The following is a 112,236-nucleotide window of genomic DNA, read 5'->3' as shown; positions in this document are numbered from 1 at the left end:
AACATAAGCCTTTGTCCACAAATGAATTAAAATTATAGGAAAACGGATAGATTAAGATTTAAAAAATGATGCAATGTTCTATAACCTCCCCCCCCCTTTCCGATCATGGATTCAGATTTGAATATATAAGATTTGGTGTAGCTTTCTCAAACACGATGCCACGAGCTTGTGAATAGCACAACTGCACTGTTGTGCACAATAATACTGTGTAAATCAACAGCCACGATTTTAAGTTTTTAGTCCAACGATCAAGACATGAACATTTCTTTTTTCATTGCTTCTTGTCATATCTTCAAAATACGCAATCAACATAATATTGATTACTCGCGATACAAGTAATTGAATATAGTACATGTGTCATACATGTGACGCCTTATATTTATAATTATCAATAATGCGATTTCACTTTAAAGATATATTTATATTTATGATAAATACTACATATATATTTTTCAAGGAGAAAATTATTCAATCTTCCTTGTTTTACGGAAGAAACAATGCAATGCTTCCTTTTCCAATCTTCCATTAAGCCGTCTGTACCAGGTACATGTACATACATCATTTAATATAAATATTATGTATCTAGAAAATATATGATACTTCATGTGAAAAAACAAATCTCTCACACACATGCCAATTGACTACTTAATGAACAACTTATCTCCTTAGTAAGAATCATTTACTCAGACAGCTGGCATTTCAAATGAGCAGTTTTTCTGTGCAGAAAAAAATGCCACATTTTTGGAAATTCTTATAGCTAACATGAATTTATTAAAGTAAGGTAAAGTCGCTTAATAATTTTGGCTCGTTTAACAACGCACTCTACGTTTTCAAAGAGCGTTAATTTTTACAAAGAGACTGTATTTTAGGTTGTCCCCTCTCCGTTTCAAGGACGCTAGCCTAGATTACAATCATCAGTGTTTACATGAAATATTAACAATTAACCAGACTGTCTTCTGTTAAAAAAAATGATTTCGTTGTTGTTTTTTTTATTTAGTACGTTAAGTGTCTTCATGAAAAGAATGCCAAACCAAACTTTCCAACAATTTCAATAATGTGTGTTGACCTGATCCCCTATACGTTGGTGTGCATCGCTAAATGTTTTTTTTTCCTAAATAATTTCTCAGCTTTCTAAAGTCCAAGTCACTGCACGACCAATTACTGGCTAATAGTTAAGGTAAGTATACGATATGCGCATTTGTGACATCTATAGCTAACAGTGTAAAATACAAAAGGGATATTCTGTTATTTTTGTATTTTTGAAAAATCCTTTTAAAACCAAGGCCTGTCCAGCAAACCGAGCACTCTCTAAATGTGCAAAAGGAATGGGGATTTTGCCGTGCGGCAAGAAAAGCCCACTAGCTTTCTAATGTAAGGGATCCACGAAATTGCAATTATTGTAAAACAAAATGAAAGAAAAAAAGTGCTATTAAAATACAAAACAAATCTTAAAGCAAGATAAAAGCCTGGTATTGATTATTTTCAACAAAATTTCATTGGACTATGTGCGCAAGTTATATATAATATCTTAATAATATAATAATATATAAAATAATATCTTGTTAGCAACCAAATCAAGTATAAATTATTTATCAGTCTTATACATGGACATGTATGAAAGCAATTCACTAAAAATAATACGGAGGGGGCAAAGTCAATCGCAACTTTTTGGGCCTTTCCGGCAAGCTCGAAAAACACCTCGAATGTATTACCTAGGCGTCCATGACAACCCCCTTTTTGTAAAACTTAAAATAAATAGAACACATTTTACGATCTGTTGAGATGTGAGCTATACTTCATGAAAGTAAACGATATACACAAAAACATAACACAGAAGCGACATACAAGACTGTCTAGCCGATACTTATATTTTAATGGGAAACAACTCCATTTTATATAGAATTCTAACATCCAGTGATGTTAATACATTCGAGGTGTTTTCCGAGCTTGCCGGAAAGGCCCGAGAAGTTGCGATTGGGGGCAAAGTGTCAAAACCATTTGAAGAAAAGAATAGAAATTGTTAGATGTACACCTTTTCCAAAACTGTGAAAATCCCTTATTTTACTTTCATTTTCAGAGTTTTTCAATACAGACGCATTTTGCCGGAAAACGAATCTGACTTCACACCACGAAGTTTTAACAGGAAAGACACAAATTATGAGCTTTCATTCAAGAGGTCCCTCGTTCCTGAAGGAAAATAAGGGGAGGAGTTATGAACTCTAACGTTAACATTACCGCCTATGGAAAATGCATTAGTGGAGTATACACAACTAATTGTACATGTACTCTATTGAAAGTATTTAAACAACTTTTTCAACATTTATACCACCATTCCAGGATTCACTAATTAAATATGAAAGTAAGAAATAACTTCAGGTCAGCATACTGTGTCAGATCATAAATTGATAATCTAATTCAAACACAAAAAATAAACATAATGTCTAGTAATAACCATATTTTAGTCTAGATATTGAAATATCTCAGTGGACCACACTGATTCTTTTACATGTTTTTCCTGGTTCTCTGATGCAACATGTATAAGTACTAGGTTGTCCAAAAAAAATGTCAAATATAGATAACTTTTTTATTAATAAATCAGTCAGACAGCTTAAAATCACGATTATTTTTGTATACATTGTCGTAGAATAATATTTTTTTCATAAATGTTTTATTTTTATCTTTAAGGAAAAAGACCCATAGTTTAGGTTATCGACGGTTTGTAATAAGTACTTTATCAGCGTTGCAAAATCAAAAGGGTAATAACTCTCTTTAAAATTGATTTCAGATTGTAAAAAAAAATTCAAAAGTTCTTTGGACATATAGATGGATAGATGTGTGGCTTTTATAATCTGTCAGAAAAAGATAATAAATAAAATATATTGTATTGTTATTGTAGGGAGGGGGTATAGCTGAATCACACCAAGAAGCATTATACTAGAATTAAATTCGATTGACAAAGTTAATGCACTACTCCATCAATTTTGAGAAAAATTAATGTACTAGTACTATCGATAAATGATCCAAAGAACTACCTTAATACCAGAACCCATGACTGAGGAGATATTTAATCAAAGGTTTAGTACAAACACCTCTGCTCATTCTAACCGTTCATTTTGCCTCATAGATGTAGATGTCCAATACTAAATGTATGTAAAGAAACAGTAACTTTAGGTGGAATAACATACCTGGCTGGAAATTGTCAATTAAATTAACAGTTAATTATTTGATTATGAAATAAATAATGATAAATAAACTGTACATATATCAAATAAGCGAAAGAAATTGCAGTTTGGGGATAAAACAAATAATGAATATCTAAAAAAAAATTCAGTAAGTAACAACAAAAGCCTTTGTGTGATTGGAACTCTGGACCTACAGATCACATGCCCGACATTTTATCCACTCGGCTATACTAAGGAGTAAGTTACAAGTTACTGTCAATAAAATCCTCTTAATTAATAAAACAAAATGTCGCTTCAATCAGAGGCCAGACATTTTGTGATGATGTGTTATTCCACCTTAAAACATTATTAATCCACTTTCACCATATGATCCAAACTGTTATCATGTTAAAACTGTCTGTTAATTAAGGCTATAAACATATTATCTTTTCTTTCCTTTTTTGATTTTATTTTTACATTGAGATGAAAATACATATTTTTCACATTTAAACAACTTAACATAAAGATTTCGAAGAAGATGCTTTCAGATCTGTTTCAAAACATCAGATAAGCTTGATATATAAACATAATTAATGTGTAGAACACAAAGAGCAAAAAAGATAGATAGATAGATAGATAGATAGATAGATAGATAGATAGATAGATAGATAGATAGATAGATAGATAGATAGATAGATAGATAGATAGATAGATAGATATTCAAGCAAGTACTTTATAATGAAAATAACCACTGGTTTATATTGTTTCAAATAATAGTTCGTAATACTGCAGTTTGTCTTTAACATGTAAAACACATGTATAACAATGGGTTTTTTCATAAAGTGAATAATACAATCAGAAGACACTTTGTCAATGCATTTACACCTTGCACTATCCTAGCATTCACTATTCATAAAAAGTGCTACCCTCTCTTCCCAAGCATACACAACCTTCATTAAAACTCTATATAATGTTAAGCTTGCACATTTAATTTAAAGTCTATAATAAGGGTGTTAGCTAATATACATGTAATGATTTCTAATTGAATGTAAAAGCAATTTGACACAATCACACAATAAATACATTCAAACAAATAACAGCAGTCTCAAAATGCAGTCTTTGGTCCTTATGTGATGTCTTGACAATGCCTGTTAAGTATAATGGTCCCTTATTACTGATGCATTGATCTGTTCAGTTCAAATCAGACCGGGCAGTATGGAGCATTTTTGAAAAGAACCCAAACATTGATGATCAGATAAAACAGTATCGCTCCAAAAAAGGACCCAATTTGTTGCATCACACCAATCCACATCAACGCTCTAGTACCATACTGCAGAAAAACAGTTGCTATGGTAACTTTGGAATAGTTTAACAGTAGTACCCCAGAACCCACACAATGACCTAAAAATAAGTAAAACATTCTTTAAACACACTGTATGGCAATACATGTATATACATCAGAACCAATTATTATTCAATAGTGTATACAGAGAAACATTCGCCTCTGTTTTGTTTTTTGCTCCTTTGGCCCCTTTAACTCGTTTTCGTTGTCAGCATGCAAATTTAATTAAGACTGTGCAAATTCTTATGTCTCATATTAATTATTTGTACACAACTTTATCTGGGCGAATTCAAGAATGGGTGAAACTGTTTGTGGAAGAGCGAAAATTACACTGGGTGAAATTGCCCTGTATACAGTAAATCTAATAATATTTTGCAATAAAACTAACATTTGCTTAAATTTCCATTGTTTTCACCAAGAAGGAAGATGATTACTATATATTTTTGGCAATTTTGATGTAGAAATACCTAAAGACTATGGATAGATTTTATAAGGAACTTGTGACAAAGTCGTATATATAATATACATGTAATTTGAGTTTTATGGTATAATCAACTTTAGACATAATTTATATAAAATTATAAAATGTGCCGCAAATAATGAAATAAACCAATTTATCCATAACTGATCATTTTCAATATAACCATTACTGCATATAGCATTATTTCACGCATATTCATGAAATAATTAACCTCTATCTGCTCGAAATTGAACCACCTGAGCCCTTCATCTTTGTACAGTAAAACATCACAAAACAATTTAAATACAGAGCACGTTATCCTCTAAAGATTGTTCAAGAAAGGAAGCTGGCAACCGCTTCTTAATAAAACAAAGCAAGTAATGTATCTAAAATTTCCGGAATGAGAAGCGGCAAAAAAACCCCGCACATATATCTGAGACACATGCAATAAAAATTCATACTCAATTTAAACTGCTGCCCGCCTCTCTTTGCTTCTGTTTACGATTTGTTAAATTTGAAGCTTCCGATATCCACGGTAAAAGTAATGGTGGAACTATTGCAAAATGCAGACATGGCATCCCCGAGTGAAACATTCACTGACTTAAATATTTAAGTCATTTAAGTACGAAATCGGAAACTCGGTCAGCATGATCATTATAATTCCAAACCAATTAATCTTTGAACAATCATTTTGAAACGATAAAATGAATTGTTTTAAATGTATTTGATTTGTCATATATCATGTTGATAACAATGTTTTAGAAACGTTATATGAAGTTAACAAGTTATATCATTTTTAAAATGTTTAAATAAATTTCTTTTCAAAAAGTTTAAGCTTGGCTCTACGTAATCTATTTCACAATGTTATTGCAACAGTATGAAACTTAGAAAAAATTCATAACGTTATTAAAACGTTTATATAGAATGCTTTTCTGATAACTTTCTTACAACAAGAATAATTACTGTATACAGGGCTCTTTCCGCCCCATGTTTTTTTTTCGCCCTTTAACAATTGCAAACGGTTTCGCCCCGTTTTGAATTCACCAAGATGCAGTTATGTTAACAAAGATATTATTTGCAATATAGAAGTTCCCCAGTCTTAAATTCGCTCTCTGACAACGAGGGCGATAGAGGCGAAAATAAAACGAATATTTCCCTGTATATAGTATGTCATAAAAACGTTATGTGCTACCTTGGTAGGTTTAAACAATATATCTGTTGTCTTTCTCAGTTGCTGGCTTTGCTTTTATCTTTCTCGTTCCTCCAGTATTTTATAGTGATTTTTAAAACTTTCATATTCTTTTCACTCTCTCTGTCATTTGTGTTGTTTTTGTCGGTGTTTTTATATTACCGAGACAGAAACGCCTGTCACAAATAGTTTTCGAAGAAAATTTGAATCATTTAATTAACGAAGTCAAAACAGTTATTCAAACTTTGAACAAGGAATGTATACTTAACCTGTTTGTATGTCAAATGTATTCTTGTCTTCTCTCTGAGTTGATGCATTGAAATCTAATGTTGTCAACTCAACACTGGATGATCTCGTCGTCGATGACAATGTCAGCGGTCGCGATCGTGTTTGGAGCGTTGTTAGCTTCGTTTCTGAATACTGGATAGAAAGAGATGGTAGTAGCTCAGAAGTTATCGGTGGACTGGTTGCTCTACCTGAATTCTTCACATTTGATGGGGATTCCGGTATCAGAGTTGAAGAAGTTGTGTCTTCTGTAGTTGATCCAGTTGTTCTAAGTGCTGACGAAAACATCGCCCGCACTGTACTACTAACTAATATAAAGAGAAAATTTAAAACAAAAAAGCAATAAGCGTTATGAATATTCAATGCTATTCATCATTTTTATCGAATGGATTGACTGGTTATTCTACCCGGATTCTCCACAGTTGATGGGGACTCTGGTATCAGTGTTGTAAATGTTGTAGAGAAGATATTTTTGAACATACTTATGTCTTTTGTAGTTGATTGAGTTGTCCTAGGAGCTGATGTAATTTTAGCTTGCACAGTACTCTGGGCTATTATAAAGAGGAAGTAAAATAAGCATTATGCATAAAGGATATTTCAAGAGCTACATGTATCTAATGTTATTCAACAATATTCTCAAATATCCTTCATAACACGAGAGACTTTCTCTTCATATTACAGAACAGCAAGTGCATAAAAATCAAGAGCAATTACTAATGTATTAACAAAATTCACAAATATCCTTCATATCATGATTTTACCCTCTTCTTATTACATTACACAGGTGCGTAAAATGAAGCGAATATGATCATTATATATTTTTATATAATTAATCATTTTGTAAAAAATCAGCACAAAAGATTACACTAATGCATATAATCAATAAAGAAAATCCAGTGAAAAATTAATAATCAGATAAGTGTTGAAGACATTTCTAGATAAACAGCATCATATCTATAACAAGAGACCCATGGACCATGATAATCAACTGAGCAACAAAAGAAAATGTTCCTATCTAAAGATTGACCGCCCTCTTTGGACATACCCTACTTCCAAAGATAATGATTTAACACATTTGAATTTACAGTATATATATGGTACGTTTCACTACATTTAAAACTTTTGAAGGGAAATATTTTTTAAAATGATTTTTAAAGATTATTTAAAAATTCGACCCTCTTCCCCTTAGTGGCCCCGGGGATCATAATTTAATCAAATTTAAATTTACTCTATATGAGGATGCCGCCTCCTGTGAGAATACAATGTTTAAAGGTTTTTATCTTTAATTTATATTAATTAGTAAAAATTTATTTCCACTGTGCCCCTACCCTTCCTCTAGGGTCATGATTTAACAAACTGCAATCTACACTACCTAATGCTGCTTCCACTTAAGTTTCAGGTTTCCTGTCCAATTGCTTTCAGAGAAGATTTTTCTCTATATATACTAATGTAAAAATTCGACACCCCCTTTCTTTATATCCTGGGTTGACGAGATGAAAACTGAAACACCTCGTCCTTTCCTGTATAATTTTAAAGTATGTTTTGTCTAAAAAATTTTAATGATATACTTCTCATGAAATTATTAAGATTTGATATAAGTTAAAATGTTAATTTTAACGTCTGTATTTTTGTCACATAAATCTTATCATTTATCAATTTAATTTATGGGTACAATTCCTTTCGAGGAAAAAAATACGAGGAATGCAACATCTTTTCTTTGAGCGGCATAGATTTCCTTCTTTTGTCTGTGTAATTCGTCCAATTCACAAATGGGATATTACAGTAAGTTATTCAGCTGGTTTTTTTGTAAAGCCATTTACCTTGAGATGGTGTAGGAGTTGTGGTCTCTAGTTGCAATGCAGTAGTTTTGACCTCCATTTTCTTGGATGTTGTTCTAACCTTGTATTTTGTTGTCGTAGCCAACATTTTCTGCGTCGGTAAGGCTTTTGTTTGTGGTAGAGATACTGAAACAAATATTTGTTATGGAGAAGGTTTACATAGGCATAGCCTGCTGCCTAATCCATTTATGTAAATATATATTTGCATAGTAAAATATGCTCAAATCAAACAATTATTTGTGAAATATTTCAAATATCTATTAATTTAAATAAAGAAAATTGACTTATAATAACAAGACATAAGTAAGCTACCTTTCCATGTGAGGTTGAATCCTTTGTCTGTCATACTCTTGTCTGATATAAATAATATTAATACTCTGATTTCATTTCCTCGTCCAGATAGATTGTAATTCTTCAATTGTCCACATCGTTTAAAAAGGCGAAAACAACAAGGTTCAATTTCCATTATCTACAAGCAATCAGTGATCGTTCATAAGATAAAAGGTTTATCAACATTTCAAATCAAAATTTCAAATTGAGTATAATACAACTCTGTGAGAATCCTATGAACTTCATTCGTGCGATTGCAATATTGTCTAGAGTATTTTTTTTTAAATATAAGAATAAATCATGTTTGATTGTGACTGTTCTTATACTTCACAAGCATTCATTAGGATGTTGCACAAGATGTGATAAAGAGATTGGATTTTAAAGAAGACGTCCTCTCTACATTTAAAAAAAGCTGTTCACAATTCCAGTCAAATATAAACACAAAGGAAAAACATAGTGTCGATGTAGAGGAGTGTGTATAAATGATACTCGCCTGTGATTTATCATTTTGGTCCTGGCATATTTGCTTATCAAAACTTATCAACAATAGCTCAATAAGCTTATGGTGCTTGCCTAATCTTAGTTACGATATCTGAAATGACATTGGCACTATTTGACCAAAATAGCATTCCCTTACCAAAATAAGTGCTAAACTCAACTATCATAAGTTTCATAATAGTAACATAAGTCTCCTTGTTCATTTTAATTATGGACTTATTATTTCTGCTCAGTATTAAAGTAAGTATTGCTTCTAGTAATGCAGATACATATAATTGTACCCTGATTAGAAAATGTCGAGTTGGGCTATCACTGCATGATCAGATCTATGAAATCTTGTTTTTGCCGATAGGCAATATTAATTAGGTTTATCAAATATGGATAAACCCTGTTATTTCATGCAGTTAAGCATATTGTTTGGGGCAAAAACTATAACTCTAGTAATGTTAATACAAGGGCAATAACTCCACACTTCCTGGTCTTGGAGCGTGCGCGTTAAGCTCTTCCTTTTATATTCAACTGTTCCCTGAGTCGGTCACAAAAAATCCCCTCCCACCCAAACCCATTATTTAGAATAAGGTTGCATGGTTATAATTTATTATAAATTTCCATTTAAACTACTTATAAATAGTTGCATAGGTATTGTTTTTGTACAATTATAAATTGTGAATAGCTTTTTCGGTTTGAGTTTTCTTTTGCAGCGTCATGGCCATGAAGAATAGAAGAAAGGTGTGCTGGAAAGTGAATATGGACAAAGAATGGTTTTGCAGGTCATCTGTATTCAAGGACTCAGCAACAAAGTGCATAATTTTGATTAGAATACTGTCTCCGTGGGGCACTGTTTTTTCCAGGCTCCTCGGGTCAGGAGAGTATTTCTAATATTGTATATTACATATATATTTGATATATGCTGCCATATTGTTTGAACGGCGCATGTCGAGTTCAATGTACAGGTATGAAATCTATCTGATGTACATGTACTATATATCTGACTGATATCTATCTGATATTCATGTACTTATCTAATTTTTATTTTTGCACATTTGATTTAACGGCCATGACAACTACGCCAAGCAAACAAAAGTCTATTTAGTTTTGTATATACACCAGGGTAAATATCTTAATCATAATTGTCTGTTGTTTTGATATTGGTATTAGCTAGAAACATGAAAAGCATATTTATTTGGTCAAAGGTCATGAAATAACCCTCACTATAACGATTCTTGAGAATAACAGTTTTTGCAAGACGCTGTGAATGATATGTGTATCTATATAAATAAATAAGAACGCACTCCTTTTAAGAAGACTAGCAAAAACTAATAATGCTCGAAAAAGGGTATTTAAAGGGTCACGCATCCTTTCCAAAAAATTATGAATTGTTTTCAAGTTTACCTCCAAATAATCATCGCAATAACTGTACGACCATCTGTTGATATTCATTTCAATTATTCTGAAGGCCACGTTTGCTGACTGGCTCCCGGTCCTTATTATCCATGTGTAATTGGCATTGTTGGGATAGCTCCCAGGGTAGCCCGGTGATGTTATTTGACCATTGATGCCGTCTTTGTATTGCAAAATATTGTTAACAACTGAAAAAAAATTCACTCATTACCATGTGATTTATCATGCTGAGGCATAGTTTAACAACGATATACAGTTAACAAGAAAATGTGTTACCCGAACATCAACTTAAACAGAAATGGTTTATCTTCTTCATTCAATTTGATCTTTGTGCATGATTAAAACAATATGTTATATTATCATTTTGTTTAGCTAAAATTCTGGCTTGAAAAGTCTATACAGTGACAAATGCAATTTTAGTGCAAAAAAGGCAAACTAAATGCGCCATAACTATGCGAGATGAAAACTGTCCCCCTTCCGCCCCGTCTTTTTTCTGCATCTGTATAATTTTAAAATATAAATTGTCTAAAACCTCAATGATATACTTCTAATGAAATTATTAAGGATTTGGATAATATAAAACGTTCATTCTCATTTCTGTATTTTTTTTTTCACATAAATCTTATATATTCGTTTGATTTATGGGTACAATTCCTTTTGAGGAAAAAAATACAAGGATGGCAACATCTTTTCTTTGAATGTGCATTGATTTCCTTTTTTTGTCTGTGTAATTCGTCCAATTCACAAATGGGATATTACAGTAAGTTATTCAGCTGTTATTTGTAAAGCCATTTACCATGAGATGGTGTAGGAGTTGTGGTCTCTAGTTGCAATACAGTAGTTTTAACGTCCATTTCCTTGGATGCATGTCTAACCTTGTATTTTGTTGTCGTAGCCAACATTTTCTGCGTCGGTAAGGCTTTTGTTTGTGGTAGAAAAACTGAAACAAATATTTGTTACGGAGAAGGTTTACATAGGCATAGCCTGCTGCCTAATCCATTTATGTAAATATATATTTGCATAGTAAAATATGCTCCAATCAAACAATTATTTGTGAAGTATTTCAAATATCTATTAATTCAAATAAAGAAAAATGACTTATAATAACAAGATATACATGTAAGTAAGCTACCTCTCCATGTGAGGTGGAATCCTTTTTCTGTCATACTCTTGTCTGATATGAAAGATATTCTGATTTCCTTTCCTCGTCCTGGTAGATTGTAATTCTTCAAATAACCACATCGTTTAAACAGGCGAAAACAACAAGGTTCAATTTCTTTTATCTACAAGAAATCAGTGATCGTTCATTAGACAAAAAGTCCATCAACATTTGAAATCACTTGAGTATAATACATGCACAGTTTTGTGAGGAATCGTAGGAAATGCATCAATGTAATTATAATGCTGTCTTGTGCGTTATATGATAATTTCTTTTAATGAAAGGATTAACATATGTATGTTTGTGTTGTTATTGTTCACCAACATTCATTAGGATGTTGTACAAGATGTGATAAAGAGATGAGATATAAAAGATGCTCTTTGTATATTTAAAAAGCTGTACCCAATTCCAATTAATGATAAACATATGGGGAAAACATTTAAATAGTGTACTTGTATTGTTACCACGTGAACATCGTGTCTGTGTAGAGTTTAGCGAAGTGTGTGCAAATGATATTTGCCCGTTATCTATTTCAGGAGCATATGATGCCTTTGTAATAGAGTCTATTCAATTGTATACTAGATACTGGATTTTTTCCTAAAAGTTGGTCTACTTCCATCATTGTACCTGTTTAAAAAAGGGTGATTGTACGAATCCAGACAATTATAGAGGTATAAGTCTGGTTAGCAATATGGCTAAATTGTTTACATCTACATTGTATATTGAACAACAGACTGTTAGATTGGTCGAAAACAAACGATGTAATTACGGATACCCAGTTTGGATTCAAACCTAATTATGGTACACGAGATACAATATTTGCTCTCCATTCTATTATAACAAATACTTTGTGCAAACGGAAACGATTGTATTGTGCATTTATCGACTTCAAGAAAGCTTTTGACTCAGTTGATAGATCTAAATTATGGTTAAAGTTATCTAAAGTGGGCATCCAGGGTAAATTGTTAAATGTTATTAAAGCTTTATATAATGATGTTAAATCTTGTGTTGTCGTGAATGGGCGCTTAAGCGATTATTTTTGTAACAATGTTGGTCTTATGCAAGGTGAAGTGCTATCTCCAATTTTGTTTGATTTATATGTAAATGGTTTTGAAATGATTTTTTTAAAATCTGGATGCATACCGCACGAATTATTATCATTAAATTTGTTCCTACTAATGTATGCGGATGACATGGTACTTTTCTCTGAATCTGTTGAAGGTCTACAACTACTTTTAAATGAATTGTCACACTATTGCAAAATTTGGAACATGTGTATAAATGTTGAAAAATCAAAAATTGTAGTTTTTAGAAATAAGAGCAAAATCAAATGTAACGAAAAATGTTTTATTGGTAATGACGTATTAGAAATCGTGGAACAATTTACTTATTTGGGAATTATATTCCAGTACAATACTAAATTTACAAAAGCAAAAAAGCAATTATCTGACCAGGATAGAAAGGCAATGTTTGCGCTTAGGAAAAATGTTAGAGGCATGATACTTAATCATGAAACCTTATTATCGCTTTTTGATTGTTATGTTGGTGGCATTATTATTCATGCTTCAGAAATTTGGGGCTCTCATAAAGGTAACAATGTTGAAAAACTGCACCTTGATTTTTGTAAGTAAACCCTCGGTGTGAAAAGGTCTTCATTTAATGCTGCTGTGTATGCAGAGTTAGGTAGAAAACCTCTTATTACAAAAAGGTTTTGTTCAATTTTAAAATTTTGGAAGGATGTGTTATGTAGTTATAATTGTATTATACAAAAGTGTTACGAAGAAATGTACATTAACTGCGAATTACATGGATATAAAAACTGGGCTTCTAATGTAAAGAAGATTTTAAATGAAATTGGGTTCAATGAAATTTGGAATAAACAAACAATTGATTCACTTACTCTAAAAGTCATAAATCAACGAATCGCAGACCTGGCTAAACAAGATATTTTTGGTAAAAAAGAAAATTCGTAGAAATATCATTTTTATAAATATTTAGTGGATGGATTTTATCTTCAATATTATCTTAGAAAGTCAATTTCTGTAAAATTTCAACAGTGTATATCAAAATTAAGATTGTCCTCTCATCGTTTAGCTATCGAAACTGGAAGGTACAATAATACACACAGAGCCCAAAGGAACTGCTTTTCATGTAAAAATTATGTTGAAGATGAATTCCATTTTATTTTAGTGTGTCCAGTATATATTCAATACCGTCAAAAATATATTAAAAAGTATTTTTATGAGAAACCATCGATGTTCAAGCTGTTGCAATTGTTTAATAACGAAAATTTTAAAGATATGTGTAACCTCGGCACATACATTTATTATAATATGAAATTAAGAAAAGATATATGTAATTAACGTTAGATGTTGTTCTTTTGATTCTTTTCGCCTTTACTTATGTCAATTTTTCATATTTATGTATGTGCATTGTACAATGTAATAGGGTCTCCTGTAAAATACCCACATCTATACTTTACTATGTTTAATTTGTAAAATCTGATGAGTTGCAAAGCTTAAAGAAATGAATGAATCTATTATTTTGGTACAGGTGTAAAGTAGAATAATGACCCCCGTAGAATAATGACCGGGGGTAATTTTCGACGTAGAACAATGACCCCCGGTCATTTTTCTATGCAGAAAAACGACCCCCCCCCTCCCCCCGGTCATTATTCTACGTAGGAGAATGACCCTTTCGTCTGAAGAATAAGTGTCATTTTCTTAAAAATGAGCACACTCTACTTGAAGAAAATTAAAGTGACCCCTGTAGAATAATGACTCCCTTATAAATTCAACTTTTTCAGTAGTCTTAGTAATAATATTGTAAATTTCACTGCAGTTTCTAGAAAGTAGCAGAAATTAAAATTCATATTCAGTTAAACTTATAGTGAAAGAAGGGGCATTTCTTAGAAATAAGAATTCTTCCGGTAAAACATGATACTGACGAATGGTATCGGGGAATGGCTGTAATCTTAACGAGTTACAGTTACATGTAATTCATTATTACGATAGGTAACAAATAACTTTTATTCCGAATATTTTGTCATGAGAAATACAAACTGATTTTTAAGAATTTTTCCCCCTCTATAGTGCTATATAGTGAAAACAATTACCGGTGTGATACCTTGAAGGGCTGTATGTTAAATTGTAAAAATGCATGCAGACGCCAGTTTTCAGTATTTTATGTCAAATCTTGTTGACAGAAATTAGTTTCTGCAGTCTGAAGAGAGAAAATGTTTTAAAATTTTGTAATGAAAAAATATGAAAAATTATGATTTTTGGCGTGTAAAACATAATTTTCAAATATAATAATAATATTTCATATAATTATAAAATAGGTTTCAGTCATTTAGTTGAAGGGTCATTATGAGTCAAGTATACAGAATATCAGCATGATTGAATCCAGGAGCTTTTCATGGTTTTCATCCTTAAGAACTAATGCATTTCAGTTGACCAAATAATGTTTAATGCAATATAGCCAAAAAATCAGTTTCTACCCACATTTTATCGGGAGTTCCTTATTTACAAAATACAAATACTGATATTTATGTTTGAATGACCTAAGATATTGAAATATTAGTCATTGTTAAAATGTTTAGAAGGAGATATTACTATTTTTTATATGGTAACCCCAGCACACCTGTCCTATTCTAATTAATGAAAATCAAAATTTGAATGGAATCATATTATGTAACATGTATGGGTACAATATAGATGCCCCACCCATATCCACAACTATTGGGGGTTGGTATAATGATTCTTTTATTTTAGTATTGTGATATGGCATGCACTTATGTGATTCCTCGTGTAAAGATGCTTCATAAATGCATTGCCTTATTGAATTACTCTATTTATATGCTTATTGCTCTTGCTGTAAATTATCTAAGATGTGTCAATCATCATTGATCAGTAATTCTCTTCAAATTCTATAGGGATGGCCTGATGAGAGGTATAATTAAGTGTGTCCAATTGAAATTTCATGGCTACTTTTGCTCTACAGATAGAATGTGACATAAATCACAGAATGAAGTTGCATCCCAGTTGTTTCTTTTACATTTCTTATCATCAAAGCAAGATTTATGGTTGTCAGAGCAGATCTGAGCTCCATTGGAGAATAATACATACCCTTTTCCATATCACAGCCTGTATCAGCCCAAGACTCCAATATCAGCCCGAGGGCCGAAGGCCCATGGTATGATATTGGTCGAGGACTGATACAGGCTGTGATATGGAAAAGGGGTATTTATTATTATATTTATTATATACTTAGTAATAAATTTTGTAAAAAGGCATCAACGTGAACAAATTGATTTTAAATATCATTTAAAAGTAGTTTGTATACATGTATTAAATAAAAATATTAGATCTTATTATTTTACAAAACATTTAGCTACAAAACCGGAATTTCCTCGTGTTTTAAAATTAAATGCTCCACAACTGAAATTTTCAACTGCATAAAAAATGTCGACTGCAATATATGTTTCATATTTTTCTGTAAACATGCACAATTGCTGTAACGGAAAAAGGCAGAGAAGTTCCGCAAGGGGTGTGATACGGATCCGTATCAGCCCTAGGGCCAATAACCTGTATCAGCCCCGGAGGCCAATACGAGTTGTGTGACGTCATCTGTATCACATATGCCAAAAACCTGTATTTATTACTAAGTGTTTAATTGGGATTGGGAATTCTCAGATGCAAATTTGAAAAGGATCTGACATCTTTAGAGTCCCGTCAAGCCAGTAGAAGCTAAAGGCCAATACGGGAAAATAATCAAAGTACTGAGAATACTCAAACAGAAAATATATTTTACTTTATTATCGGCATACTTTAATTAATATCTAGATGATTAATGCATCAATAAAAGCATTGACAACTTCTGAGGCAGTATAGGTCGCCTGGATAAGAAATATAAATGTGTCTTGTGATCAAAATCAAGGGAGATATAGACCAATCGGAACCACCTTGTGGTACCCGTACAGCCCAAATTTGGGACCTGAAAATAAAAGTCCTATAGGTCTCCTGCACTGCCCTGTAATTTGTTTGATGTACACTTTAAAGAAGAATAAGATAACGGCCCACCATTCACCACAATATCGTTGTGAAAAGTTTAAAAAACTGACAAAGTTCTAGTGAGCTAAATGGACACATTTAAATATGATAGAAGTCCAGATGATTGTTATAAATATTTAAAAAGTTCCTCTCCTTAACGCGTGTGTTTTTAAGTTCATGTCATGTTGTAAATTTTGAATTTACGGGTAGCAGTAAATACAAAATTTACAACATGACATTCATGTGATCAAAATCGAGGGGGATATAAACCCCTAAGATGATCATGAGCCTGAACCCCTTATCAACGCTTTTAGAAATAATCTCCTTTAATCATATGCAATCAGTCTAGTTAGAATTTCCTATAGACAGGTATTCTTTACACAATTGCTCTAAAAAAAATAAAGTCTATTCATTAACACAAATACAACATTACATGTTTTGAATATTGATGAATATGTATTACGTAGAAGAAAACAATACGAACGTAAAATGATTTTTTTAAATCACTTTCCCCCAGAAATGTAAATATCTCCTCTGAGAGAGAAAGTTATAATTACTCATTGTGTACAAAATTGTTTTTCTTTTTTTTTAATTGCACGGGATGGCTTGGCAACAGTAGCTAGTTCAGTTCAGTTCAGATCATTAGCAACACAGATTTCTACATGTAATTACACACGTGTAGACCTGGCAATTAATTGCCGATGCAATTGTGAAATCGCGATAAAATAAAGTTTACCAAGCTGCATACATTTTGTAAATCCAATAATTATCGTTTTTAAAAAATAGAGCTATATAAAATGTTGTTAAGAATTATTCATGGTAAAGTACATGGTACAGTTCAGCAGATTTCTACACAAGTGCAGTGTCATTTCCCGCCATCTGTCGACGAGAGAAGAGACATGAATGTTAAAATTAATAACAATCAATTTGTGGCAATGTAAGTGTGTTTGTGTGTGTTTGCAACGGCTATGAAAAACTATATACAGCTATTTTTACAAGTTCGTTTAACATGTTTTACATGAAGAAAAATAACCCCTTGGTCTTTTTTCTTCAGAAAAATCCAATTATTCTACAGAAAAAGGGGTCATTATTCCAAGTCGAAAAATGGCCCCTGGTCATTATTCTACGGGGGTCATTATTCTTCTTTACACCAAGTTCAAGTTCATTTATTCGCTCAAAACCATTTCAAACATATGGTACATGAGGACAAAAATAACATTAAAATATACATATAAATTGATCAGAGGTAAACAATTATATTAATATAAAGGTTATAGAGTTAGGAAAAGTTATACAAAGTGAAACTCATGGAGGACAGACTACCTCGTATATCTTTGTTATGAAAATACACAATTTTCTCAGCAATTTCAGGTTACATGTTGTCATAAGATACGAAAATTTTAACACATTAGGTCTAACTGAAAATTTTTTGTCTATAAACTTGTTCCGGACTTGTGATATTGCATCACATTCTAAAATATAATGAAATTCATCGGCTATACGTTTTGTATTACAGAGAGGACAAAATCTTTCATTTAATGGGATACCCTCCCATCTTCCCAGTTCAACTGGTAGATGGTGATTTGAAGTACGAAATTTACCTAGAATTTTTCTGAAATTCAGGGGTAAAATATCTAAATATTTTTCATATCCAAAATTTGTTTTAAAAATTTTATATATTACTCCTTTTGATGAATTATTTATATCAGCATGCCACTTTTGAATAAATTGATCTTGTAATCTCTGTTTAACTGCCGTTGAAACCCATTTTTGATTAACAATATTTAAAAACTGACTATGCCAGACATTTGATAAACCACATGAGTTAAAAACATGACGAATACAATCAATCCAAGGGTTAGTACTGGTTGTATTTTCAGTCTGATTCAACAAGTACCGGTATAATATATTTGTAATGCTAGTATTAGTACTAGAAATTAATTTACACCAGTATGATACCATTCTAGTAAATACAATTACAGATAAAGGAAAACGACCTGTTTCTCCGTAAACCATATAGTTTGGAGTACTACTTTTTAAACATAAAATGTGCTTTAAAAACTTTAGGTGAACACGTTCAATACTATCAAGTTTTTCAAAACCCCATACTTCGCAACCATACAGCAATACAGGTACAACCATTTTATCAAAGAGTTCTAACTGACATGTAACTGGTAGATTAAATTGTCTAATTTTTCTAATGACACCATACATTGCCTTTTGGGCTTGGTCACATAAATGTTTTTTGGCTTTTAAAAAAGAGCCAGTTCTTGAGAATATAATGCCAAGGTACTTAAATTCTTTAACAATTTCTAAAACTCTATCGTTAAAATAAAAAAACTCTTTTACACATTCGTCCTTTGGAAAAAATTAATACTTTTGTTTTATCTATATTAACATTTAATTTCCACTCTTTACAATAACATTCAAACTCATTCAGTGCGTTCTGCAAATCATCGCCAGATTCCGCCAAGATAACAGTATCGTCTGCATAAAGAAGTACAAGTAGTTTTATATATATACATAATTCATTTTCTATTGATGTGGTAAAACTTTGCAGACCAGCAATATTTTTTTCAACAAGATAATTTTCTAAATCATTTATGTACAATGAAAACAAAAATGGTGACAAATTTTCACCTTGGCGGACTCCAACATTACAAGAAAAAAAGTCGGATACCGTGCCATTCATCTTGATGCGTGATTTAATACCTTTATACATATTTGTAATATATTTAAAACATTTACCATTAATACCATAATTTAAGAGCTTGCACCATAAACCATTTCTCCAAACTGTGTCAAACGCCTGTTTGAAATCTATAAAAGCACAGAACAGTTTTTTCTTGAATTTTTTCTTCCGGCATATATGCTTATCATAACTTATCACTAATAGCTCATGTTGATTACTTAATCTTGATTACTATTTCTATTATAACATTCGCACTATTTGACCAAAATAATACGCTCTTAATTCAAGCATCATAAGTTTCATAAAACCTACAAGATAATTGAGTGTAGAATATTAGATATTTATAAACAAAGTTTGATGTCATCTTTTTCGACATCTCCAAAGAGTAGGTTATATCAACACCTTGTGGATAATTTTTGTTTGCAAACTTATCTTAGGAGACCGATTGATTATACTTCAAAAAAATTTATAAATATTTTTCGAACTTCATCACACTCTTTAAATATTGAAAAAGGTCGACACAACAAGGTGCCAAGAAATGAAAGATTTTGCAATCGTTGTAATAAAAAAGATTTAGAAGATGAGTTCCACTTTATACTCATATGTCCTTTTTACGCTGAATTACGAAAGAAATATATAAAGAATTTTTATTACAAAAAACCAAGTGTTTTTAAGCTAGCTAAACTTTTAAGTGTAAACAATACTAAGGAACTCAATAATTTAGGAAAATATTTATCTAGCGCTTCCAAAATGAGAGCGCAGCATTGTAATAATACTACAGTTTAATTAAGCTACTTATACATTTATGTTCATTCATATCTTAAGATATGTACATGATTATATTGTCTTAATATGTCCACTCACTTACTGCACATTGCACATTTGTATATAATTTTATATGTATTATAATTTGTATTCCGATGAGTTGTAAAGCTCAAGGATAATAAATTGAATTGAATTGAACGTGCATAATGGCATATACGTTTCCTTGTTCATTTTAATCATGCATTTAATGTGTCTGCTCTGCTTATAAAAGCTATTTAGTAGTGTCGATACATACAGTTGTACCATAATTAGACTATATAGACTGAGGACGTTGTAAACATTTTAATATATTTATCTATCACCACATGGTCAGGTCTATGAAATCTTGTATTTGCCGATATGATAATAAACCCAAACTATATCGATTCTAGATAATAATAAAAAATTGCAAGACACTGTAAAAAAAAATATGCGTACAAATATAATAATATCGCAATCCTTAAATGAAGACTGGCGAAGATTAATAATGCTCGAAAAGGGAGATTTAAAGGGTTACAATATGTATGCATCCTCTCCAGAAAAAAGAAATAAATGCTGAATATTAATCAAGTTTACCTCCAAATAATCATCACATGGCCCCCATTTTTCGATATTCATATCAATAACCCTGAAGGTTACGTTTGCTGAGTGGCTCCCTGTCCTTATTATCCATGTATAATTGACATCGTTGGGATAGTTCCCAGGGTAGCCCGGTGATGTTATTTGACCACTGATGCCGTCTTCGTATTGCAAATTATTAATAGCTACCAATTCTGAAAAATTCACGTATTATCATTTGATTCATAATGCATGAGGTTTGTCGACGATATACAGTTAACAAAAAAATGTGTTACCTGAACATAAATTCCAAACAACAATGAAAAGAATGGCTGCGTTCATTTTCCAAACGTATCAAATGTATAAAAATCCTTTCAATGACTGTGCTTTGATCTTTCTGATTCCGTTCGCATGCTCTGTTATATTCTCGAAATTCTCAAAATAATGAGTGTTTCCTGTAGACAATAAGGAAACAACTCTTTAAAATATATTTTTAATTTTTTTATTAGAAAACGGAAGGTATACAAAGTTTCACTGATAACATTTTTAACATTCTAGAACGCTTAGTTAGGCCGTTACATGTACCGTACCTATCACTGAACCCTTGAACAACAAAGAAACTATATTAAAATTAAAAGTGAATGGGGCCTCGCTATTGAACCGTCTCAATTTAAGCCCGTGTTCACTGAAAGCCACAAAGCAGCGATGATTTTTTTAAATTTATAATTAAATACCCGTTCCTGCCTCCCCTCCTTTCCCCTTTTTTCAAAACAGAATTTTTTTTTGAAATTTACACATAGACATTTTGAACTTACTTGGCCCTTTTCTTGTTACACAGTGTTAAAAAATCAAAGTTATTGGGTAATTTAACACCTACAGTATAAACATTTTAAACATAACGCAATCATGGTCACGATTTCAGATTTTGAATGTGACAACCCACCCCGCCCCCCCCCCCCCCCTTACAAACATGATGCTACGTGCTTGTGAAGACGAAACTGTGAATATAACTACATGGGTATTTCACCAAGAGCCAGGATTTTAATTTTTGCGTTCAAATTTCAAGACATGAACATTACTACTCTCATTCCTTCTGGTCAATTCAGTATTTTGATTGCAAGGGATACAAGTAATTGACTATGTATATATGTCATGCATGAAACGCTTAACATGTGTATAAATAATTGCGATTTCGCTAAAGATATATTATTCTTTTTGATCAATATTATAATTACATTTGAACCATATTCCTTGGTTTACAAAAAAGCCATGCAATGTTTTTTTTTTGTTTTTCAATCATCCATTGAGCTGTCGCTGCCACGTACATACATCGTTTAATATAGATATATTATTATGTATTTAGAGAATACATTCTACATTTTTTTAAACCACACACACACACACACATAATTAAAACCCTCAAATGTACTCTATGAACAACTGTTCTCTTTCAATCAGAATTATTACTCTGGCAGTTTTAATTTAAAATTTTAAAACACACACAATACTATAACTTCTCGAATAGGGTCTTATAGTTAACATGAATTCAGAAAAATATTCGGTCACAAAAGTTTTGGATCGTTTATAATAATGCACTCTGGAAAATTAGGTGCTTTAATTTTTAATATCTTTAGTTGTCTCGTCCCGTTCAAATGATGGCAATCTAGATTACAATCATCGGTGTTTACAAAGAAATATCAACATTTAATCATACTTTCGTAGTCAATTGTTTAAAAACGAAGCCCAGGATTCCTTTGCTTTTCTTATAAAGTGTGTTAAATGTCTCCAGGGGTAACAGTTGAAATTGACACCCCTCGAAAACCATTGTCAACCGACGCGAAGCGGAGGTTGACAATGGTTTTCGAGGGGTGTCAATTTCATTAACGTCACTATTCCGATGTAGAGTCATTTTGTTGATGATGTAATGAATTCCCTTGTGTATTTCAGTAGGTTATTAGTCATGCATATATCGACATATTAGATACTTGTAAATTGTAATACTGCTACAGTTCACAGTCAGTACAGAGACAAAATTCACGCAATTGCACGGACACAAAACTCGCCCAAGTGTAATAATCGCGTGTGTGGCCACGAGTTCCCATTTTAATCCGATATTCACATGTCCCAAAGATTTCAGTATTTAACATGAAAGTATAATAATATTTATTATATAATAATATATATAATACACAAGGGAATTCATTACATCATCAACAAAATGACTCTACATCGGAATAGTGACGTTAATGAAATTGACACCCCTCGAAAACCATTGTCAACCTCCGCTTCGCGTCGGTTGACAATGGTTTTCGAGGGGTGTCAATTTCAACTGTTACCCTCCCAAACAGGCACTATTTATATTAAATAAAAGTTAAATGGTTTATTTTCTTCTTAATAATTATTTCTCAGTATTCTGAAGTCCACGTCACTGCACGACCTATTACTTACGGTAACTATATCGTTTGCGCAATTGCGACAATCTAACAGTGTACAACCAAAAAAAAAAAAACGAACTTCTGTAATGACTACTTTGAGAAATGTTTTTGTGTTTCAGTCTCTCTTGGAATTCTCTTAAAAAGAAGGAAATACAATGTACATGTAACTTCGGGTCAGCGAATATTGTCTTTATCGCATCGTGATAATCTAATTCAAACACTTACTATGAACATAAAGTTTATGCATTATGGATATTCTTGGTCTAGATATTTAATATGTCAGTGGGTCAATACTTATTTCTGTCTACATGCTCCTCTTGGTTTGTTTGGTGTTTTTTTAATTTGGTGCAACAAGTATAAGTATTATGTTGTTTGATAAAATACCATACATGAATCTTTTTATTATATCAACTAAACAACTTAAAATCACGAAATCCTTTTTTGTACATATTATCGTAGAAGAATATTTTTTTCATAAATGTATTATTTCTGGCTTCAAATTACCCAAATTTAAGGTTATCAACGGTTTTTTTACTTGGTACTTTTAATATCAGTGTTGAAAAATCAAAGAGGAATAACTCTCTTTAAAGTTGATTACAGATCGTAAACATTTTTAAGTTCTTGGGTTATATAGGTGGATTGATGTTCTGTCAATATAATGCAAAATTGAGCACTCAATTTTGAGAAACATTAATTTTAAAATGTAATGTACTATCGATAAATGATACAAATTTTTACTTTAATATCAGAAACCCTGGCCCATGAGATATTCATTCAAAGGTTTAGTAGAAACATCTTTGCTCATTTTAACAATTCATTAGCACCCCCTGATGTAGATGTCCAATACTGAGTAAAGAAGCAGATATTTAACGAGGAATAACATACCGGGAAAAAGTCACTCAAATTAACAGTTATTATATTATATGAAAGATATAATGATAAATAAACTGTACATACGTCAAATGCCAGTAAGCGGAAATTCGCAGTTTGTGGAGACAAAATGAATATCTAAATGTAACAATAAAAGCTCCTGCGGGAATCGAATTTGGGATGTACAGATCACATGCTTGACATTTTATTCACTAGGCTAGGGAGCAAGTGATATGTTGTCGTCGATAAAATCCTCTTCAAAAAAACAAAATGTTTTGATCAGAGGTCAGTCATTTTGTGATAATGTGTTATTCCACCTTAAAATATTAATAATGCACTTTAACCATTTGATCCAAACTGTTGTCATGTTCAAACTGTCTGTTATGTAAGGCTATAATGATATAATCATTTGTCTTTTGTGAATTTATTTAAACATTGAATTCAAAATACCTATTTTTCACATTTTCACAGCTTAACATATACATGTATAAAGTTTTAGAAAAAGATGCTTTCAGATCTGTATCAAAACATCAGATAAGCTTGATATATAAACATGATAAACGTGTAGAAAACAAAGAGCAAAAAAAAAAATATTAATACAAGAATATTCAAGCAAGTGCTTTATCTTGATAATAATCACTGATCTACATTGTTTTCAAATAATAGTTAGAAACACTGCAGTTTGTCTTTAACTTGCTGCAGATCTGTAGCTCTCTGGTTGAGCTGCAGATCTGTAGCTCTCTGGTTGAAAAAATTTGGATAGACAAACCAGAGATCTCTGGTTTGTCTATCCGAATTATTTCAACCAGAGAGCTACAGATCTGCAGCTAGACTTTAACATGTAAAACACATGAATAACCATGTTTTTTTTCATAGTAAAGTAAACTGCACTTCATCAATGCATTTACACATTGCAATATTCTAACATTCAAAGTCCACAAAGATTGCTATCCTCTCTTCCTATGCATACACAACTTTCATAAAAATTCTATTCAATGTTACCATCTACTCAAGCTTACACACTTAACTGCAAGTATATAATAAGGGTTTTAGCTAATCTAATATACATGTAATGAATTCTAATTGAATATGAAAACAATTTAACACAATCATACAATAAATACATTCAAACAAATAACAACAGTCTCAAAATTCAGTCTTTGGTCATTATGTGATGTCTTGAAAATGCCTATTAAATATAATGGTCCCTTTAACTAATGCGTTGAATCAAACTGGGCAGTATGGAGCACTTTTGAAAAGCATCCAAACATTGATGATCATATAAAACAGTATCGCTCCAAAAAAGGACCCAACTTGTTGCATCACACCAATCCACATCAACGCTCTAGTTCCATACTGCCGAAAAACAGTTGCTATGGTAACTTTGGAATAAGTTAACAATAGTCCACCTAGAACCCACACGATGACCTAAAAAATAAGCAAAACATTATTTAAACACACTATATATGTCATCCTTCATCAATTAATCCTGTATACAAAGAAACATTTGCCTCCATTTTATTTTTGCCCCTTTCATTCTCACTGTCAGCAGGTGAATTTAAGACTGTACGAACTCCAATGTCTCATATTTGGGACTGTGCAAATTCCTTTGTCTCATATAATCTCTCTTTATTTCACAACTGTATCTGGGTGAGTTCAAGAAGGGGTAAAACTGTTTGTAGAAGGATGAAAATTGCACAGGGTGAATGTAATAAAACTAAAACTTGCTTAAATTTTCATACTTTTCATCTAGAAGGAAGATAATTACTTTATAATACATGTATTGGCAATTTTAATTACAGAGATACCAAAAGACTAGTGATGGATTTTATGAAGGAATTTATGACAAAGCTGTATATAAAACATAATTTCACTCTCATGGAATAATTAATATTAAAAATATTTTATATAAAATTACATGTATTCATTCACAGCTATGGAGCATATGGCTTAGTGGTCATATGTCTTTTGTAAGTTATTGATAAGTCGATGGTTCAAACCAAGCTGTTGTCACTTAATGTTTTGTATTGTACACTAATACAAGGCACTTTATTTACAGTCTTAGTCCACCTAGCTGAAATTAAGTACTGGCTTATGCAGAGTTAATCTGCGATGGACTGGTGTCCCATCCAGGAGGAATCATTGACCCTCATCCACTTAGCACAATGGAAACCAAATAAGCCCAGCCCTATGTGCCTTCATGACATGTAGAAGGGTTTTAATTTACAACTATGATATTGAACATTCATTAATTTTGACTTAATTTGTTATATATTACATTCACAAAAAACTTACAATGAGAACTTCTCCAGATTTTGTTCCCACAAGTAAAGGAGTTGGGCTGGCAGCTGCAGTGTACAGGATGATGGCGGCTGCTAGGGATCCCAGGAAAGACAGAAAACTAATGACAACACAGGATGTAGATGAGTAAACCAACACAATGAAGCATGCTACAGGGTTAGCAATGTTGTACAGTACAGCTGTTAGATGGTACACTGAAATGCCATATGGCATGCAGGAAAAAGTTTGAATGGATGGCAATACACTGTTTGTGAGAGAGTTCAGAAAGGCTGTCAAAATCAAGAAGTAAGCATAGCGTAATTTGGATACTGAATGCTCAGCTATTTTTTCAACTCTAATACTGTCCTGTGTTTTTGATAAAGTAACTGCAGTTTGATGTTTTCTATTTTCATTCACTAATGCAGACTGAGATTGTCCTATTGTGGTAGGGTCAGAGAAAGTGACACTTCCAGAATGTTCACCATTACTGAGTTCATAGCTGTGGCATCTGCTATCTTCAGATGCTTCCTCATCATCATTTTCTACGGCATATTCTTCTTCATAGTAAGGACAATATTTCAGCAATGTAAAAGCAATGCCACTGAAAAAGACCATGGCAAACAAAAAGAGAAAAAAATCACGGACAGGGAAATTGGGTGGATTTGACTGTGGGTATATATTGTAAGTGGTTATATTGGTGGTAGCATTTGTAGAGGACACATTGACACAAGACACGGACCCACTGCCTTGGCCCAGGGCTACCAGACTGGGTATCATCCCACTCATGCCTTCACCAATGAAATAGGCCGTCATGTAATCAGACTTGAAAAGAGTCATGAATGGCAAGAAGACGACCGACGTTGTGCAATCCACTAGGGCCAAGAAGAATTGTAGAATCAGAAGCACTATGCTTCTTTCTTCTCCAGCAACATATGCAGTGGTTTTCCAGAAGAATGCCAGGAAAAGGCACGCTAAACTACCTATTCCTAAAATGCAATATATGACTCCGTTGTTGTTAAGTTTTCCAGGGGCAAACACATTGCAAAGTGTCACAATAAGAGGTCCAATGTTGGCTATTTGGATTATGATGGACAAATATGAAGGCAGTTTCCAACCTTCTGGAAGACCCTCTGTAATCATTGCTGGGAGTTCTACCCATAAACCATTTATGTCTACCCATGATCCAATGCCAAAAATGATTACTGTTGCATACACAATCACATCAATATTTCTAAATTTGAACACTCTCTTGTTCCTGTCTGAATTTTCTGTCTGTGGTACGCTTGTCTGAAAAAAAAAACAATGTCATTTATTTATCACACTTGTATTAAATACTTCAAATGCTGTACAGCAGTGCTAATCTAACAAAGGATAGGGCCAAATGTAAAGTGCATACATATATGTAATAATGTATAATGATCGCTAGATTTAACAGTTAAATGTAGTGTTCCTTTTTTTCAATACAATACAAAGTAAATAAGTACATATCCATATATAGCAGGAGGTTAGTAACTGCTGTTAAAACTTGTGACAATACATTGTCAATTGAAAGCAGTTTTATTACAGGCCCAGCTAGTGAATGCAATGCTAGCTCCAATAACAACACATGTGCAAAGAGAAAATCTCAATTACTATTCCCTTAGAAAAAATGAATTTTTTGTCAGCAGAATTCTACCCCCAATCCTGTGTAAATTGCCTATGGCACTAAAATCATGCTCTTGCGAGATCAGTAAAAAGGTACTTTAAGATATCATGCATTAAAAATGTATTTAAAAAAACATTCTGCTGTGCAAAGTTAATTTTTAGGAGAGTTCATTTTAAATGACAGACCACAATAAACCTGATAATGATATCAGAGACATAAATAACATGAGCATGATTTTTTATTTTCTTAATTTTGAGCAAAATTCAATTTTTAAATATTTTTTTATCATGAAAATTGATGTAAATGACATTGATGCATCCATTCAGTGTATCTTAATTATCATTATTAAACATGGGAGCATTTATTTTCATCTTGCGTTGGCCAATAAATAACACATACAGTGTACATTATACAGTGTATTTATCATGCAAAAGTAAAACCCAAACAAATTAAAAATCACAGCATGTTAAAAAAAACTTGATTTGCAACATCTGAAGAAACCACAGTCGGTTTTCTCTCCATGATTTTCCGCTAATGGCAAAACAGTAAAAGATGTCAATTTTAACATGCCGACAAGGTAGTAATATACCGGGAAGTGTAAAACGTCCATTTAAAAGATATTAAAGCCAACAAACACATAGAGACTGAACAGACAACCTCAATAATATTAAATTACTTATAAATCACTTACAAAGTTAACGCCACTATTCCGATGTAGAGTCATTTTGTTGATGATGTAATGATTGTCCTTGTGTATTCCAGTAGGTTATTAGTCATGCATGTATCGACATATTAGATACTTGTAAATTGTAATACTGCTATAGTTCACAGTCAGTACAGAGACAAAATTCACACAAGTGCACGGACACAAAACTCACCCAAGTATAATAATCGCGTGTGCGGCCACGAGTTCCCATTTTAATCCGATTTTCACATGTCCCGAAGAACGGGTTTTGTAATTTTTTGTTGTCGTCAAATCGGAAATAAAAATATCGTTGTACAAAGGAAACCATAACGATGTGACTAAACCAATCCGAACAACACCGTCCAATAGTCCAACCAAAACTTACGTCAAAAATCTTATTGCATGTACATATTAATGGTGTCTTCGAAAAGGAAAAATTTAACGCATAATTATTTAAAAAAAAAAAACCTCATATAATTATATAGTGTTCTGTTGGGACATGCACAGCCTGGCCAGCTGCTGACAGGGGCTTGTACAGAAAAAATAGTACATGTAATGTGGGTACCTCGGATGAAAATACCGTTATTTTTTCTCCGAGGTATGTTACTGTACAAAGTACGCTCTTTGGGAAAAAAAATGTGCGATAATTCTGGGACCAAGTTTATATCGTCGATATTTACGCATTTTGAAAAACAAAATTGTTCAGGGTGTGGTCGAAATAATTGATACTGTAATATTTATAGAAGAAAATTGATTATTTCGTAATTCATACAAGTCATACCCCATGAGGCCCTAATTCAGAAATAAATTATATTCTAGTAGCTTTTCCCCCATAGTAGCGTTTCTCCCTCACGTTTTTTGTTCAGATTTTATAAAAAATATTTATGGAAACCCAGTAAGGATTAAAATCAATGTTTCTATACTCCTAGGTTGTATATCTGCATTCATCTGTACAGGTTAAGTTTCGTTTTGCCGATTAATTATTTTTATAGACAATGCCAAAAATTGAACATGTGCGTAATGGAATTATATGTAGAACTTAATTAATTCAGGTAATTAATTGAAAAAAGTACTTGGTTTTACAAGATATATACACTTATATGCATAATTCTGTGTTCTGAATTTTTAAGTGAACAATGTTTTGAGAGGTTTTTTTAATAAATCTATCACTCCGTCTGCCTGTTTGTGCAATTTTAATGTAGGCTAAACCTCTGTTTTAGAGGAAAAAAAATTTCCGATGTTTCAGAGCCCGATGTTTAAAATCCTATTATAATGAATATAGTGCATATTCTTTAGGGTGCCATATCTCATAAACTAGAGATAACCACATCACCATATATTCACAGTGGCAGTGGTTTACCACTTGTAGACGACTCTGAAAATTTGAGCCCCCAGGGTAAGGGCCCTCGATGTTTCAGGGCCCGATGTTTAAAACTCCACTATAATTGCCTGACGTCATGACGTCAGGCATATCTAAGGTTTAAAAGTTGCATTCTCCGAAACAGTGCAGACAACGGGACAAGCAATATCATGATATTTCACAAAAAAGTTTAATCGATGCATGTTTAAGATGTCAGCATTTACATTCACAATTGATGAAACTGTTATATGGCATGTAATAACAACAGCGAGCAAGTGTTTTCAAGTAAAAGGGACGTTCACCATGCAGTGCACGTGTGTAATCCTGATTTAAAAATAGATCAGCCACCATATTTGAACTGTGAAAAAGGGGGAGGGGTCATCGCAACAAGTTGTAACATATTGTCTTTCTTTTGTACTTGCACTTAACAAGAGCAATAAACACCCCAAAAAAATACAATATTTATTTTTTGCATTTGTGTTCTTGCATTACAGAAAGTCACTCCCACACAATCTGCAATATTCAACATCAAATATTCTGCAATATTCAACTTCAACATCTGAAAACTTCTGAAGTTTTAATTCATTTGACAAGCAGCTTGTCATATATGCTCAAGAGCACATTACCATAATACCGGCATACTCAATTAGAACCTTATCAAGTACTGATTACCACAACCATACACTTTAAACTTTCCCGTGCAAAGTTTGAACGCCAGAATGTATGCATATCGAACACGACTTACCTACAAAACCTTAAGCCCCGCCCCTATCTCTTATTGGCGTTTCCACAAAAGAAAATCATTTTATTCTAATTCACCGAGTTCAACCGAAATAAATTATATATAACGGTACGATGTGTTGGATTATCATTATTACAAGAGAGTCATCAGTTTGGATTAAAACAAATATATATTTATACAGCTGGAATGTTTACTGGGGGAACTAAATCGCCATGCGGGGTGTGACCCGATTTTCGTTCAGTTGGGCGATTTCATTAATCTTGAAAAGGGATCATAACTCGCGGGTCTTACTAAATGTACATTACTACTTTTAACAATTACTAATCAAGTGCGTTTCTTAATTCGATAGATTTCTTCCAAAACATCCGATCCAATGTATGATATACATGTATGTAGCTGTTACAAAACAAATGTCAAAAAATTCATCTGTCCCCCTCCCCATGGATCTCTGCCAATGGATGAGTTCATTGGTTGCGTAAACGGTAATAGCAGGACTTCGCGCCATAATGTCTCATTTATAGTTTTTGCGCGCCGATTAGTTGACGAGTCCGTTGGGGTCATGCGAATACCCCTGTGTTTTCATCACAGGCACGTAGCATCGGGGGTTGGGGTGAGGGGGGGGGCTGCTCCCCCTCCCCACTTTTTTGGCAGCTTGCACTTTTCTTAACTTTATGTGATAAATGGAAATATCATGGATTTGCCCCCCCCCCCCCCTCAACTTTTGTAGGAGCATATGCAATAAATGAAACTGCAAAAAGGAATTCTAATTGAATTGAAGTTACAGTTAGGGTTTTCTTTCATGAATTTGAGAATTCACGCCTTTTAATTGCTTGTCAAGATGATTTTGATGAAGCTGCCCACACACATTCAAAAACAATACGTGTTTGTATACCCTTTTATATGGTTGGAAATTTTTTTAAATGTCTTTCAGTTGATTTTGCATCTTAATACAAGTTTAACAAGAGGCCCATGGGCCACATCGCTCACCTGAGGAACAATAGGTATGATAAAATCAGCTTAATGGAGTCATAATACAAACTATCTGGACAATGTACAATAATACATGTAGATCCTGTATAAATAAAATCCATTTTCCCCTGGATATTCTTATGTTTATAATCATTAGTCCCCTTTCTGACAGGATGATTTTATAGTCATATCATATGTTGAGTATTGCAGTTCTCAAAAAGATCCTTAACAATAGTTTATATATCGGATATAAACGTACATCAAACTCTGAACCTTCTCGTGAGGCCAAAGAATTGTCCTGGGGCCAAAGTCTTAATAATTATAAAGAATCATCTGGCTGATTAGTTTCTGAGAAAAGTTTAAAGATTTACCCTATATATTCCTTTGTTAAACTTTGACCCCCCATTGTGGCCCCACCCTTCCCCTGAGGATCATGATTTTCACAACCATGAATCTACACTACCTGAGGATGCTTTCACACAAGTTTCAGCTTTCCTGGCTGATTAGTTTTTGAGAAGAAGATTTTTAAATATTTACTCTGTTTATTCCTATGTAAAACATCGACCTCCCATTGTGACCAAAACCTATCCCCAGGGGTCGTGATTTTTACAAATTTGAATCTACACTACTTGAGGATGCTTCCACACAAGTGCCAGCTTTCCTGGCTAATTAGTTTCTGAGAAGAAGATTTTTAAAGATTTACTCTATATAATCATATGTTAAACTTCGATCCCCCATTGTGGCCCCAACCTACCCCCAGGGGTTATTATTTTCACAACTTTGAATCTACACTACCTGAGGATGCTTCCACACAAGTTTCAGCTTTGCCGGCTGATTAGTTTCTGAGAAGAAGATTTTTAAAGATTTACTCTATATATTCATATGTTAAACTTCGATCCCCCATTGTGGCCCCACCCTACCCCCGGGGGTCATGATTTTCACAACTTTGAATTTACACTACCTGAGGATGCATCCACACAAGTGTCAGCTTTCCTGGCTGATTTGTTTCTGAGAAGCAGATTTTTAAAGATATACTGTATATATTCCTATGTAAAACTTCGACCCCCCCCCCCATTGTGGCCCCACCCTCAGGTGAGCTAAAAAGATTAAGTTTACAATACAATAAGAAGAACAGACTTTGAACATTTTCTTAATAAATATTGACAAATTTTTTACTTTTTTAATCTTTAGTTTTTAAGATCTGTGTACAAACATAGAATTGTGAGCAAATCTTTGTATCTTGCTTATAATTCGAAGCTTAACACTCAAATATGGTTAGTAAATAGAAATTGTAAACAATTAAACACAAGAAACATGCACTATAACAAATAAAGAACACAATTTATTTTTTCGAAATGAATCATATATATATATATATATATATATATATATATATATATATATATATATATATATATATATATATATATATATATATATATATATATATATATACCTACATATTTCCGTCAGCGATATCAAACTCTATTTAAACTGAATAAACTCGAGAAAATGTCGAGCATCTCAACAAAATCTATTGCATTAATCTACCATTACGCAAAAGAAAATGCCGAATTACCGATAGAAGGAATTGTATTTCAGTACCCCTACATCAGATTTTGCTTAATTTGCGCAGGTAAACAGTTAACTGTTTGATTTACCGAAGTATCTGTTTGAATTGATACGTAAAAATCACGAAATACCTGTAGACGATAGTTTCCAGGTTTAAAAGCGTAAATAATGAAAACGAAACGAAAATCCGAACAAGCTAACACCAACACACTTGTTTGATCCTTGTTGGAACAATTAGAAAATTAATTAATAAACAATAAAAACAGAGGGAAATGCACTTTAGTACGTTGTTAATGCATCAGATTTTATCATTTTCGCAGGTAAACATTTACCGAAGTCTATGTTCCAAATACAAGGCGATTGTTTCCCAAGTTAAAAAGCAAAATGAAACGAAAAAATGAAAACAAGCTAAAACCAACATCACAAGTGAAAATGACAACGCGTTGAAATATTTAACCATAATTTACTTCACAATAATCGGCACCAATGTTATTTCCATGTTTCATAGATGAACTGTTGCACAACAAACTGCCAGCTTCAAACAAAGAACCTCGTTTTCGAGATGCGGTAGACTGGCGATGCCTGTCATAAGACCAGTCTATCGCAATGAATTGCCAGTCTACGATATATGGAATAACGAGCCGTTCTTTATAAGTATTTTCGCAATTATCTCAAATTTGGAACAGAAATCGCCTATAATTTTTGCAATTTATATATTTCCTTTCCCTAAGGATGATTTATGCTAAATTACGTTAAGATTAACTCGGTAGTTCTTGAGAAGAAGATTTTTAAAAATGCACCCCCCCCCCCTTTTTCTACAGTTTCAAGGTTTTCTCCGCTTTGAATACAGATCGGACTTTTATTTCTGCAATTTATATTCGCCCTCCCATAAGGATGCTTTGTGCCAAATTTGGTTGAAATTGGATAAGCGGTTTTAGAGAAGAAGTTCAAAATGTAAAAAGTTTACAGACGGACAGACGGACAGACGGACAGACAGACGGACAGACGGACGGACAGACGGACGACGGACAAAATGTGATCAGAATAGCTCACTTGAGCTTTCAGCTCAGGTGAGCTAAAAAACTAATATTTAATCTCCAGCTTTCAAGCTTACATGCACTTATGATATGTGTACATTCCTAAAAAATTGAATTAATAAAATAAATGAATTTCAAGTGATATAATTTTATGTACATGCTCTAGATCGAAGAAAAGACTGACATTTCGTCTTAAATTTGCACGTTCCGTTTATAAATTTATGATCAGCAGCAAAAATTAAAATTCATTTCTGATAAGATAGCTTAATTGATACATGCACGCTTCCATTGAATGATTTTGTTTAGTCAGACAAGCTTTTTGGAAAGCTATTACTTGTGATTGAATAGTGTTCTATAAGTGGGGGCCCGGATCTCAAATTCTAGAGATGACCACTAAACCATATTTTCTCAGTGGTAGTTGTATAGCACTAGTATATGACCCTGAAAATTTTAGCCCCAAGGGTAGGGGCCCTTGATGTTTCCGAGTCCGATGTTTATAATCCAATTATAATGAATAGTGTATTTTTTAGGGCCATATATCTCAAAAACTAGAGATGACAACATCACCATATTTTTACGGTCATTAAAAATTAAAAACATCATTTGAAAATACACACTCACTTATATATTTCCTTATCAAAATTGTTAAAAATTACGTTTAATTCTGCTTTTCTTTTTTTACGAACAAAAATATTTTTAAAAAAAAGGGACACGGTTAAATTAATTATTCTTCAAAACATTTTATCAATTCATAAGATGACTAATCGTATAATAAATAACTTAATAAATAAATAAATAAATTTTTATTCATAAAAGTAGCAACCGAAAAACAAAAATAAATAACCAACAAAAGCGCACTTGATATACGGCTTTTTTTACTTGCCAATCGATTAAAAGAACAAGCTTATATTTAAAAAAAATTAGCCAGCTCATCACCAAAAAAATGTGTTAGTTTTAATTTTTAATAACCTTTTTCATTGTTCAAAGAAATAATATGGTATACAAGTAAATCTTTATTGCAAAAATATGAAATAAATAGTATGATACGATTTTTAGTTAAGTGAATCGTATATCTTTTTTATATGGCATCGTTTTCAAAATTGTATATGTATAAACCACGTTAACGTTGCAAAATAAAAAACGGAAAAATTAGCACGCAGTGAATGATAATATATACATAAGGTTAGTTCAGGCTCCATTTCATATTTTTCAAAGTAACCAGCAAAAATACCTACTTTGTTCTGGATGTAAAGTTACATTTTTTTTTTTAAATGTTTACATCATAAAACCTCGCGTTTCATAAAAAATGTGCTTAAAGCTGACATGAATTCATAAAAGCATTTGGTCGCCATATTAGTTTCGATCGCTCCTCTACTGCCACTGGGGTATATATACCGGTTGAGAAAGTTACGGTCGGTTGCTTTCCGATCGAGGCATTCACGTTGCACGGACTTCTAAATGCATGAACTACACATTGTAGTAAAATGTAGTAATAAAGAAACAATCAATGAAATACAAAATATATTTATTCTTTGAAAGGATGTCCAAGGTATCCGTGTTATTTTGCACAGACAGTGCTGTCTTATTTCGCATGCACATCGAACACGTGTGTCGTTCATATAGAGTGCATAACGTCCGCATCTTCTTGAAAACCCCGGCGAAACTACATCCAATACAGTAGCTAAATGATAGTAAATCCAAGAAAGTAATAACGTTTCCATCCGTTCCTACAAAAACTCCCCGTTTATAAAATCCGTGCGATAATTGACATTGCTCGATCTGCCACAGTTTGTGGTTTGCGCATGTGCGATGTTATAACATACACACGAAAACGGTCTACAATTATCGAGGAATTTTCGAAGTATCTGCGCCTGGATTTCAGGCTGTCTTGTTTCGTCGTTTATTGGATATATCTTGCCAGTGCAGTGGTTGTCATTTTATTTTTGTTCAAAACGCGTTTTTACAAGTCTTTTCGTCCAAGGTAACGTGTTCGGGTGTATGAAATTCCTGAATGCGGTGAAGCATGAATAGTGCTCTCGGCCTTATATAGGGGGTGTGTAGCGATGAGCAGAACAATAGAAATCGACAACTAATATGGCGGTAGTCGAAGATAAAAGGGAAATAATGCGTATTTATGAATTCATGTCAGCTTTAAAGACATGAATATGAATATCCGTGACTTTAAAACAAAATTGTAAATACTAACTTTACACAAGCCTTTAATACATAATTATAATACCCCTTACCCATGACTTATAACCCAATCAATCGAAGTAAAACATTTCAGTTTCTCATCATATTATTGCACCCTTTCTCTCGTTTGATATTTAGAAGTAAAATATACGATTATATTTTTAAGATCTAACGGTATTAATTTATTCCCTTCCTCTACAAAATTAAGTCAAGATTGGTCAGTTAGTTTCCTGGGAGGAGCTTTTTCATAGATGATAATACATGAGAAAATTAGAGTTCCAAACCGGCGTACTTTCACTCAAATGTATTCTGACGTGTTCTGTGAAAAATGTCAATGTCATAACGTCGAAGTCAAAAGTGTAGATAAGCATCGTTTAGATAAAAAAGATTAGAGGTATTCCGAAATCCGTGTAAAAGATGTTCCAAAAAGGTGTAACAAATGGTGAAATAAATGGTGATGACACAGGAATGTTATGAAGGCGCGTGCCTTTGTTCATATCAGGGGTGAAAAAAACATGTATTTTATTCTATGTATTAATATTTGCCATAATTATCTTTTATTATGAGAAATTCATATCACATCAGTTATTGCAAATTATTGCCACGAATGGTCCGCCTTAATTCCGGCGGAATGTAAAAAAAAAAGGGGGGAAATGTACTATATAGTAGGTTTTCCGTGGGGGTAATCTGGCTATAAAAAGGGGGAAAACCCACTATATAGTCAGCTTTCCGTGGGGGAAAAACTGCTATATAGCCATTTTTCCGGGGGGGGGGGGGGAAACTACTATATAGCCATTTTTCCGGGGGGGGAGGGGGGAGATGGCTAGGGGGAAAAGGCACTATATAACACCGGATCTGACTTGAAATTTATATAATAAGTGGTATACTTTAATAACATATTATTTAATTATATTGCCGTTTATATGATGGCCCTATAAAAAACAAAACAAAGTTGAATGTGATGTTTGTTTATTTTCGTTTCATCACAATAAAATTAACTATAGTCTGTCCCAAGATATTTATGCAGCACATTTGGACGATTTTTAATAAAAATACACTTACCTGTGAATTTCAAAGAAGTGCAATTGAAATAGTTGAAAGGGATATTTTCCAAGATAATTTCATTGACACACTATCATCTTTCACTCGGAAAAATTCACAGGAACGAAAACAGATTCCTTACGGAGATTTATAATGGGGAATGTTTACATCTTTTCTCCATTCGGAATACATCGCGCAATATTTCAACGTTATCATCCGGGCTTGCTGCAATACAAAATCTCCGTAGACATCACATTTTTTAGCATTGTATTGAAACCTGATAAGCTAAGAGGGGCGTTTGACTGAGAAATCTTGGAAATTTTTCATACTTTTGAATGAACATCGTTTGAATCCTGAGGTATTTATAAATATCAAGCAATTAAGCCAAATGCGAATCCAAAATATCTTGGGACAGAGTATTTTTTATAAGATAACACAACTCACAAAATTAATATCAAAGAAGTTTACATGCATGTATTTATAAGCACTAAATGTCTATTCAACTACATACATGTATATATAAGCACTAATGTCTTCAACTTATCAGTCTAAAATGCACATTAAACACTTCCAAAAATAGATTTCCTTGAATCTCGTGCGGACACAAAGTCGTTTCCGATAGCGCAAAGATCCAGAGCGTCTGTAGCATCCCGATGAATGTGGAGAATAAGCAGGTGATTCAGCTTCTCCTGGGTCATTGTAGAACGTAAGTACGTCTTCACTCGGCGCAGTGATGAGAAAGTCCGCTCGCTTGTGGCATTAGTGGCTGGCATCACTAGTACAAGTCTCAAGAGAGTCACAATCTCAGAGAATAGACATCTTGAAGTTGGAGACATCTGGCACACTGACTTCACCAAGTCCGATACAGACACTGTTGATGGATCACACAGGTTGTTTCTAGCGTACGATGTGAAAGTCTCTAGTTGTGATAAAAGGGATGTCTTGTCTAAATCATCTTTATAGAAGTCTAAGATGAAATCCAAGTCTTCTTTAAATGTCTTGTCACCGCGGACAGACTTTAGAAGCACGTCCTCCAGATGACGGTACACCCGGAAACATGGCTGGTCAAAACACTCCTTCACACAACTCATCACAAGATCCAAAGCTTCATAGTACATCTGTCTATATAGTTCTTTCCCGGTTTCAAATCGCTTTGGCATCTTCCTGCGTCGAGGGAGTCTTGGTTCACTGACGTCCAAATCATCTAGTTTGTTGTTTAGTGATTCCCAGAATGTGTCAAAAGAGTCTTCGTTACGCATTTCACTGAGAGTTGTCAAGAAGAGCTCTGTAATGTGTTGACCTTCTGCAGCTGAGAGGTCCTTCTTCTGCAGGGTTCGGCTGAGATTGTCGTTGTGGCGTAGAATTTCGTATCCAAGGGATACACCAAAGAGGAAGTCAAAACTTTGCATCTGTGTCTTAACACCGATAATTCGAGAATTACATGTTATTGACAATTATAATTAATTGTTGAAAATATAGAGAAGTTATCTATTTTTAGTACTATGTACTAATTCAAATGCTCATACATTGTAATTTTCTCTGATAATTGTTTAATTACTTTCATCTTGCAATCATCAAAGCTGGAAAACATCGATATTTCTTTAATGCTGAACCTACCTAATTAATGCCCTGTTAATTGTCAACACAGGTAACTGTACCCCGGTTTTGCTTGTGTAAACAATAGAGTTCACACTTCGCCGCTCCATTGAACACGGATCGCCGTTATGATTGCCGCTCCAATAAACACAGAACGCCGTTACAGAATTTTATTTCAATTTTTTTTTTTACAAAATTATTGGAGCGGCGAGCGCCGCCCCTGTTCCGACGCCCTTGCCATATTTTAACTTGCTTCAATTGCATGTGCTTATAAACAAACACGATGTTAAAAAATGCGAAGCATCTGGGCACTAACTTAGTTTTGATCTATTCTCAACTGCTACTGGAGTATATATATATACATGTACCGGTCAAAAAGTTACATTGTATGGTCAATTGCTTCCCGAGGTATTCATGTTGCACGGGCTTCTAAATGCATGAAAAAAGAAGACACAATCAATTAAAAATGAAGGAGGTTATTCTTTGTATGGATTTTCAAGGTATCTGCATTATTTTGCACATACATGTATATTTGTGCCTTACTTCGCGTGTAGTCAAACACGTGTATCGATTACAATTTTTAAGGTAGCTCTATACACCACTTTTTGATGACGCAGTACGCAAAAAAAGTAAATCTGAAAAAATGCAATTCCGGTACAGGCTGATTTAAACTGAGGCACTCCTTTGAAAATTTGTTAAATGAATAGATTTAATTTAATTGGAAAATTTATTACTTAACAAGTAATGTGGTATGTGACACCTTCACGTTGTGTCGTATTATATATCGAAATAAACAATAAAATCAAGTATAGTTTTTAAAATAGTAGTTTCTTTCCCATCATCGACATCTTACAACGTAGCGCAGTTGGGTAGTGCGTTCACTACAAATCTGAAGGTCATGAGTTCGTATCCCGTTGAGGACAACATTTTTAACTTTCCAAAATTTTATAAAACGTATTTCTGGGTTGAATACTGTGAAAGAAAATTCTAAACCGGTGAAAGTATTTCAATTATAATATACTTTAATACACATTAATATCGACGGATGTTCCTTACCACCTTAAGGGGATGGGAGGGTGGTTTTGAATTTCTCTCAGGTTGGGATACATAAATCCTATTAGTTAATTCCCCCCTTTATTTATTTGACTTAGTTTTGCACTAAAGCGAATATATTCACTTATTTAGGCCTATAATGAAATATGTATGTATTTATTATTCCAACATGATATTTAGGAAATTTTCTTCAACTCAGAAATGAAAAGTCCCCAAGGTGTTTGGGCCTTGGGACTTAGGAACGATAACTCTTACCTGAGGAACTTTCACACCAAATAGAATTTAAGGTACCACACTACACCTTGAAATATTTTTTCAAATCAGCAGAAATTTACTTGATTATGATAGAAAAATGATGGATAAGAATTATATATATCAAAGAGGCGAGAAAATGTACAATTTTAGATAAAAAATGATATTTTCAAAAATGTCATTCAGTAAACATGAACAAAAGCCCCAAGTGGATTCGAACTCATTACCTGCGGTTCACAAGCCTGATACTTTAACCACTGAGCTATGACGATATAAATCTGAATCGATTGATACAAACAATTGAACAAAACATTTAAATCGCCATCTTGTGACGTAGTGTCTTAAAAAGTATAAGTCTCGGTGTAGTGAAGTACCTTTCAATATTTTTTGTGTTTATTTGCAATTATTTTCATTCATTTTTTTATGTCACATTAATTAAAATACATTTTCTTATAACATCAAGCAGCCTTTTCAGATGATTTGTCAACAGAGTAAGATAATATGAAAAATTATGTTTTGGGGAAATACCAAAAAAAATTTGCAATAATAACATTTTTGAATGTTAAGAAGTGTTATATTTTTATATTGTCCGGGGGAAATATCCATCATCTGTCCAAAAAAGTCTCTCAATTTGTTAATAGTTAAGTTTTTAAAATTATTTTACAAAAACACGACAACACATTAAAAAATTCTTTTAAAATACCTATATGTATAGTATCCCTATCATCATTTTAATATTTTGTAAGTATATGTTTTGTGGTCTTCTATTGAAAATTGGAATAAACTGTGGGTGTATAGAGCCACCTAAGTATATGATTTGGCCTATTTCTTACAAAAATTGATTGTAATTCATAGCTATGTAGATAGTGACAGAAATGCCACGTATCAATTGGTCGGAACATTCTTCAACCTAAAGAAAACAAATCACAGACTGCAGGAAATAATCATGATAATGCTAGACTCCAATTCCCATTGAGTTTCTTTTATCTATAACATACTGATATACATTAACAATTATATATTCATTTAATTTTACTTACTTTTTACGATCAATGTATACATTTTTGAAGAAAAAAAAATTGGGTATATATAAACAATAAAACGCTTTCTTCAATGATTAATGCGGGTTATGAAGGTAGAGATCATTGTAGATTGCTGCAAAATCATCACCTTCATATCCCGCATAAATCTGATATCAAAGAAAGCTAAATATTTATACATCCACTAGCTAAGTATGGTTCTCTCTACTGCGTAGGGAAATTTATTGTGAATCACAGTTGGATACAAACTGACAGATTTTGATTCACACGATTCAGTTCTAACGAGTTTCTCAATAGGTCGAAATTTAAACCTTCAGCAACTTAAGAAAAATCAATGACCGCAGGAAAATATTATGATAAAATTAAAGGGGAATGGTCACGATTTTGGTCAAAAATTATTTTTTAATTTAATTAAATGTTAAAATGCTTCAGTAAGGCATTTATGATAGGCAACTAAAAGAAGATGGGGGGGGGGGTTAAGATAGCACACATGCCCATTCGATTCAGTCGTGAAAAACCAATTTTGAATTTATTTTTCCCAATCAAATCCATTCAAATATATTATAATACAAGTTTGCAAAAGCGCAATTTTTATCTATATTCAGTTTTAATGCATTAAACAAATGATACGAAAAAAATATATTGCATTAAATTTTGGTGGTATCGAACCCATAACATTAAAACCCTAGATCTATAAGGTTACTTCATGTCAAATGCTCTAACCACTGAGCAATTTTAGACAGAAGAAATTATGATGTTTATATACTAAGTGTGACTTTGGCCACGAATTTACGAACTTGTATTATTTTTTTTTTCAAAACGTTCAATTGTTGGGATACAAAATGATATTTTTAATGTGTAGTTGGTTATTTCTCCACGTTTTTTTGTTGATTGAAATCTGTTTGTTTTCCATTAGACTTTATTTAGACTATGAGAAAAATATGGAGCACAGCCCGACTCTATGAAAGAAAATGCCTTGAAGTTCTACAAAATGACACTATTTGCAGGTTTTGATACGTATACGCCAGTTTGAGTCAACATATTCCAAGTATTGAACATATTTATAGGTTACAAATCAACGATATGTTCAATATATATTGTTTTAAATGATTTTTAAAAACAAATATCAGATTTATTGATATTTTAATTTTTTAGTAGGTCTTCCAAACGTGTATGGGCATTTTACACGCCTTATCCACCCATCTTCTTTGAGTGTCATTCGTTGAGTTTTATGCTATGTAAACAAAGCTTTTGTTTACATTCTTAATGTTGAAGTAAAAATTCCAGTTTTAGACCTAAAATGAAAGTGATAAACCTTAGGAATTGTTTATTGATGCTTGAAATGAATAGCAAATCAGCTTGAAATAGACTTGTTACTGGTATATGGAACCAACGTAAGCAAAAACAGGGCACGAGCCTTGTTACACGACAAAGAACTGTGAGCCCTGAATCTTGCTTATATCTCAACGACTCACTCTCAAATTTCATTTGATCATTAGAAATGCATTTCTAAAGTATTTTAGATAATAATAAAAACAGAAATATAGAATTTGACCAAAACCGTGACCATGTGGGCACGCAACGTTGTTTCAACGTTGAGGAAAGGTTGAAATCAAGTTGCAAAGTGGGCACGCAACGTTGTTTCAACGTTGAGGAAAGGTTGAAATCAAGTTTCAACGTTGACCAACCATTATTCAACGTTGATTCAACGTTGAGGTTTCAACGTTGAAACCCAAACCATATATCAACGTTGATTCCACGTTGAAGACCCTACTTACTTTCAACGTTGAAGACATCAACCACTTTTCAACGTTGAAACAACGTCTTAATAAATGAAACTGGCCACATATTTTCAAATTTGAAACTTCCTTTTCAGTTTTTAAAATTTAGCTTTTACTTATATTTTGTCACTTGTGGAAGCATGAAATAATGTGTTTTACAAATATTAATTAATGTTAATTTCAAGATATTTTCATTTTATTTGATTTCGAATTAAATTGTTATATTTTTTTCCAATTTTAATATCAAAGATTGTTTTAATGAAATGTTAAATAGATTTTTTCCTTTACATTTTAAAACAAAAGATTTTTTGGATCAAGAAAATTGAGATTGAGCTGTGCGTACAGCAAGTGGCCAATTGCATTTTAACTAGGTCAGTGATAAGGGGATGCGCATACCCAGCACTACTGCAAACACTGCTGATCTTGGGAGTTATACAATTTACCAGGCTGCTCTCGCTTTTTGTGGTCAAAGAAATTCAGTTCTTAGGTACACCTCGTGCAGCCATACACGGATTTTATGTACAGTACAATGCCGGGATTTTAGCTTTTGAACTATTGTGACTATTTTATATTTAAAATGGAATATTTTGGGAGTAATTTTTAGAACAGTCTACAGAGTGCAAATGATGTACTGATTATTGTGGATTCCACGTGTTTGTGTTGACATCCTTTGTTCCATATCATGGAAAACAAGCATGGCTACCATTTGGCGGAATGTTCGCGTGGTATCTTTGTGTTCATTTTCCCACAGCCTTATGGAAAACATTTATTATGAAATGCAAAGTTCAACTTTTTAACAAGGACTTTATACAAAAGCTGTACTCGTATATTAATAGGATTTAAATGAAGAGCGACTTTTTACATTTGGATCACATATTCTTTTAATAAAGTGTCTAAACACATTAAACAGCACATAATTAAAAAATATGTTTATAAGAAAAAATTAACAAAAAAGTCATTTAATTTTAACTTTTTTTTTCACCGTCATATCTACATATTTTCAACCAGATTTCAACACTTTTTCTACGTTGAATCAACGTTGAATTTTGACGTTGAAACAACGTTGCATTTTCAACGTTGCCTAAACTTTCTTATGCAACCTTTTTTCAACGTTGATGCTTGACGTTGAAACAACGTTGTTTCAACGTTGAAATGCCCGCTGGGCCATGTCCCTTTAGCTCAAATTCTAATATAAGACGATTTGTTTATTTCTTTTATCTAACGTACTAATGTACATTAAGAATAATTTAGTTTCTTTAACTTACTCTTTTGCGATCAATTCATTAATTTGCTAAACATAAACTGTTACAATAAAGTGTTTTCGTTGATGATTCATGCGGGTTATGAAGGTAGCGATCTAACGTGGGTTAATTAAGTATATCTAGCATGCAATTACACTACCTTCATATACCGCATGAATCATAAAAAAGCATTTAATGTTTAAGTATTGTAGACCCCAGGCACGTACATGTAGCTTAATTCGTTATTTAAAGGATAGGACAAACTTATCCTCAAAATATCATGCATTTGATGCATGTTAACATACTTCATTTGGAACAATATTAATTTAGAATCTCCAATGTTTTATAGCTATACTAGAATATTATTTTTCACATGCATTTATAAACAGTGTCAGAAAAATCACTAAAAACCACCGATATTGTGAGGGTAAATGTTAATGACTTCAACCGTAAATAACAAAAAAAAAAAACACCTAACAAACAAACTAAAAAAACCCAATACCTGAATACGTAACGATACGGTACCTACCTTGGATAGTGTTAAATTGTACGAACGTTCATCAAACTCCTCCATACCGTCCCTTTAGCTGAATGTCTCTGATACAAATTTTGCTTTCATAACTAGAAAAATCGCTTACGTTATAGGTACGTATGGTTACAAAATACGAGAACGTGAAAATCGTGTTTTCTAAACACAGATGCCTGGTGGCCTTGAATGGTCAGGTAAAATAATATGAAAGCCCATTCTGCTCATTTTTTAAAACTTTTTGATGCGTTAACAGCTCGAAACATTCGTATGAGCACAAAACTGTCGCAAACAATTATAATCAGGGTCATATCATATAGATATCTTGTGATGACACATGGTACAGGGAATACGAATACAATGTATATATGGTTTGGGGGTGGGGATCTCAATGGTTTTAAGATATTTGAGCACTTCCTTATTTACATGTAGTGGGATCGGGACCATCCCGGGGAGTCATGAATAACATATTATTTGATGCTCCTTGACATAAGATACAATAATATCTGGTATTGTCAATTGTTTTCAAGATCTTTGAACACTTTCTTTTCTGGAGGGGGGGGGGGGCAGGACCACTCCGGGGCTTATGACCTACATAACTTTTCATGCCCCTCGACACAAGAAAACAGGAATACTAAGTATATCTATATATCGTTCTAGGGGGTAGGGATCTCAACGGTTTTAAAGATATTGAAGATTTCCTGTTCTGAGGGAGGGGGTGTCAGGCTTTTGGGCTCACGACCTACTAGTGTATGCAAGTACATGTACCATTTGATGCCACTTGACACAAGGAACAAGAATATATGCAGTTTAGGGTGGGAAGCTCAACCGAGTTCAATATATTGACACTTCCTGTTATATGGGAGTAAGGTCCATCCACAGCGCTCATGACCGTCATACCATTTGACGAATCACAACACAAGGAATTTAATTTCTTTTCGCTAGCAAATGGAACTATTTTGTAAGTGTGTTCGATATGTTTTCTAGTGTGAGGCGTAGGATTTAAATAATGCGGATGGATATGCGTGTTATATGTCACAGGTATTAAAACAGGTGTATCTTACATGTGCTCATTCGAGTGCGTATTCAGCTTTCAATATGTCCGATATTGAAGAACATAACTCAGGGTAAATCGAAATTAATAGTGGTCCAGATTCTTTATTTTGTAGAAAACTTAAATAGACAGACGCCATCAAGATGTGGAGAATTCTTAATTAAATAAATATTTAATTTGTATATTGTCTTAGAGAAAACCAGGAAGAAGATAAACGCGTTGATATGTATTTATAATTAAAGCTGAGTATATAATTCATGTCTATAATAAATTGTTGCATTGGTAATGAATTTTTGTTATTAATTGCTATAGAAAAGAAATGTTTTATTTGCGGATGAACAAAGTGAAGGAGAAAATAACAATAATGTAGGTGTAGGGGTAGGGTTCTCAACGGTTTCAAGATATTTGGGCACATCCTATCTCAGGAGGTCAGAACCACCCCAAGGCTCATAACCTATACAAAAGTACGGTATATCATATGATGCACCATGACACAAGAAACGAGAATATATTTGGTTTAGGGTTCAGGATTCCATTTCTAAATCTGGGGCTGGAAATTACCACAAGGGCCAGATCTAGTGTACCATATATCTTGCCTGTAACAATCATTATATGATTTTGAACACGTACCCATGATATTATCTCTGACCGTTTTTAAGTTGTAACTATTGTATTTATACATGTAATAGTCTACAATTTTCCCCATTCCATGTAAGACCCCACAATCCTTATAGGTACTCCCCCCCCCCCCCCCAAAAAAAAAAAACCCACCAAAAAACAATGTGGTCGACCGACCTCAAATGAAGAAAAAAATCAAATCAGTCCTGGGTGCACAACTAGATACGCAGACCTATCACATCCTAGTGTATTGTATAATTATATATGGTCGTCTTTGAAGATTGGAATGGTTTATGGATATTAATAAATAAGTAGCGGAATAAGAACTTTAAGAACTGAGCAAAAACAATAAAAGTCTCAAAACTTCGTTGGAGACTTAATAGACGCGGAACTTCCGCAATTAAAGGCGAAACTAATTGCAAAAAAAAACCAACCCAAACAAACAAACAAAGAAAACTGTGATTTCACAAATTAAGTTACAAAGGCGTTAATTACGTAATGACAAATATAAACGCAAAACGTTAGAGTGTTGTCATTTTTAAAATTAAGGTAATTTATACAGTCATGTAGTTATGGCAGCAAGAACCCATGATAGAAAAAATGTATGAACCTCCTTTAATCTTCACGAATAGAGATTTCGTCATTTTTTTAAAACTATTCTTGCATCAATTTAGAGATTGAGTTATAATGACTCATAAGCCTCCTTACTGAAATGAATTTTGTCCCGAACTCCATACCATAATAATAAGAGTCAAATGGCGTTTATTATGCTTTCTCGCATGGTGGAACCATTTCATTTCACTTCTCGTAGAAGTTTATGTATCAGCGTTTCAACATATAGTTTAATTTTGAGAGACTGAAAGACAAAGTATATTGGAAACACTGCATGAAAAACGAATGGCAAAGAATTGGTAAAGGGTGTGTGCGTCCATCTTGTACATTTGAGAACAAGAATGCAATCATTTCTTGAACTGGCTTGTTTGTGCCCGAAACTGGCCAGAAATGTTGCCAAAATATATAAAAGCAATAAATATGAAGTCATACATGTCATTTTGTATGAAAAGTATGCAAGAACAGGACAATGCCTTTTAAATCACTTAGAACAGCTGTCGATCTGCGCAGCTGCAGACGTATTTTGAAAATTTAAAAATCTGAAAAATCTGAAGGGGGTTCAATGGTGTCCTCTCTACAACCATTAGATAGGAGAAAATGGTCTAAGTTTGCTTATAAGGAGGCCAACTTTAATTTTCATTGCGCATGTTTTTGCACATTCTAGTAAAATACAGTGTATGTAAACTTTTTATGAGTTTTTTGGATACATTGTATCATTATTCTGATCTCGCATCCCTTCGATGCAATTGTTAGGATAAAATAACGAGGGACGGTTCGATTGGATTTTATTCATCGATCACAAGTTACGCATCCATTTGCAAGTTTTGCGAGAATAATGCGTTCATTAATTTTATACATGTATATACATGTAGCAAAATTTTCGCGAAATAGCACTTACACCCCTGCGAATGTGTTCGGAAGGCTTTCTTTATCGGTGTTATTGTACCGTAAAATCAGAGGCGTTCGAATGTGAGTTCACGAGACTTCAACCATATTTTCTTAGTTCCTGTCATTTTTCGAGAGGAAGTGGGTGCAGGTTGGATTAAATTATCAAAAAGTGTGAGTATTTTGCAGTTTTAATGCTATCTATTAGTTTTATCTTTGTAACCGAGTTCAAATACATCTATAAGCTTTTAAAGTGAGAAGTATTTTCGTGTATTTGCATTTAACTAAAAATACACAAAAGAGTTATCGTTCTTGATTAACCACGCCTCCACGTGGTGTTGTGAAATTAGAAAAATACACCTTTTACATATATACGCCACCTAAGTGATCGTATTACAGTAAAAAAAAATAATGCATAGCTCTTGGAAATTTATTAAGCTGTATATTACAACCAAAATGTGTGGTCTTCAGCAGAGAAAATTATAGCCGATTTCTGAAAAGCAGAAGTGAAGGTGCGGATCCAATTATTTTTTTAAAGATTGTTGGTGTATCAATCAGATACTTTGAAAAATAAAGTGAAATTGGTAATTTAAAAAATGTAAAACTCACTCTAATAACAAATACAATCAAACTAACTCTCTCTCTCTCTCTCTCTCTCTCTCTCTCTCTCTCTCTCTCTCTCTCTCTCTCTCTCTCTCTCTCTCTCTCTCTCTCTCAAATCGTGTAACAATATTTACACTACAAAGTTTAATTAAATAAAGACATGTGTCGATGATTTCTGTGATCAATCTCAACATGTTAACATAAATATTAAAAACGTTAAATGGAGGTGTAATATTACATAACTATATATATATCTGTTGATCTTTCTGTCATTCCATTAAATTATTAATTGTTTTTATTAAATTATGCATATTGCATGACGTACTATAATAGTACGTCATGCAATATACATAGATATATTCACAGCCACATGTCTTAATTATGGAGTGCTTTGGACACTAAATTTATAGACAGTACTTTATATCTCTAATTAGCTTTGTAAATTGTGCAATGGGGCTTATTGTTTGCAAATATAAATGCAAACTACAATGTTTTTATTATATAAGCCTGCCCCAAGATAATTATATTAAATGTGCAGCACATTTTGGCAATTAAAATTCACTGGAATATGAAAAACAAAAAATTTCTTACTGATCGAGATCGATTTATAATGTGGAATTTTGACATCTTTTTTCCATTTGGAAGTTAAGTGAGATACCTCGCATAATTTCCATTGTTATCAAATGGGTCTGTTGCTATTCAAAATTTCTGTAGACATCACAATATTTAGATTTTAACATGTATACTGAAACCTGATAAGTTAGATCAAGGGGGCATTTCAAGAGCGAGATGTTGAAAATTGTTCATACTTTTGAATGAACATTGTTTGAACCCTGAGGTATTGACAAAAATATGAAGTAGTTATTAAGCAAAATGTATAAAATCTAGCTTTGTTACAACTTACATGTATCTTTATTGGAACAGATATTGATGAAATGTAATTTTTTTGTCTCAGATTTACATCAACAAAGAACTACTGTGTATTAATTATATTTGGACCCTCCTACATGCATGTAGCTGTTATAAGGGGTAGAAAAGTATTAATTGTGAGTACTATTAAGAGCTTTTATGACTACTGAATTTTTTTTCAGAAGTACATCTATCACTGTTTTTGAATTTTATATACACATTTATACACATCATTTAGGACATTATAATGTTTAAAAGGAATTTTTTAATGGTTAAACAATATATATATTGCTCATAAGAGATATCTCAATATAAAACTTCTTTTTCTGCTTTGTAATGTATTCAACAGTTTGTCACATTTTTACAATGTTTAATTAATTATGATTTTTGTACAGGTAAAAAAGAAATGTAAAAAATCAGAATAAGATTTAAATTTGATCCTCCCTAACTTATGGATATTTCATGATTTTTCAAATGATGTATATACAGGTATTAATGAAAAAATTACAATATGCCTTTCTTTAAATTTCTTACTATAAATATTAATTAAATCATTATAGTAATATTAAATTGCAAACAACACTCCTGAAAGGAATAATTTAAATAATTTGGTATCAGACTGTTTGTACTGTCTGTGTTGTAGGGAAGATGTATACCCGGTATTATTGCTTGTATGCAATCTCTCCAATTTCATTGTTTTCAAGAATGGTTTATGCTTCCTCAAAACTTCTGAATCATTGATTTTTTGTACAACATCATGAGTCAATATATTTTTTAACCATGCACCATCTAGAATCCTCACAGTAACATAATTAAGTGATATCCTCTATACTGTGTCCCATCTTAAACTATGATTATAATCCAATTTAAAATTCATAATTTAAGAAATAATACTTTTTATCATGGTTCAATAGAAAAAAACCTATTTCCATTTGTAAGTGTGTGTATGTATAGGTTAAAGTGGCATTAGGTTGAAGGGTGGGTGGAAATGAATTTCCAGCAATAACTGATTAGGGGGGGGGGGGGGGGGCTGTGACCATGCATGCAAACCTATATTTTGGCATTAACATTTGCATACTCCTGGTTTTTTTATATACATGATATATATAGTATTATATACAAATATGTGTTACAATTGAAGCTCTTGATCGTATTGTATAAAGAATCAAAGAATTTGACATTGTTTTCACCTCCACTCTAGTAACAAAAAAATAAAACCTTCACAGTAAGAAACATATACAAGTGCAATATTGCACATATTGTTTGAAATATAAATGCAAAGTACCGTATATTGTTTTCATTAATAAAATCTTTTGTTTTTTCCAGGTTAACGTCTATTTTCCATCTGCTTTTTACATATACTGGTAATCTTGTATATACATAAAGATGCAGAACACTATGAATTGTGAGTACTCTAAGAGCTATTATGAAAACTGAAATGTAAGCACTCTATTGAATTTCTCTTGTACATCTATTCATGTACATTATGATATAACATATGCTTTGTTTATTTTAATTGATACTGAACAAAGTTGTCATCATGTAATCTATAAGATACTCTAGCTCTGATATATAACAATTAGTTGTCATTAGCATTGAATCCTATCAATTAATTCATTGAACGATGTTCCAGTATGGGTCATTAGAATACATAATGTAATACAAAATGTAATTAGTGATTACATATGTCTCTCTTATTTATTTCATAAGTATGCAAGATTTGTCTCTTGATATAAATGAATCATGTTGCAGAAATGATGCATATAAGCATTCATTCATGAATGATAAAATTTCATTTTCATATGCATATTTAGAATATGCTACATTTACATGGTATTTTATGTCCTTGTTGCTCTGGATGCTATGCTTGACAGTGTTTGATATGGTAAATATATTTTAAGAATGTCAATGAAAAGAAAATTGAGTTTTGATTATAATGAAAACTTGATCAGTGGAAATAAAATAGCAAAGACATCACAGGGAAACCAAACTATTTTAATAGGAGCCTCAAAAGGGTTGCAGGTAAATCTTAGAAATGAATGTTTGACAAAGTCTGCTCAGACTCGATGGGTTTCATCTGCAAAATCCATACAATGTTCACCGTTGCAAGCCACAATATCAGTTCAGACTTCTAATGTTTCAAGGAACATTGGTAGTCAAACTGGAGAGACTGAAACTGGTCATGACAAGAATGTTTCAAAACTGTTAAATATCTTCAATACCAAATCATCTTCAAACAAAAAGAAGTTATTAGATACTTTGCTTATTGTATGTGATGCATTTGACAAAGTTCAAGATTCTCAGTGTGAAAAAATTATTGGTATGTTTGCACAAAACATTGTAAAAAATGTTCCATGTATTGGAAGTCCATCTTTTAATTTGCTTTTTGATTTCATAAGGTTTTATAACTTAGAAAATACCTGTGCAATGCGATACTCAGAGTCTACAAAATGTATTTTTAAAGTTGCTAAAGGTCTCTTCGGAGGAGCAACCCTCCGATTTTTGAGCGGATGGAAGCATGAAATGCAGGTACTTAGTTGTACAGCAAAACGTGGGTATTTTAGTCCTGCAGAGTGTCAAGCTTTACTCCCTGTGCCTTCTGAAAGAGTTCTTGACCAGTTTCAACCTCTTCAGTTTGATATCCCAAAGAGACTCAAACCAGGGGTGTACCCTGACTTTATTGACATTGCAGTTAAATCAACGCCATCATCTTCATCATTAGTATTAAAGTTTGATGGCAGAAGGATTCGACCAGGTTTTGAAGATGATGAAGTTGGTGATGTTGATTTGGCTGGATGTGAATCCAGTCTCTCCTTGGTAGAACAAATTAAAAAACATTTTGAAATATTAGATATTATTAAGACCTGCTGTGAAAAAATTACTGATCTGAATGATACCATTTCATTGATAAATTCAATTAAGACAGTTTTGGAAATAATGAATAGGTCATCATTTATTTTAAAAGAAAAAAGAGCATCAATGCAAAAGTCCCTTACTGAAAAGATGAAATTAGCTGGGAAAGACTGGATTCACTCCAAATACAAGAAAATAATTTCATACTTGACTGCTCTCATACGGAAAAGTAATGAAGTTCTTGAAAAATCTTTGAGTGTACGAGATTCTCTGTCCTCAGTTTTATGCAAGTTACAAAATTCGAACGAATTCTGGACTGATATGCCCTTTGTTCCTTTAGATTCAATTAGGAATTGCTGGTTACTGAATGATAATATAGATCATATATCTACCAATGACATTCATGTACCTGTAAAACAACGTACTGAAAAATGGCATACAATAAGAAATAAGGCATATGTAACAGGCAGTACTTTGTACCAGGCTGCAGGCCTGGATGGCTTGCAAAACAGACTATCATTGTATGATAAGGTGCATTTCTCTATTAAAGAAAAAAGTCCAAATGAACAGGTTTGCAAGGCCATGAAGCATGGCTCAGAAAATGAAATTAATGCTATAGCCACGATATGTACAAAGGTCTTGCCTGTCTATTTTCCACATTTAGATTATGTTGAGGTAGGTATCTTTCGTTTTCCTAAAGCCAAAACATGCCATTGCCATGTTGAGAACAAATGTTCTTATTCTGATTCTCAACATGAATTTTCACTGTTCTCCTTAGATGGAGTTTTCATACCTCATACTGAGTGTTTGAAATGTTTGGATATAAATCAAATTTGTATGTCAACAGAAGTGAAATGTCCATATTTTAAAAAAGAATGTCATATGGAAGTCCCTGTTAGATACATTCCACAAATTCAAGCTAGTATGGCTGTGTCAAATGCACCTATCTCTTTGTTTGTCTCGTACACTTCTGAAACTACATCTGTGTTTGTATGCAAAAAAAATGAAGAGTACTTTGATGATCTAATGCATCACATTCAAGATACATTTATTGAGGGAAGTAGAAAACTAAAGTCTTCCCAGTGTTGTGAAATAAAATCCTCCACAAAATCTATCATAGAAACATGTGAATTTCTAACAGAAGTCAAAAGTATACATGTAACACAATCAACAAATGAAACTGACCAACCTGAATCTATGTACAAAGGTCATGTTGAAGATTTATCTTTTTTTGGTTGTAAATTATTCACAGCTAATGACATCAAAGCACTCTTACTTCAGTGTATTGAAATTCTGAATAATACAAGACAAATTCAAAGAGTTAGAGCCACGGAGAGTGTTACGTATATGCTTTCCAATACAGATCGACTAGCTACAAATGAGAGAGGCTATGGTATTCAAATTGGCTATGTTTTGTCTGGTTCAAGCTTTCCTGAGAGAGATGCAAGAGCAGTGGTAGATAAATTTTACATAGAAACATTGCAGAGAGGTGGTAATGTACCAGCTGTTGCATTTGATGGACAATTTCATAGACTTCTTGCTGTTTCTAATGAAGGAAAACCTCTGACTATTTTTCAGTTGCAAAAACATTGTTGGGAATCTGTTAAGAATATGTCAAAGTCAGAAATTATTACCTATATTGAAAACATTATTAAATCTTTTTCCAAATACACAGCTGTTACAAAATCAACCTCTCCAACTGTGTTTCAAGTAAGTTGTCCAGATCTTGTTTCTTCAAACTTGAAGTGTGACAAATCTGTATTCAGTAGTGCACCAGTATGTGCTGATGCTGATTTTTCACAAAATGAAGAGGAAAATTTAAGTGAAGAATCTGTATTTGATAACAATGTCACTCCTGCTGCAGTAGACTTGATGGATTTATCAGATGAGTTAATTCAACCAGTTGATGATGTTGAGAGTGACAAAGTTGATGAGGTAGTAGAGAATGATCTTAATTCAAATTCAGTTCTTGTCAGCGACATTTCATTGACCACAGATAATGTTTCTTCATTACAAGTTTTTCTACACCAAAATTCTAAACTTCAATCTTTGAGTTGTAAACAATTATGTGAATTATTGCAAAATTCTGACATGCTCTACACAAATGCAACTTTGGCTGACCTCAAAAACATCATCAAATGGTTGAAAACAATTTATCGAGACAAAGAAGTTGTTAAAGACTTAAAACTCTCTGGTAGAAAACATGACATTGTTTCAAAATTGTCCACAATTCTCTGTGCCTCTGAACTGTCCATTGAACCAGAAAAACGACAAAAATTGAAAAATCCAAATTCTCTTTACTGTATATGTTTGAAAAAATTGAAAAAGCAAAAGAAGGCCTTTTTGAATGTGATAGCTGCTCACCATATGATGCATGATATGTATGACCAATGGAAGTCGGATAGTCCTGTGTCTTTTCAAATTGCAGAATTACCCAACAATTTCTGGTGTTCAGTTCCAGAACTGCACGACAAATCAAATGCATTAGTTTTGCATTTTATTGACTACCATCACCTTCATATTAGAATAAGAATGTGTCTGATCAAGGGTAAATTACAGTTTGTTTCATTAGAAGGTTGGAGGCATGTAAGCCAACTCCCTGATTCACCTTTGCCAATTCCTGTCCTTAATGGTGTAGATCCTCAGAGTGAATCTTTTGCAGCTCTCATGTTCTCTCCACCTGTACAAATGCTCTTGAAAAAAGATGGTTTCATTAAAGAGGCACAGTTTTGTCAGCTGGTGCGAGGTTTTATGGAGGCTAATGACATGCCTGGGATTTCTGCAATGGATAGACACAGGCTTAGATTTGATTTAAGAGGCTATTTATTGCAGTGGATAAATGTATTTTCATTTCCACCCCCTGGAGATAATGTAATGGGTATGCCATTTCAATTGTTTGAGGCACTCATTTCTTCTTCTGACTCATATTTGCAGCTTCATTCACTGATTCCATCAGGCTCTTACAATGTAAGAGCCATAAGTACCAATGATAATGAAACATTGCATGGGTTAGAGGAGGCAATGTTGAAACCTTTTGGAGGTGTCCCCAGCGTCAAACAACTAGAAATTGTGAAGTCCAAAACCATTGAAATTTCAGCAATTTTGAATGATCCCACCATGAATTTTCCGATTAGACATGCAAAAAAACCTGTGTATTCTCACGTTAATTACCTCTCTGAAACATTGCATGGACAAGGTTGTCATAATTTATCTCTTCCATTATTTATAGATAAAATAGAAATTAAAGATCATGCTTTTGACAAAAGAGAACGAAAAAGCACCAAAAAAGTTCAAACAATATCTAACTGGTGGGCTCCTCCAAAAGGTGTTCCTGGTATAAGGAAGTTGTACAAAACAAATGAAATGTCTTTTACATTATGTGAAAGAATGGGGTACCCAGAGAATGAATCAAATACTAATTAGGAAGTTGATTTATCTATATGAGTTTAATGTAAATAACACAAAATTATATATTTAACATGTATCTATCAAATACATGTACATCCTTGAAGTAACATCGGTTGATGACAAGGACGGTACGTATTTGATTGAAGTTGACCGTCTCCATTTTCCTTTTCAGAACTTGCTTATCTGGTATCTAGAATGGTACATTTTAATTCTTTTCTCTCCTCATATTGTCAACACTGACATATAATAAAGCTTCATAGTATGCTTTGTTCTATGTGTATATATGTGTATTTCTAATTCATGAATGCGTTTTGATATAGATGGTACATTGCTTTCCCCCATTGTTGGTTTTTAATTCACAAATACAAATCCTTGAAGTAACATCGGTTGATGACAAGGACAGTATTTGATTGCAAGTTGACCGACTTCATTATTTTTCCAGAATTTAACTACATCTAGAATACATTTTATTTCATTTATTCTCTTCTCATATTGTCAATACTGACATATAATAAAGCTTCATAGTATGCTTTGTTGTATGTGTATATATGTGTATTTCTAATTCATGAATGCGTTTTGATATTGGTGGTTCATTGTTTCTTATGTTAATTATCCCCCCTTGTTGGTTTTTAATTCACAAGTAAAAATACACATCCTTGAAGTAACATCGTTTGATGACAAGGACAGTATTTGAGCTTGCATGGAGTACATGTATGTAAAGGTTTTAAATGTTCATAAGTGATGATATTTAAATATTTGTTTCATGCTTATCATAGCCAAACAAAACTGTGTGATGTCTTTGCAACCTGCATTTGTTGCCTCTGATCTAAGTATCAATTATCATTATTCTCGAACATTGGATGCGGTTAAAAGAATATATCGGATACATTATGTACTAATAAATAAATTAATCTGCAAAATATAATAATACATTAAAGGACTTTGGTAATTAAAACATAACTGTACATATCCCAGTCATATTATTAAGCTAATGTTTAATTTAAGGTACTTCACCACACCTAGACTTGTACTTTTTAAGACACTACATCACAAGATGGTGATTCAAATTTTTTTTTTTAAACTTTTCTTATCAATCAATTAGGTTAAATATGGCCATAGCTCAGCGGTTAAAGCCTCCCTGAGGCTTTTGTTCACATTTACTGAATAAAATTTTGGGAAATATATCTTTTTGATCACAATTAAATTCTTTTTCACCTGTTAGACATACCGGTATATACTTCTTACCCCTCATGATATTTATCATAATCAAGTTATTCTGGTTTGAGAAACTTTTTCAAGGTGTAGTCAGCCACTGTAAACAAAATTTTCTTATACATGTAATAATCGAAAGGTAATAAAAAGAGGTGATATCATTTAGAAAAATTAAGGTTACATTAATTTACTAACAAAAAATTCATTCATGCAATGCTGAATTATTCAAGCAACATTTTATTATTTCAGATGAAAAATTTGTACCGGGTAGGTCCTCTTAGCCCAAGAGTATTAATTATAGGACATAGTTTTGTGTCAAGGATAGACAGATCAGTTCTCGAAAGTTTTTTTCCTAGTCACTGGGAAATTTTCAGTGTTGGAAAGCCGGGAGGAAAAATTACGGATATGCGGGAAATGGCTCCCTATTATATTAATGTATATACCCCCGATTATGTTTTTGTTCAAATTGGGGGTAATGACATTAAAAGAAATACTAATCCCTCATTAATTTTATTTGATTTAATGGAAACCATTTATTATATAAAAAATCTAGGTCCATTTTCAGTTTTTGTTGGTGGAATTTTTCCTAGGAGTAATCCAAGGTTTATAGAATCTAATGATTATTGTAAAATTAAATCTTTTTTAAATAAGCAATTGTACTTTTCATGTGAACATAGTCACAATATTTTTTTTTGCTCAACTAGAAAATTTAAAATGTCTGATTTATGTCATGATGGTGTCCATCTTTCAAAAAAAGGACAGTCAAAATGGTTGAGGGAAGTTTCCTCATGTATAAAAAGACAGTTACCGGTAGTTAAATTTTAGAACAAACCAATTCTACATTCTTTATTGTGTTTTCCAGTGTTTCAATTTTCACATGCCCTTGTCTGAATGTGATTTGTAAAACAAATTTTATTACATTTAATTCAAGGTAGCCGGTGTAACATTGTAATGTTATAATTAGGTGCATGATTAAAATATGTGGACAATATAATAATGGTCAATATACCATGCATTTATATTGATCAATGCACTTCAGATGCTTTAAACTCTAATGGCACAATTTTAATGACAAAGTGTCATTTTACAATATTTATATATGGTCCCGTGTTATTGTTTGGTAGTTTTGAATAAATAACTATATGTACTTTTGACATATTTCAACAAGAGTATTTGCAAAATTATTTAATATATATCTTTTCTTAAAATGATATAAGTCTCTACTCCTCTCTCTCTCAGTCCTCATGGGGTAGAAAATTTCATATATATTTAGTAAACTGAATTGCAAAAAATATTTAAATCGCATTTAAAATCTGGTAGAAGTTATATATTTGTCTTTTCTTACTTGTTTTTTTTTTACAAAAAAAAAATACAAAAACAAGAAGTATTATGAATTAATGAACCATAGGCTCATTGTGTCATATTCAATTTTTTTTCCTTTATATCAGCTGTTGTTGATCATTCTTCTCTGCTATCTTATATATCACAATTGAAAGCATCTGTTCTGCTTCATGATTCAGAAGTCATTTCACTATTTATATCACGCTTTTGAATTTTTTACCTATAGCTATATACATGTAGTAGCTATAATATATAATACATGTAGTACCTTTAAGTAATAAAATGTATTATTTATATAAGTAAATATTTCCTTGCTTAGCCTTATACATTGACTGTTAATACATTATTTATTTAATAAGTGCAACATCGATATGTTAATTCAATCTGAATATTTATAATTATGTATTTCAGGATAACCCATCTGATGTAACAACACTAACAAGCTGATATGCAGCACATCACTGGAAGCCAACTAAACAGCATTTCAAAACCTTTCACCTTTAGCACAGAGTTAGCCATGCACTTCCCTTAATCCCTCATTTAAAGTCACTTTTTTAAAGATGAAAAATAAAGTTTGTCGTTTTTAGGATTAACTGAAGGTCAGACACAGCTAACATCTTCCCTTTCTCTATTATTTCCTATCTCCAAAATGTGAATATTTCCATTAAGAAATTCCATAATTATATTTTCATGTAATGATACTTTCTTTATTTAGATATAAAGTGTTTGATTGAAAGTATATAATATGACTATTTACAAGCATTCAAATGCATTTTGCTTGCTATTTTAAGGAACATTCTAAATATTCTAGCTCTGACAAGAGCCTGGTAATGTACTCAGAATTTTTTAGAATTACCGTAACCGGTTTTAAATGGATTAATATATCAAGGAAAATTATAAAAAATATAGGAACATCTTGTGTGTCCTTAAAGCTGAATCCATTATACTGAGTATATCAATTTAAACTTGCATTGTTTTGTTTTTAGAATCATATGATTTACAAATCACATGAAACGAAATACATGTACTAAATATAATGTACTATTGTTGAATAATTATTATTTTATATTTGTACAATCAAAATGTGAAGCGTTTGATATGTATTATTCCACATGATTAATTTTTAATTAGATACAGTAGAAAATATGAAATGTCAGTTATTATGGTTATTATCAAGTGTACATTTTTTGGTATACATTAGCTAGACCCACATCCAGATAAAAGATAATCAATTAAGTTATTAGAGTGTATATTTTTGAAACTGTCCAACGATTGCTACATGTACATACTTCAATGACCACAATTAATTTTATGCTGTATTATAAGTATAGCATGTTAACACAAATGCGATTTAACTAGACATGTTGAGTGTAGAGTGTATTATGTACCTCAATGTATAAAAAGATAAATGAATTTTGTTAAACATTGGACACTTACAATCTTTGTTTACTGTGTCTGATATGCTTTGGTTTCAAAAACTATCATTTATGAAGACTCTATTTTCAATTCTACCTTTGCATCATTGGTGAATTATTCTTTTCCATGCTTTTCAATGCATAAAAAGACTGCAATTTTTTTCATCATTACATTAAATATTAGTTAAAATGAAGTAGTATACTATTGTTTTGAAGACTTATGATAAATACGAAAATTAATTGTGTGTATATATTTATATGTATATTTCACCATAGCTTTTTAGTTACCGGAATACCCCTCCTTTTTTTTGGGGGGGGGGGGGATTAAATGACTAAAGTTTTGCAATGAAATGAACAAATTAATTTTTAACCAAAATCATCTGGTGAAATGCTAATAATCTAATCTTTTCTAAATGCACCTTAACATGTACTAGCTGGTACTAATCAATATCTTAATATATAACTCTATATTGCTATGTCATCAGAATTTTTTCACATCTTTTATATTATGATAGAAAGTTATTTTTGGTGAAAGACTGGAACAAACTATAAACTTTTTAAGGACCTTTGAATTCTCATGTGTATGTAAAATAATTACAATATGCTGTGATATAGTTCATATTAGAAATATATGAAAGTGTGTTAAAATTATTAGAATTACATGTTGCAAACTGTGGTGTATAGTGATGTTATTGTTTTTAGTGAATACTGATGTACAATACAGTTGGATATATTGTTTTGATTATATGTAAATGTGATGAATCTTCTTATCAATCAATATTATACATGTATATGTAAAAGATTGAAATCTTATTAATTTTACCAGACAAATTGTTAGTATTGTCCATTGTCATTTAGAATTGTACATACAACTACATGTATTAGGTGGTCCAATCATGCTTGGATTAAAAAATAACATTATAAAATTTATTATGATTTATGAAAGAAATATTGTTGTTTTTTTTAATGAGAGAGGGAGGGAGAGAAAGACAGAGGGAAAGAGAGAACAATCAGAAAGATATATAAGAAATGGATACTGTGAAATCATTATATAAATAAATTTTGTGGTGGCTCAATTTTTGTGGAAATGGTGTGTACATCTCATCCATGAATTAACTTTCTCCCTGAATTAATAAATCATATTTCCTTTTAAGTATAAAATAATAAATGAAATTATATTTACGTACCCACAAAGCAATGCACAAAAATTGTCCCCCACTAATTTTAATGATCCAACAGTATCCTTTCATTATAAAGCCGAAGCCTATGCATGCTCTAAGGCCATTCAACTTCGACAAACTCACTTTTGGTTTCGGGGTCACTATCACTTAAGAAATATAAATTGGAAGAGTAAGCATGTCTACTAGTAGGTTTTATTATCCTGGGACAAGAAGATAAAATGAAAACAATAGAACTTGCATGTCATTTTGAATGTGGGGAAATTATGGTAAATTAAGTTTCAGCTAAACTTCTAATCAAAGTTATAATCTTCCAGCTGAGAGCTTTTGTAAATTATGGGGCCACAAAAATTTCTTTACTGCAAAAGGGTTACTTTTTAGGTATTTACTATAAAATTTAATGTTTAATATTCTGGGGGATGAACCCCCCCCCCCCCCCCATCCGCAAATATTGAATTTTATGACACCATCTATAAGGTCCTTGCAACAAATATGTTTAATCTCAGTGGGGTACATTAAGAGTTGTAAGGTTTCAAAAACGGTTATTAACATGAACTTATATTCATATTTATTACTTAACACCCCCTATCCCAACAAAACGATACTATATGTTTCACCATATATGCAATATTTTTCATTAAATTCAAAAATAATAGTGGATGCAAGGCTATGCCGATTGCGTACTTATGGTCTGAGACGATGACCAAGAATGTACTTCAAACATAGAAATAAACTATAGATTTTTCCCGCCTTTTTTTACTCCGGGTCTGTTATGACCTATGAACTTGTTACGGGTCAACGAAATCCACGTGATATGAATTTAAATGACAATAACATTCGCAGGGGTGACTTAAGTTATATGCAATATGCCGTGCGATTTAAACGCGACTACATGTACTAGTATTTGCAAAAGTTCTGCGTTTATTCGCGAAAGTTTTGCTTGAGGTTACGCGTTTAGGTTTTTTTTGGGGGGGAGGGGGCAAAATATTGAAGTTTAAACTACTAAAATGAGTACTAGTAAGTTAAAAGATTTTATTTTAGATCCTTTTGGTTATAACTGTAGGCAGATAGCTCTGCTGTGACCTATATTAATCAAGAGACTGTGAAGAACAATAATGTCTCCTATTTAGATTGTTGATGTAAAAGAACAGTCGCCAATCTAGAAGTCAGGAATAGGGGAGGCTGAGAGTGGTTTAATATTCAGATCAGCCCCTTAACAGTCCTAGAGAACATCGTTTAATGAATAATAATTAATTTATGTTGGTAAAACATCACTTAAAGTCAATGACCGAGGCGGAGCTCTGTGCAAAGCTACGTTCTTACACATGTATTTATGACACACTGACGTACTCTGCATATACTTGATATACTTATTTAACTTTAGCACGAAATGTCAATTGTTTATAATTGTGGTCAATTGTTTTCTTCGTGTACATGAATGTTTATAAGTTTATGAGAGAGAGAGAGAGAGAGAGAGAGAGAGAGAGAGAGAGAGAGAGAGAGAGAGAGAATTAGTCCATCTTTGCTGAAACATATACGATCGCTGCAATAAATTGTATTGACAACAAAGTCCGGAATGATTATTGTTCCTAAGAATAACTAATTAATAAGCTTACATAATTATAAATAAAATATGTTTAAACTACGAAAAGGAGTTCAATAAACTTCCATAATATAACGAGGAATCTAGAAGTAATGTTTCCTCAGAGATAGTCTTTGATGTTCTTTTCGTTGCCCCATAGACATTTTTACAATCAATTTATTAATTGATGTTGATGATTCTTGCGGGTTATGAAGGTAGCGATCATTGCGAAAAAAAAATACTGCACTGTCGCTACGCTCATAAATATTAATATTTCGTTGAGTATTGATAATGTTGGGGGGGGGGATATTAAAATTTTGATGAAATGTACATTTAAAGTACATCTTCTCCCCTATATACGCCCTGTACCTTGCTCTAAGAATAAAAAGAAAGGTAAATCAGATTGAAGCAATATAGCAGATTTATTCATAATATTAAAAATCTTAAAATGTTTTACACGTGAGATCAATACACATAATACATTAAGTACATAAAAATCCATTTGATTCTGAAAACAGAATCTTAATTTCTGACAAAATATTGCTCATCATATCAAAATGAACTAAACTTATTTATATTGAAAATCTAGAAAAAAAACAGATACATTTTTCAATCCAATGTCCATCTATATATATACCAATATTACATGTAGCAATTCAGAATAACTCATTATTTTTTATTGCCCCCCCCCCCCCCCCCCCCCCCGATTTCTATTCACTTTAGAATATGCCAACAAACATAAAATTTTCATTTTGTAGGTTCATATGAGTGAAAATGAAAATAAGACTATTCCAGGTCAAAATAGAAAGGTAGAAAAAGGAAGAAAAAGGCGCAAACATTCCTTCTGAGACTCTGAGACATTGTTAAGTTTTTCTTTAAATTATGTATCTAGTATGCTGCAGTAAAATTATGTGATATTTAAAAGACTACTAAAAACCAAAGTCTATCTTTGTTGCTTAAGATAAAGATAATTACATCCAGTTTTGCATTTCTCCAACCAGTTAACTCGATCCTACCATAAAATTTGCTGTATATTAGATCAAAACAAACATGCATTTGTTTTAGAAGTAAGTGATGCCCAAACACACAATTGGTAAGAAATTGTTCACAGTCAAATAGTTGTAATCTACCAGTAGATTTCTTTTTTTTCTTTTGGTTATTCAATTACTCTATGAATATTGCCTGCGCAGTATTTGTGAAAAAATTTTAATGTATGGTTTGGGTTTGAAGCAAATATCAATGCAAAGATACCTACCTGTTAAAAAAAACAATAATTGTTTAGTTCCTTTGCACACATAACAATAGTAACAAAATCATCAAATATAAAAAAAATCCCAAAATACATATAACAAAGCATGTAAGAAAAAGTAAAAAATAATATTTACAAAAACTTAACAATAGGGCCATTTCTAATGCTGCATAAATCAATAGAGTTTGGGATAATACAGGCAAAACACACAACATTATAGAGGAGTGTTTGGGATGGGTTCATAAGTATGATATTCGATGACTGTGAGTAAACAAACTTTGAGATTGATACAAATTAAAGTGCAGTAATATGAGAAATAAAAAATTTTGTGATATGTAATCAGTATTTCAAATAAATAATTATGACTGAAAATGTCTGGAATGACGAACTGAGTCCTGGGTTTTTGGAATGATGTAATGGAATAGGGAATATATTAGGAGGTATTGGCAAACTGACACAAACACATCAATAAATATCAACAATTTGTTAACTAAAATATACTCTATATATCTGGATATAATTGAAGACCTTGTAAATAGTGAATGGAATGACTGTCAAACAACTGGAAGGAGAGGTCTTTGCGTATAATGTTAAATTTGCACAGAGACTACATTTATGGAATGATAACATCACACCCAGGAATAACTTGGCTTGTTGTAAACAAACAAATATCAAGATAGGGTTCATATGGAGTTCCTTGTTAAAGTAACTTAATTATTTCCCTCTCACTATTCATGCTTCAGCTTCCTATTGCGGTAACACATCGCCTGCAGTATCAGAAACTTGCATTCATTGCTTTCCTTGAAAATAATGTCAAAAATTGTGTTGGGGACATTGTGTATGACCTGGATCAGCAGAAAGCGAACCACAAAACCAGCAGTGTCGCGGACAGCTTGTCGGGTTGTGGAGGACAGAAGACTTGGGACATATTTCCACTGGCCTTCTCCATTGAACCTCCAAGTGACTGTGTAGGGGAAGAGGAACACATAAAGGTTTTCTTATCACAGTAAAAATTGTATGGTTGTTGTTGAACATCAGATCAAGCATCACCGGTGTCCTTTGCAAGATAGACAACAATGAGTGCCGTAGAACTCATGGTCGCAGACTTTGTGCTGTGGAACAAGATGGCACCAGGTGTATCGGTCGAAGCAGTCTGTAGCTGCAAAGACAAAACATGTACTGTACAATTTCCTGAACAGACTACGAAGCTTCTTTAACAAATGTTTTGTGTCAAAATTTGCAGTCATAAGATGACAGCAGTTATTCATAGGAAACTAGAAACTACACATGGAGTGAATTTCATATTTTAAAAGAGCATTTGATATGATTTTGTGAATTTCACAAAAAAAAAGTGAATGCTCCTCTCACATGAATTCTGTTAAGCAAAATTGATTATGTACTTCCAACTAGATTCTAATGAGTTGTGTCAGATCAATCATATTATCCTCATTTTACTACATGACTTTCATTTAATAATGTATGTCAACATTGTAGTAATTTTCATGTCACAAAATTTGTGAAATGGTGAAATGTAAACTTTTTAATGCACATCAATTTTTTTTTAAGCATTTTGAAAAGTTTCCAGTAGCATACAATGCCAGATATTAATTACTGTGGAATCATTCAAATTAGTGGGGGGCCATTTTTTTCGTGAATTATGGGTTTTTTGCTTATCCATGAGGATGTAATTTCATGGATGCGTCAGTTTTCAGTTTTAGTAAGAAAGATAACTCTTTTCTTTTCATTTAGAATGCAAATTCTTAGGGGAGGGCTACTAAAAAATACCACAAATTCTAATGATTTCACAGAATGTATATTGTATTTTTTTGCAAACACCATCCATACTCACCACTACTATTAGTGGGACAAGCACCGTTATCACAGAGCTGGGAGGTAGCTGGCCGGTTCTCAAGGTCACATCCTAGTGTCCTCTGACCCGTCTCGTCCACACACGTTATGTCTCGACTCTTCTGACCTTCACCACAGGATGCTGAGCACTGCAATTACATATTGGTTGATACTAAACTTAAAATGTCTAGAAGCTTACAGAGATATTGCACTTATCAATAACACACTGATTATGCAATATTGTTGTTTGTTAAATTAAATGAAATGGAAAAAAACCCCATGATAATACCGAGATATACATGAGATACTGTCATACAGACTAGAACAAAATGTTATAACATTTCTCCTTACATGTCCATGTATGGCAGAAGTAGTATATATGTATTACCAAACAAATCCAGTTGGGCACACCTCCCTTTTATGAATTGATGCATTTTTATCTTGTTACTACATGTATATACTAATATTGTGGAGGTTCCACTTACCTGTGACCAGGGTGAGACCTTCCACTTTGGCCTGTCAATCACTTTGTGTGGACAGACCATCAGTTTACAGGACTCCTCTGTGGAGACTTTTGGCCGTGCCGACTTCTCGCAGTATTTATCTCGCGTGGCGATGGTGTTTCCCCGATAATCAACTCTCTTACACACCAGATACCTCTGTCTGACACCTGGTCCACAAGAATGGGAGCACTGGAACAAAAGTTTACAAAATATCTTAATAAATGTAAAGACACATGGTGAATACTAATGCTCCAAGTGAAATCTATTAAAAGCCTCAAAATTCAATAATAACACATTGAATACGTTTTAAGTCAAAATTTGAAACCTACGGCAATTATCTCACAAAATTACAAACTTTAAGACTTTCCCTTTATCCTTTACATCATGAAAGCACAACAGATTTTCTGTACCAAACTAATGATTACATGATCACAATGATGAGAACAAAAATATCTGTAACGCACCCAATTCTGATCTGGTTGACATTACATTGAATTTACTTTTATATCTACATGTAAGACCTAGACAGGTGTGAAGACTCATAATTAAACTGGTCCTTAAAACACACCCTAGTATTAAGGAATCATGATGATTTTTATATGATCATGTTTATAGGATCATATATGATAATATTTACTTACTGGTCCCCATGGAGAAAGATGCCACTCAAAGTTGGAGTCTTGAGGACACAGGGATCGTTTGCAGGGGCGGACAATGGAGGGTTTGGGCCCACTGCACATTTCATCTGGGTGCTTCTTGCCTTTCTTTCCTTTGCTTTTACAGAAGACTTTCCTTGCCTGTGTGCCAGTTCCACAACTAACAGAGCACTGCAAGAAAGAAAATATGTTTTACAAACTCAAAGCTCTGAAAATTTGTTCACTGTTAAACATCAATATCAAATGATACCGTTCTCAACTTTAATATCTTAAAATATTATGCAACCAAAATTGTGTAAGAGCCAGATCAAAAGAAAAACAGAAATTTCAATCCTACCTAATCTTGAAATATTCAACCTATTAAGTACTCTTATTTAAAGTTTCCACTGATCCTACCTTGTTCCATTTTCCAGCTCTCCAAACAGGTGGACATTCTTTCAAGTTGCAACGTCTCGTACGGGCGGGCTTTGGCAAACTCTTGCAGTTAGACTTCTTGATTTTTTTGTCGAGAGTCTTGGAGATTCTTTGGCGACATAAGATCTTTCTTCTCTGCTTTCCTCTGCCACAAGTCTTGGAACAGGAGTTCCACTCTGCTGGGACCCATCTGAAATGTTGAACAAACATGCCAATTGCTTATCTTGCTTTTGCTAAACTTCTTTTAAAAAGACCTATAAGTAAATAATACAAGTAAGCGACAAATTATACCTTGGAGGACAAGCATCCTCATTGCAGGGAAGCTTTCCAGTTTGTGGCTTTTTCGAGAGATCACAGTGGGTTTCATTCACTTCCTCTTTAAGATTCTTCAAACATCTGACGGTTACATTCATGGTACCTATCAAAATAAATCAATTCTTAATCTCCCAAAATATTAATTAGTCACTTACACAAAGAACGAGTGTCAGATTTTATAGATCTTTATGAGTGCCTCTGTGTTTCTAGATAGACTCTACCTCCAGCACAAGGTTCTGTGCAGGCGGACTCCGACAGACTCCAGGTGTAGTTGTCTGGAGGAGTGAAGCTCCTGAATGGAGAGACCAGGTGAGGAATGGCGTACTTATACTGGATGCCAGGATTCTTGTCCTGGACAAGGATCTAAAATCAAACAGCATCTTTATTATCCTACAGATATTTCCACTTTCCAAAAAATTGTTATTATAGCAAATATTGTGATCTTTTTCTGAAAAAGGGAAAATAATAACCAGCATTTTGACCATCTTACAGAAATTTTCACTTTTAATGAAATATAAGTGCAATTATATTTGTGATATCCATTTATTTAATATAATGACATCATTCTGATTTCTTCAAAAATCACATTCACCTTAATATAGATATAGTGTTAAATCTTACCTCCAAGACAATGTCCTCTTTCAATGGTCCCATGCTTTCCAACGTTTCTGGCTCATTATAGGGCCTTGTATATGTAAACTGGGCGCCACCTAGCATGTACTCCCCGGGCCAGGCCACTTGCTGTTGACCATTGAGATAGTAATTTCCATAGATGTCTCTGATGGCCAGATAGTTTGAGGATAAGTTTTTCTCAGAGATTTTTATTGATGTGGCTGTTTTAGGAATCACAGCAACAGGAAAATAAGCTGGAATTAAAAAAAATTATGTATATGTTACCTGAAGTACGCTATATTACAAATAACATAGACATTGCCTTTTCTCAACCTCAAACACAGATGCAGGACACAGAATTAATACAACTATCAATTCTATATTCATTTGATATCAAGAAATCCTCAAATCTACTATTATAGTGGTCAAATTTTCCTTACTGTCATGGTTTGGTTGTTCAGTATATTCTCCCTGAATTATTCGACAGGTCGAGTTATCTCCCTTGCACACTCCACACTGATCGTTTTCTGCTGTTGAGCCAACCATCATATCACATCCTATTGGCTGTAAAAAAAAAGATTTACTCATGATCAATTCAAATTCATATATTACATCACTCAAAATTTTCAAAAAAATATTTCACCTATCCTCTCTCTCTCTCTCTCTCTCTCTCTCTCTCTCTCTCTCTCTCTCTCTCTCTCTCTCTCTTTCTCTCATATCATGATCATCATCAACGAAAGCATTTTAATGTTTATATTTACATACATCTTTGTTTAAACAAATTAATAAATTGATTGTAAATTTTTTTTAAGGGACAATGAAAAGAACATGAAAGCCTTAAAGCCCATCTCTTAGGGAAAACGTTACTTTTAGATTCCTCGTTATATTATGGAAGCCTGTTAAACTCCTTTGCTTAGTTTGAACATATTTAATTGATAATTATGCAAATTTAATTTATTCTTAGGAAGAACAATTGGTCCGGACTTGTTTTAAATACAGTTTATTGCAGCATGATTGTATTGGTTTCAGCAAAGAAGCGCTAATGGATAGTCTCTCTCTCTCCTCTCTTTCTCTCTCTCTCTCTCTCTCTCTCCTATACCTGACAAGTTCCCTCCACACAGATATCTTTGTCTCCCCGACACTTCATCCCATCAGTTGCTGTGTGTTTTATAGTGAATACATAGCTACTGGTCTCTGCCATGCAATACAATATGCAGGGTTCTTGTGCTACAATAAACCATAAATATACTTAGTTATAAATAAATCTCTTAGACATAAACATGTGCATAGTTTAATCAGGAAAATTTATTTTAATCCACAGTTTAGGTACCTCACTACATCAAAAGTTATACTTTAGATAAAGTACATCACAAGATGACAATTTAAATATTTTGTTAAATTGTTTTTTTTTCAATAATTCACAATTTATTCAATAAGTCTATTATTACAAAATCCCTGCATTACACTACCGTACAATGCGAGTGATACCTTTATAAAGCTTATCATTAGGCCTCCAGTCAAGCAGCCAGCCTCGGAATGGTTTTTCGTTGTATGAGTGACACTGCTTCTTGTGAAAGTCTTGTTCTCCTTCAGTACATGGCTACAGAATACCAAAACACACAATCTATTCCTGATTTCATAAAATGATGTCGACAAATGAACTAGTAAGTATATAATCTGTACAAAAAATGACCTTTAGAATCCATATTGAATATAAATCTCACCTCAAAGTTGCACATCTTTCGGACCTTTGCTTCCCCCTCACAGGCACTGCCGCCATATTGTGGTCTGAAAACAAAAACGGCATGGAATTTTCAGCCCATACATCAATTCAGAAAACTTTATACTAATAACATTTCTAAACTTTAAGATTGCACATTTTTTAAACACAGGTTCACTTATTATGTACATTTTACAAAAACAGGTTCACCTATTTTAAAGGTAATGCCCAACATTGTTCAATTTTCTTATTTTTTTAAATTGGTACTCACAGTGGTTTATTGCACTGCCTCTCCCTGGTAGTGACCCCGCCCCCACAGGTACGACTGCAGTCTGTCCAGTGTGTCCACGTGGACCAGCTGCCATCGATCGGGGACGGTCCATTCTGTCCAAACTCCACACACTCTCCGCTTCTACACCACTACAACAATGTAAGTATATGTAGACTTATCAAGTACTGGAATGCTGTATCTATTTATATAAATGTTGTACCAATTTCTTATTACAATTATATACAATTTAACCTTTTAAAAACCAAAGTTCTCATTACAAAACTGTTTTTACAAGTGCTGGGATTTCATATATGTAGATTTCCAGAACTTTGCCTTCTGAATATTATGCAATTTCAAAATAAGTGCTAAAATAGAGTAATGTCTGTGTCCATTTATATCTATCTTTACCTTTCCATAGCCACAAGAGGTTCCTTCTGCTGCTGGTAAAAACTTGGTTTCACATCTCTTCTTTCCTCTGAAGCACCACAAGGACTTACAAATATCCTAAAATACAACCTACGGTAGTTAGTTAAAAATATGAAATACACAACATATAGACTAAATCACTCTGATTTGCAAAAGTTTTTACATGTATAATCCATCTAAAATTTGTATTGAATGGATAACTACCAATAATATAATCATGCAGGTACAGTAAACAAAAAACACAAACATTGTATGATAAATAAATTTTAGATGTTTCAGAAAAAGACTCACTTTACCAAAGTCATAAGTACAGAGTTGAGCATGCCGTCCAAACTGCCATTTACACTGGATGTCTGCATCATAGAGTTCACCTGGCAACTTGTTGGGGAACTGAAGTTCTGCTACTTTTGTGGGTCGGTCAGCCAGGCATTGGGCTTGCGGGGTACTACAAGACATGAATACCTAAAGTAAGATTACTCAGTACATTGTATGTGTATGTGTAGGACATGATATACATCGTTGAAACCTTAATATACTATAATTATATTAAATGGAAATCTATATGACTGTGTGTATCTAGTACTGCGGTTCTCCTACTAGCTAGTAAGTAAACCCTTTAGCTCTGTTAGTGAAGTGTTGTTTTTTAAATCGAAGGGTCTTGAATTCAAGCCTAGAATAATACAAATTTTTGCACACCTTATCAAGAGCAGATATAACTTTATAAGATTTTTAGTTCACTTGAATGAAATATTATTTCTGAATCACTGTTTTTGCAGGTGTGTAACTATATCCACATCCAACAAGATGAGCTTACTTCATGAATTTCATCAGGTAGGTTTTACTGCACAGAGACCAGTGAAACTGCCCCTCTTTGCTGACTAGGGTAGGGGACATCAGGGTACCTGTTGTCTTAGTACAATGGTTTCCCTCTCCATCATGAAACATTCCAAAGCTAAAAATGCATCATAATTCAATGCATTAAAAATGTGTCAAAATGTATATAAATGTTATCAAATAATCATACATCAACTAGTATATTTTTTTCATCAGATAGGTATATTTTAAAAAAGGAAGTGAATAGGGAGAATTAAATAGTATCATTTTCAAGGTAAACTTCAGAATTTGACACATCTCAGTTCACAAAATATATCACTTACTCAATTACAAGAGACAAGATTTTGTTTTGTGTGTTGCTGTGAGATTAACAGATTGGAAACAATTTCAATGAAGAATAGAGGCTGGATAATAGTTTACAGGAAAAAAAGGACAAGTCATCCAATAAATGTCAGTTGTACATTAACACAGAATTCTAGTCTCTTTATCAAATTGTTGGAATAATGCGAGGTGTACAGTTGCATTAAATTGGGGAGACAAAGGTTTCATAACCCTAGTGGCCATATGAGCTGGAGTTTAACTTTATGAAAAATACATTGCATGTGAAACTTAATTAGTCGAGTCTCCTTATGTCTGGACTTGATGGTTGGTTAGTAAAGGAACTGGAGAAAACATGTAATGCTATCATGTGAGAAATGTTGACAGCAGCCAGATATCACACATTGCTTACTTGTGACCCATTTCGTGAGCTATGGTGAATGCAGTTGATAGTCCCGTGTCTTCATTGATGGTACAGCTGCGGATTCTGTTGCACATACCCTCAATGGGAGCAAAACCTGCCAATGGCAATCAAAATTAAAACACACTTTAAAATACCTTGTACATTAAATGTACATTTCAAGAAATGAAGAATTATCACTACTCATCAAACTGTCTTACTGTTCCTGGTTTAAGAAATTTTGGTTATTTATCACTTTCTATGAATTATACCCCGATTACTGCCCCTTACCCAGTGTATCACAGGGGGCGTTCTTGTAGGAGCAGAGATCAAGGCCAGTCAGCAGAATGGCGTGGTCATGCTGTCGTCCATTGGCCCCCACCAGCACCGACTGCCAGGAACAGAAGCTGTTCAGAGTGTTGTCTGCGTGGTATCCGATGGACAGACCCGGCTAGGGAAAAAACCAGATGTATTGAAATATACTCAACTGTAACTTCAAAGGAGAGTTCTCTTCAGAATGTGTAGCTGCATAGATGACATGAAACATGTTGAAAATCCCTTACAGATCTACAGTTGTTATACGCCTACAATCTACCTAATCTCCAATGAACACTATAATTTTATACACCTACCTCATCTCCTTCTAATACAATGAGCCCAACTAGAACAATATTCAAGTTATCTCCGAGACTGGGATCAGTGAACAGTTCTGACACCTGTTATACAAAGAGAAAAAAAAACAATCTATATTTTTTTCCAACAGGGTACCTGTACTCAGGTCTAATGACAAACATACATTTTGTACATCTAATATATCGGTAAATCCAACTTCTTATATAATACTGTGGTTTCATTAGTTTTCAGGGGTATCAATTTTCGTGGATAAGTGAAAATCACATTTTCAAGGATACGTAAATTCGTGGCCAATGACCCTATCAATAGAAAATGTTAATAGAAATTACACTTCAATGAACATTAAATTTCGTGGATCAACTAAACAACGAAATCCACGAAAATTGGTATTCAACGAATATTGATGAAACCACAGTATTGGTGTTTTACCATATTGAAGAGAGTAAGGGTGAATGTGGTGATGTTGTCTTTGCCATGCTTGTAGTACATGATTTTGTCCACCACCACTAGAGTTTCCACGGTCCACTCCTCGTGTTCTGTGATCGCTCTCTGGTACTTCTTCCATAAGGGCTCCTCTTCCTCCACCTCTTCTTTGGAAGATTCCTTCGTCTCAGTCTGAGTGAGAGTTTTCTCTGACACTTTGAAGTCATTGTCAGTGTCTACGAGTGATGTGCTTCTCTTGTCTGAAATTTGAGGACCACAGCGTTAAAATTACATAAACCTCCCTTTACCCTGTCTTGTTAACATGTTTTATTTGACAAGAAACAGTCTGACACAATGCAAAGTTGTCAGAGTAATCAGGATTCCACAGCAAGTTTATTTATTTTAAATTTGCTAGAAAACAAAAGATTCTCTAATTAAAATTAAAAAAAAAAAGGAAAACCATCAATTCTCATATTCTTTGCTAAATATAAAACACTGACAATTCTTAAGAAATAAAACATGCAGAGAAATCTAAATCTTTACTTTTATTGTTCTGTTATTGTAATTTTTTAAAAAGCCCTGGTGCATTGCAGATGCAAAGATAAAAGAAAAATAGACAAGGTTAGACTATATAAAACTTGGGTCATTTCCTTTATTTTATAAATGATTTTTTACTTCACATTTAGGATTGTTTTCATTAACCACAAATATTTAAGGACCATCACGCATGCTGTTTGTGCATTTTCTAATCAATCAAGCTCCTTCTTTGCTCTAGTGAAAAATTTAAGCACAATATGAGAAATTGTGTTTTTGATGCCTGAATTAATGACAAATAGCATTTTGATTATAATAGAATAAAATACTTGTATATGTGAGTATAAAATGAGTCATGCTGAAAAGTTCATAAAACTTTTAGTGCAAGTTTATTTTTCACTGTAATTTGATTTTCTCCCAGAGTATATGATCAACAGGGGCACATATAGGTAATCTTTTGCCTTTTTCCTTAAAATCTAGAAAATCTTTTATATCTAAGTCTTGTATTTCTAAACTGTCTGTATAAAGTGCAAAGGGGTTGCAGAAAGAAAGTCCATTACTAATTTCTTTCTTATTCTATGCTCTAAACATTGGGAATCTCTGGCTCTGATGTGAGACAAGCATTTAGCTTGGGTGAACTTGCCTCTTCGTCTCTTTGCTTTGCCACAGAATTGGGTCTGCTTGGTGTTGAGGGTGGATCTCCTGTAAAGTTTGTGGGGCCCTGAAAGGGGGTCAAATGATGGTCTAACTCTGTGTTGTTTGTAGGGCTCTATAATGTAGTCCTCCTCTGCTATTCTGATAATACCACTCTGAAAGAGAGATTTATAATCTTAACACTGCAAGCAATACATTCACTCGTCTGCTATTAATAGTTCTTATAATACACATGTACCACTTTGAGACAAACATTGACAGTCTAAACATTGCTTCCAATACTTCACTTCATTTGACTTCGAGTAAAAGATTCTTGAAATGACATACAACAATAATCAATCAATCACGAAGTAACCACATCACTTAAAGTGACTTTGTAACTGGTTATTTTGGTGATGGAGTTATCAAATAAGATATATCATATGCAATTGATCATTTTTAACTTTTTCAATACAATGTACCAGTATAGCTGAAAATAAATACTACCAGGCACAAATGTTAAATTTACTTTTCAGAGGAACCTTTTAATTTTGGAAGTAAGTTTCTTACTTAGTGTAACAAACTAAATACATAATCTATTTTGTTTTGAATTCCTTTATAAAACTGTGTGCGCTTTTAAAACTGGACTACCCAATCAAATGTAATAGTTGATATATTTATCCATCAGGAATTCATATTCAAAACGGAAATTTCATAACAAACAGCCGAGTCCTGTCAAATGGGCCTCTTCACAGAAGCCTCTCTTTAAAAGCTGTGATAGTTGACACCTTGCCCTATAAAAGTCTGACCATTTCAAACGGCCCTTAGATATATCAGTGTGTCATAGGATACCGCAACTTGTCCCCCTGTATTGAATATGACACCAGACTCTGAATTCTAACAAGACAGAACACAGACCTGCGAGACATTAATGTTCCCTCTAGAAATGCCTGCCTTATCTGAGGTCAGCCTGGTTTGCCAATCCATGCGTCTGTTACATGTATATTAAATATACAGGAAAAAATATAAAACTTTCTGTCAAACTCTTATTTTTGATTTGCCAAACTTTAGGATTTTACCCCCCCCCCCCCCCCCCCCCCTCCCCACATAAAAAAAATTGCCCAACTTTAGAAATAATACCGGTAACTAAAAAAACATTTTATAGTGCTCAAAACAGAGTCAGGCTTAAATTAAACTTATCTGTAATTAATAATGACGCACTATTCTGACTCCTATACTTAATTTACTGTATGTGTTATAATTGTCAAATGATGGATCATTTATCTGGATCTTTCCTCTTGTTTGTATTTGCCAATAACCTTGAAGAAGGTACGTGTTCTAAACTCTTGCACTCCCACAAACCCATAATTACCTTGGAGTGCCTCCATTATTTACCAGTCAAAAGTGTCACAAGGAATTTTATCATCACTACAACTGTGCTTGACCCTTTTATACTCATAATATACCTTTATACTGATATTTGCTTAAAAAAAACAGGAAGTTTCCTATCATTTCAATGAAAAAACAACCAAAAAAATCAAATTTTAAAATTTAAGCTTTAAAACATGAGGTTGCACTGAACCAAGTTTTACACCTTGAATGCGTTGATAAGAAGGAAATAAGAGGTAAATTTTGTACCTGCTTTTGATGGATCTTCTACATGTTAAATACATGGGTTCTTCAAAGTTTTCTGAATCTTATCAAAGACATACAGCTCATTACTGATGTGAAAAGATCACTTCATACGAAATGGCACCTCCCAAAATTTGGTCATGTGGAAAAGTGGAATTTCTTCTTACAATAACTGTCCATATCCAGAAAACAAATTACTTTAAAAAAATTGCATCTCACATTATCCAAAAGTGACTGTGTCACTCCCATTTTCTTTTATTAAACTCTTTGCATGCATATTTGACAGTATGCTCTTGATTTTTTCCAAGCAATTATAAAAATACATCTACATATGCATTATGCCTGCATATTACACAGTAGCAGCATTCTGTTTGTAGATAATGCATTTGAATATGACCATATTGCCCATCTCATTCATGCTTACAAGCACACATGTAAATTGTATGCAGTCGTAAATCTTTGACCATAATACATATATAAATAAATCCGCTGGCAAATGCATAATAATGAGTTCAGAGATATCCAAGCTGTGTAACTGTGAAATTATACTGAAATTTATACTATATAAATCATACTGACCAGTCCGTCACACAAGGATAGAGCCGCTCTCCCTCCCCGAGACCTCTCTCTCCCCGAGTAGTGGCAGGTGGTGCTCTGATGGTAAGGACCGCCAGATGAAGATTCTACAGTCTCCACCACTTCTGCAGAATCTTTGCTTCTTTTCCGATGATAAACTTTGAAGCCTGGGGCTAAAAGGTTGCGATTTTCGTTAAGATGAATTTCAAATGCTTGGCCTTGACCGGTGATGTTAAGGTATAATGTGTCTGTCCTTGCAGAGTCTCTTTTGAATCGGTTGCCATGTAATTGAGCATGTGATACAGTGTTACCTGAGATGTCTGAGAGAACAGGATGTACAATTTCAAAGCCTACAAAAAATAAAAAAATCAAATGGTTTCTTTTCATAACCAATGTTTCAAACAGAACAAATCTAGTAAAATAAAAATTACCACTTTTAAAATGTCTATATTTTGATATAACAGAGAATTAATGTTCATAATTGCAACATCAAGATGTACAAAAGCAAGTGTTAAAATTTAAAGGCACTATTCTTTGGTTTCCATTGGTCTTTTCTTGCCAAAGGAAAATTATAACATTTCAGTCAATAGGTACTGAAGCAAGTGGCCACTCCACTCCCTTCTCCCACAGGGTTGCTCAAACAGTCACCCCACGAAGAATAGAAAGGATCACTAAAGAGATTGTCACCTATGGATTAACAAAACATCAAGATCTTGGCTGGTGTCAGGCAATTCAATCATTGACAACCGAGTCAAGTTTCCCTCATGCTGAGACTGACTTCAGCGAATAAAGAATTTAAAAACAATCGTGGCAGTGGGTATTCACAGGAGAAAAAAGTCTATTGTAGAATCACTTCTTAATTCTTTTTTGATTTGCGGAAAATAAATCAGGGGTCAAAACATTTCTCATGATCTTTGTAGCTCTTTACATTATAATGGTTTTTTATGATGATTTATGCACTCTGGTACAATTATACAGCCATCAAAGATCCGACGTTCTTATGAATGACATGTTCATAAAAGAACAGGGGAGATAAATAAAAATGTCAACAGGGATATTTGTACCTAGATACACAAAAAGTCTACAAGAAAGGATTCGTACTAACAATTCTTTGAAAATTGTGTAACAATCCTTATTTTTTAATATAAATAAAGCTAGTCAATGAAAGTAGGGAGCGTGGTAAAAATAGTACAAATAGAATATACGCTGTATTCTTTTCAAGAGCCTGGAGTAAGCTGCGGCTTTAAATTCATGCACAACAGAAATTACGTTGAGCAAATAAAAATTAGAAGAACAGCATTAAGAATCATTGAAATAATGTTACATGAATACATTTTTATTGGTCGTAATAATCGTCTAAGGCAATAAAACAGGTGTCCAGACAAAAACTTAAATTATTGCGGCAGTAAAAAAATGTCACAGGGAGTTCATTTTCATGCCAGTAAATCACTACCCAGTAATTTCTGGGTCTGGGAGTTTTATTGAGTAGAATGCAGGGTTCTCCAGAGGTTCTGAACAACTTTCCATTGAGAACCCAGAGCGAGGAGGTGTCAAAATGTATATCAGTTGCCCAGATACTGGTTCTCTTACTTTCAACTGGTGATTTATGGATGTAACCACTTCATGTTGGGTACATCACCTATCCCTAATCTTCAGAAAAGCAGTCATATTTTACCAAGAAGTGCAGTTCTGGTTAAGTTAATAGATATGTCATATTAGAATGTTCATTGTGCTGCTATGATCATATTTAAGGTACCAAAGAAACCAATCATAAGGTCTATTTTTCAAATATTTTTTTCCCCACATACATGAAATTAATATTGTAAACTGGTTTTATTCCATAGTCATGGTGTCAAATTTATAGATTTTCTTGTTAATGCAATATGTACAATATTAATATAAAAAAAATCGATGGTTTTAATTTCATGAAAATACGGTGAGTAACCAAAACTTTAAACATAGTTAAAACCACAGTGACATTTCAAATTTGGAGTTATGATGGTATTCCTGCCATGTGTTCCTAAGATAACTAAATATGATTTTCTATGAAATAACAGACCTCTCACATTGTTTAAATATCATTTATAATGTTTGCATGCTTGATATTATCAATATACTGCATGCCTCGCACTTAAAAGGAAAAGTAATGAACATTAAAGGTCAAAATTAAAGTGCTTTGGTTAAAATTAATCCTTCACAAGATTAATTTACTGAAGATCGTACATTTCTGTTAAAGACAACCTTCTTACAATAATGATGTCATACCTGCAGTGTCATCCCTCTGGAATTCTGATGATGTCACAAAAATGAAGTAAAGCACCACCTGCAAAATAAACAATACACCCATGTAAGTTTCATCCGGAATCTCATGCATGGTTTGATTTGAACATATTTTATTGCAATCTTGTGCAATAAGACTGTGTACAAGTTCTAAAAACTTAATTTGCCCTCTCCACATATATTGCCCTCTCCCAATCATGTATGGTTCAAGTCCAAGAATGTTTATGAATCAAGTTAGTCTAAAGATTGGTAGAGAATCCCCAACTTAAAAAAAAGTTTTCATTAATCAGAAAGAACACGCTGATAAAAGTTTACAGAAAGATCTGGTTGTGATGATATTAAATTATAATGACATCCATAACAATTAAACTTACTATAATCACTATAAAGTTTATTTGGCAATACATAATACATGTACATGTATATATATAAATATACTATAAATGTATCAGTACATCAGTTTTTTTGTTTAAAAGAGTTAACACTGACGTCAATGAAGACTATTCACAGAGTAACCTTGCTCAAATAGGAAATGAGAACTTAATTTGTGGCTGCGACACTGGTCATCAAAAATGTCAAATTAATATAAACTTAGTAAGCCCTAGCCATTGTGTTATGCAAATTAATGCCATCAACCATTCCCCTACAGTTTACATTACAGTAGATTCCTTAGTCTACTTTATATATGTCAGTTCCTTGGATAAGATTTATTTATTACCAAAAATAAATTAATGATTGCGGGACATGTGTAATGGATGTGCTGTTCAATCCCATTGATAATGTCACAGCAATTTATTAAAACGTGCGTTTTTATTGCTTGTCGCATGAAGGAAATCCCTTTTATAAAATTGGGCTACATTCAGAGATCGCAAAAAAGTGTAATGGATGCCACGGGATTGGTGTAGCCAATGAGATGTGTATCTTTTCTCTACCCAACTTCCCTCATCGTAAATATGCTACCCGACACACCAAGCCTATCGTTCAAGTTTCTCGCTGGTCTTTATGAATGAAATTCTAACAACGAGAGATGTTTTTTAAATAGCTGGTTCTTGGACTGGTGACAAACGTCTGTAACTGGAGCCATCTATGTGACACCGCCGCTAATACTGATGTATTTATATACATGTATCCACATTGGAGGCCTCTCTTTGATTGTTATCTATTATTCGTAGTCAAAAGACCTTTTTTACCTTCACAGTCAAAAGATCTTTTCTGGTCAATTTAAGCAGAAAATGTATTTAATGATGTTGCATCTCATACATATTCAACACCTCATCATTTCCCAACATTTTCTGTACTTTTAACCAGAGCAGTCCAAATAGCCATCAGTTTAAGACTTTGCCCCACAATACTTCAATGGACAAGCTCCCCAAAAGTACAAAATCTTGTATCAAAATCTGGCCTGTTAAAGGTATAGTCCTGCTATCAATTTAACTTCTGATCATCAAGGAATTTCATTCATATGAAGTTTTGCCCAAAATATGACTAACCATTCATTTGATAACAGATAAAGAAACAGATTAGCTTTCAGCAAGATAGGACAAAGTTCCCATCATGCAACTTAAGCATAAACCATTTCTTTTTATCTTATTAACTGAATTGCTGTCCACAACTCTACACCATTCATAAGGTCTTTAAACTCAGTGTTTACATTCAATATTTAGTCCTTATGTCTGAATTTCCAAAGATAATTATCAATTCAAAATAAACTCTATATTCCAAACACAAACATGCTCTCTATTTTCTGCTTGCTAACATTAATAGTACTTTGTGTTAAGTGGACATTGTGTCTGACCTCTTAGAGTTTATTAAGTCACCCAGAATGGGTTTATGCAAGGATATGCTATCATAACTTGTTCATCTTTGACAATAGGACTTAACTGAGTGCTAATAGTAAAAGAAATTACAAATTCAATGGTTCTTATACTAAGTTAGACAGCATTTACGTCTACAGACTGTATAATTGTGATTTTTATCTGAAATGAACAGAATTATCTTTATTGCCTTCCTAATTCTCAATCAAAATGAAAGCAATTTTTGAAAGAAAAGTGGGAAGATACACATACATTTTACAATTTACAGCTACAATATAGGTGAAGATGCTGGTCATGACCCATAAATTGTGTCGCAAAATACAATCCAGGAGAAAAGTGGTTAATCCTTGTTTATGGCGACATTTCACCAGAGATTAGCACTTATCCAAATTGACGTTACGATAGATACTTTTAAATCTTCGTAATAAGTCGTCTTAAAGTTGTGTTCCTTGGGATCCTCCCTCAGATTAGGTTTAATAAAGCTGCATTTAATATTAAAATGAGAAAAAGATTCCCCCTTGTCGTATTTATGAATTAAGAAGTTTTGCGACCAGAGATAGAATGTGCATTCTCCTGTTGATGACAAGCCTCTTTTTGATTTCTGAATGAGGTTCAACAGATAACACTCCTTCAAGAAATCACCACATAATCCCGGGACTAGGAATACTTCATTATATTATTCAACAATTCGGAGCAACCTTGGTATATTAGTCAAATTATTGTGTGGCCATGGTCCTTCTTTTCCCAGTTATTTTGGCAGCAAAGGTAAAATAAAGGTTAAACATCCAAGGATTCACACAGATTTCATTCAAAGATTAATTCATGTTGGAGCTGTTCTTTCCTAAGCTGGGGATTTAGGTGTCATTTAAGTGTGCATTAGATAATCTTATGAGAAAAATTTTCAAAAACGCATGTAACCAGGGCTAGGTAATATTTGTTGTTGAAAGAATTAATAATTTAAAAATAAATGATGGATGAACAACTTGGCCATAAAACATGTATGATACAATTATAGGAATGTTGATACATCATCAGTACTTCAATTTCGATAGCAAAGTAAAGGAAACATATATTCAGATTTAAATTTTTTTGGGGTCAAAACAATAATGTGAGACTTTAACTGCTCTCCAAAGGGAGTGTAGAAGCGCCATTAGTCTCACAGCCTCTCCTAATCTGCTTGCTTTTTTTAATGAAAGAAACTGTTTGACATTTTTATAACCAATCCTGAGTACTTACAAGGGAAAAGGAAGAAAGCTATTTAGTGACATTTAATGATTTACATGTACAAAATACAATGCAAGATTTTGAATGATTGATCTTTTAAGAGTCTTTCTCCATACTCTTGATCTTCTCTTCTTCTGGACATTGTATATGTATATAGATACATGTACAAGAAGAGATGAATTTAAACCTCATCCTCCTGCCTATTGTGAATATTATACTGTGTGGAGCCATACTTTACAAAGGATGTCTGTATGATTACAATGTTAAAAGGAAAAAGTAAATCCACACAATTCTATTAAAATGGCTTGCTTATAAACTAATGACATACATGTGTATATGTCATTGACAGTTAAAGAAGTAGAAGATTAGGAAGAGACAGCTAATTGCAATTTGCACAATCTGTTCACAAAATTAAAGAAAGGGCAGTAATTCACACCAAACTGTGCAAAGGGTAATAAATGTAAGCTGGTGGAGAAAAAACCCATATGAAGAATGAACTTTTTAGTTCTTTTGAATGAAACATATCACAAAAAGTGTCCCAGCAGGAATGGAATTATAGAAGCTTTGACTCGCGTCAAAATCGTCATTGAAGCGGTAGCTATTGAGGGACCGGGGAAAGTCATACTGAGGTCATAGCTAAATTCAAACGCCTCATTTCAATGTCATCAAATATGTTACATCGTTTCATCAACCATTTCTCTCTCCCACTATCAAGTTTTCCTTTAAAGGTCAAAAACATGAGATCCAAGAGGGAAGACTGGAGGAACAGATATTCAAGATAAATGGGAGGATTTGCAAGACTTTTGATCTCTGCAAGTCTTTAGGATTACTCAATCTAGCCAGAAAACAGCAACACTATACTCCATTTACATGATTTTCAAGATACAGTTTAATTACTTTATTTAGTCATATTATTCACCTGGGTGTGTTCTTTGGGGGAAATTCTAAACTTCTTGGTTGACAAATATGTTTAGCAAGTGTCAATATTCCTTTCCTTCTCCTTGAAGTGTCAATCTAATTCAAGGTTTTAGGGTTTTTTTGTATACACTCTCTGAACATCATATGCAACTAATCAATGCACCAAATTTACCAGCTAGTGGGAGTACTAACGCAATAACATTGGTTATTTAGTCATCAAGCGTTAACCGCTGAACCTGCCAAGAAAAAAATCACTCAAGTATTACTATATACACCTCCTCCGCTGGAATAATTAATTGGTTATCGGCATGTTTACAAGCTTTTATTCAGTCCATTGACCTTTGCAAGCCATGTCACAAACCGCAGTGAATTTGGCTGCGCACCCTACCGCACACCTTTCACTTACTGGATTATGCTACTTTGCATTGATGCAAATCGGTTGAAAGATCACGTCACCTTTTTAAAACCTCGTGCACACCCCAAAACAAATTGTGTGAATGTGGCCTTTATTCCTCACACCCAGTAAATAACGCAGATGGAGAACATTTATTATTCACAAAACAAAAGGTGAAGTCTTCGCCTCACTAAATAAATCCCTCCCCATAATGTGCGGATATGTGATGTGCAATATATAATTAGGCACGCTACAATCTCTGTCTCTCCAAAATCAGGACACGAGACATTGCCACTAGTGACCTCAAGATATAAACAAGGGTTCAGCATTTAGAAACACAGATTGCCCTTAAACTTAAATTTCAGTCTGTTACAATTCAATATATGCCAACCTCCTCATATTAGATCAAGTAATACTGATATCAAATGGTAAAATAAAAACTTCGTTGATACTCATGATCTGACCTTAGAGGTCAAAACGTTTGTAGTCTTCAAAACAAATCGAAAATCTATTTCTTGCTTCTATTACAAGTGAATGTTTGCCTTCCTATCTTGTTTCCTTTGGAATAATTAGGATTTAGGTCCAAAAAACCTGATCTAATAAAATCATTCTCGCAGCCTTTCTCAAAAAGATTAAAGTTCCGCAAAATTTCGCATGGTACTGATAATTATTGAATGCAGGATTTTCTTAAGAAACAGTCATAAGTGACAATTTGTTTAATAAATTACTACCTTAACATTAAGGTCATGACCCAACTTTGACCTTCAACTTTCTCCTTTATGACAGAAGGAATCTCATTCCAAATAAATACAAATATATGTGTGTGTTCAAAAATACACAAAAGGGGTGTTAACAAGTGGGATAGTTGTAAAGTTTGATTTATATAGCCTTGATTCTAGATTTGAGGGTTTTCGCTAGTTCAAAACTTACACATGAGTCATTGAGTGTGACCTATATTCTGCAGAATGAAATATCATTGAAAGATAGCAAATATTGACTTTTTGGAACAAGACATAGAAATTGGACATTATATCAATCAAACGGATAAACTTTGCAAACACAGGGACTGCAGACCTGTAGATTTGGAATAATATATGAAAGAGGGCCAAAAGTAAAGACATTTATTTTCTCTTCACAGTTATGCAGAGTTTTATGACCTTTTAATACTTGGCAGTACACAATTAATTAAAGACTCTATATGGGAATCCTAAGTACCATGCACTAGCATTTTTTATAATCAAATATAGCTCAATATGCCAATTCTTAATAACAGATTTCTGCCAATTAAATTCTCATGGCGTCAATATTTGTTTTTCTCCATCTAAAGCCGGCCCATCAGAGTATAGGTAAATACTTAAATGGGGTTAATGGTATTTCAATTGAATTCACTCTCGACCGCAGATACTAAGACTCTATACTAAATATTTGAAATCTTAATGCAAGTCCTTGAAAAAATTATATATGATCCAACACAGCTCTGATTTTTTAAAGTGTATTTGTACGTCAAGCTTTCCGCACGGTCACGATTTTTATGAATGAAGTGATGACTGTCTGATACGATGTAGTCTGGGTTATGCATAATTTGGAAAAAACCAATATCTGATATGGAATAATCATTTGCTTGATTAAGATCAATAAAGGTGACATTTAATGTATATGAATAAAACAAACGGAAAAAAATGAGTACACATATACCTACACCAATTTTCTTTAGTCTAAAAAGTATATTTGACGGAAAAATTGATGGATTGAAATCAGTTTTTAAAATCTAGAACACTTAAATTGGAAATAAAAAATTCATAACAATGACTGCATTCCGAAAATATTTTCTTTTGTCTTATTAAGATATCAATATCAAATAAAATTAAAAATCAAACGCTTTGCATACATTAACACATATAATAAAATGTTTAGAAAAATTTTCTGGCAACAAAGCAAGCCTATTTTTATCCAAAATGTGATTAATTTCATACTTTTTTGTATATATATACATGTCAAAAGTTTACTAAGAAACTTGTGACATTGGTAACAAGCGGAGATATGAGATGTCAACCAATAAATGACACTAAACACAAGAACAATACATGTAACATTATAAAATATTTATTGCTACATCTAGTTTAAAATGAATCTCAATTCATCATAACTGACACACAATCCTGATTAATTAAAATGGATGCTACGTTAAAAGTCAGTTAATGTTCTGTTCATCAGTTATAAGAAGTTGTACATATATCATGTATATGTAGAAACTACCTTAAAATGAATATAAGTATGACCCAAATAAGCTAAAGAAAGTAAGACAGTGTATTACTTATTCTAATAACATCTGCTATCAAAATAGCCATAATTAAAAGCCAACTTTCATTACTGGCGGAACCATTCATTGCAAAGTTAGTTCACGTCTCTATAAACATCCTACACATCATAGAGGTCTGAAATTTCAGAACCATTGACAACTTGTGTTGCTTGTCTGTTTTTTTCCCCAGTTGTGTCTAAAAGGTAGCAAAGTGCTATGACAAGGAACCCAATACCTTCAAAGAAGCAAAGATGTACGCGCTTACACAAAAAAACCCCGATTTCTTAAGATATATACAATTTACACCTGATATAAAAGTAGGCTAATGTGCACTTCTTTTTTTTACTAGGGTGTATGCTAATTTTCTTTTCTAGAGTCTTCAGCAGATGATATCACAAGAAATTTAGTATGAATAATCATAACCTCTTTTAATCTAGTTTGGTTGACATTTCCAGCAATTGAAAGAGCCTTTAATTGAAGGTTTTGGTGGGGTTTCAAAGGCCACAATTATACCATTAATTTTAACTGAGTGTATTTACTCTAAATCTTTGATAGACTTATCCAATAAAATACAACCAGTAAATGATTCATACCTCATAGAAGATTCATGAATGAAATTGGGGTTTAAATTCAGAAAAAAAGACCCCAAAAACCCGTAAAATTGTATTCAGTGTCTTCCCAATTCATCAACAGAGGATCTCTTGTTAGTCATCACTCAGACACAAGGTTAGCATAATAAGCTGATCTGTATTCCTAAATTTCTGTGCATAAATAAAATCAACAAAGTTGATTGAAAACGATTTGTTTGCCAACCACTGCGAGACTTATACAAAATCTTCGTTTTGATCATCGAACCAAGAAACGTATCTCCTCACTGAAGAAGCAAAGCAACAATACATAGCATTTAGAACCCCCGTACATATATCATTTATCTATCGGGAAGTGTCATGTTACGTTTGAAATTACAATCCTGCAGTTTTACGTACTTAATATCATTATATATATGACACATATATAATATCCATGAACTACTTTTTTCCAGTGGATGAAACAAGATAAAAAGATGCTTATGCCAGAGTGAACTGAGAACATTATAGCCCAGCTGTGCATGCAAATTAATCACAATTTTACATATTTACAACCATATTTTTAAAAAATTCTATCCACGGAGCACAACAAAATCTTCACGTTTTACAAACACCATTCATAAAATATTACACAAACTTTAAACGAAGATACATACACATACCATTGCGGCTTTAAAACTCTCTTTCATCATGTATAGCATATACCATAGTTCATCCAATGAAAGAAATTGAAATCCAGCCTTTTAAACCAATCTTAAAGTTTAGTTGTCAGTAATGGTGTTAAAAACATGAGTTTTCCTTTAATCACTGTCAAAAAATTTAACACTCCTTTTGCTTACTTATGAAACGAACATTTTAAAATTACCAAGGCAGTAACATTATTTTCATTTCTTTTACTAACTATCTGCTATAAGAAGACGTTTTCAATGACATATCTTTTTTTTTTGCATTTTTACAGTCCACCTGATAGTTTCACTTCATTTTATTTATATATACCGGTATACATTTGTTTGCTAGTACCATCCCAGATTAAATAATAATCAATCTTAAATTTTTGTTCAACAATAAGTTACTCCTACTACCAAGAAACTAGTTTTCATTCACAAATTTCAGCATTAAAAGGAAACTTAGCTCAACCACAAATTTACATAATGATTTGTATAGCGAGGTTTTCTGGGCTCTGCAAGTATGACTGTATTCAATATCCCATTAAACCCTTATCTCCTCTGTGTCGCGTCAAGTTTTATGCTTTCTAACAAAACAAATATAGTCTCTAGATATACATAAAGCTTATAATAAAATACACAACAACAAAAATACTTGATACTTTTATCTAATGTGCATTTCCTGTCAAATATTTTGTCATAAACATGCACTAATAAAAACAGAGGTACTTTTTACACACCTTTCATTAAAAACATTTTTTTAACTATAGACAGGTAAGAAACTAGTAAATAAAGTAATTCAAAACTTAACCCTCATTAATTAAATCCATATATTCTATACAATCAAAGCAAAAATGAATTAATTTTATGACCAAGTACTGTCACCTCTTCACATTGATTTATCTCCCTTTAATAAAATTTAAGATTTTGCACTTTTTCACTTTATGACCCAGTAATATTTGATTTTCACAGATCAAGGTGCTGGGTTTAAGAAAAGTTGTATATATTGCTGACAGTTGTTAAAGAAACTCTGCACTAAATGCATTGAAATGATTTACTGATACTGGTCCTCAATCTAATACCATGCAGGAAATCCTAGATAATTCATCATTTATCTCATTAAGTAAAAAACTTTTACAACTTTTAAATCTGGCTATCTAAGCATTTAAATGATTAATATTTTTTTAAATTATTTTTTTTAGTTTTCAATACAAATATTTAAAATGTGCACTTTCATAAAATGTCAACTTTCTAAGGCATGTTATAAATGTGGTAAAGTGAAGCCTTGGCTGCCGAGTTCCTTTTCAAAATGACAGAATCAGAACTCTTTCATAACAAATCTTGACAATTACGAACAGTAAATAATACATGAAATCTTATAAAATTATTTCATACCCTGCAATGACACTTCTTTCTTCAAAAAATTTTGATCAAGATAAACCTGTGTACCCCAGAAAGGGTTATACTGGTACTTGGGGGAAGAAACATCTCAAATTAGCAATTTCATCCGTTTTCTCCCACTGACAGTGAAATCCTCAGAATACACTTGCCTGAAAGTTTACTTAGTTCAAACGACAAAATTGAAACTTTTGAAAGCATTTCTAAGTGAAATGATATGATTATGAAAGGTCAAATATGTCGATGAGTTACAAGTTACCGCCGAGCACGTAATTAGTAGTTCATTAAGATGTGTACATATTTCCCTATCACACAATAACCACACTGAAAAAAAAACTTACACAAATGTCAACCTTAAATCTAATCAGTCGCTTTGAAGTGACGCTCATTGTCAGAATTCAATCAGTCACAGATAATTCCTATATTCTACATATTCCCCCCACTGGTAATGATTATATTTAAAATGATATATCTCCAAAATATTTCCTTCAAAAATTGTGTTAAATAGGTCATTTTCAATACACAATACGCTTAAAAATTCCAAAACGATTATTAAATAAAGAAAAAAAAATGTACATATACTTTTCAGACATTGAAGAAACATAATGCTCAGACACCCTTAATGGTTTTTAACATGTAAAAAGTTGTCTTTACAATGATTGTATAGATGTATAACTTTTTTTAATACACACTTCTCAATTCTTAAGACATCAAACCAACAAAGTCTTATCGCACTGAGAATGGGATTAAGGTAAAGTTACAAAATCGGCACTTTCAACCCATATTCCATTTTTTATTTAGGGTCGATTAATTTTCAAATAAAGCTTTAAAGACCTTAATGTCTTGAATCATTTGCTTGAGAACGCAAGATTAATGATTCATAATTAATATTGTCACAGTGGATGACTTTATTTTGGCCAGAGGATTTCACTTTTTTTTTTACCCCATCAATCTTAGTCACTACAGGAAACCATTTACTGTTAAAATCAAACACTTGCTAACTGATTTCTAAACAGTGAACTTTCCTAAAATCAAGCTCAAGATGAAAACCATCTAAAAGAGTAAAATGACCCGTGGCCAGATCTTTGGTATTGGTAGTTAGAAATCATTATAACAATAGTAACTTATCTGATAGAAAATCATTAGAATTGTATTCTTTGGAAGGTAGTCATCTTTAAGGCCATTATCTCTTTTAGTATCTAGTGTTCAAATAATGAGGGCCCTTTCAGTGGATTAAGCCTAGGTGAACGGGAGACCCGGTGCCAGCCACCTAGATATCCCCATCTGAAAATGTACACAGCCTTTCTCCGGAATCAACCAAAATCTCAAGAAAAGCAGAACTACAATATAAAGACCATCTGGACAAGAAGCCACATTAATTACAGGAGAAATGTCACCAATTGTACCAATCCCTTCCTTCTATCCCGCCTTTTAAACTAATCAGCAACACTTAGACTCAGTGTATATTCATGTACTTTTTTCAAGGACTGACCAGGCAATAATTGGCTTCCAAAGAAATAGCCTTTGGTCTTCTTCCATTTCTCAGCATCAGATTAATAAAGTAAATATACACAACTTTCACTACAGTATATATACCAAAAAAGTTCAGATAAACTGGAGGTAATATAAGACCGGTACAATTTCATTCACACCTTTATCTCTTTCTCTTACACAGTTTCTTATCATTATATAGCCCAAGGTTTCAGTTTCCTAACTAAAAAATCTCTCCCTGATATGTATGCAAGTGTCAAAATTTCTGAAGTATCTCAGTACTGAACCTCTATGAAAACCATTGCTTTATCTTCACATTTTAGAGTCTCCTACAAAAATCTTGATACTACATCAAAAAATTTTAATTGTGCTGCTAAATCATCCTTACATAATGCTACAGAAAATAAATTTGATAATTCTGACACTCAAGCTAACATAAGCCCTGTCACCCATTAAGACACTATACACACAACTTAATAATGTTGAACTCAGCTAAGTTTCTGGTTTCCTTTTGCAGAGAGAATTTATCTATTAATGAATTTTCTCCTTCTTAACACGGACGGTATGCAGCTACCTTAGAGTCATGTATTGCAATTCTGCATAAACTTCATAATATGTAAACAAATTAGCGGCAATTAATTTTTTTTCTATGCCCATTTACATCACTGCCCCAATAAAAAACACATTATCACCGACACAACAAATATATAATTAAGCAATTATGAATGAAATTTTTTGTAGACCTCTATACACAGAAGTAATGCAAATAATTTAAATAAATATTGCTTTACCATTTGGATGGAATGGATAAGCCCAGCTGGAAAAAGAGTCATCCAACACATTCTAATTATTGCAGTAGTCTCCGGTACTTTTCACTGTATCATTAATTATACAATCACTTCCTAATTATATCACACTGCAGGATAAAAACACTGGAATTCTTCTCATCAAGTTCGCCATGTCAAAAAATCTGCATTTTGAAGGAAAAGTTAGTTCGATAAAAGTGCAAATTACTCACTGAAAAAGTCCAGCAAAACTTTTTTTTTCTTTTTTGCACAGATAAATAAAGTTGCAAAACTTAATTAAAATTGAGCAATAAAAAGTTCCTAAATTTAATTCGATTCATGGTCTGTCCACTGTCGGAATGAGTGACCATCTGAAGAATAAGTCTAGTCTGCCGAGGGGTAACAAGGTGCTATTAAATCGTCTTCATTGACAAAACTACTTGTGGCTAGAACTCCACACAAACATGGCACACTGTGTATACCTGTTTTCTAACCAGTGTTTTGCTTGAGTAACATTAACAATAAATAGTTATAGCTGAATGGTAAAGACTCGTGGATTACAGAATTGATGTTTATGAAGCAGAAGATCCTCACAATCTACCTACACTATTATTGCTGTCAGTTTAGAGGGGTGATTGTATTTATATATGCATGTGTATATTCAGTGGCATTACCTAAAATAAGGATAGGCGAGATATTTTGTGACACTATGATAAAGATCAATTTACAGTAACTTAATATTCCTTGATCTTATACTGGTAGCACTTTAGCTTGAACAGAATATTATTCTGAAGTGTTTTTTCTTTCACCTTTATAAATTCAATATAGATTCTTTTAAAACTTTCATCAAAAGATTTAATTAGTGCACAATTCATCAAATAAATTATTTCCCTAAATTCAAAAATACAATTTGAAAATATTTACAATTTCATGATAACTTGTGGTGGCAAATATAATGGTCATAATGAAAATTTCATAGCATACAGATTTTTGATTTATATACACATCTATAGTGAATGAATCCAAAATGCTGGCCACAAAATTTAACAATCTTTTACTATATATCAAGTTTTTGCAATAATCTTTTTTTTCTTCTTTTTTTTCAGCATTGTAATATCACAAATAGTTTAACCAATAGAAATTGTGCACTTTATTAATCTTTCAAATTCTCAAAATATGAGACATATGCACATATCAGAAGTTACAAATTTGTTCATTTTTTCAGATACTGCAATACACAAAAAGAAGATTTACAGTATTTAATAATAATTACACACCTTTAATTGAAAATTAATATGTCAATTAATCCACACCGATGGAACTGAATACATTTGTTACACTAAATGGCAATTTTTGCACTATCTATTCATTTTACAGAAAACAGAAAGTGGCCAGTAAAACAAAAATACAATGTGCCATGTTTACTTACTTATAAAAAATATTTTAACGATATTATTCAATAAGTTCAAAGGTCATAGAAGACAGGCGTTCTTTTGACTCTGACAACATGACACACTTAAGTTAAGTAAAATAGTGCAAGTATTTTGTTTCTTGTTAAGGACCACAACCTTGTGTATAAAAATATGTTTATCAGAAAATATTGCAATTAAACAGACATTTAAGTTGCCACTTCCAGTCAAATTTTCCTACCTACCATCTATAGAAATATAGACAGCAGTCGCATTACAAGTTTTGTCCAATGTCATTGTATCACTATAGTGGGAGTTAAAACCAAAAAATAAAAGGGAACTGAGAGATATAATAAAGTCGACTGAATTTCATCTTGGTTTTAGGTAATGCCCTGTCTGGTAAAGTTAAGCAACAGACAGGTGTGACTGGAGTTAAGGTGCCCCGAAATCCTAACAATATCTGAGGGAGCAGTGTAGCACAGCTTATCTGACAATGACCTGGAGCGACCCTCCATGTTCCACTGTTGCATGCACATAATCGATCTAGGCCAGTCTCAACGAGTGTATCTTGATCCCCCTTTCTTTTCCACCCCAACGACCCAATACTCAGTCCCTGCAAGGAATGATAGCCTCTACCTCTTATTAAGAAAACTTCCATTGATTGGGGGTTCCAAATTTCACTGTAAGGATTAAAAGCAAAGCAATAGGCCAGATAAAGAACGTAAGCCCACCAAATTAAACTTAAGCCAATAAAGACCAACGTTGATCTTGATGGAGACATTGGAAACTTGTCGTTTTGTTCATTCCCATCAAACTTGATGCTCCACTTGAATTTTGACAAGTGTGTGAAATTTACACTCAGAACAGGTAAAAAGAAAAGGAATAATAAGTAAATAGATGAATTGAGTTTCTGTGTGGCAGGATTTACAGCTGAAGAGAAAAATTAATGGGCTAACACTGGATGACTCACTATACTTCAGACTTTTTCTCAAGATCACTCAAGGATGAGCAGTGCTTAGCAGTTACACTTCCTTAATCAAAGCATTTCATGAGTACAAATTTTGAGATCATAAAGTCCTCTTAAACTGCTGTAATAATTTTCTAATTACTGATTTTCACTTAACTTCACAGGAAATTAAACAATTCATCTGTCAATAAATCTTGTTACTTGTACTTTAATTATTTTAAAGTTTTCTTATCATTTGCCAACGCCACTAAAATCCCCACAATTAAACACAAACGAGACTTGAATTTTTAGTGTTTTGACAAATTACATATTAATACATTCATATTTTCCTCTCCCCCACAATTCATGAAAATATCTAATACAGTTATAAAAAAGCTACATATCTAAAAGAAATTTGCCTAAAATAGACTTTTTTTGACAAGATAATGATTGACATTGAAAAATTTATTGCATTAACTTTCATTTCTCTTGAATTTCCAAGAAGGAAACTGCCAGTGGCTGAATTCAATCAAATATCGTAAATTGAAAAATTGAATTTCAAAGACCAGCCTCTGTAGAGATGTGACCAATAACTTGAAGAAAAGGTCAAATTACGCCCAAGTTGCCTAAAACTGTAGCCAATAACTTCATGGAAAGGTCAGAAGCAAAATTCTCCGGTCTCATAAAACCCACATCATTTGTAGCATGACATCAGATGTTTGCATTAATTGTTTATATTTTATAAGAATTGTCCCTTTCTGTGACCAAATCTTTTAAATTATTTATTTTACACTGTATAAAATTGCTTTTTGATTTATAATTCAAGCAGTATGTGTGCATAGTAAAACAAATGCTTTTCTAAGACCTCCTTGAAAATTGACCGTTGAACTACAGCTTAAAATCAATCTGTGACTGATTACTGGACTTAATATAAACTAACTGGACATTTACCCTGAAACAAAATTTCCACTTACACAGAGATAAGAGACATAATCATCTTTTATGCAAAGTGAAGAAAACATGATTGACCTTCCCATAACAATTCTGACCTTCTACAGTTAAAGTTCTATAATGTGCAACCGCCCACTATATCTTGAAACCTCCATTTTTCAAGACTTTTCTTTTGGAGTGTGAACAATATGTCAGTAAAATTAAAGAAAAAAAAGAAGGTACACATATTGTTAAAAATATTTAATTCTATAATATTTCATCAAGGAAAAATAAATTGTTTATAATAAATAAAAGTGCCTTCTTAATTTTCTAGTAGGTGCTTTGGAAAGAAACTTTTAATTTTTTTTTTTAAAGATCAATTATACTTCATGTTAAATTGTATTAATTATAATCATGGGTCTAGTGATATACTTACCGAAGATCAACAGTAGATGCTGATGACATCATCAACTCTACCAACATCACTGGCCACATCTAGTGATCTAATTAGAAATAAAAAAAAAATTCAAGTTTTAAATGAAAAAAAAAATCAAAGTAGTAACTGATTCATACATGTTTAATGTGGGTTTTAAAAAAATTGTTTTTCATGCATGACAGATTTGATTTGTATGTAAATATTTTATTGACAGAAAAATGATTGAGTACACAAAGCTCTGAAGTGACTCAAAGTGATTGAATTTCTTAAATAATTAATTTTACAGAATACTGGTTTTATTTCTCTGTGTGTGTGTGTGTATAACATTCTATTTTTATTCTAGAAAATATTTCATATTTATAATTTCATTAATATTGCATATCAATAAACGATGTTGATATCTATCCATTTGATTCTTTATCTCTTTCAATAATCAGAAAAATATCAGTTTGGACAATTAAAAAGGACCATCTAATGACAGGTAATATTTCTATCCAAAATATTCTTCAATTTTAAAACAAGTGCAAATTTAATGTTGTAATATACAAATGATCTCATTCACAGAGACTGTCATAACTTTTAAATTTATCTTATTCAACAAGACAATAATATTAACTACTATCATTAAACGATTTCCTTCATAGATGACAAAGGTTGACTCCCCACCAAACAACCCTATCCCTGCCAGCAAAAATGTCAGTTTCTTGACTTTTTCCATCAGAAACTTAATTTATTCTCCCTGTAGTTTTTTCTCCTACACTGTCGAATGGACAATCTCCAGTAAAAGACACCTTGATTCTCCCCCTCTATTTTACATAGCCACAAAAGAGCAGCAGATTTCATTCACACTTGACATTAAAGTCAGATCTGAATTAGATCTCAATTACAAAATCCGTCTTAAAGGTGCTGGCCTTTTCTTATTTTAGAAGAGGTCACTGATCCTTAGAAATCAATAAATTAACAACACAATATACATACAAATGAATGGAGCTGTCATTCATGTACAGATAGGCATCTCCCTGTACAGAAAACCAACACCAAACTCTGTCATCATATGATGGGGTCCTGCCAAAAATGAAATCTACAACATCAGCTGGGATGAAAGACAATCTTAAAAAAAAACCTCAAAGGCTCTTCTTTTGAGCAAACCTCATCAAAATAATTTCAGTGTGTTAATATATGTATTAATAGCTGCTATGCTTTAATATTTACGATGTTTTTAGCCAATCTAAAATAATTCAATGAATATATAATATACTGTCAGTATTTATAAGACACTTGAATGCTATATTTGCTCTCAAAGCAAAAATTTATCTGGCATGGAAACCAGAAATAACATTGCATTTTAGGCTATTTAGAAGCTTTAAAAATGCATGTAAATCACATTCATAATCAGTAGGTGTGTTTGAAAAGGGATGTGCAGTGAAAACAGGGACCATTGATGGGTTATTGCAAGACAGTTGTAAATATCGAGATTTTTCATTCCTTTTTGATCAAAGGAAGATTACAGGCGTACTTTTGATACAAATCCTCCTGTTTGCTAAACTAATTCTCTACTGAAAATGTCACTGGTAATTACATAAACTATTTACACAACTCAGCGACAAAATATTTGCTGTTTTAGAACTAAACATCACAAAAGGGTAAATGCTTTATGCGCACATATTTGGCCATCTTACAGATTCCCTTAAAAGTATTCTTTACAGATATACTTGTGACTGTCATCAAATTCATACATATTTATAAACAATTTTTACAATTTTCATATCAAGACTTAAAATTCCTTTCTTTTTTCGCCTTTCATTAACATTAAAAGACATGTTTATCTCTGGAGATATTAATTTATAGAAATACAATACTACCGAAACGAGCGTATTTTGTGACACATTAAAGAAATGCTGCAGGGTAAACACCTGTTTTTCACTACAACAAAAGAAATATATTTCTGATATCAGAAAGATTCCAAGTAACATTAATAAGAAATGTATCGTCTGTAGCTGGAAAAAAAAACCTTCAATGATAATCCAAAGCGATTCGTAAAACCACAAAAAAACCTGACCTCACCTGATCCTTACCTTAGATTCCAGGTGATAGATTTGCATATTTTTAATTACTTCTTCCATACACACTTGCTCTTTGTATGGCATCATGCACCCAGCACCCAACTTCATGGAATTCCTTTCTTATCGCAGTTCTCATCAGAAAAATAGTTTCTAGATAAACAATGCATAAAAAGACATAGCATGTTCTAATGACATTCAACATGCACTGAAATGTTGATATATATTCAAATACATCAGATTAAAATGCATATGTTATGAAGTTAGATGCGAAATATCTGATTTGGAATTCTTTGAAATCCTAAACAGTACAGAATGCAATCAGAGGAATTCGCTAATTTGTGAATATGATACTCATTTCAAAAGAAAACTATCAGACATTAAAATTTAAGAGCACTGTCTAATCAAATGGTTATCTTTAAAATTAAAAAAAAAAAAACTGCACTTCAGCAACCTTACAACTTGCTTGATAAAGCTCAAAGTAAGTATTAACAAATCTATTTTAATTTGTCTCCACACAAGCAAAGGATACCCAAAAACCCACTAATACATTTTTTAAGTTACATATAGGTAAGACTATATAAGACTACTTTTCATATGCATCTAATTTGTGAACTAAACATTTTCCAAGACACATAAAGGCAGACATTTTGAGTAAAAACATAATGAAAACACAGAACAGTTACAGGAATGATAAATATAGATTTTTTGTATAAACAACTTTAAAAATTGTAAAGAAACAGAAAAATTTCAAGGAAAAGTAAATATGCCTATATGACCTTCAGTATATGACCTTGACAATAAAGATCACTTGACAAGAGTAAGTTTTAATCCTAAAAGCTGAAAACAAACACCCAAAGATGAATTTTTTTATTCAATTATCACCAGTTTCAGGTATTGAATTACATCATCTTAAAAAGAAATTTCAATTTCATGAATCTTTATACAATCAACAAAAACCTTGATAAAAATTCAAAACCATTTTATTTCACCTTGAAAGTGGTTTAACAGTGTTATAAACACTGCAATCCTTCTATACAAAATGTGTTTTTAGAAAAATGTATAGAATATCAGTAAAGAGGTAATTCTTCTGTTATATCACACAATCCAACAATTAATCAGTTTGGTCCCAAGTTTATCCATCATATCGTATTTAACTTTACAATATCTTTTATTTCGCTCTGACACAATACATCTAAAGTATAACAGAAAAGTGGGAGGATACGAAATGTATTCAATTAATCTATCCTGTAGAAACCCTTTCTAATCCAGCAATTTGCATTAATAAAAAAAGTAAAAGATTTGCATGATTTATGGAGTATTTTATCTTTGGGTAAAAAATATCATTCTTTAAGTTGAAAGCACAATTATTCATCGCGTAGTTACCTCAGGAATTAGGAATCTTTCATAAAAGAGCATCATCATAAATGGATTAATACACTTTTTTCCATGCTTGGCTTACAACTATTATCAATATTTTTTTTTTGAAATTCAAATCTTCATCACAGCTAGTTTGGGGTTGCAGGCCTTGGGGCCATAAAGGTTAGACGAGCTCACTTTTGATCTCAGTCTCACTTTTTCAAAAGGAATATCTTTAGTAGAAAAGTGAGACCGAGATCAAAAGTGAGCTCGTCTACTTTTATGGCCCCAGGGCCAGGTTTATAAGGTCTGACCTCAGTCAACTTGTACCCATTGTTTCTACACCAGACACTAGGGAGTAACATTACCAGATTACCAGGGGGGCAGGTTTATAAGGTCTGAATCTCAGTCAACTTGTACCCATTGTTTCTACACCAGACACTAGGGAGTAACATTACCAGATTACCAGGGGGGCAGGTTTATAAGGTCTGACCTCAGTCAACTTGTACCCATTGTTTCTACACCAGACACTAGGGAGTAACATTACCAGATTACCAGGGGGGCAGGTTTATAAGGTCTGAATCTCAGTCAACTTGTACCCATTGTTTCTACAACAGACACTAAGGAGTAACATCTAGATCATTCAGATGTACCATAAACCAGAGGTCGACAGCATTGGAGGTGCTGGCAGGAGGATCCTCCACTCTGTTCACTGATGTGGGAATATTCTCAAAAGGACCTAAAACAGCATCTCAATCCAATCCTAATGTTGATCAAGTTCAAAAAGAGAAAAAATATGCAAGGCATAGTCATAAGGAATGATTAAGGGTTTAACTACTAGTCTTCCTTTCCATGTTTCGATGACACTGAGTGTCTGTTTGAAAATCTGGGACCCCGAGCCAATTCCAATTATTTCAGGAAATGGACAGAAGTAAATAAATAGGTCATTGGGACAAAACTATCAATACTTTAATCCTCTGAAAAAAAAAGCTGGGCGTGACAGATCACCAAGGTGATCCTCAAGTGTTGGGGTGCTTTGCAAGTGACATATTGATGTAGTTCAAGGCCAACAGCAAAGTCTTTCGGTTTTTCCATTCAGGAAATAACACATGGTGAATTTAAATCAATGATGGTGTTCATAAAAAAGTTTTTTTGAAAAACAGGTAAAATGAAATAAAAATACTGAAGACTAGTGTATATAGGCATTATAAAATCAGACTGAAGGACAATTGATCAGCTTTGAGTCATAAGGTTATCTTTGACTAAAATACTCCAGATCTCACAGAAAAGCAAACAATGTGTTTTTCTACAATAAATGGCCTGTTTTTGCATATAGATAAAAAGCAGATGTATGTATTAGAATTTATACACTGCTCTCTTTTCTCTGTACCTGATACGACAATTTTTTAACAGTACATCATGGAGTAGTGTGTTTTTGTTAACACATGCATTATACTTTTTTTCTTGTTTCTCATGCAGACATCAATAGAGAAGACTGCATTAATCAGATAACCAACTCGTTCCCAAATGAATGGTGACAAGTTACTACACATTGCCCCTGTGAATCATACACACTTTGATATAACCGCACAATAACACTGGGTGCATATGCATAATTGTCAGGCAATTTCAACACCCCACCTCGAAAAAGTTGACAATCTGACGAAAAGTGAAACTTTTTCATTGACCATAATGAATACGCAGCAGACATCTTAAGTAGATCTTGGGATTATCAATCTGTAGCCAGAAATCATTGCTTCAGTTACATACTGAACAGGTGTTTGGGCTTAGTCAAGTAAACCCCTGCATGTCTTCAGGGTGGTATCATGTTAGATTAATATGGTTTTAATCAGTTTCTTCAAGGCAATGGCTTTTTGCTTTTAATCTTTCCAAAGTTTATTCCATTCAAGTACACAGACACCTCTGTTTATGCAGTCAGTTATTCTCTATACTACAGATAGGAACATCAAAAGAAACCAGTGAACAACATTGTATCAAACTTTGCACTTTTATTAAAGTATAATTTCACTTTTTCAATCATGACTTTCAAAAACTTTCTCACATAGCCAGGCTTCCTTCACAGCTGGACAAGAACTCCAAATGAGAATTAATCAGTCTTGATTTTTTAATATTGCAGGTGTCCTCTGCTTGCTTACCAGAAAAGAATGCCATGTTTCCCTTGTCTGACTTCAGAAGAAAACTGTTCCTTTTATATTGTTTTACAAGAAAACTTTAATACCCCTTAATAAATCAGCTTGATTTGCTAAATTCATGCAGGTAAGCTCTATCTTCAGCCCTGAACTGAATTTAATGGCTGTGTTTTTGTTTAGCTACAAATATTCAAACATGCTCATAACACTTATTAATATTTGTTTCCTGTGTAAATCGACCAAACAAAGCTAAGCAAAGGGAGTTTTCTGAAGATCAGTGTGATGTCATTGTTTATCTGCGAGCTTGTCTGTTGTCACTCCATGTAGGTCGTCCATTGGAAGTGACATGCACTCAAAGGAGAAAGTTTGAATCATGTCGCTTCTTATCTGTCCAAACTTCTGAATGACAAACATGTGTCTTTATCGGGTTGTAGGCCCCGCACTTTATGTTAGAAATCAGTTTGATTTTGCAATTTATAATAGCTGAAGCTTATTTGATAGTTCACGATCAAGAGAGCTCAATCTACCTGTCTAATCCAACAGGTGTCCATTCCTTGAGGCTAGAAATTCTGACCACCTGAAAATTGGTTTACATGTTTTTATTTCTTGACCAACTTCCAAAGTTTTGCTTTTATCAGAAAAACATAAATGTTGTAGCATTAGAAATGCTATGTAAATGACTATACAATACACCTTTTCTATTTACTCTAAAACAATATTTACTCCAATTTTCCTCTTATCCATTTCATGACCCTACACATAGTGCTATGAAAATTGAATGTGCATTGTCCTGATTTCTAGTTTATTTACCTTCTATTAGAGCTTTAAATGCAACACTAGGACAATATTATTAAGACTACACCAAGTTTCCCTCTGAACCTCACATAAAGTGTACTTGCATTCAACCCAACTGTGTGTATTAAAATTAACTCTTTATGGCTCAAAAGTTCACACACTTGAGTGTTTTCAGCAAACTGAACCATCAGAAATTGCTCAGCAATTCCATTCAGTCGGTCCACCCTGGGTAACTTTAGAACCCCATAGTGTGCTTCTCGTGCTACAAGGGGGTGCACTATAAAAATCATTAATACTCAATATTACCTAAAGTCCCATACCTACATGCAAACTCATGGCCTGATGGGGTATCCTTTTGTTCAAGGGTAGCACTATAAACGCTATGTTACACAAACCCCCCATACAGTTTTACTCATTCATGACCATGTAGAGTGCACCACATGGGAAGAAGATCTTTACCTTTGCTCTAGGTACACAAAACATTTGTCACCCCTTGTCAAACAGGCACCGAGCACTCAGCAAATATAAATTACATCCAACTAGCCCTTGAAAAGTCCTAAATGAAGATCCCTCACTGCAGTAAAAATCTGCAGCATGGGGTTTCAATTCTTGCAATACTACCCTCTTTCCATCCACTTAAATGATCATCGCATGTGAAAAGCCTACACATATTCTGCTCACTACTGGAAATCCTTTGTAATACATCTTGCTTATTTACAATAACCTTACAATTTTCTGAATTTGATGTCGTATATATTTTAATACCTTTTTTGTCACATTTGTACAGGAATAGGACACTAGTATGTCTACAAGATCAGCCAGTAACTGTTTCATTGTTTGTGCACACAGAATGTCTCTCCACAGTATTCACTTTATCACAGTGGTCAGATAATGAATTCCTACAGTCAAAAGAATATCCACATAATTAAAAGATCCCAGTGTCAACACTCACTGCACTCGTGTCTATTTTGCACGTTTGTATCCGCCTCCTTTAGCTTTCTTTTTTGCTGAACCTTTCTGCTCCTCTTGCTGAAAAGAGAGAAATTGATGTTAAATATCAAACTCTACGTTTCCTCACTATTTATCTAGCATTTCTATCATGTAAGGAGGGCTAGTTCCTTGCAGCTACTCATTAAAAATATCAAAATATCAGTACTTACAAATTTAGTGCACTTTATGATAGATGAAAGATTAAGATGCAAGCTTAAATTATTAAATCAAATATAACTTTGAGGTAATAATGCACTTTAGAATAATGAATTCAACATTAGCCCATATAATGAAAAAAAAAATCATAATCAAGTATGAAGTCTGCCCCCCCCCCCCCCCCAAAAAAAACCAATTAATATCATATGCGACTTCATAATATCACATTGTATGGATCATAAAGCCTTATGCTGATTTTTGTCTCATCAACATTTCGACACATCAGCTGCCCAACTTCTGACCAACTGACCTTTCTCTTTGTGGAGGATGTTGAAACAATGGTGAAGAAGGAGTCTAATCTCCCCTGTGTGGTTCCTTGCTTGGCTTTCTGTAACTTCTTCATCCCATTTCGTATTCTGTCCTCACTGAAAGAGATATAGTGGTTCATGTATAAAGAAGTGGCGGAAGTGCAGTCTACATTACAAATATATATATGTTTACCATATAATTCACAGTAATATTCACATGAATGTAACTGCAAATCTTACAAAGATATCAATATATTAGTGAATACATATATTTAAATAGCAATAGTTTTTAGAAAATGGTACTCATAGATTATAATCATGCCTACATGTAAATATAAACACTTATCTCGTTTTGTAAATTATGCAGTATATATATATGTGCTAGCACAGTACGCATTTAAGTCGTGGATACTACTAATGCAATGCTCCAAATTTCAAATTAAATTATCGAACCTTCATTTAAAAAAAAAAAAAACAACTTTGCCATTAGAAAATTACAGTTTCTCACATGATCAGTTCTATCATTTAGCAGGGCAACATTTTTTAATTCTATGATTGGAATCAAGTTTTGTGTTAGGTTTTCTAAGAATCTTGGTCAAGAGGATGTCTGAATACTTTTTTCTTAGCCAATAAGGACCTAGATTTAGCTATGTTAGACATCGCTGTGAAAAAACAAATTCAAAATGCACAAACACTTTGAATTTATCAAAACAGAGTGAAGAACTTGAAGAACTGTAGAAAACAAACAAAGAAAAGATAAAAGAAAGTTGAAGAAAAAATCATGACAAATTTCATAGCAACTTGATTGTCATATCAAATCCCTCTGTTTTTTCAGGAACAGGATGTAAAATTTGAAAGAAAGGGGAAAGCCCAATAAAATCTTGTTTTTAATACAAAAGTTAACAGACATAACATGGAGTCATGGCTCTCCTGCAAATTTACCATACATAACTTATCTCATTGTATGATTTTCATTTTGTAATAAATGTTTTAGGTAATGACTGGACATCGCAGAAAAGGTGACCATCTCAAAAAGAGCCTACTGTCAGCTGAAGACATTATATTAATCAAGAAGTTTAAACAGATTTTATATTGGGGGGGGGGGGGGGGGGGGTTGTTCATTATTTAGAAGTTTAAATAGATTTTATATGGGAGGTTTTCTACCTTGACCTTTGGTCTTAAAGACTGGTTCAAGGTCACTCCACAACCTCTACCCACTGGCACTCTGAGTGCAATTTAAACTCAACTGGAACAATGGAATAGAAAATAATAGAAAATATTCAAGACAAATAAATCCCACTGACAGATACCGAATGCAGAGCGGATATTTAATGAAGATCAAAAAATATATGCAACAGTGTCTGTTCCTTGTTTCATAATACACTTTTGCTAAATGTTTTTTATCATTGGATAAATAAATGAATCATTGACAGCTACTACAATTTTTTTCAAGCCAACCATAAAATTCTTTCCAAGTCATTATTCCATGATCTCTTTGTAAGTGAGACTTGGAGCATTGGTACTTTTCAGATAGTTCAGTGTTTACAAGACTGATAAAGGAGACAACTCCTGCACCAGTTTTTCCATACCTGAAATTTTTCTGAGTTACCATGAATTCAATTAATCCTTCCTCATCTGGCTCTGACCACTTGAGCTAAAAATACAATAAGCAGCATTATTATTTTTAAAACCAATTTTGATTTCAATCTACTTTTAAAATTATTTTTGTAAAACCAACTTTAAGTCTTGAAAACAATTTTGAAATGTAGAAAATGCCAATATTTCTTTAAACATCAAACGAAAATTCAAATCCAATCTAATTTCAACCATCTAAAGTAAATACTTTGTGGAAACAGATCTATGTGAACTTTGAATAAGAAATTCCAACCTTCTTGAGGAGCTTTATTACCTCTAGTTCTTCGGGGTCTGCCACCTCTGGTTCTTGAAACAGTCTTCTGGCCTCCTGCAATGTTTTAAATTTTGATTTACACATTGTGAATGCTATCAGCTGTCATTATTATAAAGTCTGCAATATAAAATGATAGCGTTAACACTCAGAAATTGCAAATTTTGATAAAAGTTATCAGAGAGATATTTGTATCAATCCAATAAGGACAACTGATTTGTACTCTGAGAACTTAGATGTTGCTTCCTCATAATGACATCTTTTTTCTAACAATGACACACAATAAATAACTCAGTGACTAAACCATGTGTCTTTGTGAAAAATCATGTTAAAACATTCTTCAAATTAAGTACCATATAAGAACAGGCTTATTATGTATGTGTGACATTACACATTACAAGAATGATTGAAATTTTCAAGTTCCTATGAAAAGCATTCCTATATATCTATGAGGGAAAAGTGTAATATCTGACATTAAAGCTGCTAATGATGCCAGATCTTTGTTTAAAGTACAGCTGTTGTAGTACAGGGTTTTTTTTAGGTCCCAAAAACAAGGGCCTGGGCCTTTCCATTTGGGAAAAATAGTAACATTTGGATGAAATTGGGAAAAATGTCTTACCTTACATTTCTCTTAATAATTTCAAATAAGACAAAACCGTATTGTTAGAAAAATATGTGTAAATAGGTTTAACCAGTTTAACCAGTTTTGCATTATCCAGTTTATTTTTTCTTTCTGTTATACTTTGAATTGTGCGACATGGTTGACAGTCACAATATGGCGGCCCTTATTTGGAGCATGCGGTTTAGATTTTTAAAACCCCGATCCCGATTTACTTTTCACGAATTTTGGGACACTTTTTTTTTTCTTAAACGATATTTGTTTTTAACTTTTGGGAATTTTCTGTGATGAAATTGGGAAAAAAATGTACTTTTTACCGTTGGGAATGGGGCCGAATACAGGCCCCCTACGACCCCTAAAAAAAAAACCTGTAGTAGCATATTGTGTTTGAACTGACTGCCAATTATTTTTCCTACCTTGTACATCCAATCTTCAGGAACAGTGTATTTCTGCAAAATTAAACACTGATACATCTTAGCAAACGTTATAATTTGCTTCGTCATGCTATTTATAAAACATACCAAAACCATTAAAACATATCAAAGCATTACAGAATGGTACTGAGTGCTCTCCCTTAACACAACTGAACCGACCTTGGAATCCAAATGTTTGAGTATTTCGTCAATGGTTTTGTGCTGTTTGATCAGATCAATGGCTCTCTTTGGACCGATCCCTCTGATGGAGTCACAATAATCACAGCCAAGCAGTATACACAAATCAATGAACTGTAATAGAACGCATAGGTTGTGAATCATATATAAAATGGAGTTACAGTAACTGTATGTGCAAGATTGTATTGAATAGTAACATCAAAAAGTGTCGAGAGACGACAAAAATTACCAAGCTTTAAGCTTACTGAGTAATTGTATGCCAATTACTACATTATCTACTGTATACAGAGTCACTTTTGCCCCATGTTATTTTTGCCCTTTTTACTTGCAAACAGTTTCGCCCCGTCTTGAATTCGCCAGGACAAAGTTTTGAGTAAAGAATATTGTTTGAAACATAGGAATTCGCCCGCTGTCAACGATGGTGAAAGGGGCGGAAATAAAACGGGCGCGAATATTTCCCTGTATACAGTATTATGGGATACATATGTTTGTCTACTGTTATAATCACCTCATCCTTGGTTAATCCCAGCTCCTCTAAAACTCTGTTGTAGTGGTACTCTTTGATTGGTAACTTTCTGAAGCAATATTGCATGACTTATAAACAAGTAATTTTACAATATTTTTACATCACAATCATCAATAATATTTCAATCTTTACTAGCCAAGGGTTTATGATATGATTCGCTCCCCTCGTCTCCAATTCTTATCGGATATAGTGCAATTTCGTAATCTTTGAGAAGTGCCCAACTGGGAATAATGACAAGTTTTCATTTTTAACTAATAAGACTGCCTGTTTCGAGGATAGTCTAGCTATCAAGATAATAAAGACTGTTTATTTACATATTCACTCTTTTTGCATGTGGTTGAGCATGAAACATTTTTGATTGAATACATCAGTTAGTCCCTGTGTCAAATCAAATACAGATAACTGATGACATGAAACTAAATTCGCCAATAATTGGAGAGGAGAACCCATGGCTAGCAGAGTTTGTTTTTGTTTTTAATAAAATGTCACCTCACCTGGCTTCAGCCACTGTCAAGTTCCTTAGCAGTACGGTGGTGCCAAAGGTGAGGGCGTCCATATCCTCAGTCCCTGTGGCGTACACCTTGCCTGCTTTAACCAAGGCAGCACACTGTGCTTCAGCCTCACCAGGGGCCTACAACAAATCACAACTCTGTTCGTAACAAGTACTTACTAAATTCCTCCAGTTTTACCAGAAGAGCAGTAGGGGTCTAATAAATCAATGTTTATGTTGTTCATAATAATTCTATCTATTAAATCTAATAATTTCCACCTAGTATTTAATTTTTACAATTTCATTCACAATACACTGAAACTTCAGTTATGGGCATTAGAAATAGAAAACTTACATTAATAAAGGGTATTCCCATATATTTCAACAATTCTTTGCATTCTTCATTATGTTGCTTGGAAACTTTTACTAATCTCCTGTTGAATTTTTCAATGTTTTCCTCATCACCTATTGAAATAGAAATTGAACATTACTTAAATTTCAGGAAAAAATCTATGATGTTATTCAGATTATACCAGAAACTTAACCACAAAAAGTCACAAAAAATTAATATCAGATTCATTTTTCAGAAACTGGAGATAAATCTTATGACCATTTACTGGAGGCTTTACAAATTATGGCATTATATTCATCTACCTGCTTCCTCTGCCTTCTCTAACTGTTTCTGAGCCTCTTCTCGTCTCTCCTTTCTTTTCGCAAGCTGAAGAAGAACAATGCAATGTTACAAGCTAGTCTTGTACTCTCTGATTACAATTTCTCTAAATTCAAAATGTCAAAAAGAAATCGTAAATTACAACTCAAATTATAACACAAAACAGATAGCTATTCATTTAGATATGAAATTTATATATCAGGGTAAATTTTTCTTCTTGAAAACGGACATAGTCATGACCCACCTCGCCTGATTTCATGTCTGGTGGTTTACCATCGAACACATATACTGGTTTAATACCATTCTCTACCATTCGAATGGTTCGGTAAAACATTCCCATCAGGTGACTGAAATTCAGAAGGCATGGTTTTGCTTATGGATTTAATATGTCAAAATATTTCTAAAATCATAATAAATACTAGAACTCAATCCCTTAATAGCATTCTTTAAAGTTTTAAAATCAGTTTACCTCGTGGTTTCTCCATATTCATTCATTAAGTTGCTTCCATCTTGACGTACAGCAATAAGAAACTGGTAAATACACATGGAAGCATCAACTGCCACTTTGCGGCCTACAATAAAAAATTACATAGATCATACTAGTTTTGATTGGAACTTGGAAGTTATACCCTGTCAGTGTCATTTTACAATTCAAATGAGAATATTTCATATCTGTAATCAGTGAATAAGTTCTACAAATTATCTAGTCTTAGCAAGATTGTTGGCAGATATCACTGCAACCTAATTAAAATTAGAGCTTCCATCCCCTCCTAATTTTCAATAGATCATGGATTCAGGAAAATCTACAAAAGTTTTCTTTGTAATGTGCCTATGCAGTGATAAGCAGAGGATTGTAGACTAGCTCTCCCCCTCAGCTAAGAAAGAGTTCAAAATATGATGGCTATAATCCTTCTAGTTTCTTTCAAGCTAAAAAAAACTATATTTAAATAATTATGATAGAATTTGATTAATTTGGAAAACATTTCAAATATAACAAATAGTAACCAAAAAGATATAATCTTCATGTCCTTTAATGTCAAAAGCAGTCCTATTGGATCTTAATTTACATGTTTAGAAAATAAACATTGATATGAAACAAAGGAGAAAATTAAGAGGACTAAATGATCATGTCCACTATTAGACTACACTGATCAGATCCTTAGAAAGAGCTCTGTTTAGAGAGTTAGAAAAAGAGTTTTTTACCTAAAATATTTGGATTTTTTCTTTACCAAACAATGTAGTTAATGACTAAAGACATCCATGCAGCCTCTTTAAGTATAAATTTATCTCTGCTAATATATTAAATATATATAATTTAATGTACTCACATACATCTCAAAACTTGAACATTTGTGTGGGGGACTTTCTGTGTCTTGAAAAATTGCCTCAAATTAACACCAAATGTATCCTATTACTCTTTATTGACCCCGAAATTACCTTAGGAAAATTGTTACATTATGAGATTGTAACATAATTTTGCATGGTGTGATTGTGAAATAACTTGTATAGTTGGTGAACATCGTTTCGACTCTGCATGTTCACAAGGAATTATAAAGGCATACATTGAATAAATTACCGAAAAATAATTTATTGTAGACTAGACAAGAATGGCACTAATAAAAACTTGCCATCCACTATTCCTACGAAAGAAAAATGGACCGTTGCAATTAAAGGACAGGGTCCACATATAATTAATAGGATTAAATAGTTGATACCTTCTGTTTAATTTATTCTGTGGGATAATCTTTTGTTTTACCTTGGAAATAAGTGTCTGTGCTTCTTATCTACATTGCATTTGCTGATCAATGTAGCATATTAAAGCATGTTAAACAGTGTCATCTGAATGCAGGACATCAATCACTATACATGTGAACCTAACAATAGACTATAGGGTATCTCTGTTCTATTTTACAAGTTAATGTTAAAGAAAACAGAATGTTGATTGTATAGTACCCATATATATATCTACAGGTTATTACATTCGATATATACAGATGTACATGATCACAAACATTCCGGGCTATCCACAATCCCACAATCCACTAGCCGCCAACCTATCATGGTTCTATTGAAAAGGAAACAGCGCCAATATCTTACCAAAGTAATTCTTAAATTCATTTTCCTTCATTGCAGATGGAGCATAGTCGCCAAGTAACTTTGATAAACCTAGAATTCCCATGCTGAAATTAAAAGAAGAGACAGTTTTTGTTTACTTTCTTAGTTTCTATTGCTGACCAAAACACTTTACCCGCCAAATCATGTAAAGTTAGCTGCTCTGTTTCGTACTTTATAAACAACCAAATTAACTGTAATGTACCATTTGTCATCCTGTAAAAATATAAACATTATAAACCGTTTCCAATTTTATACAGAAATACCCGTTTTATACTTGCTATAAATTTACGAAAATAATTTTAAGTGTGAAAAATTGAAGATGGCGGACTTGAGGAAACTCGGATTTATTGGAACCATTGGGGATGAAGACGAAATAAAAGTTGAACCCGAAAGTTCTGATAGTGATAACGAAGAATCTCAAGTAATATGTGCTTTTTTTATTCTGTCGTAATATTATGTAACTGAAAGTCGCCACGATTGTTTTTTGTGAAGGCCATGAAGTAAATATTCACCACACGTGCTTTTGTTTACATCAAGCAGTTCTCTTAAAATTAACAATTTACACACATATATATATATTTTTAAATTTGGCTTGATTAAAAAGAATAGTCGCCTTTACCTTTTAAACTATAAATTCGATATTTACACACTTTTAACAACAACCGTAGAAATGGGTGGGGGGGGGGTGTCTTATTTATGAATGACTGTGTCTAGCCTACTTATATAGAATTTCACAGACAGCTTACAAAAATCGTGATTATGATAATTATTGGAATGCATTTACTGTGAAATATGTTTTATGGTGTGACCATGTTGAGGGCGAAGCCAGTAAACACAAAAACATTTTCATCGTCAATTATAGTACATTAATCAAAATCCACCTAGTATCTATGTATTCATACATGTGTGATGGTCAGACCGCTTCGAATACTGGCGCAAGATAGCTCAGTAAGGTAGAGCACCTCACAAGAGATTCAGGAGGCCAGGGTTTGAATCCTGGTCTGGTCCGTCATTATTTCTCCCAACCCGTTACATTTGGTGCCGTGACCAATCCCTGGAACTGACTGAATAACTGATACTGCCAGGGGAAGAGCCTGGAGTGATTTTCGAGGGCGAAGACCATTTAAGGGGGGGAGGAATGTGATGGTCAGACTGGTTCGAATACCGGCGCCAGATAACTCAGTTGGTAGAGCACTTGACTAGAGATTCAGTGGGCCTGGGTTCGAATCCCAGTCTGGTCCATCATTATTTCTCCCATCCCGTTACACCTGTAACAATAAATGTCACCCTCACAGTTTACATATACATACTGATGACATATTAGTATTACAGGCAGAAAGATCCAAATAAATTACAAACATGACAAATTTTGAACACAAATAAAAATGACCAATTGCAGATCGAAGAATAACATTTATTTCATTATTCGGTAAAAATCACAAACAATGATCGGCAAACATGAAGATATTATCAGATTCACAAGAATGTTGGTGATGTCACTGCACATGAAGTGATTCATTTTTTCCTCCATCTTGGGAAAAGGTTTTCAAGTTTAATTAAAGGTACATGTATATGGAGTGTAATTTCTATAGTTTTGGTTTAAATACATGTTGTTTATATAGAGAGCATCACATGTGAGAGAGCTTTACCTTCTGTCATTGCTTTAAATCAATGTAAAGTAACATACTGGTCAAAGTCATGGGCACATCATTGACATTAATTTATAGTCCTGGTACTTATGCTTATCAAACAGTGGGGTTGTCAAAGAAGTGGTGTGGACAATTGTGATTGACAGTTGTATGTGAATGGGTATATTCGTCACCCAATTGGACACATTGGTCTTCTTTGGGTACTTCTTTCAACATCAATGACACCCTTTTGCTATCATCCATGCCATTGAGAAATATTTATATAAGTTGTAGATTTTGTTTTTTAAAAAAAAAAGTGAATTTTTTTCAATTTATGGTATTTTAACAGATGGTTTTATTTCATTTGCAGACAGCGAAGAAACAGAAGAAGAAAAAGCCAAAGAAAACTGATAATGAATTCAATGCCAAGTTTTCTTTCACAGATCAGGTAGTTTTTAGTCATTTAGTTGTTTATCAGAGTACTGTATTTTACATAATTACATGTATGTTGCTTTAATACTGGTTGTATTTTTAAGGCAAATATATGTGTATAGAAATGTATATCAATGCATATAGTAGATATGAATTAGATATTTGTCCAGTGAAGATGTTACTTATATCTTATATATTAATTTAATGAAAATATTTTTCAGTTTGACCCAACTGCCAGCTTTGACTTTGATTTTGCACTTCGGCATGCTAAAAGGAAGCAACATGCAACAACTCTTGATGAAAAGATAGCGAAAGTCAGAAAACAACAGAAAAGGGTATTGTAAAAGCTGGATGTGATTTTAAATATTGGAAAGCCATCAATGCTAGCCATCAATGCATAAAATATACTGAAACTCATTTATCTCAAAATAATGTGTAATTTACTTTGATTTCAAGGGAGACAAGTTTGAAGTGATTGAAAGTGATGATGATTTAATAGAGGAGGAGGAGGATGAAAGTTCAGATGAGGAAATGAGGACAGGTATATATTTCTTTGAACGGATGAATGTACTTGACTGTGTATATATATGGCAGGTCATCAAGATACATGTTAACTTATTTTTGTTTTATGCTCCATGGTATAAAGTTGATTTATCATTTAAATCAGTGAAACTAATTCCTGATGCGGACAGATGTTTACATGAACGTCCAATGCAAAATCAAATTTCATATAGCTTTCATTTTTCAAATTTATAATTAAACTGTTTATTGTCTCTTTTGTTCATTTAAGACAAAATCAAAACAAAAGAAACTAAAAAGAAGAAAGGCAAGAAGAAGAAAGTGGATTCTGACAGTGAGGAGGTACATCTAATACACGTGTACTTTCTTTTGGCCAAACATGATTGTTTATTGTAAACAGAACATTTAGGAATGATTCAATTTTTGAGAATCTAAACTGTTTGAAGTATTTGTTGTATTTGCCAATTGATATTGCCTTGTCAAAAATTAAGTATTTATAATCACCCACAGTAAAATACAAGTGATGTAATAAAGGAAATAATAATTGTAGATGATAATCTAAATCTTATCCTT

General features: G+C 33.0%; 5 protein-coding genes and 1 long non-coding RNA gene across 9 annotated transcripts in view; 2 read left to right on the top strand and 4 right to left on the bottom strand.

Annotated features, from left to right (window-relative positions):
* Nucleotides 1–6,815: 6,815 nt before the first annotated feature.
* LOC128187566 (blastula protease 10-like) lies at nt 6,816–21,170 on the bottom strand. The gene is made up of 5 exons (XM_052857981.1): nt 21,065–21,170; nt 20,787–20,983; nt 8,588–8,744; nt 8,258–8,401; nt 6,816–6,988 (listed from the first exon to the last, which is right to left on the bottom strand). The coding sequence occupies exons 1-5, from the start codon at nt 21,108–21,110 to the stop codon at nt 6,816–6,818; spliced, it is 717 nt and encodes a 238-aa protein (XP_052713941.1). The 5' UTR covers nt 21,111–21,170.
* Nucleotides 21,171–24,828: 3,658 nt separating this feature from the next.
* LOC128189253 (solute carrier family 52, riboflavin transporter, member 3-A-like) lies at nt 24,829–45,284 on the bottom strand. Of its 3 annotated transcripts, none has more exons than XM_052860789.1 (3): nt 45,090–45,284; nt 26,369–27,640; nt 24,829–25,501 (listed from the first exon to the last, which is right to left on the bottom strand). In XM_052860789.1, exons 1-3 carry the CDS (start codon nt 45,132–45,134, stop codon nt 25,301–25,303), a joined length of 1,518 nt encoding a protein of 505 aa, XP_052716749.1. In that variant the 5' UTR covers nt 45,135–45,284; the 3' UTR covers nt 24,829–25,300. The 3 variants fall into 3 exon arrangements, with proteins under 3 accessions (XP_052716749.1, XP_052716748.1, XP_052716750.1); XM_052860788.1 differs by lacking the exon at nt 45,090–45,284 and adding an exon at nt 28,877–28,982; XM_052860790.1 differs by lacking the exon at nt 45,090–45,284 and adding an exon at nt 28,690–28,868.
* A 2,986-nt stretch (nt 45,285–48,270) lies between these two features.
* Nucleotides 48,271–60,945, top strand: LOC128190387 (uncharacterized). Of its 2 annotated transcripts, XR_008244352.1 has the most exons (4): nt 48,271–48,429; nt 49,814–49,904; nt 51,094–51,172; nt 58,993–60,945. It is a non-coding gene; the product is annotated as an uncharacterized LOC128190387 (long non-coding RNA). The 2 variants fall into 2 exon arrangements; XR_008244351.1 differs by having other exon boundaries at nt 48,271–49,904.
* Nucleotides 60,946–64,256: 3,311 nt separating this feature from the next.
* LOC128189182 (A disintegrin and metalloproteinase with thrombospondin motifs 18-like) lies at nt 64,257–91,233 on the bottom strand. Its single transcript, XM_052860683.1, has 24 exons — nt 90,615–91,233; nt 79,019–79,076; nt 76,757–77,103; nt 74,556–74,721; nt 73,385–73,638; nt 72,955–73,038; nt 72,614–72,773; nt 72,335–72,440; nt 71,585–71,722; nt 71,062–71,215; nt 70,753–70,848; nt 70,345–70,493; nt 70,078–70,141; nt 69,842–69,953; nt 69,453–69,580; nt 68,794–68,917; nt 68,363–68,607; nt 67,963–68,104; nt 67,718–67,844; nt 67,409–67,616; nt 66,998–67,183; nt 66,339–66,545; nt 65,855–66,002; nt 64,257–65,164 (listed from the first exon to the last, which is right to left on the bottom strand). The coding sequence occupies exons 1-24, from the start codon at nt 90,663–90,665 to the stop codon at nt 65,052–65,054; spliced, it is 3,567 nt and encodes a 1,188-aa protein (XP_052716643.1). The 5' UTR covers nt 90,666–91,233; the 3' UTR covers nt 64,257–65,051.
* Nucleotides 91,234–101,424: 10,191 nt separating this feature from the next.
* LOC128190170 (flap endonuclease 1-like) lies at nt 101,425–109,229 on the bottom strand. Its single transcript, XM_052862101.1, has 13 exons — nt 109,067–109,229; nt 107,439–107,541; nt 107,214–107,316; nt 106,954–107,017; nt 106,655–106,764; nt 106,304–106,440; nt 105,792–105,858; nt 105,266–105,397; nt 105,089–105,121; nt 104,057–104,110; nt 103,737–103,801; nt 102,150–102,264; nt 101,425–101,722 (listed from the first exon to the last, which is right to left on the bottom strand). Exons 1-13 carry the CDS (start codon nt 109,146–109,148, stop codon nt 101,657–101,659), a joined length of 1,131 nt encoding a protein of 376 aa, XP_052718061.1. The 5' UTR covers nt 109,149–109,229; the 3' UTR covers nt 101,425–101,656.
* Nucleotides 109,230–109,398: 169 nt separating this feature from the next.
* The window catches only part of LOC128190302 (probable ATP-dependent RNA helicase DDX27), a 12,707-nt gene continuing 9,869 nt past the window's right edge, over nt 109,399–112,236 (top strand). Inside the window, exons 1-5 of the mRNA XM_052862322.1 lie at nt 109,399–109,505; nt 111,083–111,160; nt 111,366–111,479; nt 111,601–111,685; nt 111,935–112,005. Of these exons, the coding sequence (XP_052718282.1) occupies nt 109,404–109,505; nt 111,083–111,160; nt 111,366–111,479; nt 111,601–111,685; nt 111,935–112,005 (450 nt within the window). The 5' untranslated portion in view covers nt 109,399–109,403. The remainder of the gene's footprint in view (nt 109,506–111,082; nt 111,161–111,365; nt 111,480–111,600; nt 111,686–111,934; nt 112,006–112,236) is intronic.

This window comes from Crassostrea angulata, chromosome 6, assembly GCF_025612915.1.
Source record: "Crassostrea angulata isolate pt1a10 chromosome 6, ASM2561291v2, whole genome shotgun sequence".
Lineage (NCBI taxonomy): Eukaryota > Metazoa > Mollusca > Bivalvia > Ostreida > Ostreidae > Magallana > Magallana angulata.
The sequence above is the reverse complement of the archived record's forward strand: the minus strand, read 5'-3'. Positions and strand labels throughout refer to the sequence as shown.

Excerpts from the sequence above, each read along its gene's own strand:
- LOC128187566 (XM_052857981.1), bottom strand. The coding sequence starts at position 21,110 with ATGAACGCAGCCATTCTTTTCATTGTTGTTTGGAATTTATGTTCAG. Across the intron at positions 20,984-21,064 it reads TGTTTGGAATTTATGTTCAG|AATTGGTAGCTATTAATAAT; the intron begins GTAACACATTTT and ends TGAATTTTTCAG. Across the intron at positions 8,402-8,587 it reads ATTCAACCTCACATGGAAAG|TATCTCTACCACAAACAAAA; the intron begins GTAGCTTACTTA and ends TATTTGTTTCAG.
- LOC128189253 (XM_052860789.1), bottom strand. The coding sequence starts at position 45,134 with ATGGAGGAGTTTGATGAACGTTCGTACAATTTAACACTATCCAAG. Across the intron at positions 27,641-45,089 it reads ACAATTTAACACTATCCAAG|ACAAGCGTACCACAGACAGA; the intron begins GTAGGTACCGTA and ends TTTTTTTTTCAG. Across the intron at positions 25,502-26,368 it reads AATCTGGAGAAGTTCTCATT|GTCATCGTGTGGGTTCTAGG; the intron begins GTAAGTTTTTTG and ends CTTATTTTTTAG.
- LOC128189182 (XM_052860683.1), bottom strand. The coding sequence starts at position 90,665 with ATGTGTTGGATGACTCTTTTTCCAGCTGGGCTTATCCATTCCATCCAA. Across the intron at positions 68,918-69,452 it reads GTGTGGAGGGAACTTGTCAG|CCAATAGGATGTGATATGAT; the intron begins GTATAGGAGAGA and ends TTTTTTTTACAG. Across the intron at positions 66,003-66,338 it reads AGGTCTCACCCTGGTCACAG|TGCTCAGCATCCTGTGGTGA; the intron begins GTAAGTGGAACC and ends ATGTAATTGCAG.
- LOC128190170 (XM_052862101.1), bottom strand. The coding sequence starts at position 109,148 with ATGGGAATTCTAGGTTTATCAAAGTTACTTGGCGACTATGCTCCATCT. Across the intron at positions 106,441-106,654 it reads TGGGAATACCCTTTATTAAT|GCCCCTGGTGAGGCTGAAGC; the intron begins GTAAGTTTTCTA and ends GATTTGTTGTAG. Across the intron at positions 103,802-104,056 it reads CAGACCCCGAAGAACTAGAG|CTCAAGTGGTCAGAGCCAGA; the intron begins GTAATAAAGCTC and ends TTGTATTTTTAG.